Here is a 144,179-nt window from a genome sequence, read left to right as displayed (position 1 = left end):
TGGAGGATCATAAGAAAATAATCTGGGATCTGGTGGAGACATATCTACTTACCTATATGGAGGAGTAAAGAAAGGCAATACACAGGCTTGTTTATAACTGCTTTTTGGTAAGCACATAGATTGGAACGTGGTGGTCAGTCACAATACGATTGGTTTGGAAGTCACCATTTGTTCAGCACGGTGGATCAACTTATTTGGACTTTATTGTTTGGCTCATATTTTTATACAGTATATGTTTGTTTGTGTCAGGGGATTTCCCACGTTTGTATACTAAGATTTTGATGGATAATAATTCGCACATTAATACACCTTTTGATTTATGCATTTAAAGAGCCAGTGCAGCTACACAAACAATAGTTTTTCTTTTTTTTTTGCAAATTTTTTCACTGATCTAATGCTGAATATTAGCCACAGCAAAGTCCTTAAGCGGGAGTCCGGCGAAAATTTTTTTTTTTAGATGTCAGCAGCTGCAAATACTGCAGCTGCTGACTTTTAAAATAAGGTCACTCACCTGTCCCAGGGTCCAGCAATGTTGGCACCCGAGACCGAACCGCCCCTCAATCCTCGGGTGCTGCCGCTGCCATTCCCAGTGAGGGAATCAGGAAGTGAAGTGTTGCGGCTTCACTTCCCGATTCCCTACTGCGCATGTGCGAGTAGCGCTGCGCGTTCTCAATGGTCCCCGCTATCTCCTGGGACCTGTGTCTTTCCCAGGAGACAGCGGGGGAGTGCGGGAGGGGGCGTGACTCCCGCGGGAGTCTATTCCCGGAAGTGGGTGCAGATACCTGTCTTAGACTGTGTGGCCCAAACCACCCCCCCTTTCCTGACCTGCCGGGCTGCATGCTCAGATACCTGGTATGGACTGTATTTTTAATTGTGTGCATTTTTTTTTTTTTACATTCAGCTGTCAGCAGGGAACCCGCTGCCACTGATGAGTCATCCGTTGTTAGGGACGTGGCAGCCGACTTCCTGGCCCACTCCTTAACAACCAGCTCAATGCAGTAAATAACCTCATTAATTAATGCTGTAATTACCGTTAAATCAAACAAATACATTCAGTATTTAATGCAAAATTTTTAATGAATTGAACTTTTCACAACTGACTTACCGCATGCGTTATTTTACCGCATTTAATTTGCTGTTATGTAACTCTTAGTGAATTCATTTCTATATTATTATTTTCCTGGTGCATCGTCACAGTAGCACACAGATTCCCTCCCATGCCATGTCAGAAACCATGAATCAGACTGAGACAGAAGTACAGTTAACTCTCACTTGTTTAATAAAAATTAAAAAAAGGTAAACAGAGTAAACGTAGTCAAAACATAGCCAGAGTTCAGGAACCAGAACGGATAGTCAGACAAGCCAAAACATCAGGGAGTCAGAGATGAGCGTAGTAGAACAGCAAGCAGGATCTGGAGCCAGAAGGAATGTCAGCCAAGCAAGTCTTTAACAGGAACACAGGAGAGCGTCTCTAGAGATGTGACCAAGGCAAAGGCAGGGATCATCTGGGCTGGATGGCTTAAGTAGGCAGGACTGACAAGCAGGATATCATCAACAGGTGAGTCACTGTGGAGAAATAGGAGCTGGCAACTAGCCGACAGCTCAGAGAAGGAAGGGCTAAGCCCAGCCCTGACAGGCTCACTTATAATAACATGAATGTCCATATGCAGTGAGGGAAGCAAACGTACCAATATCTTGACCTTTAGTGTTAAGGGGAAGAACAATAACCCATTGTGTGTTGTGGCACGAAGTGCAAAGCATATAGTTAGTCACATATAGTTCCAGGGCCGGGGTCAATATCTATGGTTCCCATACACTTTGGAGGTATCCCACCAGGACATGGCGAAGCCTGGACCTCGAGCTGACCCAATGACAAGGACACGGTAAGACAGTGTTTGCCAGTATTTTGGGACTGGTTCTTGGCTGTAAATAGACAACCTGCAGTGCTTAGCATACAATGCAGATACATAGGCAGAGTAATGGGGAGCCTGTCACTTTACTGTGTTACTCCCTGCTGTAATTGTCTCCAACATTTTTGGCACAAAAAGTAATATCTATCTAATTTAAAATTTAGCCTTTTTATCTCACATCTGGTCTTTGTCTCAAGATAATGTTGTAGTTGTAATATGCCTCTTGGCTTACGCACATCCACCCAACATAAAAATTGCACCCAGCATGTTTGCTGTACTTCCTGCTGCCTTCTGCTACAAGATAGACAGCCATAGGAACATGGTTAGCGCATGGGTTATTGCTCCTGCATTCCAGACATGCACATCCCCATTCCTTTTGCATCCAATTTTGTAAGTACCCCATTCCGGATCTTCTCAGCTATGGCAGATCACAAGGGAACTGAGCACAGAAAGCACTGATGAGGTGAGTGAATGGGGATATGCAGAAAGGCATCTTGGATGTTTACAGATATCAGATTTCCCCCATGCCTCAGAGAGGCAATAACTGACCTTGAGAAACTTGGAACTTCATGGTACTTGTTTAGGGATTTTAGATCCAAGATAGGGAGAATACAGGTTTTAATAGAATCCTTTGAATCTGACCTTCAGAACCCACAGATCTGAGACATCTGTGACCTAGAGAAAGGCAAACGAACAGAGGTCTCCCCACTCTTATGAGTGACAATGCCCATCGTTGAGACGAGAACTTTGTGGAAGATTTGTTGGATTTTGAGTTCCAAGTCTTGGCCCAATAGAAGGGCTACATTTTGGCTTGGTTAGAGTGTTGAGGCGCTCCTGCGTTTTTAGGACTAAAAAGCCTGTAAAGAGAGGGATTTTGGTATTTTCTCCTGATGGACCTTTCCTCCTGTGACATCTTTATTGAATTTTTCAAGTACTTTAACAAAGAGAGATCCTTCTTCAAAAAGGAAGTGTGAGATGTCTTTTGCAGGCAGGCAGTTGACCAGACTTTGAGCCACAAGATTCTGTGCATGTGAACATAAATCAAAGCCATTTCAGAGATTCTTTACTTTACAGCATTGTGTTGGTTGTTCCTTGCCCTAATCCAAATAGGTATGGTTTATTAAATAGAAATTACAGCAATAACTGGTTGCAGAACTGGCCTGCATGAGTAAAAGCCTCTCAGACTTTCTATCAGCAGAATCTTTGAATGAAGGAACATCTTCAATAGGAACAGTAAGATTTTTTTTAAGATGGAGATGGCGGGATGGGGAGTCCACTAAAGAACAGTCCACTTTTTTGTGTACTGTTTTACCACTGGATAGAGTTCAGCAGTTATTCTCGGAGGTGTCAAAATCTTTTCTGGATTGACCCATTCATCAGAGATTGCCCATTCTATTTGTTTGTGAAAGGAAAATGTATTTTCTTTTTCGTACATCACGGGACACAGAGCACCAGTAATAACTTATGGGTTATATGCCACCTTCAGGTGATGGACACTGGCATAATTACAGACAGGCAGTCCCTCTCCCTATATAACCCCTCCCACACAGGGAGTACCTCAGTTTTTTTGCCAGTGTCTAAGGTGTTGGTCACAGTTAAGATGTGTGCTAAAGAAGCTCCCTGGATAGGCCTGCAGGGTCAAGGAGCTGCACAATCGGATCCATTCAAAGGCCACAATCAAAGGCTACAGTGAATGGTACCTGAGCCTCGGTACGGAAGAAAGAGGTTTTGCCCGTAACGCTTCTCTTTAAGAGAGCCGGGCCCTGGGATCCAGCGCCTTAGTCACATTCTCATACCACAGGTTTTGTTCTGGCAGGGCGCTATATGAGTCCAAGACAGTGGGCCCTACATTGAAAGGGAACCCCGTCCTTGAAGGTCTGGCATGACTCCAACCTGCCATGATGGGTGAAGATTGGGTCATTGTGAGTATTCCACTTTGTACCCTGTGGTGGGAATGGTAAGTTAAAGTGGGGTTCCACCCAAAAAAAAAAAAAACTACATGAAAAATCCTAAAAAAAAATACAAAAAAAATTTGGATATTTTTTTTTTTTTTTTTACTTACCTCTAAATGCCTGCTAGGGGGTCCCTCATAGTCTGCCTCTTCCAGTGCCTGGGCTGGTGACATCACTTCCCCCTCGGCACAGGAAGGGCTCAGCTCTGCTCCCTCCCTCCTGTCAATCATCTGGGACCCATTACAGGTCCCAGGTGACTGAGCGGCCAATCAATGCCGGCGCCGCTGAACGGAAGGGGAGACAAGCCGGGCTTCGATCCCCCGCATCGCTGGACCCAGGGACAGGTAAGTGTCCAATTAAAAGTCAGCAGCTGCAGTATTTGTAGCTGCTGACTTTTAATTTTTATTTTTTTTTTGACTGGCTCTCCTCTTTAAGAAGATCCTGGGACATTCCTATGGACTTCTTTTAAGTAGATGTTGTCTTGCCTGTATTTATAAATTCAACCACTAGAGGGTGTTTTTTTTTTTTTAACATGTGTAGTGTTAAACATAAACTCATGCTGGTCCCTATGGATAGCTGTGTCAAGCAGTGCCTGTGGAGGGTCTGTTTTCCTAGGCTCTTGTCAGCAGCTATGAGTAAGCATCATTTGATGTGAAACGCGTTAGCATTTGATTCCCGTTGTGTCCACTTTTTGTTATTTGTGTGCATTTTGGGATTTTATCTACAGTTTTCAATAAAGATGCTTTTTCATGGAGTGCGGCAGTCCAGGATTTTCCTATCTCCATAGACTTGTGCATAGCCAGCACCCAGAAGTTTGCAGTAGGGCGGGAGTATCCACCAAAGCACGGAGGCTTAGAGAGTGGCATCTCTTTTTCACTCCTGTCAGCAGCTACTCATAGGGGGAAGAAGGGAGGAGAAACCAGGTATCAGTGTACTCACCCCCTTCCCCCCCGGGATAACCGTTGTGTACCGCTGAGCGTGCATGCGCGAAACGCTCCTCCTTCACAGTTTCTGGGTTGAGAGGTCGTCACAAGGGGGTGGGGCTCGGTGCTGCCGCGTGCACGAGGATCAGCGTGCACGCTTTCTCACGGCGCAGGCGTGGGCCAGCGGCTTATATAAGCCATTGCCGTGTACAGAGTGCTGTTTGAAGGAGGGACACAGGCAAAGTCCAAGGGCATGTAACGCTGGGTGATTGGCTACAGGCAATTCACACACATCTACTTAGCATCTTGTTGACATTGATAGCGGCATATTAACCATTGCTAAGACTGAGCTCAGCAATAAATGCATGGTAATAGTACCTCTGCTGTGTACTTAGGACTATGTATTCCCAAAAGAGAGAGACAAAAACAGGGAGGAGGAGCGCAAAAGCGCAGCGGTCAGGGTCTGAGCACCCTAGTCATGCCTCCACAGTATCATCCTCTCCTGAAAGTTCTGAAGCGGCTAACCAGGCTGAGCCATTGAAGCCGTCAGGCATTGTAGCTACCTCCAACATTCCAGCCTCTGCTTATGTCACTAAAGACGATTTGGTTACAGCTCTGGTTGGTTGGGAAGAAAAGATAGCTAGTTTGCTCACATCCTCCTCCCAGGCTGGGAGGAAACGCAAAAGATCCCTTGCCCTGGACTCAGCATCTGCGGATCAGGAGTGGGTACAGGATTCGGATGTGCCCCTGGGGGGCCTACTGGAGGGACGGGAGGATGGTTCCTCATTGGAGGACTCTATCCCAGAGGATTCGGGTTCAGCTTCACAGTCGCAAAGGTTGTTAGTTTAATCGCTCACTGAAACAGTGCGTTTTTATTATAAATTACCCTTAGCGGAAACGACTGAAGCACCTTTCTCTTTGGGTTCAATGAAACCTCCTCAGGGTTCACATGCTTTTCTTATGCACCCATTGCTGGAACAGCTTACTTATGCTGACTGGGATCATCCAGATAGGCATTTTATTCCTCCTAAAAGATTCTCTCAGATTTTCCTCTGGAGAAGAAGTTTACTAAAAAATTGAGTTTGCCAGCAGTAGATGCAGCTGTTTCCTCTCTGAATAAGAGTCTTACTTGTCCAGTAGACAATGTTCAGGTGTTTAAGGATCCAGCAGATAAGAGACTGGAGACATTGCTTAAAGCCTCATTTTCCATGGCTAGTGCAGTTGCACAGCCTGCTGTAGCGGCAATCGGCGTCTGTCAATCTCTTAATGACAAAGTAAAACAAGTCATCAAAGGGGAAGAGGTCCCAGATTTGGCAGAATTGCCCAGGGCTATTTGTTTTGTGGTTGACGTTATTAAAGATTCTATTCATCAAGCGTCTCGCCTTGCCCTTCTGTTAGTTCACATGTGCAGGATTTTGTGGCTTAAAGCAGGGTTCCCATTAAAAAAAAAAAATTAAAAGTCAGCAGCTACAAATACTGCGGACTTTTAATCGGACACTTACCTGTCCCAGGGTCCAGCGATGCGGGGGATTGAGGCGCCGTGCGCCGTCACTGGCCCCGCAATCACCAGGGACCAGTCACGTGTCCCAGATGATTGACAAGGGGGAGGGTGGAGAGGCGATCTCCCTTCCTGCACCGAGGGAAGTGACGTCAGGAGCCCAGGCACCGAAGAAGGCAGACTATGAGGGACCCCCAAGCAACAGGCATTTAGAGGTGAGTAAAAAAAAAAAATTTTCTCCAAATGTTTTTTTTTTTTTTCAGCACTTTACTAATTTTTTTTTTTTTTTTTTGGGGTGGAACTCCACTTTAAGCAGTGGTCAGCAGAGTTGCCTTGTAAGAAGCTGCTGACTGGTTTTCCCTTTCATGGGGAATGATTATTTGGGGGTGATGTGGATAAATATATCCAAAAGATATCAATTGGAAAAAGTACCCTTCTTCCGGTAAAAAGGAAGAGTAAGCGTTTTTCTTTCAAATGTTCTGCCTCTCCATCACCAGGGGTAACAGACTCCAGACAGTTACGACGGCCTCCGCTGTCAACACCAAGAGGAAGGCCTTAGAACCAAACAGGGCCAGAAGAAGCCATGGGGCAGAAATCTGCAAAGCAGAGTCCCAAGGCCTCCTTATGAAGAGGCGCCCCTGCTTGATCGAGTGGGGGGAAGGCTCTGACAGTTCGCAGGAGTCTGGCAGGAGGAAATCCAGGACAAATGGGTCATCTCCACAGTGTCTCGGGGGTACAAACTAGAGTTTCAGGAGTTCATCTCGCTTTCTAAGATCGAGCCTTCCCAAGGACCCAATAAAAAGGAAGTCCCTATTTCAGGCACTAGACCGGCTGCTATCTCAGGGGGTGATCATATAGACTCCCTTAAGAGAACAGGGGTTGGGGTTTTATTCAAACCTCTTTACAGTGCCAAAACCAGATGGAAGCGTCAGACCCATTTTAGATCTCAAGGGTCTGAACCAATTCCCAAACATTCGTTCGTTTCGCATGGAAACAATTTGCTCTGTGGTATCCACCCTTCGGGGAGGAGAACTTCTAGCATCAATAGACATTAAGGATGCATATCTCCATGTTCCAATATTTCCTGCTCATCAAAGATTCCTGTGATTCGCAGTAGAACAGCGGCATTTTCAGTTTGTGGCCTTGCCCCTCGGGTTGGCCACCTCACCTTGGGTGTTTACAAAGGTCCTGGCTCCTCTCTTGGCAAGATTGAGAGCCCAGGGTATAACAGTGGTGGCATACCTGGACAACCTGCTGTTGATAGATCAGTCCGTGGCAGGGCTAGATCAGCATATGATAAGCACGGTCAGATATCTGGAACATTTAGGTTGGGTTCTCAACCTAGAAAAATCGTCCTTACGACCAGTAAAAAGATTGGAGTACTTGGGTTTAGACATAGATACTACCCACAAGAAAGTGTTTTTACTCCAGGCAAAGGTTTGAGCCATAAGAGATCTGATACTCTTGGTCAGGACAAAGGAGAGGCCTTCTGTCCGCCTTTGTATGAGGTTGTTAGGAAAGATGGTAGCCTTATTCAGGGGCGGTTCCCTATGCCCAATTTCATTCAAGGTTTCTGCATAACAGTATCCTGGCTGCCTGGAGCAGGAAAAGCCAGGATTTGGATTGTCCTATGGGTTTGACTCCAAGTGTTCGTCAAAGTCAGCCAAAAATTTACAGAAAGGGAAGACTTTCATACCTGTCACTTGGAAGATAGTGATGACCGACGCCAGCCGCTTGGGCTGGGGAGCAGTCTTGGGAAAAGACACTGTCCAGGGGAAATGGGCGGATTCCAAAAGGTTCCTTCCCATTAACATCCTAGAAATTCGGGCGGCATGCCTGGCCCTGGAGGCCTGGACAGACAGGCTACAAAACTGTCCTGTCCTGGTTCAGTCCGACAATGCCACGGCAGTAGCCTATATCAATCATCAGGGCGGCACCAGGAGTCGTGCTGCCCAGAGAGAGGTAAACCATATTCTTTCTTGGGCAGAAGAGCATGTGCCCTGCCTATCTGCGGTGTTTATCCCAGGAGTGGAAAATTGTCAGGCAGACTTCTTAAGTCGCCAACAGTTGCTCCCAGGAGAATGGTCTTTGCACCCCGACGTCTTTCGGGCCATATGCCAAAGGTGGGGCACCCCGGACATAGACCTGTTGGCATCCAGGTTCAACAGATGCCTTGGTAACTCCTTGGGATCAGTTTTCTCTGATCTATGCGTTTCCTCCAGTGCGCTTCCTCCCGCATCTTTTATGCAGATTAAAAGGGGAACGGAATCTTGTAATCCTAGTGGCTCCGGCTTGGCCCAGGAGATCCTTGTATGTGGAAATCGTGAGGATGGCAGTAGGGGATCCTTGGACTCTCCCATCCCGCCCAGATTTGCTTACGCAAGGGCCAGTGTTCCATCCTGCCTTACAAACGCTAAATTTGACGGTTTGGCTGTTGAGACCCTCGCTCTAGAGTGTTGTGGGCTTTCAAGTCCAGTAATAACTACCTTGATTAATGCAAGAAAACCAGCCTCTAGAGCTATCTACTATAGGGTCTGGAAGGCCTACATCTCCTGGTGCGAGAGTAGGGGTTGGCATCCTCGCAAGTATGTCATAAGTAGAGTTCTATCCTTCCTGCAATCAGGAGTAGAGATCAAGGGTCAAGTCTCGGCTTTGTCAAAGAAATCTGCATGTTCTATTGCCTTTCTTTAGGAAACGCATCTAACTCACACAACGCCTGTCAAATTGACCTCACCTCTATATCCACATTGGTATTATAGTCTCTCTGACACCAACAAAGCCAAAGGCGTGGCCATTGGGTTCAGCGGGAGCATATCCTTTCGCCTCTCAAACATGTTAGCGGATGATCATGGCCGCTTTCGCTTTCTTAAGGGCTTTCTAGGTAACACCCAGTGCACCCTAGCAAATGTTTACTGTCCGAATCATAATCAACCCACCTTCTTCTCCCAAACTCTCACTAAATTATCGCAATTTGTTAAAGGACTGGTTATCCTTGCAGGAGACATAAACATGCCTCTTGACCCCACACTAGACACATTCCAGGGCCGCTCCAACATCTAATTTAAACGTCTAGCATTTGTCAAAAAGAGGCTCCTAGACCTCCAAATCCTAGACGTTTGGCGCCTACTCCACCCCAAAGAAAAGGATTTCTTCCACTTCTCCAAAACACATCAATCCTACTCTAGAATAGAAAACATATTTTTAGACCACTTTCACCTTCCTCTCTTGCAGTCAACTCATATAGGCACTGCGACCATATCAGATCATGCACCTGTTTCAATGCACTTGACCATGCCCACCTTAGCACAGCGTACTAAGAACTGGAAACTTAATGACTCGCTTCTCTCCAACCAAACTGAGGTCTACATGTTATCCTCTCATCTGATACAATAATTTAAGGAGAATAAACCTTGCGAGATTTCTCCCTCAATTGTGTGGGAAGCTCATAAAGCTACTATGAGAGGTTGTCTTATCTGACTTGGAACGAGGAAAAAAAGGGAGCATGGTCAGCAGATTGAACAGATTCTGCAACAAATAAACAACCTAGACAGGCAGCACAAACTCACTCTTCATACCACACACCTAGAAGCCCTCACACTTAAACGTGAAGAACTGAAGAATCTCCTTGATCTGGACACCAAAAGAAAATTTCAGTACATATCACAAAAACTTTATGAGTGGGGGGATAAACCAGGTAAACAGCTTGCTAGATCCCTTAGGGCAAAACAATCTAAATCATTTATCCCCAAAATTAAACTCCCAACAGGGGAGCTTGTGCATGCTACGCCACATATTGCCAAAGCTTTTAGAGCATTCTATGCAGACCTTTACAACGTCACAAATAGTCTATCCTCTCTTTCTCAAAAGGAGAGACGCAGTCGCATGCTCTCTTATCTAAAAGAGGCTAATTTATCTAAACTATCTGGATCGGTTCTTAAAGAAATGGAAGCTGATTTTACTGTCGAAGAATTTCAGACCGCCCTGAAGTCCTCTCCCTCAGCAAAAGCCCCCGGACCTGACGGGTTCACCGTTTTGTATTACAAAACATTTAGTGACATTCTACTCCCCCATCTCACAGCCTATGCTAACTCAATCTCCCAAACTTCTGTTCTACGCCCAGAATCCCTTTCAGCCCATATTACTGATTTTCGCAAGGACTCTACCCTTTGTAGTAGCTACAGGCCAATTTCGCTATTAAATATAGATGTTAAATTATACGCCAAAGTAATGGCTAACCAGTTACTCCCCCTATTACCCAGATGGATCTCAGCTGATCAAATTGGGTTTATACCCAATAGAGAAGCTAAAGATAATTCTCTGAGAACTATATCCCTAATCCAATACGTGCAGAGGTGCGCCCAGTTCACCCTACTCCTTTCCACTGATGCTGAAAAAGCATTCGATAGGGTGGGCTGGGATAGGGATAAGCCGAACACCCCCCCGGTTCGGTTCGCACCAGAACCGGCAAATGGACCGAAAATTCGCACGAACGTTAGAACCCCATTGACGTCTATGGGACTCGAACGTTCAAAATCAAAAGTGCTCATTTTAAAGGCTAATTTGCATGGTATTGTCCTAAAAAGGGTTTGGGGACCCGGGTCCTAACCCAGGGGACTTGTATCGATGCAAAAAAAACTTTTAAAAACGGCCGTTTTTTCGGGAGCAATGATTTTAATGATGCTTAAAGTAAAAAAAAAAAAAAAGTTAAATATTCCTTTAAATATCGTACCTGGGGTGTGTCTATAGTATGCCTGTAAAGTGGTGCGTGTTTCCCGTGTTTAGAACAGTCTCTGCACAAAATGTCATTTTTAAAGGAAAAAATCTCATTTAAAACTGCTTGCGGATTTAATGTAATGTCGGGTCCTGGCAATATGGATGAAAATCAGTGAGACAAACGGCATGGGTACCCCCCAGTCCATTACCAGGCCCTTTGGGTCTTGTATGAATATTAAGGGGAACCCCGCACCCAAATTAAAATAAGGAAAGGTGTGGGGCCACCAGGCCCTATATACTCTGAACAGCAGTATACAGGCGGTGCAAACAAGACAGGGACTGTAAGTTTGTTGTTAAGTAGAATCTGTTTGTAATTTTGAACGGGTACATTTTTAAGGTGTTTAGCTCCAGCCAAAAAATCTTTTTTAAGCTTTTTGGAAAACATAGGGAAGGGTTATCACCCCTGTGACATTTGTTTTGGTGTCTTTCCTCCTCTTCAGAAGATTTCACCTCACTTTTTGTCCCAATGACAAATGTTTTTTGAAAATTTGGGGTTTTTTGTGGAACAAGGATTGGAAAGCATCAGTGGAAAGGAGAAATGTTTTTCCCATATTAACTCTTACAGGAGAGAATTTCCCTTCCTAGGGGTAGATTTCATCTCACTTCCTGTTGTCTCCTTCCGTTTGCAAGTAGGAGTCGTTTGTAAGTTAGATGTTTGAAAGTAGGGGCCTGCCCTATATACTCAGCAGAAATTTGGGCCTTAGGTGTTGTTGCGGCCACAACACTGTAAGCCCTCATAGGGCCTTGCTGTGAAATATTAGATCAAGAATTGTAATTACATGCCCCTGTTGAACAAGGGCAGAAAAATTGGGCCTTTGGTGGTGGTGGTGCCACAACACTGTAAGTCCTCACTCGCTCTTGGTGGGTGCAGAAATGGGCCCTGCTGTGAAATATTAGATCAAGAATTGTAATTACATGCCCCTGTTGAACAGGAGCTGAAAAATTAGGCCTTAGGCACTGGTGCTGGTGCCACAACACTGCAACCCCTCACAGATACTCTAGTTGGAACGCAGAAATGAGCCCTGCTGCAAAGTATTGCATCAAAAATTGTAATAACATGCCCCTGTTAAACATGGGCTGAAAAATTAGGCCTTAGGCACTGGTGCTGGTGCCACAACACTGCAACCCCTCACAGATACTCTAGTTGGAACGCAGAAATGAGCCCTGCTGCAAAGTATTGCATCAAAAATTGTAATAACATGCCCCTGTTAAACATGGGCTGAAAAATTGGGCCTTAGGCACTGGTGCTGGTGCCACAACACTGCAACCCCTCACAGATACTCTAGTTGTAACGCAGAAACGAGCCCTGCTGCAAAGTATTGCATCAAAAATTGTAATTACACGCCCCTGTTAAACAGGGGCTGAAAAATTGGGCCTTAGGCACTGGTGGTGGCGCCCAGAACCAAAAATGTTCTTACAAGCTATCAGCGTGATGATTGAGGAGGAAGAGGATAATTACTCAGGGATAGCCACTCAGCATCAGCATAGGCAGTCTTTGAAGGGATCTGAGATTTCAAAAAAAATTTTTCGGTTACATCAGCATCAGGTGCTTGGTAGCTGGTGGTGATCCAAGACTGATTCATTTTTATGAAGGTCAGTTGATCGACCGAGTCGGTGGACAGACGCACCCTGTGATCGGTTACAATGCCTCCAGCAGCACTGAATGTGCGTTCCGAAAGAACGCTGGATGCAGGACAGGCCAGTAGCTCAATTGCATACTGTGCAAGCTCTGGCCAGTGATCCATCCTCAAGACCCTGTAACCCAGAGGATTTTCGGTGGGAAAGGTGTCCAAGTCAGATCTTGCCCCTAGGTATTCCTGCACCATGTAAAACAGACGCTGGCGATGGTTGCTGGAACCGATCATACCTTGGGGCTGCGGACCAAAAAATTGTCTGAACGCATCGGTCACACGGCCACCTTCTCCACCGCTCCTTCTTTGACTGACCGAAGCCTCAGCAACACGTTGTCCAGAAACAGGAGTTTGTAACCTCCCAGTCTCTGGGAACGCGTTGCACAGACCTTTCTGCAAGGCCTCCCGAAGATGTTTCATCCTCTGCTCCCTCTGCGATGGCAAGATAAGGTCCACAACCTTACCCTTGTAACGTGGATCAAGGAGGGTTGCCAGCCAGTATTGGTCCTTCTCCTTGATACCACGAATACGAGGATCCTTACGCAGGCTTTGCAGGATCAGGGAGGCCATGCAGCGTAGGTTTGCTGAGGCATTCGGTCCAGAGTCCTCTGGGTCACTAAGGACGACATGGTCCGCAGCCACCTCCTCCCAGCCACGTACAAGTCCATGTGTTTCTTGGGACTGATCCCTTAAAGACTGCTGCTGATGCTGAGTGCCAGGCTCCACCTCCATACTGACAAAATCTTCCTCCTCCTCCTCCTCCTCTTCCTGTGTTATCGGCGGGCACGCAGGAACACTGTCTGGATAAAGGGGGCCTTGAGAGCTAAGGAAGTCCTCCTCTTCCTGCCTCTGTTCTGCCTCAAGTGCCCTGTCCATTATTCCACGCAGTGTGTGCTCCAACAGGTGGACAAGGGGGACAGTGTCACTGATGCATGCACTGTCACTTCTCACCATCCTCGTGGCCTCCTCAAATGGTGACTGGACAGTGCATGCATCCCTGATCATGGCCCATTGGCGTGGGGAAAAAAAACCAAGCTCCCCTGACCCTGTCCTGGTGCCATAGTCGCAGAGGTACTCATTGATGGCCCTCTGCTGCGTGTACAGCCGCTGCAGCATGGCCAACGTTGAGTTCCACCTGGTGGGCATGTCACAGATTAGGCGGTTCTTGGGCAGGTTAAACTCCTTTTGGAGGTCCGTCAGCCGAGCACTGGCATTATATGACCGGTGGAAATGCACTCAGACTTTCCTGGCCTGCCTCAGGACATCCTGTAAGCCCGGGTACCTGCCCAAGAACCGCTACACCACCAAGTTAAGGACGTGAGCCAAACAGGGCACATGGGTCATTTGTCCCTGTCGGAGGGCAGAGAGGAGGTTGGTGCCATTGTCACAAACCACCATTCCTGCCTTAAGTTGGCGTGGCGTCAACCACCTCTGAACCTGCCCCTGCAGAGCTGACAGAACCTCTGCCCCAGTGTGGCTCCTGTCCCCCAAGCACACCAGCTCAAGCACCGCATGGCATCTTTTGGCCTGCATACTTGCGTAGCCCCTTGAACGGCTACGGAGCACCGCTGGTTCCGAGGACAAAGCACAGGAAGAGGCCATGGAGGAAGAAGAAGAGGAGGGGGTGGAGGAGAGAGGTGTGTCACAATCATTAGCATTTTGGAGGCGTGGTGGCGGAACAACCTTCAACACTACTGCACCTTGTCCTGCATCCTTCCCAGCTGCCAGCAGGGTCACCCAATGCGCCGTGAAACTTAGGTAACGTCCCTGTCCATGCCTGCTGGACCATGAGTCAGCGGTAATATGCACCTTACCGCTGACCGCCCTGTCCAGCGAGGCATGGACATTGCCTTCCACATGCCGGTAGAGAGCCGGAATCGCCTTCCGTGAGAAAAAGTGGCGTTTGGGTACCTGCCACAGAGTCTACCAACTGAAAAGCCAGCAGTTGAAGTGCTAGCAATTTTGCCAAGCTAGCATTCAACCGCTGGGCATGTGGATGGCTGGGAGCAAACTTCTTTCGGCGGTGCAGCAGCTGGGGCAGGGAAATTTGCCTGGTACAATCTGACATCGGTGTACCAAAAGCATATTGCCCACAAGTACTTGGCTGTGACACACCTAATTCTACACCTTCATTCCTCTCAGTGCAGGTCTCAGAGAGGACTGAAGGTATAGTGGGGTTTGAGAGCTCAGCTGATGAGGAGCAAGGAGAGGTCCTCTTTGTTCTTTGGTGTGGGTCTTTTAGATACGCTTGCCAACGAACTGCATGGCAGGTCAACATATGTCTGGTCAAGCATGTGGTACCCAAGCGGGAGATGTTTTGGCCATGCGAGATACGCTTAAGACATATGTTGCAAATAGCAGCGGTGCGATCTGATGCACTTGTCTCAAAAAAGGCCCACACCAAAGAACTTTTTGAATAACGCGCAGAGACTGCAGCGCCCTGCACATGTGGAGCTTTGGGGTGTGATACAGTCATGGTGCTGCCCTTAGGCTGGCCCCTGGAGGGCATCCTGCCTTGTTGGTGATGTGCCGCCTCCTCCTCCTCCTCTCTCCTATCAGGCACCCACGTTGAGTCAGTGACCTCATCATCCCCTCCCTCCTCATCACTGGAGCAAACCTGGCAGTATGCTGCAGCAGGGGGAGCATGACTGCCAGATTGCTGTCCTTCTTGGGCACCCCCTCTGTCCGTGCTCACGTTACTGCCTTCATCGAGCTCAGTATCATCATCACAGCCTTCCAAACGCTGGGCATCCTCCTGGAGCATGTACCCAATACTGTGGTCAAACAGTTTGAGGGACTCCTCAGGAGGACATGGTGGGGCTAGGGAAGGAGTCACTGATGACATTGAGCCAAGGGAAGAGGCCGCTGCTTTGCCAGACAAAGTACCCTGGGCATGGGTGAGAGAGGATGAGGAGGATGAGGACGGCTTGGTCATCCACTCGACCAAGTCTTCCGCATGTTGCGGCTCAACGCGGCCAGCTGCCGAAAAAAAGGCCAAGCGTGTCCCACGGCCACGTGCTGATGAGGATGCACCGTCTCCACGACCAGCACTAGACACAGAGCCTGCTTGCCCTCTCTTATTGGCTTGTGACTGTCTGCCTCTCCTTCTTGGCCTTCCAGACATACTAATGGCCTGGAGCTGCACTAAGCTGGGATATATAAATATATATATATATATATATATATATATATATATATATATATATATATATATATAAAAATGTACTGATACTACAGCTAACAAAATCAACTGCCTGCCTGTAGTATGAGAACACCACCAACCTTCTACAGGTAGCTTTAGCTGAACACAGTGCAGAGCTCGCAAAAAACTAACTTGTAGCTTTTTTAGCTGCCTGCGGTAGTGATAGGATCAGGAAAACACCACCAACCTTCTACAGGTAGCTTTAGCTGAACACTGTGCAGAGCTCACAAAAAAATTACTTGTAGGTTTAGCTGGACACTGTGAGGAGGATGCACCACACTAACTTGTAGGTTTAGCTGAACACTGTGAGGTGGATGCACCGCACTAACTTGTAGTTTTAGCTGAACAGTGTGTGGTGGATGCACCACACTAACTTGTAGTTTTAGCTGAACACTGTGAGCAGGACGCACAGCACTAACTTGTAGTTTTAGCTGTACACTGTGAGCAGGACGCACCGCACTAACTTGTAGGTTTAGCTGAACACTATGAGGTGGACGCACCACACTAACTTGTAGGTTTAGCTGAACACTTTGAGCAGGATGCACTGCACTAACTGTAAATAGTCTAGCTGCCTGACTGTGGTACTAATAGGATCAAAAGAACACCAGCAATTTTCTTCAGGTAGCTGTAAATACTGTAACAAGACAAGCCTGCCTGTCAGTAAGAAGATAACAGGAACGGATCTAGCTGAACACTGTGAGCAGGACGCACTGCACTAACTTGTAGCTTTAGATGAATACTGTGCAGAGGTCTCACTACACTAACTTGTAGGTTTAGCTGAACACTGTGAGCAGGACGCACAGCACTAACTTGTAGTTTTAGCTGAACACTGTGAGCAGGACGCACCGCACTAACTTGTAGGTTTAGCTGAACACTGTGAGGTGGACGCATCACACTAACTTGTAGTTTTAGCTGAACACTGTGAGCAGGACGCACCGCACTAACTTCTAGGTTTAGCTGAACACTGTGAGGTGGACACACCGCACTAACTTGTAGTTTTAGCTGAACACTGTGCAGAGGTCTCACTACACTAACTTGCAGGTTTAGCTGAACACTGTGAGCAGGACGCACAGCACTAACTTCTAGGTTTAGCTGAACACTGTGAGGTGGACATACCCCACTAACTTGTAGTTTTAGCTGAACACTGTGAGCAGGACGCACAGCACTAACTTCTAGGTTTAGCTGAACACTGTGAGGTGGACGTACCCCACTAACTTGTAGTTTTAGCTGAACACTGTGAGCAGGACGCACTGCACTAACTGTAAATAGTCTAGCTGCCTGACTGTGGTACTAATAGGATCAAAAGAACACCAGCAATTTTCTTCAGGTAGCTGTAAATACTGTAACAAGACAAGCCTGCCTGTCAGTAAGAAGATAACAGGAACGGATCTAGCTGAACACTGTGAGCAGGACGCACTGCACTAACTTGTAGCTTTAGATGAACACTGTGCAGAGGTCTCACTACGCTAACTTGTAGGTTTAGCTGAACACTGTGAGGTGGACGCACCGCACTAACTTGTAGTTTTAGCTGAACACTGTGAGCAGGACGCACCGCACTAACTTGTAGGTTTAGCTGAACACTGTGAGCAGGACGCATCCCACTAACTTGTAGGTTTAGCTGAACACTGTGAGCAGGACGCACCCCACTAACTTGTAGCTTTAGCTGAACACTGTGAGCAGGATGCACTGCACTAACTGTAAATAGTCTAGCTGCCTGACTGTGGTACTAATAGGATCAAAAGAACACCAGCAATTTTCTTCAGGTAGCTGTAAATACTGTAACAAGACAAGCCTGCCTGTCAGTAAGAAGATAACAGGAACGGATCTAGCTAAACTGAATACAGTGTATATATATATATATATGCAACACCTGGGATGCATATATATACACAATACACTGTAAGTGCAGCTAACTGACTGACTGTTCTGCCTAATCTATCTAACTCAAATCAAATGACACTGTCTGTCTCTCTCTCTCTCTATCTATGAACGCCGGAACACACACTACACAGGGCCGCCGTGCAGGCGGCCTTATATAGTGTGGGGCGTGTGCTAAATCCCCTGAGCCATAATTGGCCAAAGCCTCCTTGGCTTTGGCCAATTACGGCTCTCTGTTCAGACGGCGCTGTGATTGGCCAAGCATGCGGGTCATAGTTGGCCAATCATCAGCCAGCAATGCACTGCGATGCCGCAGTGAATTATGGGCCGTGACGCACCACACGAATTTGGCGCGAACGGCCCATATCGTTCGCAATTCGGCAAACGGGCGAACAGACGATGTTCGAGTCGAACATGGGTTCGACTCGAACACGAAGCTCATCCCTAGGCTGGGACTATCTTAAGACGACCCTACGTCACTTTGGATTAGGCCCTAAGATGTATTTCCTCCCTCTACTCCAACCCCACCGCACAAATTCGCATAAATGGTACTCTGAGTGACCCCTTTACCCTACATAATGACACTAGGCAGGGCTGCCCCTTATCCCCCCTCCTCTTTGCCATTACCTTAGAACCCTTTTTGGCCACAATTAGACACAATGTAAATATAAGCGGAATCCACAAATACGCAGTTTATGCTGACAACATCTTATTCTTTATCCAACAACCACGCATCTCACTTCCACACTTAATGTCGGCATTCTCCACCTTCCAAATGATATCCAACTTCAAAATAAATCTCTCCAAATCCGAAATCCTGAACATCAATCTCCATAAATCAGAGGCGGATTCACTGAAACACCTCTTTCCCTTTACATGGGAACAAAAAAACATGAAATACCTGGGTATCTATCTGACTCCTAATCTCCACTCCCTTTTCAAATATAACTAGATCCCCCTATTAAACAGTGTCAAAGAAGATCTAAGGAAATGGTCTAGCCTATCACATTCCTGGCTAGGCAAAGAAAATATAATTAAAATGAACATACTGCCCCGTATTCTCTTTATTTTTCAAATGATTCCACTGGTTGTGCCTATAGGGTTCTTTGCCACCTTGCAAGCCATGATCTCCCACTTTATCTGGAGGAGCAGTCACCCCAGAGTATCCAGGGAGATATTGTTCCGCTCCAAGTGCTCCGGGGGACTGGCCCTCCCAAATTTTAAGACCTATTATCACGCTGTTATATTGTCAAGATTGGCAGACTGGAAATATGCCAAAGGCTCTAAACTGTGGGTACAATTAGAACACTTCTTGAGTGGTACAGACCTATCGATAGCCCCCTGGATACCCCGTTCCTCAGGGAACCTTGCCCAAACGGCATCATCACTCACCACATCCTCCTTGGATATATGGGATGCTCTACATAAAAAATTTTCCTGGGCATATGACTCCCCCTTGATGCCTCTTCTCAACCATAGTCACTTTTTACCAGGCTTAATGGATCCAAGATTTAAATCCTGGGTATCAGAAGAACCCTTCTTACTACATCATGTCCTCCACGCCAACACCCTCAAACCACTATCTGAGATTCTTCCATCCAAACCAATCACATTTTTGGACAAATGGAGATTCAATCAACTGCAACGCTTCCTCCGGACTTTCCCTCAACCTCCAAGAGGACTACAAGACCTAAACAACATTGAAGAAATATTCAACCAAAAAGACCCACCTTTGCATGGCATTTCGCTGTTCTACAAAGCTCTTATTAAACTCCAAAATCCCTCACATCCAACCTTCCTGGCTAAATGGGAAACCGATTTAGGCTTTCCTCTCACAAGCAACCAAAAAGACAAAGTCTTACAATTAGCCCATGTCTCCTCTTTGGCTTCGAAAATGGCAGAAGTTAATTACAAGTTACTTACTATATGGCATTACACACCATCCAAACTGCATCGAATGTTACCCACTAGTTCCCCATTGTGCTGGAGGAACTATGGGAACAAAGCTGCTCATGCTCATATTTGGTGGACTTGGCCACTCATCCGTCCCTTCTGGACCAGCATCCTCTGACTAATATTTCGGATCACAGACATTAATCTCCCCAACGACCCATGGATCATTCTCTTTCATGCCACTAAAGAGCCTATTGGCACTTATAAACGCTCTCTTATTCCTCATTTACTGAATACGGCCAAGGCTCTCATACCCACTGATTGCGCAAATCAACTACTCCATCTATGAAGAAATGGCTGCAAAAGATTGCCGAGATCCACCTCATGGAAGACATTACCCACAACATCAGAGACACATCTAAACGCCATAGGTTAACCTGGGCCCCCTGAAAAATATTTATATCCACTTCCTGTTACAAGGAAATCATATCTCAAAGCCCTCAGGACTGCTAGTCAACCATCTTCAATTGACTTTTTTCCGTGATAGATGTATGTTTCACCATTGATGATCTAGCTTTTTCTTTTCTTTTCCTGCATGCAAAATGCAGTTATGCAAAATGTGCTGACATGCATGCCAACAACTCCTTACACCCCACTACACTCCTTCCACCTACTCCCCCCCTCCTATCTCGCCCCCTTTTTTTTACACCTGATCCCTCCCTATCCCCCCCTCTGTTCCTTATTCCTCAAATTTCACTATTGAATTCATTTTCTAGCTGGACAAGCTTCTTTATCGTGAATGGTTCAAATGCTCGCATAGATGTAAGTCTCTCCCTGGCCATTGGTTCTATCTGTTGGATCTAATCCCTCCTCACTTTCAGTGGTCACTATCTGATACTTGTTCTTAGACAAGACGATGTGTATGTAAGAACCAGTATACTTTGTCTCCAAGACTGTATAATTATTGTTGTTTGTTTATTCCTTCCTTACTTTATCTTAATAAACAATTATTACCGGTAAACAAAAAAAAGTCTTGGCTTTGTCAGTTTTCTTCCAAAAACCTCTTGCTTCTCATTCTTTATTCCGGGCCTTTATTCAAGGATTATGGCATATAAATCCTCTGGTCAGATCATCTCTGTGTCCATGTCCATGTCAATCTGTGTCTATCGAACCTGTGGTCGAATGTGCCTAACCTTAACTCTATCAGTCCAAGATTATTCTACATAGAGAGAAAAGATTCGACATAGAGAGAAAAGATTCGACATAGGGAGAAAAGATCGCTGCTGGAATTGGGTGAGGGAAGTAAAATAAAAATAATAATGATGATGAATGTTATTGGCCGATTGTAACCAAAGAGGAGGGGCAGTAAAATAGCTAGAACTAAGTACGCACGTACAGCCAACTTACTTTCACTTACGATTTGCTAGCAGAGAGAGACACACACACTGAATCATTTCAGAAGACAGTCAATCTTAGTTGGTCCGTTTGTCAGAGAACCTGAATTATTTAGCAATTAAGCATAAGCACAGCAGCAGAACAATAGTGAAGCAAGCTACAGTTCAACTTAACTTTTTCATAATAATCTGCTGCTATTGTGTTAGTGTTGTGAACTTGATAGTGATAATAGTGTTGCTAGTGTTGTGATAGCCTCAGAGGCTGCCCGTGTTGTGTGGGGGGGGATTTATTATTATAGATTCTATATTATAATGCCATATCAATATCTGACACAACGTCGGATGCCGCGCCCGCCATTGCACTTGGAGATTGAGAAACGAATGTGAAAGTTGGCTGACTGTTGGGGTAGAGTAGACCATTCAACATGAACGACGAAGATTCGACAAAGCAACGAAAAACATACAAACGTCGAATCTTTGGCTTATGGTGTTTGTTGAAAGTTCTAAGGAGATTCGACGGATCAGCTAAACTGTACGACGCTGCAATCGTACATTTCCGGTCAAATGCATCCGCCCATAGGCTATAGAAAAATTCTAATGTTGGTTGACTAGTAAAATAATTAATAAATATAATTATTACTAGTCATACAACATTAGAATTCTACTACAGCTAGCTTGAGGGTGGAAAATTCGACTGGAAATGTACACATACAGTTTAGCTGCTCTGTCGAACCTTCTGTGAACATTCGACAGACACCATAAGCCTTCAATGACAGATTCAACCTTAATTAATTTGGATTTTCAGACGAATGCAATTTTTAACGAAAAACGAAATAAATAAAAAAGAAATTTCGGGAGTAACTAAATAAATGTATTTTTTGGACGAAAACGAAATTCTGAAACTAAATATTTCAGTGTGCATATGTCTAATACTTAACCATTCATAAAGATAAGGTGGTCTTATGTCCTCGTCCATTCTTTTTACCTAAGGTAGTATCCAGCTTTCATGTGAACCAGGATATTTCTCTACCTTCGTTTTTTCCACAACTACGTTCTGCAGAGGAAAATTTACTACACTCCCTTGACGTAGTAAGGGCGGTTAATTTCTATCTGGAAGCAACAGCTCAGATATACGGAAAACTGCCGCTTTGCTTGTGCTACCAGAAGGTCCCAGAAAGGGGCAAGCAGCGTCAAAATCAACTATTTCTAGGTGGATCCGTCAGGTCATTACTCAGGCCTATGATTTAAAAGGGAAAGTTCCGCCTTTTCGTCCTAGGGCACACTCTACCAGGGCAGTTAGTGCTTCTTGGGCAGTTCATCACCAAGCCTCCATGGCTCAGGTTTGCAAGGCCGCAACATGGTCATCGGTACATACATTCACAAAATTCTATCAGGTGGATGTAGGTCAACAAGAGGATGCCGCCTTAGGGCGCACTGTTCTGCAGGCTGCAGCATAGGTCCTCACGTCTGATGGCAGTCTGCATTGTTTTTTTGTGTCTCCCTCCCCTCAGAAGCATTGCTTTGGGACATCCCATACAGTTATTACTGGTGCTGTGTCCCGTGATGTACGAAAAAGAAAATAGGATTTTTATAACAGCTTACCTGTAAAATCATTTTCTTGGAAGAACATCACAGGACACAGAGGTCCCTCCCCTCTTTTTTGGGATATGTATGTATTGCTTTTCCACAAAAACTGAGTTACTCTCTGTGTGAGAGGGGTTATAATGTATACGGAGGGGGACTTCTTGTCTGCAATTATGCCAGTGTCCATCACCTGAAGGTGGTGTGTAACCTATACAGTTATTACTGGTGCTCTGTGTCCCGTGATGTACTTCCAAGAAAAGGATTTTACAGGTAAGCTGTTATAAAAATCCTATTTTTAGACTTATACCAACAAAGCTTGGGGAATGCCCAGGAAAAATCCAAACCTACTTACCACCAGCTCGCAGACAACCAATTAACCTGTCTAACAGTATGCGTTAAAAACAGGGGTTTAGTCCGCACGCATTTGCAAACGCATGCGTAAGCCACAGAGCCTCGTCATGGCACCCTTATATCTGTGGTCCTAACACTAAAATATGAGTGTCCCCACAGTGGAGGCACATACATTCTGATGGATAAATGAGTGCAGGTGGTCTGAAGGGGTGCCCACCCCTTCTTAAAGGTACAAGAGCACACCAAACACCCAGCAGGTAGTACAATGGCTGCAAAGATGCTGGTGCGTTGCTGGACCAATACACACACCAACGTGATCACAAAAAACTTGCCACCACCCTCATTTATAGCTGGCTATCGCAGTAAGCAGCATTGGAAGGCTACAAACAGATACCAACAAAGCTTGGGGAATGCCCAGGAAAAAATCCAAGCCTACTTACCATCAGCTCGCAGACAACCAATTAACCTGTCTAACAGTATGCGTTAAAAACAGGGGTTTAGTCCGCATGCATTTGCAAACGCTTGCGTGAGCCACAGAGCCTTGTCACGGCACCCTGATATCTCTGGTCCTAACATTAAAATATGAGTGTCCCCACAGTGGAGGCACATACATTCTGATGGATGAATGAGGGCAGGTGGACTGAAGGGGTGCCCACCCCTTCTTAAAGGTACAGGAGCACACCAAACACCCAGCAGGTAGCGCAATGGCTGCAAAGATGCTGGTGCGTTGCTGGACCAATACACACACCAACATGATCACAAAAAACTTGCCACCACCCTCATTTATAGCTGGCTATTGCAGTAAGAGGCATTGGAAGGCTACAAACAGATACCAACAAAGCTTGGGGAATGCCCAGGAAAAAATCCAAGCCTACTTACCACCAGCTTGCAGACAACCAATTCCTTGGGCATTCCCCAAGCTTTGTTGGTATCTCTTTGTAGCCTTCCAATGCCACTTACTGAGATAGCCAGCTATAAATGAGGGTGGTGGCAAGTTTTCTGTGATCATGTTGGTGTGTGTATTGGTCCAGCAACGCACCAGCACCTTTGCAGCCATTGTGCTACCTGCTGGGTGTTTGGTGTGCTCCTGTACCTTTAAGAAGGGGTGGGCACCACTTCAGACCACCTGCCCTCATTTATCCATCAGAATGTATGTGCCTCCACTGTGGGGACACTCATATTTTAGTGTTAGGACCACAGATATCAGGGTGCCGTGACGAGGCTCTGTGGCTTACGCATGCGTTTGCAAATGTATGTGCCTCCACTGTGGGGACACTCATATTTTATTTTTAGACTTAGCAGATCTCTTTTTAACCAAAGGGGCATGGCGAGACAGTGCTACAATGCTGAGGCTTTTGCGCACAGCAGAAGTGAGCATATCAACATTGATAAGCATTATAAAACTCTTCAAAAATATAAAGAAGTGAAGCTTATCTACACATCCCCATCTTCCCTTCACATCAGTGCTTTCTGTGTTTTGCTGTGGTAGAGCAACACTTCCAGTTTTTCCACTTATGTTTTCGCACCCCGAGTGTTCATTAACCACCTCCCTCCCGCCGTATTGTCAAATGATGGGCTGGCGGTGGCTCTATTGTTCTGGGATGATGTCATCCCACTCTTGAAGTGCAGCACGGCAATCGGTGGTGCACTCTGTCACTCTGACACGGTGCATCACCGATCTCGGTAAAGAGCTGATGATGAGGCTCTGTACCCATGTAATCAGTTTTGTCAAATCACAGCTGATCGCAAGTAAATAAGGAAATGCCGGCAATCAGCATTCCTTTCCTTGCACTGACAGCGTGTGAGGAGAGGAGAGCCGATCAGCGGCATTTCCTCACTGGGGAGATCTGCAAAGATAATCAGGGCACTGATTATCAGTGCAGCCCCAACTATGCCCAGCAGTGATGCCATTCAGTGTCCAGCAGTGATGCCAATCAGTGATGCTAGCCAGTGCTGCCTTTCAGTGCCTGCTCATCAGTGACACCAATCAGTGCCCATCAGTGCTGCCTATCCGTGCCAACTATCATTGTCCATCAGTGCCACCTATCAGTGCCCATAAGTGCAGATGGGCTAGTCAAATCATATCTTTATAGAGCTGGCTTTGAGTAAAGGGTCATAGTCATGCTGGAATAGAAAAGGGTCTTCACCAACATGTTACCACAGGATTGTCAGTACAGAACTTTCCAAATATCATTCGATGATGTAGTATTAAAATGTTGATGATTTATTAAATATATTTATTTTAGTTTATGATTCATTCACTCAACTAGTACTTGTTTTATTATTATATCTGCCTTGAGATTTAAATAAACATTTAGAGAAAAATTATGTTTCAAGCTAAGCTTTTCTCTGAGTTCTTTGAAATCAGGTCTCCGATTGGCAATAATTCTCAAATTAACTGTTTCGATCTCTCTGACTCACCAACAAGCATGTGAAACCACAAAGAGAGGAAACATAAGTTACAATAAATAATCACTTGGAAATCTGAATCATGCTGGGCCCAGTATCTCTTTAAACGACACCCATGTCCACATTTTACTTAGGTGCCAATCCTGAAACAGAAACATCCTGTCCACTGTGGCAACATAGGTGTGAAATAAGTGACAATTTCCTTGTAAACCGTTTGCCACATTCAGTACATGAATATGCCTGAACTCCTGTGTGAACCTTCTCGTGTCGAACCAGATTTGATTTCTGTGTAAAGCCCCTTCCACATTCAGAGCACAAATACGGCCGATTACTGGTGTGCATTATTTGATGTGTGTCATAATCCAGTTTGCTGGATTATGACATATTTGAAGCATGAGCACATTTTCTCACCTGTGTGAGTTCTCTAGTCTTTAATAAGGTTTGTTCTTTCAGCAAAACATTTTCCACATTCACGGCACGGATATGGCTTCTCCCCGTGTGAGTCCTCTGATGAGCGTTAAAAGTTCTCCTCCAGGTAAAACCCTCACCGCATTCTGAACAAGAAAATGGCTTAGCCCCAGTGTGAACCCTTTCATGCTGGATAACAGCTGACCATTCTTTAAAGCATTTCCCGCATTCAGAACATGAATATGGTTTCTCCCCTGTGTGAGTCCTCTGATGTTTTATAAGAAGATCTCTCCATGAGAAACTTTTCCCGCATTCTGCACAGGAAAATGGTCTCTCCCCCATATGAGTACTTTCATGAGAAATAAGACTTCCTCTCAGCGAAAAACATTTGCTACATTCAGAGCATGAAAATTGTTTCTCACCAGTGTGAATCCTCTAGTGTTGAAAGATTTTATTTTTGGTGAAGAAACACTTCCTGCATTCAGAACAAGAATAGGGCCTCTCCCCATATGCCAATCCAGTGGTACTATCCCAATCATTAAGAGTACCTAAAAATTAGAAACAATGGCTTTGAAATGACAGAGCTCCATTTTTTTTTGGGTCCATGAGTAGGTTAGGAGCACATTGGATTTCCAACAAATGAACAGTTACTTGTGTGAACTCTTTCATGGGTAATTAGAGACGATTTTCAGGTAAAACACTTTCCACATTTGGGACACGTAAAAGGTTTCATCCCAGCGTGAGTCCTTTGGTGGTAAACAACACCTGACTTCGATATAAAGCATTTTCCATGTTCAGAGCAAGAAAATGGTTTCTCGCCCGTGTGAGTTCTCTGGTGCGCTATGAAAAGGGACCGCTAGAGAAAAGATTTCCCGCAATCAGAACATGAATATGGCTTCTCACACGTGTGAGTTCTTTCATGCGCATGTAGTAAAAACATTTCCCGCATGTAGAACATGAATATCATTTTTCCCCTGTGTGACATCTCTGGTGGGAGATGAGTTCTGTCCTCTCTCTAAAATATTTCCCACACTCAGAACATATGAAGGGTTCACCTCCTGTAGCAGCTGTAGGATGAGTGATGGGTGAACGGTTATTAGGAAAGCTCCCTTTATGTGCCGGATCAGTGGTGTGCAATACAGGATGGAAACTAGGTGATGTCATCGGTTGTTATTTCACCATCTTGAGAAATAGAATATTGTTTAGTGTCATAGCTTTTACATTGTCCATCTGGAGAAAATACAAAACAGAGGGGGAACAGCATTGGTTAAACATATTTACAGGAAAAGAGGAACATGTAAATTCCATATCATGAAGTACAGCACAGGAAACAGTATTCATAAACCCTGGCACATCCCCAAGCAATGAATGAGAAGTGTGCGCAACAAATAGGCAAACAGAACTGTGGCAACAAAATAACGAAAAGAAAAATATACCCCCACTTACAGTGCTGCTGCAAGAACCTTGTGGTCGAAGGCTACATCTACAGAAGACTGGATATCCACCTGGTAAAACTTTGAAAAGGTATGAACAGAAGGCTGGGTGGTGGCCTTACAGAGCTGGGCTTTTCTAACTTTTGTAGCAGGGAGCTGGTTATCTTACCTGCAGTATCAGATGACATTCTGCAACATTGCTACAGTGAAACTGTTTCCCTCTAGTGAGAGCAAAGACTGTGTCATTACGTCCTGCCAGCAGAATGAATACCAGGAAGCAAAGCATACAAGGAATTGTAGTTCCAGGACTCAAGTTTCACATTGGGATTTCACTGTTTATGGACTACAACTTTCAGACTGCTGAGGAGAAAAGAACAGACTGCTGGGAGAGACTCTAAGAGGGATGGATGGAGGCCTGGCAAGCTCTCTTGGGACCCCGACCTGGATCTGTGAGCAGGGACTCTGCGATCGTGTGTGGTGTGACCGAGTCACAGCCTGTGTGAGAGAATTCATCAAGCGGGTGATCAGAGGAGCATCTGCGGACAGCATCACCTCACTGTTCGGCAGCAGCCTGGAGGCCGCTCAAGCTTCCTCTGTACTACCACCACATCAGATACGGTTAGGCGGAGGTTGGGCGCCATCCCTTGAGCCAGGACCCTGAGGGAGGATCCAGAAGGAGACACTTTCATCTGGAGCACCCTCTGCATTTTCGGTCACAGGAGTGGTGAGCGGGATTTCACATCATTTAATTGCAATAAAGACACTGTATACAGACATCTCTGTTCTTGTTGCTTTGCTGGTATCAATAGTGCTACAGAATACAGATTCACTTAACCTTATAGACACTGTATACAGACATCTTTGTTCCATACTCCTGGTATTTACAGTCCCTCTGGATACAATACCTTTCCACTAACACAGGGAGATCAAGCATTCTGTTCTGACTAAGTTCATATTAGCTTAACTGCTCTGCTCTACCATTCAGGATTACAGTTTTCTTAAAGTGCTTAGAGTTACTATTAACCCCCTTTTGTTCTTCCTGAACCTTTTTACAATAGACTATTTTTGCCTAACCTAAAGGGGATCCTTCAGGTAGCTGGACTCTGCTTAAAAGGAGCCAAGCTAACCACGGTTTATAACTGTTCTTACTGAATGTTTGTTATTTGCCTTATTGTGGGCCTGTGGGTTGAGGTACAGGGAGGAGAGGTTTGGCACAGCTTAAAGGGGTCGGTCCTCTGCCTCTCTACTACCTGTTCACATAGGTATCAATAGTGTGAACTGAGGTTCTGTTGTATTTTTAACTGCACTGTTTCCCTGAATCATTAATAACAATTTATCACTTAAGATTTTAATCTCACATGCACGGTTATGCCATATATTTCTTTTTGTCACTTTTGTCTCAGTAAACATACCTTCTGGTTTACCACAGTCGTGTTTCTTCTCTACCGCTGTGTTTCGCACTAATACTGCAGATTAGGTGTGTCAGAGGGGTTGGGACTATTCCTGGGGTTGAGAGGCAGTGTGCAGAACCAAATATACATTAAGCGGCTCCTCCGGGGATAGTGCTAAACTTTTATGACAGACTCAGAGACTCTTCTATCTCTCAAGACCTGGGCTTCAACCACCATGCTGTTAAAGCTAGTGACTGAGAAGCATGGTAGAACAAGGTTCCCTGGGACAGCAGGTCTAGTCTGTTGGGTTGAGGACAGGGGTCATCTCCTAGTACTCTATGTCTGTGTGCCAGGTTCTTCTGAGCCAATTTGGTGCAATGGGAATCACAGGCATTTTGTTTTGTCCTATTTTTTGGAGCAGACAAGGTAGAGTACGCACTGGAGGGAAAGCATAGATTAGCATGAGCTGAGATCAGGGGATTATCAAGGCATCTAAAGCTAGTGCTAGAGGATGTTTGGACTTGGCCCCAAACAGGGGCATTTTGTTTTTGAATCTTGAGGCCAGGATATCCACATCTGGGGTTCCACATTTCTGACATATCAAGTTGAAGATGTCAGGGTGAAGTATCCATCCCCTTTGATCCAAACAGTGACGGCTGAGGTCTTCCAGTTGTCCACTCCAAAGATGTGGAGTGTCAAGATCACTTTACAGTGAGTTTCTGTCCAATAGATTATCTGGCTTGTTTCCTTCAAGGCTGCATGACTCCTGGCGCCCCCTTGGTGGTTGATGTAGGCCACGGCTGTGGCATTGTCTGACAGGGGGTTTCTGTAGAAGTGGGTTCCAGTGTTGTAAAGTCAATTTGAGATCCACCAAGTTAGAACTTGCTTGGCTGGACAGCAGCATGGGTAGGTCGAGAAGGAGCATGATTGTTCCAGGTTAACAAGCTGTTGTGCTGGAGCAGCCTCATATGGCTTTGAGCAAATGTAACAGCCTTGAAGGAGGCTACCATGAGGCCTAGAGACTCTCCTAAAGTGGTTGTAAACCTCAGTCATTAAATCTGAACAAAGCACATACTATATATCTGTAGTGTTTACTTGACTATCCCCAAAGCTGTAAGTGTCGCATCTCTCTGGTGCTTCATTCCTCTGTTATCAGCATGAGTCACTTTTGAGAAGTTTTCCTGACATATGAGATACATTTGTGAAAGAGAGGAGAGCTCAGCACACATCTTATCTACTCAGAACACAGATCTGTATGTTCGTTTGTTCCTGTGTGGAGGGGGGTGTGTCTCCAATCAGCTCTCACACAATGTATACTCTACCCCCTCCTGTCTGCTCCTCGCAGATGCAGAAGGATTTTATTACAATTCTGCTCTTTTAAGGGATGTAGACAAGAGAGTACTGTAGATAAACTGGTACAACTTATGTAGAAATATTTGTTTCATCTCTGTGTATCACCTGAGCTATTCACTTCAAGGGGTATACAGTATGAGAGAGTTTACAACCCTTTAAATACTCTCACAGTTGGATGTCTCTGACATTACATTTTGAGTCCTGAGAGACATAAGTTTTTTCTCTGTAAGGAAAAAAATTGCTTGGGATGTGTCCAGGGCCAGACCCAAGTATTCCAGGTAAAGAGAAGGCTGGAGAGCAGATTTTTTTTAAATTGATCACCCAACCGAAAGCCTGGAGCATCTGACTTGTCCTGTGAACGTTTGCAGACAGCTGGAAGGAAGATGAGTCCTTCAGGAGAAGGTCATCCAGATATCCTGTGACCTATATGCCTTGGTGTCATGACTAGTTCAGGGGGATCAGAAGAAAGAAGCAGGACAGGAGGAAATTGCTGCAATTGCTCAGTTAAGGTAGGGTCCTAAAAAACATGATTGTACATTGCTCAAGTCCAGTTAGTTGCAGTCTGGCAGAACAGAAATAGCAGCAATAGCTTGTTGCAAAACCTGGGCCTGCAAGTTTAAATTTTTTAATTTTAATAGCCCCTCAAACTTTATATCTGAAGAGTCTTTGAATATAGGAACAATGTGACTTTCCTTTAATGCTGAGACAGCAACATCTAGTACAAGCACAGTCCTTTTTTTCCTTTATAGTCTGGACAGAGTTTAGCAATGATTTTTGGAGAAGTGAAAATCTTTTCCAGATTGAACTAATCATTATAAAACACCCCTCCTATTCGTTCATGAACAGGAAATGTCTTTTTTAGACTTAGCAGATCTCTTTGTACCCAAAGGGGCATGGCAAGATGGGGGGAGAATCAAATGCAAGAATGCCTTTTGCACATGGCAGAATTGAGCATATCGGCAAGCATGTTCTATGGTATGAAACCATAACATCAGTTGCATAAGAGCCTGGGGAAGGGGGATCTTCAACTGCCTCCTCTAATACCATCTTACTAGAATGGGCCCTTGTTTTCCCCCTTCCATGTGTGCCTCTTTTGGGGTGGGCATAATGGAATCCGACTTGAGTAGAGATGGTGAGGATGAAAAAAGAGCCTGGCGTGTCTGAGGTCTGGACAGAGATGACTGTAACAAAAACTGCCAGTTTTCCCAGGAATTGTGACCAATGCCGCGTACACACAATTGGAAATTCCGCCAGCAAAAGTCCGATGAGAGCTTTTGGTCGGAAAATGCAACCGTGTGTATGCTCCATTGGACTTTTGCTAGCGGAATTCCAGCCAGCAAAAGATTGAGAGCAGGTTCTCAATTTTTCGGTTGGAAAAAGTTTGGATCGGAAATTCCGATCGTCTGTACAAATTCCGAAGTGCAAAATTCCTACGCGTGCTCTGAAACAATTCGACGCATGCTCGGAAGCATTGAACTTCATTTTCTCGGCTCGTCGTAGTGGTGTACGTCACCACGTTCTTGACGGTTGAAAGTTTTGTGACCGTGTGTATGCAAGCCAAGCTTGAGCGGAATGGAAAAACCATCCAAGATTTTTCTGATGGAAAATCCGCTCGTGTGTACGCAGCTACAGTTGCAGAGAATTCCTCCTTGATCAGGTAGGCCGCATGTTGTGTCCCTGAGATGGAGCTAGAATTATGATAATAGATGCATAAACTGCTGCTAAAATGGAGTCCTGCTGTGAAGCAAAGGGAAGCATCGTCACTCTGAGGTTGAGTGTTGTGAGCGCCTTCAACAGAGCAAACATCTGCCTGAGGTTTTGCCAGGGCTCCCTTTCTGCTGCTTTCTGTCATTGATATGGGTAAGTTAATCCACTGTGGGGTATCCGCAGAGTAGGTTGCAGAATTAGGGTAAAAGTGTCCAAAAGGAGAATGCAGTGGCCCAGGTTCAGACCATGCTCATCTGGTAAACTGCAGGGTTTGCCCGAGTGCTATGTGTTCAGGTGAGAGCAGATTTCCACTACAGCCTGTGTCCTCATGCTGTTATGGGAGGCGGATCATCCATCAATCAAGATGTGACATCCCACCCACTTTGTTCTTTTTTAGTTACTGGGCATGGATGAGTAGGGAGGGACTGGGCTGTCATTTAGGATCTGTATATATACCCAAATCTGTGATGTCCATATTATGTGACCTGAAAAGCTCAGCTCAAAAAGGAAATATTCTCTCCAGCAATAGAGACCAAACTGAGCATGTGCAGGGGGGCCACTCTGACTGTGCATTATCTGGCCTTGCCCGGAGAGACCCTGCAGGAGGGGGAGGATCTGTGCATATATAATCAAAGAGCCTTTTTACACAATGCAGAGGATTAACCCCTTAAGTTCCACAGTAAGTATAACAAGCATGTTATTCTGCATATACAGACAGATTTTACTGTTGTGGGTTTAGTAACACTTTAAGCTAAGAGTGATTTCTTTAAAAGGGAGAAGAAGTTCATTACCTTGAGACACTAGCAAAAAACTGAAGACTCATGGAACGAGGTAGAGTTATAGGGGTGCAGCTCAGGGGACATATCCTCAAAAGCTTTTACCAGTGTCCAATCACCTGACGGCATTAGCCTTTAACTTGGGTTCTATGAATACTCAGGCCTGTACTGTAAGATTAAGGTAGTATCTTTATGTACATTCTGTATGATTACATAACTATATCTAGATTCTCATTTTTTTTTTATCTTGGGCTCTGCAAAGCCATGTTACTTTGTTCTGGATTTATTGTTTATTACTCACCTATGTGGATCTCCCCCTTTGTTACCATCACCACTATGGAAATATTCATACATCGCTGACCCCAATAAGTACAGACAACATCAAACAAATATTAAATAAATTATAAACAGAGTTATCCCTTTTTTTCAAAAAGTGACACATGATACATATATCTCTATCCGTGCTAAACGCTCCTCCCCAGTTTTGGGAAATATCCACTTGGTGTGACTCCTTGTAAGACACGCATGGACGAGTAACCCCCCTTTTTCCCCTGCTGACGTGGTGGACGGCCGGGGACCCCTGTCGGGACCCGGTGGGGGAGACGTCGGAGAATTATAAGCTCAGGAGAAACTGCTCAAACACAATGTGATTGGTAATTATACTGTTAAACATATATATATTATATTATATTTTTATGGTCACATCCATGAACTCTAATACGCAAATATTGTCACAGCGCCTCAATCCTCTGAAGATGACCCAACGGGGTCAAAACGCGTCAGGATTATCACCCTATTATAGCGCTTGATCATTGTATAAACTTGTGCCAGCTTCATTTGTGTTATCTCCTGTAGTACAGCTCCAATTTTAACCATCACGGTTAAGTCCCACCAATTAAAAAACCCTTTCAAGTAACAACTTTTCATAATTTTTTGCTGCTTTAAAACCCCACGGGGGATATCTTCTTTTTCTTTTTGAATTTATTTGCAAATTGTGGTGGAAAATAAGTATTTTGTCAATATCAAAAGTTCATCTCAATACTTTGTTATATATTCTTTGTTGGCAATGACAGAGGTCAAACGTTTTCTGTAAGTCTTCACAAGGTTGTCACACACTGTTGCTGGTATGATGATTTCTGGCTCACACAGACCTGTATCTTCTTCTTTAAGAGGCTCCTCTGTCCTCCACTCATTACCTGTATTAATGGCACCTGTTTGAACTTGTTATCAGTATAAAAGACACCTGTCCACAACCTCAAACAGTCACACTCCAAACTCCACTATGGTGAAGACCAAAGAGCTGTCGTAGGACACCAGAAACAAAATTGTAGACCTGCACCAGGCTGGGAAGACTGAATCTGCAATAGGCAAGCAGCTTGGTGTGAAGAAATCAACTGTGGGAGCAATAATTAGATAATGGAAGACATACAAGACCACTGATAATCTCCCTCAATCTATGAAGACAATTACAGGCCTCTCTCATCTTTTTAAGTGGGAGAACTTGCACAATTGTGGCTGACTAAATACTTTTTTGCCCCACTGTATATCACACTATCCCGTAGTGGAAAGATGCACTGAGTATATAACCACACTGTATAATACCCCCAGGGATACCCTGGTCATAAGTCAGTCAGTCAATGGGGCTGGAGAAAAACGGGATTGGACATGAACACATCAGAATGCAGTCAAACATTTTTTACATCCGTTTTCCATTGGAGACATCCTGACAAGAAGGTGATCAGTCCTGACTGCTCTAATGAAGGCAAGTGGTTATTGAGAACAAGGAGATATAACACCACTGAAAAAAACAGCATAAAATGCACTATACAGATCCGATCTGTTCAAATATTCATTCACCATACATGGGAAATTGCCACAGATTCAAGTGTAATAAAGCATGACAGCATGAAGGGATTCCCGCAACGTGCAGGTAGTTCCTTTCACTCAGTTATGGGCAGGGCTTTTTTTCAGCAGGAACGTGGGGGAACGCAGTTCCGGCACCTCCAGAACTGATTGGCAAGGTGTGCTGGAGGGGGGTCTATTATTGCTGGGGAGATCTTCTGTTGCTCATTGGGAATCTATTGTTGCTGGGGGGGGGGTCAATCATTGCTGGGAGGGAGGGGTCTTTGTTGCTGGCTGCTGGAGGGTCTATTGATGCTGGCTGCTGGAGAATCTATTGTTGCTGGAGGGGATCTATTTTTGCAGGGGGGGTCTATTGTTGCTGGGGAGGTCTATTGTTGCTGGTTGGGGGATCTATTTTTCCTGGGGGTGGGTCCTATGTTGCAGGGAGTCAATTGTGGGTCTACTGATGCTGGCTGTTGGGGGTCCATTGTTGCTGCGGTGTATCTATTTTACTGCCTTTTTTGTTATCATTAACAAATTCCATACAAAATACTTAGCACCACAAAATGATACTTGGCTCTGTATACTCTAAAAGGGGTGGTACTGGGAGGTGGTTAAGGGGTGGAACCAAGGAACGGTGCTCACAGGTGGGTAAGGGGTGGAGTCAAGGGCTGACTCAGAAGGGAGGAGTTCCTGCACCTATTCTCTGAGAAAAAAAGCCCTGGTTATAGGTAAAACTTCTCAATGTTTCTTCGTGCTTAAATTACTCACAGATCCGACTAGTCGCCATACAAAGATCTCCACAAATATTTAATGGAGTCGACCTGTCAGTGTGTTCCCGATACGTATGGTTCTCCAGCAGGCGGTTCCCTTGGCTGTGATATTCAGATTGTACCAATCAGTATTTGTGTTTCAGTGTATTTGTCAAAGGTAGTATTTGTCCAGAGTCCTTAGAGGAGGTTAGGTGGATTTCTCCGGTCGGATGCACTTCTCCAGTCCGTGCATCGGATGCTCGGGTTCAATGTCCCTGAAAGTAGGTGGCTGAGCCAGGTAGGGAACGGGGGTGCATGTCCCAGCATTTAGATGTTTACATGTTTCGTTCCTATACACCTTGAATTCATCAGAGAACCGTACGTATTGGGAACACACCAACAGGTCGACTTCCTTAAATATATGTGGAGATCTCTGTATGGCGACTAGTGGAATCTGTGAGTAATTTAAGCATAAAGAAGCATTGAGAAGTTTTACCCATAACTGTGAGTGAAAGGAACTACCTGTCAAATGATATATGTCACAAATGATATATGTAATTTGTGTTCACACAGACATACACTGCCCCGTTCTAGGAACGAGCTGCAGGGATCCCGCTACATTTGGCTTTGAGCCATTATTTAGGAACTTAGGGGGGTGCTCTGTATTGGGGAGGGTGGGCTTGCCGACTGTGAGGTTTGCACTTTTCTGCCCCTCGGTCCTACGAGGGGTATCCTTGCCCTACACAGTGTGTCTGGTTTTAGAGGAATATTTTTGGGGAGGGTTAGACCATTTGGGAACCCCCTTATTACATAGGGAGCTCTTTTTTGATCTATGGGGGGGGGGGGTTGGGTTATTGTGCTCATAATTTGTGGTACATCGCTTTTTTAAAGAAATACATCTTTTTTGTAGTTTAACTCTTTAGGGTGTGTAGAAGTCTTTGTGTTTTTTTATTTTTCGTTTCTTGGTTCTTAAGAGTGGCAAAAAGAAAGCCATTGTTAAAAGAAAGCCATAAGAAGTCCCGTTTGCGAGAAGCCATGTGGGGGACACCGCAAACATGCGGAAGAAGGTGCTCTGGTCAGATGACACCAAAATTTTACTTTTTGGCCTAAAGGAAAAATTATATGTGTGGCAGAAAACTAACATTGCACATCACCCCGAACACACCATTCCCACCGTGAAACATGGTGGTGGCAGTATCATGTTGTGGGGGTGCTTTTCTTCGATAGGGAAGCTGTTCAGAGTTGGTGGGAGGATGGAGCCAAATACAGGACAATCTTAGAAGAAAACCTGTTATGCCCCGTACACACAATTGGACTTTCTGACAACAAAACCGTGGATTTTTGTCCGAAGGGTGTTGGCTCCAACTTGTCTTGCATACACACTGTCACACAAATGTTGGCCAACAATTACGAACGTAGTGACATACAAGATGTACGGCGAGCCGATAAAAAGAAAGTTCAATAGTGATGCGTGATTCCGAGCATGCGTGTTTGTACTTTGGACTTTTGTCCGACGGACTTGTGTACACACGATCGGAAAATCTGACAACAAACATTTGTTGGCGGAAAATTTGAGAGCATGCTAGCCAACATTTGTTAGCGGTAAGTCTGACAACAAATGTTCAATGGAGCATACACACGGTCGGACTTTCCACCAACAAGCTCACATCCAACATTTGTTGTCAGAAAATCCAATCGTGTGTACGGGGCATTAGAGTCTGCAAAAGACTTGAGACTGGGGCAGGACAACGACCCTAAACATACAGCAGGAGCTACAATGGAATGATTGAGATCAAGGCATGTTCATGTGTTAGAATCTCCCAGTCAAAGTCCAGACCTAAATCCAATTGAGAATCTGTGACAAGACTTGAAAATTGCTGTTCACAGACGCTCTCCATCCAATCTGACAGAGCTTGAGCTATTTTGCAAAGAAGAACAAGCAAAAAGGTCCCTCTCTAGATGTGCAAAGCTGGTAGAGACATCCCCAAAAAGACTTGCAGCTAAAGGTGGTTCTACAAAGTATTGACTCAGGGAGGCTGAATACAAATGCACGTCACGCTTTTCACATATTTATTTGTAAAAAATTTTGAAAACCATGTATCATTTTCCTTCCAGTTCACAATTATGTGCCACTTTGTGTTGTTCTATCACAAAGAATATACCAATAAAATACATTTATGTTTTTAGTTGTAACATGACAAAATGTGGAATATTTCAAGGTGTATGAATACTTTTTCAAGACACTGTATATACGTGATTCTGCAGTTCCGCCTGCAGAAGGCGTTTGTGCGTCGCAGGCAGGCCGTGACCGATCTGCGGGTGCCGGGCACTAGATGTCCTCCGGCACCCACCGATCGTCGGTAAAACAAACAAGGCAGATCTCCGTTCTGACGGGGGGGGGGGGGGATGGATTTTGTGTTCCTGTAAAGCAGGGAATAAAATCCATCTCTTCCCTTAGTAAAGGCACCTAACACAGTACAAAAAAACATTGGTTAGGCACACAGTTAACCCTTTGATCGCCCTTGATATTTAATCCCTTCCCAGCCAGTGTCATTTTGTATGACATTGCATATTTTTAGCACTGATCACTGTATAGTGTCACCGTGTGTTAGTGTCCGATTGTCAGCTGCAACATCACAGTCCCGCTAAAAGTCACTAATCGCCGCCATTACAAGTATTAAAAAAAAAATCCAGAAATATATCCCATAATTTGTAGATGCTATAACGTTCATGTAAACTAAACAATATTCGCTTATTGGGATTTTGTTTTACCAAAAATATGTAGCAGAATACACATTGGCCTAAATTTATGAAGAAATTAGATTTTTTACATTTCTTTATTGGATATGTTTTATAGCAGAAAGTACAAAAAAAAACCTGAAATTGTTGGTCTTTTTTTGTTTATAAACGCACAAAATAAAAAATCAAATACCACCAAAAGAAAGCTCTATTTGGGAAAGAAAAAAAAAGAGAAATTGAATTTGGGTACAGTGTTGCATGACCGCGTAACTGTCAGTTTAACCACTTCAATACCAGGCACTTATACACCTTCCTGCCCAGACCAATTTTCAGCTTTCAGTGCTGTCGCAGTTTGAATGACAATTGCGCGGTCATACGACACTGTACCCAAACTAAATTTTTATCATTTTGTTCTCACAAATAGAGATTTCTTTTGGTGGTATTTGATCACCTCTGCGGTTTTTATTTTTTGCTAAACAAATAAAAATTTTTGAAAAAAATAAAAGTATTGCTTCTGTTAAAAAATTTTGTAAATAAGTACGTTTTCTCTTTCACTGATGGGCACTGATAAGAAGGGACCGATGAGGTGGCACCAATGAGTGGGCTATTGACGGGCACTCACGATGAGAACTAATATGAGGCACTAATGGGCACTAGTAGGCGGCACTGATGGGTGGCACTGATATGCAGCACTGATGGGCATTGATAGGCAGCACTGATGGGCACTCATGGGTGGCACTGAAAGGCTGCAAAGATGGGTTCTTATGGGTGGCACTGATAGGCGGCACTGATAGGCATCCCTGGTGGCACTGGCAGTGGTAGGCATTGTGAGTGGGCACTGATTGGCAGCTGCCTGGGCATTGATTGGCAGCTGCCTGGGCACAGATTAGTATTTCCCTGGGGGTCTAGTGGGCATACCTGGTGGTCCAGTGTGGATGGCCATCCTGGTGGTCCTGGGCGGCTTCCTTGGTGGTCCTGGGTGGGATCTGAGGGGGGGCTGTGCTGATAAACAATCGGATATACAATAGCGCGGACCGGAAGTGACGTAGCGGGGATCGCAACCACGCTGTTTTTACTGCTGTTCAACGCAACCTTTTTTACTTTAATGTATGCAGATATATTTTTTAATAAAAGTCTTTGGTCATACGATATTACCCTATTGGAGTCCCCTCCTTTTTGATTATCCCTTATGTGGAGCCCATACATCGGAGGGAGCGCCTCCTTCCCATAGATGGAACAGAACGCCAGCACCGATCGGACCAGAAAGAGCACAGTTCCAAAGGATTCACATAGGCACTTATATTGTGTCATCAAGGTGAGAGTTCTGGGAGCCCCTAGTGGGTATCCAACACCACGAAAGTCACCAGATCTCCTATCAACGCACGTTCACTTTTAAAGTCACATCTTGTTTATGCATCTTATTTATTTACTTTACTGGATTGATTAGCACTGAAGTCACGTTTTTATTCACTTATGAACAATCATTTATATTTTTATTTATTGCGGATTTACTTTTTATGGTATTTTATCATTTAGCTTATCCTTTCATCATTTGTTATGTATTAGGAATTTCACATAGAGGTTTTGCGCGAAATCACACACACAATTGTTTGTTATTGTGCATTTTATAATCAGCACAGACCCCCCCTGTTAGGAGAGCCTGTCAGACGCGAGTGAGGAAAAGCCGATCAACGGCTCTTCCTATTTACATCGTGATCAGACGTGATTGGACACGGCTGATCATGTGGTAAAGAGTCTCCGTCAGAGACTCTTTACCTAGATCGGAGTTGCGGTGTGTCAGCCTGACACACCGCAACAACGATTGCCGCGATGTGCGCCCCCGGGGGCGCGCAGCGGCTTAATATCCTGAGGACGTTATATGACGCCCAGTCAGGGTATTGAAACCACTTTGCAGCCGTCATTTTGCTATATGGCGGGCGGCAAGTGCTTAAGTAACGCAGTGTCGTATCGCGAATAATGGCCTGCTCATGAAGGGGGGGGGGGGGATTTTCTGGAGGTCAAGTGGTTAATAGCTGGGGTTAAAAAAATAAAAATAAAACACCTTTATGACATGCCTTCTAGATCAACGTATGAATTACAAAAATTACAAACTGTTATACCACATCCAAAAACAGATGCAACAATGGAGAAGCAGTATTATCTATCCAAGGTGTTAAATAACAGGCTTTTATTGACAGAAAATTGAAATACTGTCTGATCCTCCACAATATTTGGCCTGTTCTCTGGCCTGATTAGAGCATCCACACATGATAGATAAAAATACAAGTGTGAGTCAAAACTTAGGGTTCTATCTATGAAGTATTCGCTTTGCAAATCAAGTTATTTAAGCAACATTCAGGGAAAAGTCACAAACTACTCAATACCAAATCTGCTGCCTACTTACGAATACCTATTTTCAGCGTTCACTAAGCATTTGTTTGCCATTTGGTGGGTGAACTTACCTTTCACTTACCGGTACATTCTCTTGCATGTATATTTCAGTGCGATAATTGCAGTAGGATTCACCCATTTATTTTTTGACTGCATCTGCCTTATTACATGACAGCTGATGAGCAAATCTTGCAAATTCAAATGCCGCTGAATGTTTCGTTTTCTAGGCAAATGTTAGTTGAAGCTACATAGATAGCCTGGATATCGAATGCCTGCTTCCGGTGTGACTGAAAACTTCTTAGAACAGCATTTTAAAAAATGGCAAACAGATAGCATATGCTGATGCAGTTGCTAGTGTTGAGGTGGCAGCAGGGCCGGATTAAGAACATCATGGGCCTGGTGCTGAGGATTTTAATGGGGCTTTTTATAAAAATAAATAAATATGCAAACAATTTTTTGTTATAACAAATTAAATTAAATAGAGAGAGGGAGAATGAGAGAGAGAGAAAGGGGATGGGTGAGGGGTAAGGGAGGGAGGATGAGAAAGAGAGGATGCGCATGTGCATGCGTGGGAGTGACATCAACGCAGCCCGGCCAAGGCAAGTTACCGAAAGAACAGAACCCAGAAGAAAGACTGGGTGAAGATGGATGCGCCCGGGACCCGCCGGATTGATCACAGAGCAGCGCTGGAGGGCTCAGTCTGATGGGTAAGTGTACCCTAATGTGCTAATATGCTGTGCATACTTGTACATTAAGGCATAACCTACCTCAAGGCCTATAAAAAGTAGTAATGTTACTACCGCTTTAATACCACAGGATCCCAGGAGCCTCTCATGGGGCCCCCTACTGACCCGGTGGCCCTTGGGCAGTGCCCAAGTGCATAGTTGCCAACATTTCAAAAATATTTTCAGGGACACTTTTTTTTTCCCAGTTGTATACTTAGAGTAGCTGACATCCCCTATGTTCCTCTATACATCACAGTAGTAATCACAAAACTAAATGAATACTAATAATGGGCAGAACAAATATGAGGACTGAGATTTCCTTTAGTTGAACTAACAAAAGTGTGCCCATTCTGGAGCTGATAACATTGAGGATATTCAATATAATTTTAAAGAACTGTTTTTGTGGGTAAGAGGCATAGGGGAGGAGTATGGATGGTATAAAAGTGGGAAGTATGTGCAGGTGAGGGAGAGGAATGTGGAAGGTATAACAGTGGGCACTATGTACAGGAGAGGAGTGTGGAGGGTATGGCAGTGGGCACTATGTACAGGAGAGTAATGTGGAGGGTATGGCAGTGGGCACTATGTACAGGAGAGGAGTGTAGGGGGTATGACAGTGTGCAGTATGTACAGGAGAGAAGTGTGGAGGGTTGACAGTAGGCACTATGTACAGGAGAGGAGTGTGGAGAGAAAGACAGTTGGCAATATGTACAGGAGAGGAGTGTGGAGGGTATCACAGTGGGCAGTATGTACAGGAGAGGAGTGTGGACAGTATGATAGTGGGCAGTATGCACAGGAGAGGAGTGTGGAGGGTATGACAGCTGGCACTATGTACAGTAGAGGAGTTTATGAAAGTGGGCAGTATGTACAGGAGAGGAGTGTGGAGGGTAAGACAGTGGGCAGTAAGTACAGGAGAAGAGTGTAGAGGATATGACAGTGGGCAGTATGCAGTATACCCCTTCCCTGTCAGTGACATTTATACAGTAATCAGTGCATTTTTATAGCACTGATTGCTGTATAATTGTCAATTGACCCAAAAATGTGTCAAAAGTGTCCGATGTGTCTGCCATAATGTCGCAGTCTCGATAAAAATCGCAGATCGCCGCCATTACTAGTAAGAAAAAAATAATTATAAAAATGCCATAAATCTATCCCTTATTTTGTAGACGCTATAACTTTTGCGCAAACCAATCAATATACGCTTTTTGCGATTTTTATTACCAAAAATATGTATAATAAATACATATTGTCCTAAACTGAGGAAAAAAATTTAGCTTTTCAAAAAAAATTGGCGCTATTTATTACAGTAAAAAGTACAAAATATTGTGTTCTTTTCAAAATTGTCGCTATTTTTTTTGTTTATAGCACAAAAAATAAAAACTGCAGAGGTGGTCAAATACCACCAAAAGAAAGCTATATTTGTGGGAAAAAAAGGATGTCAAGTTTGTTTGGCTACAGCGTCGTACATCTGTGCAATTGTCAGTTAAAGTGACGCAGTGCTGTATCGCAAAAAATGGCCTGATCATTGAGCAGCCAATTCTTCCGGGGCTGAAGTGGTTAAGCAGAGACGAGCCATAGTCAATCTATGTATGGGCTAGCTGGTTGTACAAAAGTCAATCTATTAATTGACTTGAAACAATCAGTGCTGCCAGCTATAGTTAGCAACACTGATGATTGTATTGTGTGGGTAGGGAAGGCTCCCTACTGGCTGAACACAATAACACTGCGGGAGTAATTTTCCCCATCCACAGGTCAGCAGGTGGGAGGGTGTGTGTGGGGACAGGCTGGGGAGAGAGGTCTGTCAGCAGGGGGGTGTGAGGTGGTCATGGAGGGATATCAATCAGCAGGTGGAGGGGGGGGGGAGTAACTGGGAGTGATATCTTTTGGAGTAGGGTCTGTCCTCTACAGGTTGGGAAATGGTCACCTGTGATATAAGTTGAAGTGAAGTGGCTAACATGGGAAGTGGCTGGGGAGTGACCTGGTTGATGGTGAGTGTGAAATGGATGATGTGTTTCAAGTTTCTTTCACATTTGCGGTAATGCTTACTGCCTTCTGAAAAGTGATTTGTGGTGGATTTCTTTTCAACGAGTGGTATAACAGCAGCTGACCAGGCATTTATGAGGTGCTACTGCCGCCTCGTTTTTTTTTTTTACATTGCTGAATGGTAGTTTTACATTGTTGGACTATGCTGCTACTGTGAGCGAGTTTGGCTTGCAGTTTCAGAGTGGCCCCATTGAAACCAATAGGCGAGTTTGACAGGCGGTGCTGTCTGTCAAACTCTGCGGGGGCCAAGCTGTCCATTGAGCTCAGTGCCTCTGACAAGAAGTGAGGAGAGGCTCTGTGAGTTCATCTCAGTCTGCTGCAAACAGAGTGTCAGCTTGTATTTAAAGTGGTCGCTCTGTATGTAGCTTCTGACAGGCTGCACAAGGAACCCCGTATCTCTGGAACCATAGATGATAGGAGCCCCACATTTTGACCAGTGGTGGGGTAGGTCTTTAGTGACCCCTGGTTACCGAGCCACGACCCTAAAAGTCGATCTTTTTTAAAAATTATTTTTTGGGGGCAAATGGGCCTATCTTAAGGTAAGGGGCCTGGAGCTGCAGCTCCAATAGCCCCTATGTTAATCCGGCCCTGGGTGGCAGCTGGCCTTTCCTCCGGCACAAGGAGGCTGACTTATACCAACAGGAAAAGCAGCCTCTCGACAGCCTCTTTTGAAAATGAGGTCATCGTAAGGTAAAGTGTTCAATGATGATTGCTTTTTGTGGTTCTCTTGCCCAGAACACTAGCCTTGCAGAGAAGTAAACACTTTAAGGATAGCCAAGGCTGCGAAACATCGTGTCTTGCCAGGTGGGCAGTGGACAACTTGCAGCATGACACAAAACAGTATGCATTTTGCATGTTTTTTCTCTATTGTGCCAACATGTGTTCTTGCATATACTTTGTTTTATTATTACACAATGTGCTTGTATGTTCTAGTTTTTAAAAGTGTCATTAAACCCACATCATTAATATCAATAAATGGTGTATTGCATTCTGTTCATACTCATACATAGTCACTAGAAGATGCACTGCAGTTAGAGATTTTGCACAGCAGTGTTGGCAGCTGGTGCACATGCTCAGTTTTCAGTGTTTTTTCCTACCCTGAGCATTTCCACCTTATTGCAACTAAGCAGCCCATGTGACTATAGAGTTATGCACAGTGCTCATGAACCAACTAAACACAATGGGGTGGGATATTACATCTTGATTGATGGAGGCTTTACCTCCCTGTTATTCTAAGGATGGAGGGGCGTGACACCACCATTTTACTGTCTAAAAAGATTTAATTTCAAATATATATTTGTATGACAAATTAAAACAATTTGATATATTTTTTTAATACTACTAAGGCTGTTTTTTTATTTTAAACATGTGACCAGCAGCAGAGGACTAGAAGCTCCTCCTGCCACTGTTTCCCTGCAGACAGTCTGGCAAAGAGCTGTGTCATGTAACAGCTGTAGGGTTGTCCCGATACTAGTATCGGTATCAGCACCGATACCGAGCATTTGCCCAAGTACTTGTACTTGGGCAAATGCTCCCGATGCTTCCCCCAATACCTGGAAGTCAGCAGTGATCGGCGCATGGGGGAGTTACAAGATTCTCCCCCAGCGGCTTTCAGCTGCTTTAGTGACATACAGCGGTGATCGCTCACCGCTGACTGTCACTGCATCCTCCTCCATGCCCCCTCCGTTCCTCTGTCCCCCTCCGTTCCTCTCTTCTTTTCTGTTCCCCTCCGCTGTCCCCTCCGTTCCTCTCTCCTTCTCTGTGCCTCTCCGCTGTCCCCTCCGTTCCTCTCTCCTTCTCTGTGCCTCTCCGCTGTCCCCTCCGTTCCTCTCTCCTTCTCTGTGCCTCTCCGCTGTCCCCTCCGTTCCTCTCTCCTTCTCTGTGCCTCTCCGCTGTCCCCTCCGTTCCTCTCTCCTTCTCTGTGCCTCTCCGCTGTCCCCTCCGTTCCTCTCTCCTTTTCTGTCCCCCTCCGCTGTCCCCTCCGTTCTGCTGTGCCTCTCCGCTGTCCCCTCCGTTCCCCTCTCCTTCTCTGTCCCCCTCAGTTCTCCCCCTCCTCCTTCGTTTGTGAATGGACAGAGTCAGCTGACTCTGTCCATTCACATAACTGAAACATTGTAATCTCCTGTGATTACAATGTGTCAGTTTATGAATGGAGAGGAGCCGCTGTCTTCTCTCCATTCATTCTCAGTGCAGCTGAGGCTGCAGAGAAAGGGACTGGGGAATCTCTATCTTCGGTCTCTTTCTCTGTCTCAAGGGGGAGATATCAGAGGTCTGTTAAGACCCCTGATATCTCACCAAAGCCCCCCAACAGGGCTGATTTAAAAAAAAAAAAAAAAACACATATTGCAATAAAGAATAAAAAAAAGTTATTGTTAAAAATTGTAAATTAAAAAAAAAAAAAACACACACACATACACCGTTCACCCCCCCCCCCCCCCCCCAAAAAAAAAGCACTGTTAAAAAAAAAAAAAAAAAAAAAAACACCGTCACGTGACATAAAAAAAAGTATCGGTATTCGGTATCGGCGAGTACTTGAAAAAAGTATCGATACTTGTACTCGGTCCTAAAAAAGTGGTATCAGGACAACCCTAAACAGCTGTATATCAATTTGGAAAGAAGGTACTTGGATTTATTTTTTTTTTATTAAAATTATTACAGTACCATCTTCCACATACAAAAAGGGAAGAAATATTGTAGATTAAACAGTGTGTGTTTAGTATCACTTTACGTTCCATCCTGGTGCAAGTAATAAATGCACATATGGATATGTAGTGGATTTTTGTAAACCAAATAATTATTAACAATACCCTGTTACTGAAGACACAATATCTGAATGTTTTTCTCCAGTAGTCACTAAATCAAGTCATTACTATGCTATACACCTTGGGAAAATATTTTTAGTAACCTTTACATGCCAGCATGGTTTATCAGCCAAAAAGATCTTGAAAGGGGTCCAACGAAACTCTTATAATAACAACACTGCTTCAACAATCTCTTTGTAGCTATAGGTTTCAAATCATTTTAACACTGAAATCTCTAAATGTTCATTAACTGCTGGCCAAAATGTTACCTGACATGGAGTTGCATTTTGTGCCAGAAGATACAAGATAAAAAACCTGTCTGAATTAGTCACAAAAGGCATAGACCTTGATACTTGGAGGAGTTGGAAAAAAACAAAAAATAAGCAGTTGATTTTTAAACAAAAAATTTATTTTAAATTACAGACCACAATAAAGATGGTCTTGTTGATTTAAAAAAAAAAGAAATGTTTTTTTTTTTTCAAAAAGACACATAATACTGGTTTGGCTATGAACAATCCAATAAATATTAAATCTCTATATTCATCCCTCCCTCTCTATACAACTAAATAAAAAATAATTATTTACAATATCAGGATAAAAAGTGATCCATCAGCAGGGATGGCTGCCATTTTCTCCTCTTGCTCGCTCTTGCTGGGTCTGTGCAGTGGAAGCGGGATTGGAGGCATGCACCTGCTCCGCCTGTCGTCTTTCCCCAGGTTCAACGTGGAGACGGCTCTCACCCATTATGGTGACTGCCTGCCTGAGCACTGAATGGATGCCTGCCATTTCTTGTGTCAAAGTACGCTGTTGCTGCACCAGTGCATTTAGGGCCCTCTCCACAGCCATATAGTGGCGGCGTTGTTGCCGCACCTGGACCTCCATCACACGATGTGTGCGGCGATGCGCAAGCAACTGCTGTCTTTGCAGCTCCAGCTGTTGCTGCTCTCTGTATGGCTGTGGAGATGGGGAGGCACCAGTGGCTGATGGAGGAGTTTCCCCCCTCTCTAGTTTTGGAGAAAAGGCGACAGGGATTGTGGAAGCCTCTGGCATTACAGCAGAAGGGGAGTGAACCAGGGGAGAAACGGGTTGGGGTCTTCTGGGCAGGGATGAGGAGCCCGTCCACAGTAGAGCCGGAGCTGGAGACATTTCTGGTTTCACAGCTTCTGAATGCAAAGTTAACGTCTCTTCATGGCCTACAAATTAAAAAAAAAAAACAAAAACACAACAGTAAGTTATCCTGCCATGTCTTGCAGACAGAAAAGTGGGAAATTATAAAAACCGCATTCTTACAAAATACCAAACCCCAGGTGTAAGTTCAGCTAAAGAAAAATGTCAGCTTTGTAGTGTCAAGGTAGTGAAATGCAGGACTTCAAGCCTAGTGGATTAGATGGTTGCTAATGTAGTATCTGCCTAAATGCCTGATGGAGCATCGCTTTACATTAGGGCAAACAGTATAGTTATAATACAATTCAATATAGGAGTAATCAGAGGGCCCTGCTAGTTAGAGCGTACAATCTTTATTGCCAACACGTTTCAGGGGTTACATGCAATTCTCCTTCATCAGGGCTAAAATGTAATAAAGTTGTTTTTTATTACAATTTACCCTGATGAAGGAGTACTTGCATGTAACCCCCAGAACATAGTGGATGTCAAATCCCAACAGGCTTAATGTTATTAAGAAAAAAAAGTTCTCTCTAGACTGATCTGTAGAGATGGGGGGTTCTCATATTTTCACTTTAAATAAGCTTTGTAGTGATGTCTCTGTTGCAGCTGCTAATTTCTACAAATCTTGTGTCAGTTCCAACCACCGAGCCCACGTCAGTATCTAGGGGCATTTGCCTTTAGTGGAGGACAAGATAAATTGAGCCATCAGGGAGCCTCTATGGATAAGCCCCGATGGGTGGGGCGAAACATGTCAGAGGGCGCAGGTTGTGGAATGGTGCAAGGCTGAGGCCATCTTACACATGTTAACCACAAAGACTGGATTGGGAGTGCAGTGATATATATATATTTTTTTTTTTTAAGTATGCTATACACTACTGGATGGTGATATTTTCAGCCAAAACCCCATTCTTGAGTATCAGTGAGATTTTACACATTCCCCTTCTTTGCTTAGAGCGCCACAACTAGAATAAGCAGGTCACATTTCAATGTTTCAATCATTTGTAATTTCATTTGAAAGGAAGCAAAGAAATATTGTCATGGGAAAACACTAAGGATACAAAATGGAACACCTATGTATCCTATGGAAATACAGTTTTGAAGTCCAAAAATTTAGATTTTAGTACCTGACAGGGGCATATGTTATTCTATCAGTTCATATTACATGAAAGACTTTTACCTATAACTACATGAATTCCACACAATGCATTTGGGAATTCACCGGTAGGCAACACATGACATGCACGCTCTGAAATAGACAAAGTTATGCTTACTGCAGAAAAAAAAATCTGCCGTCATGCTGCAATTAGACATCAATTGTACATAATGCAGATCTTAAAGTGGAGTTCCACCCACTTTTACAACTCTTCAGCATCCCTCACTAAACTGTGCACTGCAAACGAATTGGATATTTTTAAATTTTTTTTCTCAGCACCTACTGTATATATGCTGTATTCGTTTTTCACTTCCTCCTCCCTAGCCGTGGCTCATCGCATCATTTCCTGTTTGCAATGCCTTTTGGGAAGGGGCGGCAACTTCCTCTGACACTGCCGTTGCTATGGAAACCCTGACCTGAAACCTATTACACTGCTTGTGCTGCACTCAGCATGTGCGAGATCTGCAAGGATGAGATCCAGGAAGAAATACAGTCTGGCTTCAGATGCCCACACTTAAGATGGCCACGGCCTGCTGTAAGTTTATAAAATAACAAACTACTGCTATAAACGAACAAAACAGACCTTAGTTTACAGACTAACTTTACTAGAATACATTAAGCTTGTGTATTATATGAGTATTTTTATTTAAAAAGTATAATTTTGGCCGGAACACCACTTTAAGTACAGCACACACGCCATTCTTTCCATATTCAAGGACTACAGGAAAGTAGTTTGTTATGAGTTAAAGCTGAACTTCAGGCAGAATACGTCCTGCCGAGCCTTGTCATGTGGCCGCAGCGGCCGAAGGCCGCCACCTCCTGAATCTTACCCGCTCTTCCTGCCATCACTTGTAAACACAGGAACAGCTATGGTCTCGACGAGTCCCGGCTCCTGCTACTGCGCATGCACTGGTTCCAGGCTATACAAGCCGAGCGCGGAGATGCTGCAGCCGGAAACACAGGCTGGATGAACCAATTGAATGCCAAAATTTGAGTGCTTACCCCCAAGATTTCTCAGGGGTTGGTGGTCTGGTAGTGGGTGGACAGTAGTTGGGTGGGTGTTAGCTGGGGGGTGGCGATTTGTCAGTGGGGGGGGGGGGGGGGGGGTCTGTGAGTGGCAGGGCTGTAGTTGGGGGATCTGGTAGTGGAGGGGTGTCAGTTGGTGGGGTGAGCTGAACCCCCCCCCCCCAAACCCTGCATGTAGCTCACCCATGAACCCTGCACTCTGTACACAGGGCACTTTTGAACTCTGCACTCTGTACGTAGCGCAACTCCTGAATCCTGCACTCTGTCCGCAGCGCAACTCCTGAACCCTGCACTCTGTCCGCAGCGCAACTCCTGAACCCTGCACTCTGTCCGCAGCGCAACTCCTGAACCCTGCACTCTGTCCGCAGCGCAACTCCTGAACCCTGCACTCTGTCCGCAGCGCAACTCCTGAACCCTGCACTCTGTCCGCAGTGCAACTCCTGAACCCTGCACTCTGGACGCAGTGCAACTCCTGAACCCTGCACTCTGGACGCAGTGCACTCTAACTCTGCATTCTGTACGTAGCACAGCTCCTGAACCTTGCCCACTCTGTACACATCACACCCCCTGAACTCTGAGCGAATTATTACTTAAAGTAAAAAAGTTATAATTAAAGTGGAGTTCCACCCACTTTTACAACTCTTCAGCATCCCTCACTAAACTGTGCACTGTAAACGAATTGGATATTTCTAAATTTTTTTCTCAGCACCTACTGTATATCTGCTGTATTCATTTTTCACTTCCTCCTCCCTGGCCGTGGCCCATCGCATCATTTCCTGTTTGCAATGACTTCTAGGAAGGGGCGGCAACTTCCTCGGACACTGCCATTGCTATAGAAACCTGACCTGAAACCTATTACACTGCTTGTGCTGCACTGAGCATGTGCGAGATCTGCAAGGATGAGATCCAGGAAGAAATACAGTCTGGCTTCAGATGCCCACACTTAAGATGACCAAGGCCAGCTGTAAGTTTATAAAATAACAAACTACTGCTATAAACTAACAAAATAGACCTTAGTTTACAGACTAACTTTACTAGAATACATTAAGCTTGTGTATTATAGGGGTATTTTTATTTAAAAATATAATTTCGGCCGGAACACCACTTTAAATGCAGAGGCAATTAATATGATAAAGAGTAGATGCAGTCTTAGATGTACAACTGGCCCCTTGAGGACAACCATATTGCTGATGCGGCCCCCCAATGAATTGAGATAGACACCCCTGCTTTACATAGTTTTTTTTTTTTCATAAAGATTTTATTAGAAATTTATAAACAGGTAATACAGGGGACATCTTTAAAGAGATATCTACAAAACAAGACTGGGTTTAAACAAAAATAAAATACACATCTGTATACTAATAATAGAACCCTTAATCATAACTCCTATATTAAATGCATCCTAAGTGCCTGACCTATACAGTCATATATTCTTCTAGAGGATGTGAATGCATATCCATTGCTGGGTTTGGTATCTCTCTTATCTATAGCCACATCAGAGCAACGAAGGAGACAGATTCTTCCAGGTTACCCCAACTTAAGTTCTGTATATCGCACGTGTTATGGGTGGGATGGGAAGGTGAACAGACCACTAAGTCCACCCCCTACCTCATGTCCCCCATCTGTTACAGTACATAGAAAGGGGAAAGAAAAGAAAGAATAGAGGAGAAAAGAAAAAAGGGGAAAGGAAAAAGGAGGAATGAATATGAGGGCCTGTTAAGAGAGGGGGTGGAAAACCACCAGCTACCCTCTCCACCCACCACCGAACACGCCACTCGAGACCCCCAATCCAGATCGCTTTTGGGTTGTATCATCAAGATGTATCACGAGTAGAAGGTCATAAGTTAAGTATTGTCTTGTACCAGTTCCTGATATTGCTGAGAAGTTCGATATTCAAACCACTTAGCCCAGGTAGCTGTAAAATGGGAGATTCTTGAGTGATGTGTATCAGCTCCTCCATCGTTGATATATGGTTAATGCGTGATGCCCATTCTTTCATTGAAGGGGGAGATTTAGACCGCCAATGAACCGGCAGGCAAAGCCTGGCTGCATTGATCATATGCATAGCCAATGACTTGTAATATCTTTTTGATGATATTTTGGAAAGGTGAAGGAGGTACTGTGCTGGTGAGAACTCCAACTGAAGAGAGGAAATCACAGTCGTAACGTGGTGTACCTTTTGCCAGTAAGGCTGGATCATTGGGCATTTCCATTATATATGGAGAAAAGTGCCCAGCTCTTGCTCGCATCTCCAGCATCGATCTGGGACTGTCGGCATAAATTTGTGAAGCAATTCCGGGGTCTTATACCATCTCGTTTTAATTACTATACCCATTTTCTTGCGTGTGAACATTTAGAGAGCCTTTATGAATGTATAGATGAAGGCGGTCCCAACTGGTGTCCTCAATCATCATGTTCAGCTCCGTCTCCCAGAACATATGCTCCGAGCACAAAGAAGCATATGGTTCTTTGAACATGGAAGCATAGAGCACTGAGATCACATGATTCTGGGGAGACAAGCTAGAGCACAGTGACTCAAAAATAGTAGGAGGCCTCGTGAAGCTTCCTCTGCTCGCCGCATTGTCCAAATAGTGTTTGAGTTGTATATAGGCCCAAAAAGGGAAAGATTTAGTGTTGGACAATGCGGCGAGTTCTCCTTGCTTGAGGAACCTACCCCTCGAGTAGAAGTGTTTAGCCTGCATTTCTGCATATGGCCACTCTAGTGATAGGAAAGCCTTGGCCATTCCTGGGGGAAAATCAGGATTACACTTGATAGGGGCCATCTTTATCTGACATTACGTGTATTTTGCAGGCCCTGTCAAATGCCTGAAGTGTCACCCCAATAAGCGCGTGCGTGTGTATAAGAGGTGTTCTGTATTTTTTTGGAGAAACAGGGGATTAAACGAAGCTCCGCTTCCGAGATCAATTATTCGAGCAACACCCAGCCCCTTACATCGTAAATGTAATCTCCATTCAACCACCCTAGCTAGGTGAACAGCCCAGTAATACCTCTGGAGATCCAGCAAATCTATGCCACCCCCAGATTTAGGTTGGACCAGCATCGCCCACCAAATACGGGCTGCCTTGGCTCCCCAAAGAAAAGCCCTGCACATCCTGCTGTAGGATGCAAAAAAAGAAGGTGGTAGGTGGATTGGTATGGTCTGCATTTTGTATATTATCTGGGGGAGCACCGTCATCTTAAGGATTGCGGCCCTACCAAACCAGGAGACAGTGGGTGCCTCCCATTTGTGGAGGTCACGTTGTATGTTTTTTAAGTTCTGATAGGAAATTTTTTTCATAGAGGTCTTTCAACCTACCCGGAAGCTGGATACTTAAGTAGGTGATAGCATCCGTTTTCCAACAGAAAGGGAAGTTCGACTGGCAGAGATGTACTAGCTTAGGAGGTAAAGAAATATTTAGTGCGAAGGACATTGAATAGTTAATTTTCAGGTTTGCTATAGTTTTGAACTGTTCTAGAACCGGCATCAGACTGGGGAAGGAGGTCAGTGGGGATGAAAGAAAGAGCAAAATGTCATCTGCAAAGGCGGCAATTTTATATTCTCGTTGATGGACCTCAATTCCTTTTATGTTTGGATTTGCTCGAACACAACGCAATAGAGGTTCCAGAGTAAGGCTATACAGCAAGGGGGGAAAAGGGCATCCCTGTCTGGTTCCATTATGGATGGAGAAGGCGTCCAATAACCCACACTCTGGCTGAGGGATTGGTGTATAATGCGCTAATGAAGGCCCTCATACACCTTCCCAGACCCAAGGCTTCCAGGACCACGTTCACATAGTCCCAGGCCACATGGTCGAACGTTTTCTCTGCATCCATTGCCAGGAAGAAACCTTCTCTTTGGGTTGAAGTGAGCCAGTGGTGCAGATTTAGAGCCTTAATGGTAATGTCCCTGGCTTCTCTGCCAGGAACAAATCCAACTTGATCCAAACCCACCCAAACCAGCACATGGTAAGACAATCTAGTTGCCAGGATCTTGGAGAAAAGTTTGACGTCCATATTCAAAAGGGAGATGGGTCGATAATTTGCTACATTGGTGGGATCTTTACTCACCTTAGGTATCACAGAGATATATGCTTCTAGTAGGTTCCCTGAGGGGCAAGGGGCATTGAATAGTGTATTAAAAGCCTTAAGAAAACCTGGCGCTAGGAGGTTTGAGAAGCTTTTGTAATATTGTGCCGAAAAACCATCCAGCCCCGGGTATTTGCCAGGTTTCATGGTTTTTAGGGCCTCAACCCATTCCTCTGAGGATAGCTGTGCTTCCAAGGCCTGCCAGCCAGAAGCAGAGAGTGCATAAGGGCTATGTCTGCTAAGGAAATCTCGCATTAATTCCCGTTGTGCGTCCTCAGCTACAGTACTGTTCTCATTTAAGTTCAGGTTGTATAGTTTACTATAAAAGATGTGGAACTGTTGGGCAATGTCCTAATTTTTCAAATGAATCACCCCTTGGGCGTCAACTACGCAGTTGACTGTGGAGACAAGAGTTCGGTTCTGCGTAAACCTCGCTAAAAGTCTGCCATGTTTATTGCTTTGTTTATAGAACAATCTTTGTGATAGCGTCTGCCGTTTCCTTGCCCTTTTGAGTAGTTCTTCTAATAGGAGAGCTCATGTTTCAGCTAGTTCTGTCGCTACTTTAAGTCCCAGTGAGCATTTGTGCTGCGCTTCCAGCAGGATTATTTTGTTAGATAGATCTCGAATTAGGGTTTGATGTTTCTTCTTTTGCCTTGCCGCGATGGCCAATAAATGAACTCTTACAACACACTTATGCGCCTCCAAATGGATCATGAGTGTCGTTTTGGCGACAGTAGTCACTAATGGTCTGTTTGATAGCCCACAGGTCCCCCGGGTCTGTAAGGAGGGAGGCGTCCAGTCTCCAGATCTTGGTTGATCCCTCTGAAGAAAACGTAAAGTTAGTGTGATCGGGTGATGGTCTGAGCGTATCATGTTCTCTATTGTCGCATCATAGAGGTAAGAAAGGTCTGCCTGGTGTATGAAAAGGTAATCTAACCTCGAGCAATGGTTATGTGGAGACGAGAAAAATATGTAGTCCCTCCCCCGCAGATTCAAGGTGCGCCAGGTATCGTGGAGCATAAGAGAGGCCAGAGCGAGTTTCACTTGCCGTAAGGCAGAGAATGGAAGTGAGGAGGTGCCTGTGGAGGTGTCAAGAAGTGGGTCTAGGGCCATATTAAAGTCCCCCCCCAGAATAAGTAAGCCTGATTGAAACGTTGTGAGCTGCAGGAGGGTTTCTTTAAAAAATGTCACCTGTTTGGAGTTGGGACAGTAGACATTAGCTAGCGTCACCGATCTGTCTTTCCAGATCCCCTTAAGAAACAGAAATCTGCCCTCTGGATCTAGCATCTGGCCCGTGAGGCGAAAGGCAAACAACTTTGCAAGTACTATTGAGACTCCTTTCGTCTTGGAATCCACACAGGATGCATGGTAAACCACCGGAAAGCGACTATTGGATAGGCGGGGAATGAATCCTGATTTAAAGTGGTTTTCCTGGAGAAAAACCACTTGGGCTCTTTGGCGGTGTGCCTCAATGCATCACAGAAGGCATGTTCACTAGAAGGAGGTATACCTCGGTGACACCCTCAAATAGCGAGTGGAGAGGGCCCGTGTGGAGGAAAAAGAGAAAAAAAAAAAAAAAGGGGGGGGGGGTAGGGGGGGTAATAAATAAAGAAGAAGAAAGAAGTTAAGGAAAGAAAGAGAAGAAAAATGGGAGAAGGGAGAAGAAGAAGAGGCAGAATCTGCTCCTAACCTATTTGGCTACGTGTAAGTGCTTAAGTAACCTGAGGGGGGTGGGATGGGTATAATACTACCTTGCATAAACTACCCCAAAAAGGGGCTTGTGGAAAATAAACCAGAGGTAATTACAGGCCTGCTGAACTATCTGGGTAGGATCGTATAGAGCGCTGGAGTTGTGAAAAACTATGCCGGCAAGTTTCAAAGGGGAGACCTGCCTCTTTGAGGTGGGGAAGAAACCTAACACCAAGACCAAATTTTGCATTCTACCATCCAGAGTTCAGAGATGTGAGTGTAACCATCACAAAAAAAAACTCAGCTTGTAAAGGATGAGTAGAGCCCGGGAAGCCCACCCAAAAAAGATGAGTGAGGCACTCCCCGGGGGGCTCCCATCCTGCAGAGCCAACGGACTCGTAGGGTGTAAACTTAACTAAAGCAACATAAATTAGCATTAAGCAACATATATATGTAACAAGGCCATTATAAAAAGGCAAATGACCATTGTTGTGTATGTTATGTTGGTCGACCGAGACCTCCACCCCTAGGGACACCAAACAGGTGATGACCAAGGACTGGAAGGCTCCAGCGCCCGACCCCTCTCTCAGTGTGCTCGTTAAGGGAGCACCCAAGGAAGGCAAGCGCTAAGAAACCATTAACACAGCAAACCATCTAATTGTGTGAAGACACGTGTAACCTATAGCCTATGGAGAACAAGGTGGCTAGTCATCTAAGGGCGGCCACCTTAGCCCCACAACCGTACATCATATATAACTTTTGATGGGAGAATGGACCATAGTCCCTTTCCCCACATGCTAGTCATTGAAATTCCCTATTATGGGAGAACTAAGATAGCAAGGAGCAGCATAAAACAAATAGAGGTGTATAACAGTGGTAGGCTGACCCAAATACATTCCCCCCATAACATGTATATCACATTTATGTACCAACATACACTGTCTGTAAGAGCAAATTAAATTATGGAGCCCAAGGCCCCTACACTCAGCTCATAGTCTCTGAGAGCTATCCGTTTGAGGGGGGGGGGGGGGGGGTGTAGAGGACAAAAATAAAAAACAAAAAAAACAAGTACGGCTACTGACTTGTCAGTTGTTGAGTGTCCAGCAAGCTATTGACTCTTCCGGGAAGTGCAACAGTTCAATCGCGTTGCAGGTTAAGTAAAAGCAAATTAGAGATTCATCTGCTGTGTTTCCCTGCTGCATCAGTCTCACATCTGTCTAAAGTCTCAGTATAACAAGGAGGGGAGGTCAAGCATTTCCCCAAATTCAGCTATGGCTTTGTTGAAAGCGATTCAATTTAGGTAATATCCAGTCACCGGACACATGGTCTCTGTTCCCTGTTGTCACTATGCTCCAAAACGAGGGCACCTGCCAGTGATCCGGGCTACAACAAAGACCGGATTAGTAGATATACTCCTCCAGAGCATGGAAGAGTCATCTCAAACTCCCTTATAGATGCCCAGGGGGGAAAAGGTCGCAGAGAGGGTGTGTTATGTGTAGCAGTGCAAGTACCAGCAATACCTTACCCATCCATGCTATGTTCCAGTGCTTCAAGGAGATGATCCATGCAACAGTGTAGTGCGTTAAGTGGAGATTAAAAACTTGATAAGGGTTAGCTCACCAAACCACATCTTCAGGTTTTAATAGTCAGTCTTACAACGCAGAGAAGACGGAGAGACTCGTGGGCTCTCATCGGTTTCCATGTCTCCGCTGTGTCTTGGAGAGTTACCTTAAAGCCTGCGGTGTCTATGCCTGCTTCTTTGCGCCCTTGGGGTGTCATCAGGGTGGGTGGGGATCCAAGGTTCAGGTTGCAAGAATGCGCTATACCACTCCAGGACACGAACCATTGGGATACCAATTATATCACAGAAGGGTTGGAGGTCCGCCGGTGTTCTCAGTTGTGCCGTGTGATTGCCAATAGTCGCTTGAAGACAAAGGAAATTTCCATCGATAGGGGATATGTCTTTCCTGTAGTACCTGGAGGAGAGGGTGCAGGTCTCTCCTGTGTTGGAGGGTAATGGCGGATAAGTCCTGAAACAATTGGATGCGCGCTCCCTCCTGTTCTAGATGATTGTGATTGCGAGCTAAGCGCAGTATTTCTTTCTTCTGAGTAAAACTGACCAAACAGTCTAAGGGCTCTGTGGCACTTCTCCATTTCTATTGGGGCATCAGGCGGCCCGTACAGCAGCCTGTAACTGGGCCCCTCCACTGATTCAGGTATCCCTGATCCCCAGATTGCGCCTACGACCCCTATTGTCCAAGTCCTCCATATGCCTATGCATAGCCATCAATTGCTGTGTATGTGCAGTAGAGGTTTGCTGTATTTGTTTAATTGCAGTGCTATGTGTCATGGCGACATTTTCCATGTGCTCCATCCTAGTGGCAACGGCTCTAATTTCGGTTTTTAAGTCCGATATGGCAGCAGATAGGGTGTTCTTAATGTCAAGGGCCAGCAGCTGTAGATCGGCCATGCATAGTAGAGGAGAGGGTTGAGAATTACTCACGCTTGCCGCGGGGGCTGCTGGATGGGCGTCTGTGGTGGCGTAGCTCCCTGCACTTTGGTCAGTGGCTTGAGATGCGGCCTGTGAATCGGTGAACGGAGTACGGAACATCGCGGGAATGTTCCTGCTCAGCTGAGTAGACTGGTCCGGCTGAGACCGGGAGGCTGAGTGGCTTCTCCCTGCCATCGGTGCTCCGTGTGATCGAGGCTTTCTCGCTACTGAAAGGGCAAATACAAGCTCTGGATGGCGGAGCTCTCTGTCTATGCGACCATCTTGCTCCGGTGCCAGGCCACGCCCCTGCTTTACATAGTTTGTTTGGTCCAAACAAATGATGTCCTCACTAACATATGAGGCCGTTGCGTGTGCTGTATAAACTGTATGTAGAGGAGGCTACATACAGCACACCGCACTGTGTTCCAGATGTCAGCCAAGACCTTTCTGTGTCATAGCCATTCATAAAGTGATGTATTCTAGCAATTAATACAAAGCTTCTTCTGATTGGCTTAGTCAGAGAGGCGGGCTGATGATGTCCCAATCTCTGGCTCAGCCAATTATAGGAAGCTTTGTATTCATGCTAGAATACATCGCTTTCTATAAATGACAGAGCGTCGACAAGACAGACTCTGTGCTCCGGGTATGAGACAGGAAGGTCTCGGCTCGTACCCGAACACAGTGCGGTATGCTGTAGGTAGCCTCAGCTACATACAGTTTATACAGCACATCCAGCAGCCTCACATGTTAGTGAGGGACATAGTTTGTTTGGGCCATGTAAAGTGTAACAAAAGCTGGAGTTCAGCTTTAAGTTACATGATCATACGCTAAATATAAAGAAACTCATGTGGCTATGTGTGTAATTGCCATCATCTCTTCATAATTTTATAGCACTAAACCTCATTATGGAATTTTTAGGACAATTTAAAACAATTGTGTACCACTGATGGTTGAGTTCAATAATAGTAGTTGGGGAATAACACTAATGCCCCGTACACACGGTCGGACATTGATCGGACATTCCGACAACAAAATCCTAGGATTTTTTCCGACGGATGATGGCTTAAACTTGTCTTGCATACACACGGTCACACAAAGTTGTCGGAAAATCCGATCGTTCTGAACGCGGTGACGTAAAACACGTACATCGGGACTATAAACGGGGCAGTAGCCAATAGCTTTCATCTCTTTATTTATTCTGAGCATGCGTGGCACTTTGTGCGTCGGATTTGTGTACACACGATCGGAAATTTCGACAACGGATTTTGTTGTCGGAAAATTTTATAGCCTGCTCTCAAACTTTGTGTGTCGGAAAATGTGTGATGGAGCCTACACACGGTCGGAATTTCCGACAACAAGGTCCTATCACACATTTTCCGTCGGAAAATCCGACCGTGTGTACGGGGCATTACACATTTCAATGTCTTTTTTTTTATATATGAACACATTGGTGTTTATGTTATGGAAAATCTTGTTTCAAATCATGTACTGTTTTTATGTATACATTTTGCTATTTTAAAGTGATTTAAATAAATATATATTTTTTATATACAATGGTTTTGAATTGCCCTAAAAATCCCATAACATGATCATATGCTGAACTAGTAGGTTTGTGGCACCTTTGCGAATAGAGCAGCCAGAAAGTTAGAGACCATGTAGGGCTATGCAACAGTGTCTTTGCAAAGGCCCCCCGCCAACTTTCTTATATTCACCCTACCAGTGCCTCCTTGCTCTGTGGTAGCCACCAGTAAAATTCCTAGTGCTAGCTTGTGTCAGAAAAAGGTGACATCAGTCCCTCAGCCATGCAACAGTGACTGGACCTAATGATTAGCTGCTAGACCTAAACACGGTCACGGGATAGGAGATTACATACTTCTCTCTACCCAGAAGCACTGAGTATTGTTGCCAGCTGCAATGGAGGATTAAGCAGCAGGAATGTTCTGGCAAAGCAAGAATAAATGGGTTGGGAAAGGGGGCTCAAGCTATGGTCATCGTGTCTTGCATGGGCATGGTGACAGTATCTCTTTAAAAGTAATCATCTGGTGATTAGGATGGAAGACTAGAAGGCAAACTGAAGATTTGGCAAAAGTTGGCAAGCAATGTTTTGTGCAAGCCAATGTTTTCTGGTGTCATGCAGTATATCGTGTAAATGACAAACTTACTTGGTGCACCTCCTATTTTGGATGACTTGTCACTGTGTGATGTCTTGAATTCCTTCTGCTCAAGTTCCTCTTCAGCATCTTCTTCTTGTTCAGAGAAGAAAAGTACTATACTCCAAAAAGGGACCAAAATTATTATCTCTCTGGCATTGCTATCCCCAAAAGAGCATAAGTTAGCTTTATTTAAAAAGTACATCTTCCCAATCTGGATAAAGAAACATGACAAGTAAGATACAGAGGCCACAGTACAGTAAAATTAAAAGTTACATACCAGTGTTATCAATGGATGAGAACGTTCCATCGTGTCCCCCGTTGCTTGCTTGGGGTGACCCGGCTGCTGCATCTTCTGATAGGGTGAGATTTAAATTTTAAAGGCACGTTTTGGAACAATTAGAAACCATATTATTCTACTGTGGAAAAATAATCACTTGCCTGGGAGATCCATGTCAAATTCTCCCCCAAGGCCAGAGAATATCTCATCTTGCAAAACAGTCATCAACTCCCTCTCATACTCCAGAAGAACAAGCTCCTTGGTGGGTCCTCCGCCAGTCTGCAATGAAGCATTGTGATGTTCGCGATGCTTGCGTAGAATTGCCCTGTAAGCAACCAAAAGGTGAAACAGAAACCACAAACTATTTTTTTTTTATTGTCTATTGAGGGACACATGAATTCAGAAACAGTTGGGTTTATACTACCAGTATAGGGAAGAAAAAGTGAAAAGTTGTAAGCCAGCCCTTGATCAACCCTTCCTCTACTCAGCATGCATCATTTTCTGCTTTTTTTTTCTAGTGTCCTAGGAGGTTGGGCATCTATTTCTTAAGTGCTGCTGAACAAAAGTCTATCTTTTTCTCCTCTTGCTTCATGGAATTTTTCTCAGTGACCTCAATCAAGATTCCATGCTACACCACTGCTTTAGCTGGTCTCTACAAAGCAGCAATGTGGATCAGAATTTCCTCAGCAGTAATTTTGGAGACCGTACCCAGATCCCACTGGACTGGACAAACGTGGCTAGCCTGGACTGAGACCTTTGGGAACTGGGTTTTGCATTAAGGCACTTTCCTTAGTGTACTGTGTTAGTTTTAGTTTGCAACAGGGCACTTTCTGATTCCAAGGCCATGGCTCCACTTTAGGTGTGACCCTGTCACTGCATATTTACCTAATAAGTAAGGCTGGTTGGGCTGAAGCAAGAGTTACCTCACCATTTTCACCACTGGGTTACCTTTATATTTCTCAACACGACTGGTTTTACTACGGGGTAAGGATTAGGGCTGCTGGATTGAGCACTGATGTGATCTGCTAGATGGAGAGCTGCTTGCACATTCCACACCTCATTCCTGTCACTCAGCATAGAGGAAACAACATTCCGCTACTGCTCCTGAAATATCACATAGATCAACGGTCGTCTGGTTCCACTGCCCACCTACAGTGACCTGTCTGGGTTGTGAGCACTTGAGGCCTTGTGTCACATAGAGCAGAGTTGCTTTTCTGCAACGTAAACACAATGCATCTTCTCAGAGACACACAGAGGACAGTCCCACTGCCACAGGCAATATTAGCTCATACTCTCCCCTAGTGTTTCTGGGGCATTTACCTGGTATCGCCAGAAGGAACAAAAGCCTGTAATCTGGAAAATGGGACCCTTATTTTAATAGGGTCATCCTCATCTGAGTATTCCTCAGCTCTGTTGGATGGGTCTGAGGCCTCCCCCATTTCTGCAGGGACCTCCATATGCACTCTAGACTTCCCAGCCCATAGTGCGCAGCTACTGATGCACTCATGCCCTTGAATCGGACTGGACCCAAGGCCACTGCTACTATCTCTGACTGAGATTCAGAGTCTCGGTAGTCCATCTTTAAAGGCATTGATTTCTGACACTGCCTGCTGACTCTGATTATTTTAAACTCTATTGATGCAATGTGCATCACCCTTCATTAGAAGGATCAGCCTCCAGTCTTTAAAGGCCCTACAGCTGAAAAGACCATTCCACTCTACTGCTATCTAAAGCATTCCCCTATGCAGACTGGAGACACCTAAGGGTCCTGGGCCCTCCCTGACAGTTTGATGAAACTTTTCCCTTTTGAGAAAAAATGTATTCATCGGTGGTCTGTGCAGACCGTAGATGCACCAATGATCCATGTTAACAGGAATACCACTAAGGTATACTTATCTTTCAGGATTTCACTGATAGTCAAGAGTCTAGCCCTAAATTCTAGTTTAAAATGACTGGCGTGGCCCTCTGCACTATGCTGGCAGTAATTTGAATCTGTTAAACTGTGTCAGAATGGGTAGATTCCCTTAAAGAGGATCCCTCAATTGTGGGGGTAGGTCCTTGTTTGCTGGGACAAATGTCCAGAGTCTTGTGCTTTAGTTATGATGGTTTGCTGTAAGCATTCAAGCTTGTGTCTTTCATTAGAATTAAGTCTAAAGAGGTGTCATGAGCACCCACCCGCAGTGGTGGGCTTAAGCATGGTATGGCCATATGGTGTGACTAAATCCTCATATTTATTTATTAAGATCAGGTGTTTTTAAGTAGCCCTGTAAGATTTGAAAGTAACTTTTTTTGCATTTTTTTGTATGTGTGCGCTATCCTCTGTGGTTCTATCTGGTTGCCCAGAACTGTTCCTTCAGAGATTCAAAAGATCTCGCTGAGTTGGTTCCTTGACCTGGAATCTATTGGAAAGAACTTAGCTGTTGTAGGATCTTTACCTCTGGTATGACTTTGGATCACCCGGTGGGTAACAAGACGAGTGGCCTGCTTCCTACCCTGAATGACACTGAGGGTGCTAATCTCAAATGCACAGTCTTCCATAGAGATAATGCATTGCCATCAGGATTTCATAAACAGGTAGTCTCCATTCCAGAGAGGTCACTTGCATCACCTGCATGGCAGGAAGAAACCATTGCCTAATGGTCCTGTGTTACCTTGGATTGTCAGCAGACAGCACAAACTAGGATCTCGCTATGGGTGCTCCATGTTGGGAATAGTGTACGTATTCGGAGGTCTTTGTGGAATATTATCACCTGGAGTTACGTCCTCCTTCCTTGGCTGATCTGCAGCCCCTGGAAATTTTTCCAGATCCCTTCAATGATTCTGTTCTTAATCAAGAGAAAGTTTTGGATCAATGTTAGCCAGGTCCTGCTAGATGTTTCTCTGTTAGGCCTCAGAGACACCACTGGATGTTTAAGTTATTTGGACTTACTCATCCTCATGCTTTTCCAGTGTTCATATGCACCAGTATAAGACTGTGGTGTTCTTCATCCCTGCCTACCCATCCTTGTATAGGTACCTCTCGCACACCCTGCCTCCCTTATTTACGTCAGGCTGACTTCATGGTTGGTACCCTTGAGTTTGCTACCAGTCCCTTGACTATTCTTAAGGAAGGTCAGGAGGTGAGGCTTCTCACTTTCCTTGGATATCTTGTTGTGAGATTGTTTGTCTGGCTAGGCAATGCTACTCTCAGCCTGGAAACTTCCTTATCCAGAACACACAGGTTAGAAGTGTGAGGCTCTGGACTTTAACTTGTAGACCAAGCTGATCTTCTGTAGATCCATTTTATCCAGTGATCCCTCTGGGGACCTGTTCTCCTAGAAATCTGTTCTGTGTTCTTTTTAGATTACCTCATTGTTGGACTGCTTTTGGATGCCTGGTCTGTTTCTGAATTCCCTCAATGGACAATAAAGATGATAAAAATGCTGTCCTGTAAAACCTATTTGCTCAAGTCCATTGAGGGACACAACTCCCACCACACACCACTGGGTAGTGAAGGCATTATACAGGGCTGACTGTTTGCCAGTGTTTTAACTGACTGATGTTGGCAGTATAAACACATGCATTTCTGCATTCTTGTTTTCCTCAATAAACTCTAGGAAAAAATTTAACGATAGGTACAAAAATCTTAATTTATGTTACATGTATACATGTAAGGGTTCAGATGTCTGCAAAACTATGACCTTGCAATCGAAGATTACTAACATCAGATATCTTTAACAGTGTTGTGGCTGTACAAAAAAATGGATGCTACCTTATAGATTGCTGTCCAAATGACAGTTAACTGTTTGGTATACAGAGATATGTACAGAGATAACAGCACTACCGCACTCCTATTCAGAATCAAGCAACCTGACCAAGAATTAATTTCCTCTATTCTTACTACCTACCCTAGACTTTCATTACCCCCACTGTGGGCACGCATTGCAGGTTATATATTTAAGGGAATCAACAAATGCTCCAAACTTTCCCTGTGGCTAGACACATTATTACTACCACTACACATTATCTGAATATTGACTGGTACCTCCTTCCCTTACACAGTTCTCCCTAACCCTCATTAAAGAACCCTTTCATAAGCTGACCTTTTAAAAACCCATGGTCAAAATTTATGTCTATGGGACACAACAGGACTCCCCCCCAATGATAGTCAACTCTGCAACAAATTCAACTGTCGAACAATATTCTGTAACAGAAAGGCAAACTATGCTCCTGGATATCCCATGTAATTTGACCCTTTCTTTACCCCCAAAACATGTATAGGTCATAACCAAAACCTTATTCCTCACCACCCCCAGAAATTTAGATTAGTGTCGCCAGCCTATGGAACTCCCAGACACTGATATTCCTGGCTCCATGTACAGGAATGACAAATTTTGGTCTTGTTTCCACCTCTACAATAGGGAAACAGACCTAGTAACTTTACCATATAGCGCCTTATTCATACCTTCCATCACAAGGCCCGTGGGCTAAATCCGGCCCACCAGGCCATTCCATGTAGCCCTCACACCTCTTCTGCAGCTGTGTCACCCCACTTTGTCTCAACAGTCAACAGCAGAGAGGACAGAACTCCTGCTCCCGATCCTGCACATCTCCGTGCAGCAGCGGCGAGGCTAGTCTCTGCCCCGCCCCAGGTGGCAGCAGAGAGGACAGAACTCCTCCTACAGAACCTGTGCCTCTCTGTGCAGCTGAAGCACCCCCTCATCTTCACCTCCCCTGGTCTTAGCATTCTGCAGACCCTGGAAGCTGGCTCCAGCCCTATCTGGTCCTCCTCCAGACCCTGCACTTCCTGCTTCCTAGCTCCGCCCTAGCTTCTTCCCAGCAGCAGCACAAGATAAGGGGTGTGCACTGTGATGTAAGAGAGGGTGGGAGACTTTTGACTTCTGATGGTGCGGGGGCTCTTGACCTCTGATGTAAGGTGGGGGGGGGGGGGGGTGCTCTGAACAGCTAGTCTTACAGATAAAACCAGCCCTTTGAGGTCAACCATAATGCTGATGTGGCCCGCAATGAAATTGATTTTGACACCCCTGCCTTACATGTTGACAATATGGGCTTGGTTCGCATGGAGGTATCAGAAGATAAAACCCTGCTTGGCCTTTTACAGAGTTTGAGATATGGGGGGAACCTAATTACTGTACATACTACAGTACATGTATCACAATTTTAAATGGGTGAAGAAACTTAAATATTTGCACTTCTGAAGATATGGTTTTTAGCATGAAACCAAATAGTTGTGAGAGGCAACATAGTGCCAATACTGTTAGAAAGACAGAATAACACTGAATGGATTGCTTAATTAGAAAACATTATAGAAGAAAGTTAAAAAGTAGAACAAGGAATAGTGCATACCTTCTAATATCAGTTAATTTCCTGCGGCAATGCTTCCAGTCGCGATGCTGACGGGACACCCCATTCACTGCCACAGCTATCTGTTGCCAGATCTGTTTCTTCTGGTATGGGTAGAGGTATCGCCCCTGTGTGCCACATAACTTCGGGTAGTGCGGGACGGTGTGAGTGACCAACACAGAATTCTCCAGTACTGACCACGTCAAATTCTGCTTCCGACTGGGCTGGGTTCTACACTGATTTCTGCCCCGTGACGACCTCACAGTCCCAGAAGGGCCGGCGTTTGATGAAAAGGCAGCAGCTTGAAAATCCCAACACTACAGGAAATAGGAAGTGTAGCCTGACACAGGAAGCAAAGACCTTTCTTCTCCCAGGTTCAATACAAACGTTCGCCCGACATTCGCTCAAACACGCCATAAAATAACCTTGAACTGTACTTCAAACAGCCTGCTGACATTTGTTTTCACAACATTCAATTTAACGGCATTTGCCCATCTGCCACTAAATTAGACATAGGGCAAAACGATGTTGTCAAAATACTGTTAGATGAATGTTCATTATGCCCTCTTCCCGCCAACCCCAGCATCCCTTTAAATAGTTCTGAATGCCCGGGGCGTGATGTGGGGGGAGGATCGGCGATTATGTGACCACTCTCAAAGTGATCACATGATCAGAAGCCGGTCCCAATGGCTAACGATCATTAGTCAGGACCGAGTGCTGTGTTTCACAGCTCAGTCTTTGTGCACACTCTTAGCACATAAACATTGGCCACCTAGCAAAGAATATGTGCAACATGTGGGCGTTAAAGCCCTTTTGCAGCCGTACATGTGTGTTAGGCGGTCGTAAAGACTTAAAGCATACCCTGGCCAAATCACACAATGAAAACTTCTTTAAAACAGATCCAAAATGATGGATGAATACCCTAAGAATACAGCCAGATGAATGACTAGAAAACATTTGCAAAGCGAATCCTTTATAAATAGACCCTTAGTCTTTTGCATTAGACGAACATCATCATTAGAAACCTCAAGGTATAGAACTGGATTTTTTAATTTTTTTTTGATAAATGCAGAGACAGATTACATAATTGTACATCTTATGTGTCATTTTAATGGGACTGTATGGTGGGCTGCTGACATCACATGCAACATGATATAAAAAAAAAAACAAAAAAAAAAAAAACGCCATTATAAATGACCGACAGTCAGTATTGCCACTAGATAGACAGCCCATTACCTCTGCCACCAATTAACATTATCTCCCCACTGTGTCATGTTATATAACCCTTAATTATGTCTACCTGATCATCCTGAGGGATGTTGTGATGTTCCTGTGAGTAATCCCGGGAATACAGAGGACTGGGGCATCTCTCTGGTGTATTTCTGTTACTGGATCCATCTGTAGAAAACACACATGGTTAACAAAAGATTACAAACATGCAAAAGGTCAATCATACCACAATAATAACCTGTGATCAAACCATACATTGTAAGTACGGTCCCCCATTCCTGTTTGGTTTACCTTCAGAGAAAAAAAACCTTCTCTTATCCAATTGCCATAATGAAATGGTTTTCTTTCGCATCTTACTAATGACTGCTATATCTAATGGACAGCCTTACTAGCCTATGCAAAAGTGCTACGGTGGGTCAATTATTGACCAGGATACTGTATGAATAACTGACCAATAGAGTTCTGGTGTTCTGGGGAATCTTAGAGCCTGAATAAACTGGTCTCGGAGGTGCCCGATTTATGGACCTAAAACCACCTGACAACAAAATGTGAGCGCATATATTTTTTTTATATTGCAGAACTCCAAACTGCAGCAATCAATACCCCAACCCCCCCCCCCGCTGTGAATTTTCTGTCATTATTTTCTACCTTAAACCTGGAGGAAAAATTTGCGCTGTAATCACCGAGAACTAAACACTGCAGTGACACAGAAAGCAACATGCATATATTATCAGCTGCAGAGGCAATTCTGAATCCTTAGATCCAATGTCTACAGGGGGGCAGCTCTACAGCTAATCCTTTCTCAGAAAGATGAAACCAGCTATGTGATAGTTCTGTGTAGCACATCAGCAGGACACAGCAGCAGTAATTGGGACCCCTTGAAACGCGGGGGGGGGGGGGGGGAGGGGCGGGAGGTGCCTGAATGTCTGTGGGTCTTGTGCGAGGCTATGAGTTTTTCGGATTAGAAACACAGCATTTTAAACTTTAAGGGACCAAAAGTGTGAAGGCTGGAGAAGGCTCGTTATTGCAAATGGGTTGCAGGAAAGAACATCGCTTGAGTCCACCATCAACACAGTCAAAGTTGATGGGGGATTTCTCTTTTGTGGAGCTTTTGAGTTTGCCCGGGGGTTTGTTGAGACATCCCTACTGGGAGAACACACAGTAATTATTGCTAGCAGATATAGCAGCTGGCATTATCTATGGATCGCCTTGAGTACATTTAGCTTGTTCATAGATGATTTGAATCTCGGCTGGTCCCTGCCAAATCGGCCGAGATTCAAACCATCTATGGCCGGCTTTAATTAGAAAGCTATTCAACACCAGAGACATTATTAATGCAGAACTGGGACCTAAGCAAGGTAGCAGCTTTGCTCCCAGGCCAATTAATAAGGATTGCAAAGTGTACATAGAGTCTGTCCCATTTGCACTGTCTGTACTGGCCATACCCCATCAGACACCAACTGACTACAAGTACATATTCCCTTGTGAAGTAAGAGCCTCACTGCGTTATCCCACTGGCTTACTACAGTTTAGAAGCTTGCAGCTGGGCCCCCTGGATGTTCAACCGACCCTAGGCTTCTGTCCAAGTTGCCTCAATCTGTTAAGCAAAGCTAGATCAGCCACAAGACAAATGCACATAAAATGTGTCCTCTAACAAGAAAGTTCTGCAAAATGTTTGCGTATGTATTTTCTCTTACCTGTACTGATCTCCCCTTTTCCCTCCTTCCAGTGTTCATCACTTGTCACAAACATCTCTTCTGCTTCCTCTTTAACATGAATCAGATTTTTACCCTAAATAACATAAAAAAATGCAAATGCTACATTAAATTATCTTACATCATCAGTCTTCCATTATCTGAGATTATTAAAAACAGGGTTCTGTTGTATATACAAAGACTGAAATTATACGGAGTACTGTCGTTTTAGGCCTCATTCACACCATGGTGCAGAGACGTCAGTTTTTCTGCACACGTTCTACAAGGGCACAAAAAAAATATTGTTCTCTATGTGCTCTGTTCACACCAAAACTTGCAGATTTTTTTCTGTGCAGGAATCTGCAACGTGCATGCAGTTTTCTGCACTAGAAATAAAAACGGACATGAAATGGTGTGAACAGGGCACATAACTGACGTGCATGAAAACTGATGTGAACTGATATCTCTGCAAGTGAAATCTATGCGGTTTTCCCTTCAGTTTTCATGCATGTATGGTATGGGTATGAATGAGCCCTTACTGTTATTAGTATGATAAAAAGCTTAGACCTGTCTACCTGAAAATGGCGTGGCAATTGGTGAGGTTGCTGGGTAGAATCCCGGGAGTACAGAGGACGGGGACATCTTTCCAAGGTATTTCTGTTGCTGGATCCATCTGTAGGAAACACTCACACTGACTGAAAACATCGGGGGGGGGGGGGGATTCATTAAAGCAATTAAAAAGTTTGCTGGGGGCTGGGTCCCTTTAAAATGTCCCACCCCTAATTCAGGAAAGCCTAGGGACAGTTTTGGTATCAGTTCTGATGCATGTGAAACATTCAGGTAGTTTCCATGTCCCCCACTTTAACCACTTGTCATCCGGGCCAATTCTCATATTTTTGTTGCTAGAAAATTACTCAGAACCCCCAAACATTATTAATGGTTTTTTTAGCAGACACCCTAGGGAATAAAAAGTTGGTGCAACTTTTTATGTTACATGGTATTTGCGCATCAATTTTTCAAATGCGATTTTTTTTGGAAAAATGAATAAAAAAAAAAAAAAAACACTATCGTTAGCCCAATTTTTTTGTATAATGTGAAAGATGATATATACCTAACATATCACACTTTAAAATTGCACACACTCATGGAATGGTACTTAAAAATCTCCATAGGCAACACTTTAAAAATGTTTACAGGTTACCTATTTAGAGGTACAGAGGAGGTCTTGGGATAGAATTATTGCTCTCGCTCTAGCGTTTGTGAAGATACCTCACATGTGTGGTTTGAAGGCCATTTACATATGTGGGCGCGACGTACGTATGCGTTCACTTATGTGTGCAAGCACACGGCACTTTTTTTTTTATTGTTTATTTTCATTTTTATATTTTTACAATTTCCCTTTAAATTATTTTTTCTGATAACTTTTATTCCTATTACAAAGAATGTAAACATCCCTTGTAATATGAATAGTGCATGACAGGTCCTCTTTTTGGAGAGATGTGGGGTCAATAAGACCCCACATCTCTCCTCTAGGCTGGAAAGCATGAGATAAAAAAAAAAAAAAAAGAAAGAAAACAGAACGATCTTGGTTTACCAGCCGAGTACACGGCAGTATTTACAACTGCCAGGCAGGACGTGACGTCATAACGTCACACCCGAACCTTCTAGAGTCACAGAGACCGCAGGGGACCATCCGGTCAACTGTATTCTCTATGGTGAACTTCCGTTGCCGGTGGATTCATTTTCCGGTTCGCCGGTCGCACGGGCGAGCCAGTAGAAGCACCGGAGGGCGGCGGGAGGGGGGACGCCCCCTCCCGCCACCTGTAAGAACAATCAAGCGCATGAACTGCCACTATGATTGTTCTTATGGTACAGGGAATCGCTGGCTGAAATGAACAATACCGGGTTGATGCCTGTAGCTGCAAGCATCATCCTGGTATAACCACTGAAACAGGAGGACGTCCATGAACGCTCTCCCGGCGGGAAGTGGTTAAGAACCTGTCACTATGATTGCGAGAAATGAAAAAGCAATTATCACCAGTTTTTAGAAACTGGCAGTAATTAGGACCAATTCCAAGTTGCCGTACAGTGAGAGACCAGTGCTTCCAGTGGGGCATGTATGTGCTGGGAAGCTGTCACTGACGTGACAGCTTCATGCATATGGCTCCTTGGTTGCTTTGAAGCCAGCGGTCAGCAGTTTCCTAGCAACCAATGATCTATCTGTGCCCCTATTCACCTGCTGGCAGGGAGATTCCTTGGCCAACATTTTAATGTAAACAAAAGGATGGGAATGCTGGCTGATGTCATTATGCAAATATGACAATGGCCATATTTGGACAATGACAGGAATATCCTGACCAGCAGCTAAATGGGGCGGGGTATGAGTCCTTGCTTGATGCAGTGGGGGGAAAAGACCGGGTATACTCTCGCCTCAGTGTTTCTATGTCTTTATATCAGAGGATGTGTGTAGTAAGGTGGATATTCAATACTCTTCTCTCCTTTACAAGAAATTAAAAGCTCCTCTTACCTGTGAGAGGTGGCCCGTTCTCCATCATGACGTCCTTTTACTCACTCTCCTAACAAATACACCAACTTCTCTGTGTGTTTGAGCACATAGGCAGAGAATTGAAGGGCATGTGTGCAGCAACCTGCAAAAACATAATACATAGGATCAAATTAAATATTTAAATCAAACATCCATCAAGAACACACATGGAATTCAACAAAAACTTGCTTTCTTTGGGGAGCAGTACACCCTGAGAAACTTTAAAAAAGTACACAGGGTGTGCATTTGTATGTCATCTCTCTCTTCCCCTCCTGCTGCCATGTAGACTGAACCTTCTGTACAGCTTGATTCAGAAATACAATGTAACAGTAGGGCCTCTTGCACACTGCAGCTTAAAAAAGCTCATTACAGCTTTCCTTTTTTTTTTTACTGAACTAAAATACAGCCCATTACTTGTAATATGCCTATGCACACAGGCGCGTAAAACAAGCACATATTATGGGCACTGGTGAGGCTGCTGGGCACTGGCAGGCTGTATATGACGGGCACTGGTGGGGCTGCTGGGCACTGGCAGGCTGCATATGATGGGCACTGGTGAGGCTGCATATGACGGGCACTGGTGAGGCTGCATATGACGGGCACTGGTGAGGCTGCATTGATCTCTTGTATCATGTCTGCTAGTGGTGCACCGAATGGAAATTTTGCTAATACTATTAGCAGTGTGTTTAAGTAAGAGATTGCAGACATAATACAAGAGCTGGTTAAAGACTGAGGACATGATACAAGAGATGGTTAGAGATTGCAGACTGCATTTTTCTTGACCTTTCTTGCACTAAAGGTGCCGATAATGGCCAACAATAAATTCATATTAATTGAATCTGATGATATTAATTAAAAAGCTGAATACTATTATATATAAAAATATAAATATTTTTTAAAAACTGTAATTTTTGGTTTTGGTTTTCGGCCTAGTGCATCCATCATTTTGGGTTTCGGCACTAAAATTTCCATTTGGTGCACCCCTAGTTTGTATGCAAAGCTGCACCAGATTTTGCACTCTCCCATTTTAGTAACTCAACCTCAAAACGGTAAAAAAGTACAGCACAAGATTTGGGTATTCTCCAATATGCATTTACTCTCATAACCTACTTGTCCAGGGCGGTGCTAGAAGATCCAGCTCATAGCTTCACTGAGAACGTTCTCCATAACAGTTTACCATCTATAAAAGATTAAAGGAGAATAATATGGCACAGGGTACAGTGGATAGATGGTATAATCAAAACAACTATAAGAGGAAACCGAGGAGGGTTTGCTGACAAGCCTGGTATACCAAAAACCATAGGGCCATAAAGGCGCTGACTTGAATAAACTAAATATATGCACATAGAACACAAATAAATAAGTCTAAATAATTTGATTTCAATGCATGCAACCAACATTAGATCACATGAACTATTAGCTCAGCCTAGATTACTGTATAGGGACTATGTCACTCATCATGTGATCTGAGCCACATTGGTAGTGGAGTTGAAATCTCAAAGCCAGGAAAAATAATAATGGTCACTTGGGGGTCAGACCTGCAAATTGTGAATCAAAGTGGTTGTAAACCTCAGACATGAAATATGAACAAAGCATATCCCTCTATAGTGTGTACTTGTCTCAATCCAGAGCACTAAGTGTCATTTCTGTCGGCTGTCTCCATCCCCTATCAGCATGAATCACTTCTGACAAGTTTTCCTGACACCAAGAGAAAAATGGTGACAAGGGAACCAGCAGATTGACAGACTCAGCTCTGTTCCTGTGAGTTGTGTGGAGGGGTGTGTCTCTTACCTCCAATCAGCTCTCAGAGCTCTCCTCACTGAGCCCTGCAGAGTATAATTTAAGCTCTCTTCCCCCTTTTTTCAGACAGCTCGCAAGCTTTATAAATTCAGGACTTAGAACAGATGTATAAAAGAAAAGACTGCAGATAAAGAGGTACAACGTATGTAAAGGATTTGTTTCATCTCTGTGTATGAGGCCAGTCACTTCACTGGGTATGTGAAAGGGTTTACAACCACTTTATGGTTTCCCACTGTTTTGTTTTTTTTTCCTCCATGGTCTGTAAAATGTTCTACCACACTTCCCCTACAATTTTTTTGTCTAATCCTGCCTCTAAAAAGGCATTAACATTTATCTCTGCTCCTCCATCTCTAGTTTTGGATAGAGTGGGAAAAGGCGAGGACCCCGGACAGGTTTTAATTGCCTGTGTACCAGCTGGATAGCTTCACCCTCTGTATGCGCCCTGGTGACCATTGTTAAGGGAACTAAAAGTAATGGGAAATAAAAAATGTTACAGCTATCAGTGGAACGGGGCTAAAGGAAATCTTTGGATGGGACAACTGTTCCAGTAATGACTGTCTCTTTCAGAACATTGGAGGTCAGCAGGAGGAAACACTGAACACAGCCAGAGACAAGGACGATTGACACTCCCAGAGGAGTTGGAATCTCAGCCGACTTTAGGGAAAGAATTAACTTTAACAGCAGTATTTCGAACAGGGGGAAGTTAAAGGGGTAAGGATTTACGCTCTTCTTTTGCAGGTAGAGTTTTGGGGCCAGTTTTATTTCTAACCTGTTCATGGTTCCAAAACAAAATGGAGATGACTGGCTTATTCTCCTCCTCAAGTGTCTGAACAAGTTCTTGAAAATACAAAATTCAGGATGGAGTCCTCCCTGTCGGTGATTGCTTCACGTTATGAAGGGGCCTTTCTGTGTTATCACATCCCGTTTTTCCAGCCTCGTCAATGATTTCTGAATTTTGCAGTGGAAGATCGCCACTAACAATTTGTGCCGTTGCGCTACGGTCTGTCCAAGGTTTCCAGGATGTCCACCAAATTGTTGGGATCAGTCCTGGGGTTGTTGAGAGCCCAAGGGATCCCCTATTTTGGGATACGTGAGCAACTTGCTTCTTCAAGCCCAATCACATTGGTGACTGATGTGCAGCGTACAGGTGATGGTAGAGGCCCTGGAGAGGTTTAACTGGTCCTAAACCTTTAGAAGGTGGCTTTGGTCCCATCTCAATGGCAGGAATATTTGGGGATTGCCCTGGATACATCTCAGGTCCAGGTATTGCTTCTGCAGGAAAAGCTCCTGTCTCTTCTCGCTAAGGTGGAATCTCTCAGGATGCTGAAGAGTCCCACGATCCGGACTTGTGTGAGGTTGTTGGGGGAAGATGGTAGCCACCTTTGAAGTGGTCCCCTATGCACAGTTTTACTCCAGTGCTCTGTGGCTCAAAATCCTGGGTGGTACGGAACAAGTGTTGGGAGTACTTGAATCGGCCAATGCATCCGACCCCCAATGCTGGAGATAAGTGAACCCTTTCTTCTATTGCTGTGGAAGTCCTGACAGAGGATGTCAGCCTTTTCGACTGAGATGGAGTTCTGGAGAACCTTTCAGTTCAGAGAACGTGGAAACTGCCAATCAACATCATGGAACTTTGAACGATTTGTCTGATCCTCATGCACTGGTCTGTATATCTTCAAGGTCTAACTGTAAGAGTGCAATCGGAAAATGCCACACCGGTCAACCAGGAAGGACCAAGAAGTACCAAGAAGTAATTTTGATGTTCAATTTGCTGGCATTCCGCATCAGCTGCACTTTTTCAGAGGCCGATTGCATCTCAATAGAGGTGTGCATGAGGAAAAAATGTGTTTAATTTAGTTTCGGATTAATTCGTTAAAGGGGTTGTAAACCTATGTTTTTTTGCATTAAGGTGAAAAAACACCTGCCAGTGACCGGCCCCCCAGCCCCCCCCGTTTTCCTTACCTGAGCCCTGGAACTTGACCCACGGGGACGCGCTGTCTCTCTGCCCAGGGTTCTCGGCTCTTGACTGGATAGATTGATAGCAGCTCAGCCATAGGCTCCCGCTGCTGTCAATCAAATACAATGACGCAAGTGCCGGGGAAGAGTCCTGCATTCGGCCTCTATGGACGCCAAATGCTGGACTTGGGAGCGCGCCCACTAGGCAATCCCCCAAGAGTGTGCTTTTCCTAGGGGGTTATCTGATGTGGGAAGTAGCCGCGAGAGCCGCCGGGGGACCCCAGAAGAGCAGGTTCGGGGCCACTCTGTGCAAAACGAGCTGCATAGTGGAGGTAAGTATGATATGTTTGTTATTTAAAAAAAAAAACACACACAACGAAACCTTACAATCACATTAAGTCATTCATTTTGATTCATCATATTCGTTATGTTAGAATGATTTATTTTCGGAATTTGTTTTGTATATTCAGAATAATTTTGTATATTCGTTGTTCTGAATCGATTCATATTTTTGGAAGTTATTTCAGAGAATTGGGATTCATTCTTTATGTTTGCATTACGGCATTGCAACTTGCTTGCAACTTCAATGTTACATGCGACTTTGGCCAATCATAACTATACAAAGTGTGATACAAATTATTGAACTTGCAAAACCCTCTGCAGTCACAAATTAATTTGTTGTTTTCAATATAATTGGTTTCGGATTAGTTGAAATTTGTTACTATTGTGATTCAGAGATTTGAATAAGGAAAATTTTGTCCAAAGGAAATTAGTCTGACATGTCTACATCTCATTCTTTGGTCAAAATCTTTGTTCAGGGCATCTCTCAGCTTGTTCCTCCAGTGTGGCTACCTTTACGGGACCTTAACTTAGTTTTGTTGGTGTGGTTGTCCTCTGCTCGAGCCCCTCTGATAGATTCCCTAGATGCTTCTTAAAGAAGAATTTCTCCCAAAAAAGGGGAGTTCTGCTTTTTCTCCCATCCCCCCAATATTTGGAATGTTTTTTGGAGGGGGGGAGTGGGTACTTGATTTTGACACCCGCTCCCACTTTCAGTCTGATAGTTTCTCCAATCTGAGCGGAAGTCTAGCCTACCGCAGCCTCTTGGAACATGTCACAGGTCCCAGGAGACTGCAGGATCATTCACGGAGTGCAGCCAGCTGCGAAGCCGCAAGGAGTCACAGTCGGCTGCCCACAGTTAAGATGCCGTCGCCTGCACCCAAACACTGTCAAAGAGCTGGGTCAGGTGAGGACACCGCTGAATCCTGGGACAGGTGTTTTTTTTTTTTTTTTTTTAAGTCAGCAGCTGCAGTATTTGCAGCTGCTGACTTTTACATTTTTGTTTACAGGGTGAAGATCCTCTTTAAGCTGGCCATACATGGATGGAAATTCAGCCAGTTCAGCAGGAACTGGCCAAATTTGATCCACGTGTGGTCACTGCGGTTGAACAGAAGACGATCTAAAGAGCAATCTTCTTCTGTTAAACGGCTGGGTTTTACTGCCTCCGACTGTTAACGTAAACAAGTTCTTACTAGACTGAATGGAATTTTTTTTGTTTGCGTTTTTTATTCGATGATCGGTTTGTCACACTGAATGATCAAATCGATGCATGAGTGGTCACCATTAGACCACAACATCAGGAAAACCTGTCTGAACGTGACTCTTCCCCAAACTGTTTCTCGAATGACTTGAACCCAAATTGTATGTGCGACGCTCTCCAACGCTCTGCCCTAAACAGGAATGATTAGTTAACCCGTGCGTTCCTGTTTATTCCAGAAGCTGGGACAAAAGACACCGCAAGTTGGTGGGATCCTACGTGGAGATCTGACTGTTCGTGATTTCCATAGCCAGGGAAAAACATCACGACTTTCCGTTTGTCGAAGACCGGCTTCTCCGAAGAGACGGCTCACAGGAAGATGGCGATTTGTCCAATCAGGCGACTTGCAGGAGAATGCAAAAGGTCAATTTCACAATAAACATCAAACCCTCACATTAATGGAGAACCAGAAAAATGATCTGTTAAGGTGACATGACCACCCCTCCCCCCATTTCACACACAGTGCTGGGACCCCCTTCTCTCATAATAAGAAGACATTATTACCTCCTCCTCACTGGGCACAACACTCTTCTGCAGCCTCACACCTCTATCAGCAGCTAGAAAACAAGAGAAGAACTCTGCTAATTTTCCTGGTTTCCTGACTGAGCTGCAAGAAAATGGCGGCTAACCTCCCCTAGCACTTTCCTTCAACTGCGCACGCGCGTTACCATAGCAACCAGGCACAGGGTGGCCCGGAGAAACGAACAAAAGACTCTGACACGCCCCTACACTGAAGACTTTTCCATTTAGAAGGGCGGCGGCGTTTCATCAGATTAGGCGACACGTCAGAATGTGTAACGGAAGTGAGGTTCCGTCGCCGCCATCTTGCTACACCCACACTCGTCCACAGTAAGGATACACTGAGAAGGGGGAAAGCGGACATGTTGTTACACCCACCGGATTTTTGCATTTTACACATATTTTTAACAGTAAAGTGAGTTTATATAGTGGAATACACCACTTAAAACTCCGTCTGACTAGTTAGATGTTGAATTTGAAAAGCAGCGGCAAGCCTGCTTATCTCACAGGTTTTCTAATCGGACAGAAGTTCACTGCTTTTAAAATTCAACATCTAACCAGTTAGACTGAGTTTTAAGCACTGTATTTCACTATATAAACTCACATTACTGTTAAAAATAAGTGTAAGATGCAAAACTCCGGTGGGTGTAACAACATGTCCGCTTTCCCCCTCTGTAACCATACTGTGGAGGAGTGCGGGGTGTAGCAAGATGACGGCAACGGAACGTCACTTCCGTTACACATTCTGACGGGTCGCCGAATCTGACGAAACAGCAGCCATTTTCTTATAGCACCGCTTTGGAAAGATTTTACATAAATATTTAGAATTTTAAAAGCGGACCATGTTTTATATTAGTATTATTAGCTTTATTACGTTGCGTACGCTAACTATTTGTTAATATGATAAATAGGGAAAGGCAGGGGCTTGAAAGAATGACGGCCATTTTATTGTAGCCCAAGAGTTAAAACAGCAGCTCTTACAATTCAACGAAACTTCCTGGTGAGGATTGAGCAGAGGGGAAAATGCAATAATGGTTTCTGTTATGAGAGGAGGAAGAGAGAAGGAAGAGAGAAGGATATCCCAGTACTATATATAGGGTTGTCCAAAAGACCATGTTTGCAACAGAAGGTGTGGATGTCAGAATGAAGCTAGCTGGTTTTCTACCATAAAACTAGAAAAAAAGATAATCTAGCATGTTTTTTCTCTTTTCCCAGGATCATTAAAGACAGTCAGACCCAGATGTGATACTGTTCTACTATACTCTGTCCTGCTATTTTATATTTTTTTATTATTATTTTAAATTATTATTTGATTCATTACATTGTGAAATTTATACTGGAGAAGTTAATTCAAGAGCAAACCTGATATACAGAAAAACGTTTGTAGGGACACGCGGATCTCCATCTTTTGTTTCACGTTTGGAGTGGGAGCCTGTAGAGAGACGTTAATATGGCGAGCCAGCCGGCCCTCACATCACAGGGTAAGAGGAGACTTTCATTTCTTGTAAAGGAGAGGAGAGTATTGAGGATCCACCTAGATACACACATCCTCTGATATAAAGACATAGAAACAATGTATTCAGTCAGTGTGTGTTTCCTACAGATGGATCCAGTAATGGGAACCCACCTGAGAGATGTCCCCGTCCTCTGTATTCCCAGGACTCCACACAGGAACATCAGGAGATCCCTCAGGAGGATCAGGTAGATGGAATGCTTTTCTGTAGAATAATGCATTGTATATTTGCAAAGTAATCTGTTTAACCGCTTGCAGAGCACCCCACGTACATAAACTACGGCAGGGCAGCCACTCTGTGCCAGATCACGTACCTAGTATGTGATCTGACACTTCTAGATCTGGGGCGCACAATGGGAGCCCAGCGGCAGGTACCACAAACTCATCATCCACCGGCGCCCACTGATTACACAGTACAGAGGCAGAATGACGATCTGCCTATGAAAACAAGGTAGATTGTCATTCTGTCAGAGGGGAAGGTACTGATCCTGTGTTTCTGCTAAGCCTTCCTCTAGTCAAAGCACCTCCCCCATGGTTAGTAAGCACAACCTTGGCATACATTTAACTCTTTGATCGCCCCTGATGTTAACCCCTTTCCAGCAAGTGTCATTAGTACAGTGACAGTGCATATTTTTGTAGCACTGATCACTATATTGGTGTCACTGGTTCCCACAAAGTGTCACTTAGTGTCAGATTTGTCAACCGCGATATCACAGTCCTGCTATAAGTCGCTGATCAATGCCATTACTAATAAAACAAAAAATAAAAATATCCCATCGTTTTAACTTTTGCGCAAACCAATCAATATATGCTATTTTACCAAAATATGTAGCAGAATACATATTATCCTAAATTGATAAAGAAATTAGATTTTTTTTTAAATTGGATATGTTTTTTATAGCAGAAAATAAAAAAAAAAAAATATATATTTTTTTTTAAATTGCCGGTCTTTTTTTGTTTATAGCGCAAAAAATAAAAATCGCAGAGGTTGATCATCCCAAAAAGAAAGCTACATTTGTGGGGAAAAAAAGGACATCAAATTTAATTTGGGTACAGCGTCCCATGACCGCGCAATTGTCAGTTAAAGTAACGCAGTGCCGTATTGCAAAAATAGGCCTGGTCATTAAGGGGGGTAAACCTTCCAAAGCTGAAGTGGTTTAGTGGACCTTCTCCCCTTAAAGTGGATGTAAACCCTCACATTTACCCAGTGAAGTGAAAAGCCTCAGATGATACACAGAGAGTAAAAAAATGTCCCTACATAAGTTTTACATGTATATCTGCTGTCTTCAGCTTTCAATACTGTTTAGAAAGTGCACATTGTGTTAGGAGAGTTTCTCTTCCTGGTTAGCACTGTAGTGAAGCCTGGGCATACAGTCAAGACAGCCAATTGGAGGAAAGGCACACACCCCCTCTCCTCATAGGTAGAGACTTTCAGCTCTGTTTGTTGAATAGTTCAGGGCCCTGATAATCTATTTATAGCATCGTCCCCAACACAAAACTCCAGAAGCTTTTATCATATGTGACAGAGAACTTGTCAGGAGTTATCAGGCTGATAAAAGAAGAACGGAGCAGGAGACAGCTACAGGACATAGTGCTTTGAAGAGAGATAACCAAACACTGCAGATATATGTGCCCAGCTCAAATTTCATGAATCGGGTTTACATCAACTGTAAACCTAAAAATCCTAGATGCATTTATCGTGAACTCTAATCATCCTTAACACCTAATGCCTGGACCCAGTTTTGCAACTTTTACTTAGTGTATCCAGATGAACTATATCTTGTATTTTTCAAAACACATTGGACTTTTGATGGTAAATAGTAATAGACATCTCCTGGTTTTTTTTTTTTTTTTTTTTTTTTTTATATTTATTATTAAAGGAAAGCTGCCACATGGTAGTAAAAAATAATTTCTTTTTTTTTGCTATTACCATAACCTACCACCAAAGAACAACCCAAAATATATTCTCTTGCTCCTGACGATCGCAGCGATATCACATATGTGTATATTATTTGTTGTTTGTACCTGTAGTAGAGCACAAAACAGTAGTGCACAATTAGATTTTTATGCCACCTAGAATATATAGACGATAATACTAAATCCTACCCAAAATACACTGACCCTGAACTATCAACCTGATTTCGGCTCTGAGCATGACCTTTGACCCTAGCCTTGAGTCTAACCCTAACACTGACCTTTATCAAACCCTGATATAAATATATATTTTTTTCAAATATAATTTTTTTATTACCGTATTTATCGGCGTATAACACGCACTTTTTTCCCCTTAAAATCAGGGGAAAATCGTGGGTGCGTGTTATACGCCGGTCCCCACTGTCTGTGTGCCAAAAAAGAGTGAGCGCCGCGAAAAAAAACGAGCGCCGCCGGAAAAAAAACGAGCGCCGCCGAAAAAGACAGAGCCTAGTGCTCGGCTCCACTCGCAGTCACGCCGTCCCGCCTCCCTGCTGTCTCTGAGAGGATGAGGAGCGAGTGCTGCCGAAAAGGACCGAGCCGAGTGCTCGGCTCCGCTCGCAGTCCCGCCCAGCTCCTTTGATGGACATAACACTCCGTCCAATGGCAGGACTGGGCGGGACTGCGAGCGGAGCCGAGCCGAGTACACAGTATACTCGGCTCGGTCTTCTTTTTCGGAAGCGCTCGCTTCTCATCCTCAGCAGGGAGGCGGGGCGGCATGACGAGCCGAGTACACATCGGCGGCAGATTTAAATGGCGCAAACGGCAGGCTGCATTGGGCAAGACTGCACTGGGCAAGGCTCCAATGGGCAAGGGTGCCTATGACAATGGGCAAGGCTGCATATGACAATGGGCAAGGCTGCACTGGGCAGGGCTGCATATGACAATGGGTAAGGCTGCAAACGGCACTGGGCAAGCTGCAAATGGACACTGATCATTGTGCAATGATGGACAAGGCTGCAGATGAACACTGATAAGGCTGCATTGATGGGCATTTAAATGTAAGTTTTTTTTTTTCCTTAAACTTCCCTCCTAAAAGTTTTTTTCCTTAAAATGCCCTCCTAAACTTGGGGTGCATGTTATACGCCGGCGCGTGTTATACGCCGATAAATAGAGACCTATCATTACAGCAGAATGTAAATGAAATTGAATATTTAGTACAGTGTATTTGACAACATAGAACGTGTTGCACCCATATCCTTCCTGACGATCTCCAACATGAGAACTGGTGCTATTGAAATGTGTACCATATACTCAGAAGGAACAGCTTATTTGTACATTTCTATAATGGACAGGATCTCACCCAAATCTTTTCCATAGAAAACATAAAACTAGTAGATAGCAGTACCATAAGAAAAGGGGAAGGGGAGAGAAAAAAGAAGGGAGAGAAAAATCAGAGACAGGGCGAGGTCTAGGTGGGAAATAATTGTTCCAGCGCCTAGAGATACTATGACCCTAATAGGGTCATCCCATCATCGGAGTAGATAAAGATGTTCCATATATCCCAGGTCTTGGTCTATTTCTCTCTATTGTGTTAAGCGGTAAATACCAGGTCCTCCATTTTTTTATGTCCTCCACTTTCCTGAGCCAACACCCAGTAGTCGGTGGGCACTGCTGTTTCCAGTAAAGGGGTATACATGCCTTGGCTGCGTTTAATAGATGTCGTATTAGCAATGTTTTGTACATTTTGATTGAGATCTTTGATAGGTGTAGCAGGAAGAAGGCAGCGTCTTCTGGAATTATATAGTCTGTGAATTATTGTGTTATGCGATGTACGTCTCCCCAAAAGTTCCCCGAACTAGGGCGTGACCAAATGTGTAGAAATGAGCCCTCGTCCTCCTCACATTGCCAGCAGCGGTCTGAGGTATTCGGGAAACATTTGTGGAGCCTGGTGAGTGTAAAATACCACCTGGAAAATATTGTTTCCTGAATTTTGGTGCACAGGAAAGATTTTATAATGAAAGTGATGATATGTTGTTTTTGTGTCTCCGAGAATGTACGGATAAGGTCTGCCTCCCATCTTTCCAGACAGAGGAGACATGGTTGTTTAGGGGATGAATTTAGCAGGGAATACATTTTGGAGAGTGTATGGGATATCGGCTCAGACTCCGTGTAGTGTTCTTCAAGCGTCGTCAATGGGCGAGAAAAAGTGTATGGGTCAGGAAGGGAGTGTAGGAAATGGTGCAATTGTGCTGCCCTCCAAAAGGGAAGGCGGTAATTGCCCGACTTGTCTGTCAGTTCCGTAAGAGATAGCCAGCGATTCGGCGTGACAAACTTGGAGACCTGATCACAGCCTATGTTCCTCAAGTTTGCGTATTCCGCGGAGTGTAGGCCAGGCGTAAGAATTTGGGTGACCGAGGATCGGATACAGCGGTGAGTTACTGGACATCAGGAGTGTTTGCATGGCTATGTGAGTGCTGTGTTTTAGTGTGGTCCATGTCAGTGGGTGGGATTTCAGTCTCGGGGGTAGGGAGTTATAGCACCAAAGCGCACTTTTCAGAGGGATGATAGTTTGGGATTGTTCTATTTGTGTCCAGAGTTTGTGTTACATTTCGTCTCCAATCTAATATCCTGCTCAAATGAGTGGTACCACCAGCCCCCCGTTATATTTTGGGAGTGACATTTGAGCTCGGCTTAACCGCGGTTGTTTTTTAACCCAGATAAAGCGAATAAAGAGGGCTTGTACCTGTTTAAGAAAGGAGGTCGGTATCTGTATGGGAAGGGCCTGGAATAGGTAAAGAAATTTGGGGAGGATGCACATTTTTACTAGATTACATCTGCCAAACCAGATGTGAAGCCCTTTATGCCATTTCTCCAATAGGGGGAGGGTTTTGGTAAGCAGTGGTGGAAAGTTGAGGGCATATGTGCACCTTATATCAGATGGGATATGTGTTCCTAAATACTTGAGAGCTGAGTTCGTCCATTTAAAATTAAAGTTTGATTGGATGGTTAGTAGGGAGTGGGGAGGGACTGCGACACCCATAGCTTCCGACTTGGAGAAGTTTATTTTCAAATTTGAGATGGAACCATAAGCGTCAAATTCCTTCAGGAGGTTAGGTAAGGAGATCGTGGGTTTGGTCAGGGAAAAGAGTAAGTCATCCGCGTATGCAGATATCTTACACTGAGAGTCTCCAACTATAAGTCCCTGTATATTCGGGTTCAGTCTTATTTTACATAAGAACGGTTCCAGGGAAAGGGCAAAGAGGAGGGGCGACAATGGGCACCCCTGTCTCGTGCCGTTTCCAATAGGAAAAGGTTCTGATAGCAGGCCATTCACTTTCACCTGTGCCGTCGGGTTAGAATAGATCCTGCTTATCCAGCCAAGCATCCGTTCGTTCACCCATCCCAATATGACGGAGACCTGAGAACATAAAGTTCCAGTTCACCCGATCAAATGCTTTTTCGGCATCAGTACTTAGAGATACACAAGGGGTATTTGTAGTGTTTGCTAAGTGTATGAGATTCAACACCTTAATAGTGTTGTCTCTTGCCTCTCTAGTGGGGATAAAGCCCACCTGGTCTAGGTGGATCAAGGACATGAGATGTTGTGCCAAGCGGGTAGCTATAATTTTTGTGAATAGCTTCAGGTCAGTGTTTAAAAGGGATATACAGTATCTCACAAAAGTGAGTACACCCCTCACATTTTTGTAAATATTTTATTCTATCTTTTCATGTGACAACACTGAAGAACTGACACTTTGTTACAATGTAAAGTAGTGAGTGTACAGTTTGTATAACAGTGTAAATTTGCTGTCCTCTCAAAATAACTCAACACACAGCCGTTAATGTCTAAACCACTGGCAACAAAAGTGAGTACACACCTAAGTGAAAATGTGCAAATTGGACCTAAAGTGTCAATATTTTGTGTGGCCACCATTATTTTCCAGCACTGCCTTAACTCTGTTGGGCATGGAGTTCACCAGAGCCTCACAGGTTGCCACTGGAGTCCTCTTCCACTTTTCCATGACGACATCATGAAGCTGGTGGATATTAGAGACCTTGCGCTCCTCCACCTTCCGTTTGAGGATGCCCCACAGATGCTCAATAGGGTTTAGGTCTGGAGACAAGGTTGGCCAGTCCATCACCTTTACCCTCAGCTTCTTTAGCAAGGCAGTGGTCGTCTTGGAGGTGTGTTTGGGGTCGTTATGTTGGAATACTGCCCTGCGGCCCAGTCTCTGAAGGGAAGGGATCATGCTCTGCTTCAGTATGTCACAGTACATGTTGGCATTCATGGTTCGCTCAATGATCTGTAGCTCCCCAGTGCCAGCAGCACTTATGCAGCCCCAGACCATGACACTCCCCCCACCATGCTTGACCTTAGGCAAGACACGCTTGTCTTCGTACTCCTCACCTGGTTGCCGCCACACATGCTTGATACCATCTGAACCAAATAAATTTATCTTGGTCTCATCAGACCACAGGACATGGTTCCAGTAATTCTATGTCCTTAGTCTGCTTGTCTCCAGCAAACCGTTTCCGGGCTTTCTTGTGCATCATCTTTAGAAGAAGCTTCCTTCTGAGACAACAGCCATGCAGACCAATTTGATGCAGTGTGCAGTGTAAGGTCTGAGCACTGACAGACTGACCCCCCACCCCTTCATCCTCTGCAGCAATGCTGGTAGTGCTCAAATGTCTATTTCCCAAAGATAACCTATGGATATGACGCTGAGCACGTGCACTCAACTTCTTTGGTCGACCGTGGCCAGGCCTGTTCTGAGTGGAACCTTTCCTGTTAAACTGCTGTATGGTCTTGGCCACCGTGCTGCAGCTCAGTTTCAGGGTCTTGGCCATCTTCTTATAGCCTAGGCTATCTTTATGTAGAGCAACAATTCTTTTTTCAGATCCTCAGAGAGTTCTTTGCCATGAGGTGCCATGTTGAACCTCCAGTGACTAGTATGAGAGAATGAGAGCGATAACGCCAAATTTAACACACCTGCTCCCCACCCATTGACATCTGAGACCACATGACACCGGGGAGGGAAAATGGCTAATTGGGTCCAATTCGGACATTTTCTCTTAAGGGTGTACTCACTTTTGTTGCCAGCAGTTTAGGCACCCAGTGCAGCATTCAGATTTTTTTTTATCGCTGTACTGGTGTCATTAGTGACAAAAATCAGTGTTAGGGCAATTAGTATTAGTCCCAGATAGGTCTAGGGACCCCCCCCCCCCCCCCCCATAAAGGTTTAACCCCTTGATTACCCCCTGTGATCACTGTATAAGTGTATAAGCAGTTTAGCTAAATTTTTTTTTTATAAAGTCAGGGCACCCACCGTATTTTACCCAAGAAAGGTTTAACCCCCTGATCACCCGGTGGGTGATCACAGTTAGGTTTTAGTATCAGATAGGGTCTGCGTCGCCCCAGGCCATAGACATCTCCCTTTAGTAGTATAGTGTCTGAATGTATCGATATCTGATCTGATCAGATCTATACTAGCGTCCCCAGCAGGTTAGGGTTCCCAAAAACGCAGTGTTATCGGGATCAGCCCAGATACCTGCTATCACCTGCGTTTAGCCCCTCCGCCCAGCCCACACAAGTGCAGTATCAATCGATCGCTGTCACTTACAAAACACATAACTGCAGCGTTCGCAGAGTCAGGCCTGATCCCTGCGAACGCTAACAGTTTTTTTGGTAGCGCTTGAATCAGTCGCTAACAGTCAGGAGCTTTTTTTTCTTGTGAGTCTCACTAGTGTACCAGTAAATTTAGAGACCAAAATGTCAAATCGAAGGTACAGTAGTGAAGAGGCCTACAAGTTTCTGAGAATGACAGATAGTGAGGAGGAAGTCACTCATCTGTCAGATTCAGGCTCAGAATACATGTAGACAGCAGCGGCACCCTGACAGATAGCTCTGACGACGGAGTTGTGGTCCCTGCCAAAGTCAGGCGTACCAGACCCCGTTCTTCTTCTGCTGTCGTTGAGGTGCAAGAACCGCAGGTCCCTCGTATGGAACAGAGAGCCAGTACTAGCGCCACTCATCCCTGGTGAACTGGCAAGCACCAGCGGCCTAGTACATCCTGGTCGTACATTCAGGACTTCAGTAACACTTGGTGACGTGGCAGTCCCATAAGTGCATTTCAAGCTGGCGAGGTGGCAAGCACAAGTAGTGTCCCGCTGCCACCAAGAAGAAGACAAAGACAGGCCCGTCGAGCCCATAATGCCCTTCCTGCTGCATTCGCCAATCCTAATTGGGAGCCCACCACTTCTGCAGCACCCGTACTTCCCCCATTCACTGGCCAACCCGGAATTCAGGTGGAAACAGTTGATTTTACGTCACTTGATTTTTATTCGCTGTTTTTCACCAAAGATCTCTATAGATCTATTGTGGACCAAAGCAATTTATATGCTGGTCAAATCATCGCCGCTAATCCCCAGTCCTCCCTTGCAGGAGATTGGAGACCTATTACGTTCTCCGAATTTAAGACCTTCCTGGGCCTTTCCCTCCTCATGGGCATAACCAAAAAGAGTGAGTTGCTGTCATATTGGTCCACTGACCCAATTCACCATACGCCCGTGTTCTCTGCCTCCATGACCAGGACACGATACGAGCAGATTTTGCGGTTCATGCATTTCAACGACATTGAACTCTGTCATCCTCGGGATGACCCTGAATTTGATCGGCTCTACAAAATTCGCCCCCTCGTAAACCACTTCAACCAACGTTTTGCAGCCTTGTTTACTCTCCATCAAGTTGTCTGCGTTGAGTCCCTGATTAAGTTTTCTGCCCGCTTGTCATTCAAACAGTATCTTCCCAGCAAGCGTTCCAGATATGGGGTCAAGATGTATAAGCTCTGTTAGGAACGCTTTGCTCCTAACATTAGGGGCGGATTGCCCCCATGCTTCGGCATATATTTTTTTTAGGCACAGATTGCAATGTTTTATTTTTACAATGTTTTATTGTATTTGCTTTGCAGGTATGGTAAGTCTTACTGTTCTACTGTAATGTTACTTTGCTTTATTGTTAAAGCGGGGTCCACCTATCTATCGTTTTTTTTTTTTTTTGGAGTTCATTCACAAACTTTTCTTCTCATGATTATCTACTCACATGTTCTGTGTAATAAGTCCGCCTGTGTCTGATTTAGTTGTAAAGAATAACTTATAAAATTCACTGAAGGCGGTTTCCATCTTCATTGTGGGCATTTGAAGCCCACAAGCATGTATTTCCTGGATGCGGTGAATGCTGTGCTCCCAGCATTCACCGAGATGTTGTGATGATGCTGTTGCACAATGCATGCTGGAAAGCCTGAGACTAGCTCCCAGGGGACTGTGGGAGGTCTGGGAGAGGCTAGAAACACGCCTACTCCCATGGGAGGAAAACCAGGAAGTGCTAAGAAGATTAGAAAAAAAAAGGTAATTACGGCGATTTAAATTTTTTTACACAGCATGTCAGCATCTAGGCAAGGAAGAGAATGCATAGAGATAATGTTCAAAATTTGGGTGGAACCCCGCTTTAACCATCTTTTGCTTAGCAGGTATGACATTCAGCTACAGCACAGGTTTATCTATCTTGACAGCAACAGGGTTTGCTCCTACGATACATAAAGCCGTGACTCCAGCGCTGTCGGAGGTGATTTCACCACCACAGTTAAAAAAAAATGGTGCATGTATGCCCATCATTAGAAGTGGGTAGATGAAGGGTGGTGTTCTAATGGTGGGCATACCCACCAATCAATCTCTTTTTTTCGTTCAGCCCACAGGCTGCGTTAAAAAAAGAACATTACAATATATGCCCAACAAGGACCAGCAATGTACAGGTATGTTGCTGGACTTTGAGTGGTTATACCAGAATGATGCCTGCAGGTTTAGGTTTCATCTCAGTATCATTCTTTCATGTAAAAGCAATCCTAGCGGCTAATTAGCCTCTAGACTGCTCTTATAAGCAGTGGGAGGGAACGGCCCCTCCCACCGTCTTCCATGGTTTTCTTGGGTTCTCCTGTCCCAACAGGGAACCATCACCAGTTAAAGCAGCGCAGTGCCAAATTGTAAAAAGCGCTCCAGTCATTGAGCTGCCAAATCCTCCGGGGCTGAAATGGTTAATGGCTGTGTGTTGAGTTATTTTGAGGGGACAGCAAATTTACACTGTTATACAAGCTGTACACTCACTACTTTACATTGTAGCAAAGTGGCATTTCTTCAGTCTTGTCACATGAAAAGATATAATAAAATATTTACAAAAATGTGAGGAGTGTACTCACTTGTGTGAGATACTGTAGGTCTGTAGCTCCCACATGAACCTGGGTCCTTCCCTTCTTTGTGGATCAGAGTGATTTGGGCTTTTAGGGTACCCCTTGGAAATAGGGCTTCTGTGCCCACTGCATTAAAGAATGTTACCATCCGTGGGCCAACAATCGGGAGGAGAGTTTTATAATATTGGATTGTACATCCATCAGGGCCAGGGGCCTTGCCTGATTTCATGGTTCCGATAGCAAGCTGGAGCTCCTCTATAGTGATTGGGGAGTCTAGGTCATCTTGAACTTCTGTGGGCAGGGATGGCATTTGGGAGGATATTATATATGTGTCAATTTCCGCTTGGGGGGTCCCTGTTCGGCAGGTTGTACAATGAGTGGTAGAAGTCCCTGAATTCTCGTGCTATGTGCTTCGGTAATGTAGATTTTGTACCATCCGGTCGTATAATTTGGGGGATGTAGGCTGCTGATTTTTGTTCCTTAACTGCTCTGGCTAATAACTTCCCACATTTATTTCCTGACTCGTAATTAATTTTTCGGCATATTTGTAGCGCAGCCTTAGCTCTGTACTGTAGTAGGTCTGTAATCTGTTTGCACAGTATTCCCAGTTCTCTCTCCAGGTCAGGTGTGGGGGTATGTTTGTGTCGGGATTCCGCTGAGGTAAGTGTGGCAAGTAGTTTGGATAGTTGTACCTTGCGTTCCCTCTTAATGTGCACGCCGTGTTTGATAAGAATCCCTCTGCGTACTGTTTTGTGGGCCTCCCATAGGGAACCGGGGTCACAATCTTGGGTGTCGTTTTCCTGGAAGTACAAGGCTAGGGTTTTCATCACCTCTGCCAGAAGCTCAGGGATCTGTAGGACGCTCTCATTCAGGCACCGAAATTTGGGTCTGACTGAGTTTCCTCCATCGAGCGTATATGTAATGGAAATGGGGGCATGGTCTGACCAGGTGATGTGACCGATCGTAGAGGTAGATACAACGTGTAATAGGCTATGGGGAATCATGAAAAAATCTATCCTGGAATATATTTTGTGTGGTGAGGAGAAGAACGTATAATCCCTCTCTGCCGAGTGTTGCAGACGCCATATATCAATCAGTTGGGCCTTGTGTAGGGAGTTAGCTAAACGTTTCCTCTGGGATGGAGGGATCACAGAGCACCCGGAGGAGGTATCCACTGACTGGAGTAGGGGGACATTAAAATCTCTCCCTAGGATTAACTGTCCCTCCGTGAACTCCGTCAATTTGTTTAGTGTGTGGGAGATGAATTTGTCTTGGTTGTCGTTTGGGGCGTAAAGCGTCGCTGGGGTAAGTTGTGTTTCACCTACTAGACTTTTCAGGAACACATAGCGTCCTCCAGGGTCTATTACTTCTGCTTGGCATTTCCATGGTAGTTTGCTGGATAGCAGTATGGAGACACCTTTAGATTTGGCGGCAGGATTAGTGGAGTGGTATGTCAAAGGGAAAAATCTGCTTTTATAAGAATAGGTAGTTTGTTATTTTTATAATGTGTTTCCTGAATAAAGGCGATATCATGCATCATGCGTCTCTTTTCAGGGATATTCAGACCCTTGACATTGAGAGACACTCAATCGCCCTGTCAGGGAAAAGGAAGGGGGCTAGAGATTGAGAGGGGGAGAAAGAAGGGGGAGTTAAGAGGGGGGAAGAGTCTTGAGAGAGGGGGGGGGGCAGAGGTTAGAGGAAAAACAAAAAGGAGAGAGAGGGGACACCTAAACTGTGGTGTACCTCTCAAAGATATAGTAGCAAAGTGGGTAACCCTAGAGAGGGTGTAGTAGAAAAACTGACTACGGCACTAAAAGCGCTGGACTGCTCGCCAGAACAGTACTGGTAGTCGAGCGTCGGCCTATGTTGGAGAGTGGGAAGGGATAGCCAGTGAAGGGCCCACTGGCCGCCCCCCGACCACCACGACTTTTGCAAGATAACACATAATATAAATATATGCACGACTTAATATATCCACATGCATTTATTGGCTACAAACTCAAAAACCTAGACCAGAGCTAAATTTGAACATATAACTGAGCGTTGGTCATACATGAGGCATACAGGGTTAAACTGGCCTGAACTGTGATAACTGGGCAGACCCTTCGCCTAAACTTCAGGCAGAGTATGTGTTCAAACGTGGAGCACAAGTGTGTGGTGTCAATCCTCCCCGGAGTTAGATCCATACCCAGAGCGCCAGGTCCCCTAACTTCCGAGAGGTCCGATTGGCCCCTGGAGTGCACCCTCGCTTCTGAACCAATGTGGGTATAGGTGATGCCTCTAGCTCTCTCCAGGAGTGTCAGTAGTATCCTATGACCCCTGATCTGTGAGTGGGGGAGATATCGTTAGTGCACAACACATCTCCAGGCAGAACTGTGGTGATGTGGGGTGACAGCTATCTAATGTCAATGGATCTAGGGCATACTGAGGGAGTCACAATAAGCCCCCCTAGTGCTCCCGGGGGTTGGAAGGGTACATATCTCTCCTGCATTTGTTGCGGTATTGTTCCTCCTGTGTCACCCTCTGGGCCCGTTATCACAGGGGTCTCGGAGGCATGTAGCATGAGCGCGGTCCAGGACCCCCACCCCCCACCACAAGATTCCATGTCACTCCATACGAGCCCACCTCTGGGTGCGCCCAACAGTACTGTCATTATAGAAGTTGTCCTCCATGTATAGCGAGAGGCGGGGAGAGGCTGACTATCGGCTCCCCCGCAAACATCCAGTGGGGGAGGGGGGGAAGGGGGGTAACAAACAATCCCCTTGGACATGTTCATGAACACCCCAGTGACAGTGTGACCAGTTCCGGGGTCATCTCGGGAGATGAGTCCCCAACGGACTAAGTGTATCACCCCTTTTCAATCTCTAGTCACAAACAGGGGAGGACATCTTCCATGGAGTCTGTACTCAAAGCGGGTGTGTTCAGGAAGTCCCCCTGATGTCCGGGGGTGTATTAAATGTGTCCTGGCCGGGTAGGAGGGAGGGGGAGTATAGTCCTCCAGTCTGGGCATGCACGTCTTTGTAAAGGGAAGGGAATTGTCACATATGCCGGTAACACGCAGAGGAGGAGCCGTTAAAACTAGAAACTGGGGGGGGGGTAACTGTTAGCCTGTATGAGCCATCAGGGCAGGTTACTGCGAGCTCCTGCTGGACCTCTGCAGGCGGGGAAGCTGGCTGCTCCAGATAGTAGTGGTGCCCGATCGACCTGTCTGGCATGGGTTGATGGAGAGCCAGTCCAGAACTTGCACAGGCTCCGTCTCCAAGAAGGCGAAGAGAGCTGGTAGGTCTGCTGGGGTGCGTAGGGTGAAAGCAGTCGTTGTTTTGCAGAAGGTGACCATCAAAGGATATCCCCAATGATACGTGAAGCCTCTTCGTCTGGCCAGGTCCAGCACAGGTCTCAGCATGGCCCTCCGCTGTAGCGTCACCCTGGAAAGGTCTGGGAGTATTTTGATTGTGGCTCCGTCAAAGTTGAGGTCCCTGTGCTCCCAAGTTCTTTCTGTGTGTATCTGTGTATGCGGCAGAGCACATCGCTGGAACGACCCGGATCCGATGGTTTAGGCCCAAGGGTTCTGTGGACCCGATCCAGCTCCAAAGAGGGGGGTGAGGCCTCCAGAATGTCCTGGAAAATGGCCACTACTGTCGCCGCCAAGTCTTCCGTACCCGTGGCCTCCGGGAGTCCCCGCAGCCGCAAATTATTGTGGCGGCTGCGGTCCTACAGGTCCTCCAGATGGAGGTGTAACTCCATCGCCGTGGCTGCCTGGGTTGTTTGGGCACGCTCTAGAGCTGCTACCCAGTGCTCCAGGGAGGTAGTTTAGGTCTCTCCTGAGGCTACTCGATCGGTGAGAGAGTGTATCTCTGCTCTCACCTCCTGAATGTCACGTCCATGGGCCTCTTCAATGTGGCTTATAAGGGCCTCAATGTCCGTTTTCGTACGGAGGGCCTGTAGTATAGACCAGAGGTCCTCTGGTATACCCCCCTGTTGGTTGTGCGTGTCTGAGCGAAAGGCAGCTGGAGTCCCCATTAATAAGTCTGGGTCGGTGATTGTTGAGTGGGGGATGAGTAGGGCTGGTGTGCTGGTCTCCTCCATAACGGGGACACGAGAAGCCGCCGTAATGGCGCTGGACGAGGAGTGCTGCTGGCCCTGGAAGAATCTCTGGATGCCCCTCCATAAAGTAAGCGGACGGTTTCTGCGGGTCGGCGATCTGGTTTGTAGTCTTTTTGCTGGGTATCATGCCGTTGTAGCCGAGATTAGGAGTCGTTTAACAGTTTGGAGAAGCCAGGAGCACATCAATAAGACGTCTTCACTCGGCCATCGCTAAGCCACACCCCCGATATAAATATTTTACCTTTTTTTTTTTTATAACATTTTTTTCTTTTTTTTTACACGTACTTTATTTTAGTTTTACAATTTTCTCCTCTAGCAAGGAGTACATGGTATATTTTCTCCATTTAAGAGAAGAAAATAACAGAGGGTCAGGTTACATATGATTGTAGGATCGATCATTGTGATTGCCAATCACAGCGATCAGGTTATTAGGAGCCTGGCCTCCTGGTTCCCAGTCATTAGTGCGAGACCTGGAGCTGTCAGTGACAGCTCAGTCTCTGTGCTAGGAATGCGCTTTGCAGTGCACTTTTAGCACAAACATAGTAGTGCATATATGCAGCCCACAGATAAAATCCCACTTCCATGAGGCCGCATATATGCACTCGGCGGGAAGGCGTTAAATCACATTTAGAGAAAAAATAAATAAATACATATATATATTAGAGTTGGAGGTTATTTAGCCCAAGTGTAGAGCTACCCAGTGAGCTGAGTCTACGCCAGGTATGCAGTTTAAGGGCTTTTTGGCCCACTTTTATTGAAGGAAAAGAAAAACAAGTCCATCCAGGATTGCCCACGCAGAGGTTTCAACTTCACAGTAATAATCACACACGGAAAATACAGAACCTCCCCGCTCTTTAGCAGCACTGCGGCTCAGGCTTTAGCCCTCTTGGCCTTATAACAGAGTTCCTGTACAAACACTGTACCCTTTTTCAGCTTTTGTGCCGCTGCTCAGCCCACAGGCTTGGGCCCGCTGTCTAACTATACCATGCAGACATGCATGCTTCTTCCTTGCTTGCCTGGACTCCTCGGGAGGTTGGAGCCAAGAATCATGGTCAAGTGTCTACAAATAGGCCAGCACACACCTGACCAGTCAGTGTGCTGGGGGATCACAAATCAGGACCCAGGACTGGGGATTTCATCCCACCCAGATCTCTAAGAAATCCCCAGGCTTCAGGTCCCAAAGTGGACTTTCCTAAGCAATGATGAAACTGAAACGCCAGTTTCCTCCCAAATAAGCAAATCCCCTGGAGCCCCTCAACCTGCCTGGTTGAGAATCCTGGGTACCACACTACCACAAAAAAAAAAAAAAAAAATATATATATATATATATATAAATTTCCTTACATGTAGATATTTCTTACTTCCTGGTTTCCCTGAGACACTGGTGACATATCCTGGGCCTCACAGGAGCCCCTTGGGAAGGCTACATCACCAGGAGATCTTGTTTCTTCCCTCCAAGATCTTGAGGGGGGGTTATGAAAAAAAAAAAAGGATTTTCTTCTTTTCTTCAGATGAATGTAATGTTGGTGCATGAGGTTATGCCCCTTATCTAGCACATGCACCGTACCATATTAGAGGAAAAAGATTTCATCTCCAAATACGGAAAGGTTTCTTCACAGTAAGCGCTGTGAAAATGTGGAATAGACTCCCTCCAGAGGTGGTTCTGGCCAGCTCAGTAGGTTACTTTAAAAAATGCCTGGATTCTTTCCTATGTACATAATATAACTGGACACTAACATTTATAGGCAAAGTTGATCCAGGGAAAATCTGATTGCCTCTCGGATCAGAAAGGAATGATTTCCCCTGCTGTAGCAAATTGGATCATGCTTTGCTTGGGGTTTTTTCCCCTTCCTCTGGATCAACTGTGGGTATGGATTGTTTATATGGGATCGTATGGTTTTTTTTGGTTATGATGGACTTGTGTCTTTTTTCAACCCGACTATTAAACTATATTACACTCACCTGTTGAAATAAAAAAGCCTTTCTCTGGCCAAGATCTTGTGAGAACTTGGGTAAGGGGAAGGGTCTTTAAAAAAAAAAGTTTTTTAACAGCAGATCATTGTAATGTGATATGGTGCATGATGAGGCGCAAACGTCATCAGTGGGCGGGCAGAAAAAGAGAGAGAAATGGGCTGGACAATTAAAAAAAAAAAATGGTGGCGTGAAATTCTGTTCTTGGTGGTGAGTGGGGAGACAGTGCAAGAAGGAGACAGGTAAGTACTACTGAGTCTATTACTTTAGATGGATTGCATTTGTGTAGTCAGGTTTAATAAAGCAGTTGTAAACCCCTCTTGGTGATTTTTACCTACAGGTAAGCCTATAATAAGGCTTGCCTGTAGGTAAAATGAATATCTCCTAACGGTTTTGAAGATATTCATCTGCATGCAGCCGGTTGACGATCTAAAGGTACGGTGTAACCTTGCCAGAACTTCAGAGCTTCTTGCCGGAAACCAATGGCTTCCGCACGCGTGTGCGGGAATGATGTCATTGCGGCTTCTGGCCACTCACAGCGCCAGGGCGGGTGATCCCAGAAGAAAGGACGGGAGAAGATGTCAGCCCTCTCAGCGGTGACCGGGCGCTTGTGGAGGGCTTTGTTCTAAAGTGAGTATTTTATACTACATATACACATACTAGCACATTATGCCTTTTTCTTGCATCTTTTTTTTTTTTGTTCCCAGTGGTTTACTTTTAAGGAAGTGGTGGTTGGTGGTGGTGGTGGTGGTGGTTGGTGGTGGTGGTGGTGGGGGGTCTGATTGAAGAGTCTCTTGTCCGATCTAACATAATTATATGGTTCTGTTTTTACAAATTGCCATATTTTACTTGTTTTATTCAGTTTAAAAAATTAAAGAATATTAAAGTTGAAGTAAAAGAGGAGACAGAAGAGCCACATATGAGGAGTGACAAGCTGTGTAAGGAGGAGCCAATCCCTCCAGAGGTCAGGACAGGTGAGCAATACACTCTCTGGGGTCTCTCATACATCTTAGTATAGGGGGTTTCACTCTTATCTTTATTCCTAGAACCTGGGGACCCCAGAGTTAATCATGAGAAAGTCAAAGAAGAGGAGGAAAAAGGACATTTGAACATAAAAGAGGAAGAAATTCCTTTAGAGATCAGCACAGGTAAGTAGTAATTACTTAAGAGTCCTGATTCTCCTTGTTGAGTCTCCACACCGATCTCTTCTTCTCCCCCCCCCCTAGATACACATATCCTCTGATATAAAGACATGTATTCAGTCAGTGTGTGTGTTTCCTACAGATGGATCCAGTAACAGAAATCCCCCAGAGAGATGTCCCAGTCCTCTTTTTTCCTCGGATTTCACACAGGAACGTCACAAAAACCTGCGCTGTTATCAGGTAGATGACACTGGTTCTTGTAGAATGATACATGAGATATTTTCTATATAATCTGTTTAGGGTCTTACTTGCTACTAAATGTGTTATATTGTTTGGTTTGTTCTTCGATAATACGATGTTCCATTTCTGATTTTTGTATTATTCAGTATAAAAGGCTGAAGCATATCAAAACGGAAGTGACAGAAAAAGCTGAAGAGACCTATCTGAGGGGTGATGAGCTGTGCAAGAAGGTGGAATTCCCTCCAGAGATCAGCACAGGTGAGGAATAAACACTAAATCCAGAGAAGAGATGTGACCAGTCTCCCCCCACACACACTCTCTGGGGTCTCTCATACATCTCAGTACAGGGGGCTTCACTCTCATCTTTATTCACAGACCCCGGAGACACCAGACAGACTCTGAGAAAAGTCAAAGCTGAGGCAGAGGAAGAAAGACCTGTGAACACAAAAGGAAAAGCTGTTCTAGAGATCGGCATGGGTAGGTATCAACTAAACACATATACAAGTCACACATTCTTATCCAATCCCCCCCCCCTTCCCTTTTGTCTTCTTTCTCTGTTTAAAAAAAATGATCACTCTTTTGCTTTAACTGGAGGTTGAATGGTGGGGTAAAACTCATAAGCTGTTAATTTCTTCATCACAGGATTGCATGGTGACATTGTTTTATCTCGTCCTTAAAGCAATAGCAAACTCTGTTTTGTCACTTTTAGCTACAGGTAAGCTTACAATTAAGCCTACCCGTAGGTAAAATTAATATCTCGTGACTGTGCATTGTTTAGGAGATATTCGCATGTTTTTCAGCTGGTGACGTCACCGGTGCATGCATGCGGCACTGCATACTCGAGTGTGCTCAGTCTCAGGAGGGTAGCAATGCTTGATGTTTATGTTTGGATCAAGAATAGAACTGTAGAAGCAAGAGTCTATAGCAGTGATGGCGAACCTTGGCACCCCAGATGTTTTGGAACTACATTTCCCATGATGCTCTTGCACTCTGCAGTGTGGATGAGTATCATGGGAAATGTAGTTCCAAAACATCTGGAGTGCCAAGGTTCGCCATCACTGGTCTATAGTATCCACTTGAGCACAGGAGGTGTTCTTTTTGTTCTTACCAGAGGTACAACCAACCCCAAGCTTGCCAGATGCTAAACTTACCTACAAAGCGACTGCAATTTGCAGAATCCTAGATTGGATTCAAAACCTCAAAAATAAGAAATGTGTCTCTTTATAGAGCAAATACTGATGGGTAGAACCTTGTTTTTTTTTTAGCTTTGTGTAAGAAATAAGATTTTTCTCCCATGGGATGTATCCTTATGGACATTTGGGGGATCATTTTAAAAAGCAGTGGCATGACTGTACCACAGCCATAGTGCTGCTTTAGAAAAAAAAACACAGCACATTTAAAAAAACACAGCACGACACTGAAGCTGGCAGAGAACAGAAGTGAGTAACAATTCTATAAAAAACAAAACCGAACCTGCTCCATTGAGCAGTGAAAACGTCATGGGGCTTTGTTGGCTACATATTACAGCCTAATTTTTATGAATGAGATGGTGGTATGTGTAGCACAGCAGTGCACAACAGTAAGTGGATAACAATATTCACTCTCTGTTTTATAAATGATCCCCTTAGAGATGTCTTCTAATGTCCTGAGGGATTTCAGGAACATATAAAGTTCTTGCTGTAATTTTCAGCAAAGTTCACAGTGCAAACATGCATAAATAGTGGAGCTTTTGCCCAGGCAAACATTTTTGAATATTTTAACTCTGCCTTTAATTTCCTTGTTCTTCTAGAGCAGGAGTCTCAGGGAGTCATGCTTGTAACTGTCAACCTTGCAATGCCTCATTGGACTTTTAATTTCGCAACAGCTGGAGGGCCGCCAGTTTGAGACCCCTATTCTAGAGCCAAGGTTAGACGCGCTGACCATCAATTATTTCTAAAAATGCTAACAAGTGATGTCATAGTTCTTACTACGCTAGCAGTGGCCACTGTACAAAGGGCATTGTTTCCACACACAATAATTTAAACAAAAGATGTTCTTTTGAGATGGTGGTGGATACACCACTTAAAGCGGAGGTCCGCCAAATTTTTTGTTTTAAAAGTCAGCAGCTACACATACTGCAGCTGCTGACTTTTAAAATAAGAACACTTACCTGTCCAGGGCACCTGCGATGTCGGCACCCGAGGCCTAACCGTCCTTCGGTCCTCGGATGCTGCCGCCGCCATCTTCGGTAAGGGAGTCAGGAAGCCTTGCGGCTTCACTTCATGGTTCCCTACTGCGCATGCGCGAGTCGCGCTGCACAATCCGAATGGTCCCTGCTGTTTCTGGGACCCGTGTGTCTCCCAGCAGACAGCGCAGGGGGGGATAGGAAGTGGCGTAGACCCCTGCGGGGGTCTATGCCCGGAAGTGGGTGCAAATACCTGTCTTATACAGGTATCTGCACCCCCCTGTGTCTTTCAATGGATCAAAAAAGAGGAGATTGCCTGTAGGACCCCATTGTTATTCTCATTTACCTTCATTTCTTGCAGATGGACAATACAGATTTGAAAACATGGAAAAATATCCCACTACATCTTCAGATGGTGAAATTGCAAGAGATGACATCACAGCCTGTGCTTCAGACCAAAAAGTTGTTACGCCAAATCATCAGCCAGGATCATTAAAAGAGGAGAGGCCATTTTCATGTTTGGAATGTGGGAAATGCTTTGCTCGAAAATACTGTCTTACCATACACCAGCGAAGTCACACGGGGGAGAAGCCTTTTCTGTGTTCGGAATGTGGGAAGTGTTTTTCTCATAAATCCAATCTTGATCAACATCAGAGAACTCACACCGAGGTGGAGCCCTTTTCATGTAATGAATGTGGAAGACGGTTTCATACAAGGCGGATTTTAGCCACACATCAGAGAGCTCATACAAGTGAAAATGTATACACATGTTCTAAATGTGGTCAAAGTTTCTTTAAAAAATTATATCTTAAAAGACATGAAAGAGTTCATATAGGATTAAAGCCATACTAATTATGTGAATGTGGGTTATATGTTGCCCAGGGAGCAAATCTTGCTGCAAATCCCCCAAAAAATGCCCTGACACAGGTTGTGTTCCATACTCCTGTTTTTATTCCAGGAATTTTTTTTTAACAGGTAAAATAAAGTCATCCTTTCATAGCCATCTTGAGCCCCAGGCCAGTGACTTTGCCTAGGCTGAGAAGATGCCATCATTCTGCTACAGACAGAAGAAAGCATTTCCTCAGTCTCCTCTACTACAATGATCACTCAGACTGGACATTGTAAGCAAGTCATAAGGTGAAAGGCTGCAGCAGGGGCTGACCTGTGTTGGGCAGTTGTGAACACAGTCAAGAACTCCACATACACCAGGGTTTTTATATGATTGCGTCATCTCTGAGCTGGCATTGCAGTCCAGGAAGCAGATACTGACCTTGTATGGTGCCTTCCTCCTGGGAGGAAAAGCGGATGTGATTTCAGTTTGAAGTAAAAGAAAATAGCTGGAATTTTTACACTGAAACATTACTTACAAAACAATGTGTTGCACTGTTAGATATAAATAATTAATACTGCAACAAAATCAAGTGTAAAAAGTAAAATGTGTCAATAATAAAAGTCCCAAAATAATGTAAAAAAATGCATCCACTTGTGATCTCCACCTTCAACTTGCTTTCACTAACTCCAGTGCTCTAGCCACCACCTCACCAAATTCCTTATCAGAACCTTAAAGTGATACTAAAGGCTTGTTTTTTTTAGTTAAAAATAACAAACATGTTATACTTACCTGCTCTGTGCAGTGGTCTTGCACAGAGCAGCCCAGATCCTCCTCTTCTCGGGTCCCCTCTTCTGTGATCCTAGCCCCTCCTTCCTGTTGAGTGCCCCCATAGCAAGCAGCTTGCCATGGGGGCACCCAAGCTGAGCCACAGTTCACTCTGTCCATTTAGACACAGAGACGCATCCTGGCCCGGCCCCCTTTCTCTCCTCATTGGCTGACTGACTTTGACAGCAGCGGGAGCCAATGGCACCACGCCGCTGTCTCAGCCAATGAGGAGGGAGAGTCCCGGGCAGCCGAAACACTGCTGCAACATCGCTAGATCTAGATGGACCTCAGGTAAGTATTAGGGGGGCTGAGGGGGGCTGCTGCACTGAGAAGGCTTATCTTAATGCATAGAATGCATTAAGTTAAAAAACCTTCTGACTTTACAACCACTTTAAACCTTATAAAACAGGAGGTCATAAAATGCTTTGGATCTCTCCCAGACGGATGGCTGGTTGTGTCTATGGAGGATGCCGTATATAATAAAACTCGGTTTCACATAGGGGGAAGTAGGGACTACATAGTGTAGTAATTTATCAAACAATTTTAATTAAAAATCCTATTGCAAACTCAAAAGGAAGAAACAACCAGGCACTAATACAATCAAATGCCGCAAGTCTGAGCCGAAGTGATGACGTCACTGCTTGACCCCACTCTTACGCGTTTCGTTCCATAGAACATCATCCAAGGGTGCTGGAGTAGCCTGCATGCACTTGAAAAATATGTCCGATGATAGGTGCATATTAAATCACATAATCAAATCAAGTGCTTACATCCTACAGCATATTACATCATTAGATTCCCACAGGGAAAATGCCTCAAAATAAAATTCCAGCCAATTTTGTTAAACTTTTGATAGAATGGGAAATAGTTTGAAAATTGTGCATGTTTTATTGCGTTTTTGTTCCTATTGACATTATTTTCCCTCACAATCTGTTATATGACTGGGAGACAAATTGAGGTTTTTGTACTGACCGTAATCGTTTTTTCTTTTTTACTTTCAATACATTTTTATGAGAGAGTATAAAGATACAGACAATAGTATGAATGAATACAATACATGAATAACTGAAAAAGCTGTGATCGACCGGAAATACAAATGTATAGTTGGGTAGGGTAGTAGCTTATGGATATAGATAAAAATAGTTTGGTAGCCTATAATCAACACAGAAATATTGGAAGTATTTATGCAGTTGGCTATACGCAAGTCTGGATAGAATATTGATATGGATAAGGGGGCATTGTCCACTGCAAGATTAGGAAAAGAGCTAAGGGGCCCCCTTAGCAGAGGAATGAAGGAAAGTATAGAAGAATGAGGTTGCAGTAGTGAATAAATTAAAGTGGTTCTACTGTAAAGGCAGCAGGTTTTTTAACTTAATGCATATATGCATTAAGGTAAAAAAAAACCTATCTTGGTGCAGTCCCCCCCCCATATCTTGATCTAGAGATATGCATGAGAGCTGCAGATCTCTCGGGTACCTGTCTCATTGGCTCACACAGCAGCAGGAGCCATTGGCTGCTGTCAATCACAGCCAATGAGCCAATAAGGAAAGAGCAAGGGGCAGGGCCAAGCCACACAATGTCCATTCACAGGAGCATGGCTCAGGAGTGAGCCTGGTCGACTGCCCACATAGCAAGTGGCTTGCTATTGGAAGCACTTGACAGGGGGGAGGAGCCAGGACTGCTGGTAGGGGACCCAAAAAAAGAGGATCAGGGCAGAGCAGATAAGTATGAGCTGTTTTTTTTAACCAACCTTTAGAAGATGAAAAAGAAACAGTAAAGAACAGTGGAAATAGGAGCCAAGATCAGTACCTTGGGTTAGAAGGGAGAAGTGAGGGAAGGGAAGGCGGAGGAGAGGAGGGCGGAAGGACATTGAGGCCACTGTACTTACCGTAAAATCTTTTTCTTAAAGTATACTGAAGGATACTAAAAAAGTAGATAATCTTAGACCAATGGATTCCTTTGCTTCCTTCAGGAGTTTGGGACACTGGAACAAATAGTAAAGTGAAAGTGGAACTAAACCCATCAAATTAACAGTGCCATGCTGGGAATGTAACTGTCACATTGGTTGTGTTATTAACCAAACTGTCAAACCATCAAATGTCTGATCTTCAACTGCCATGATCCTGCATATGTGATCAGTTATGACTCCAGAGACCAAGATGGCAGCTTCCTTGGCTGAAAACGATAGGGGGGTTTAGTTACAGTTTAAGCCAGCCTACTGTGTAACCCCACCTCGAACCTTCCTGCTTCTGTGAGTTTTATAGGCCAATAAATTCAGAAAAGTGGGACTTTAGAGCCGTTGGAACCCTTTTCACAGAATGACTACCAATATAAAAATATTTAGTTAAAAAAGATACTTTATTACAAAATGTGATTAAAAATTAACATAGAGGATATGTATCCCTAAAAACATGAAAAGCTTCCACAACACATATTTCAACCAAAAAACACCCCTATAGGTAGAGGTCCTTCCCTATGGACATTTGGAAATTATGATCAGAATGATACACAAACAGATAATACTTCAAAAATTTTTTCACATAAAAAGAATAGATAAGGATAACTCATACCCCGACGCGTTTCTCTTTACAATCTTCCTCAGGGGTTGGGGAAGGGGGGTTAAAGCGGGTTGAATAGATATGAAGCAAATCTAGCCACTGAAGGATCCAGTGAGCAAGCTAAAACTCTCCCAATATGGCCAGGTGCAGAACAGGTATATGATGGTATGCTGAATGGGTGACACAGATCAGAAAGCCCCACCCAGGAGCGGCTGAAACAACCCATCCAAGAAAAAGCAGACTTCATTGGCCTCATTGGCCACATCAGCACCTCATAGATGATAGTTGCTGCTCCAGAATATGCCTCCAACAGGTTAAAGCGGGTTGAATAGATGCAAGCCAAAGCTAGCCACTGAAGGATCCAGTGAGCACGCTAAAACTTTCCCAATATGGTCAGGTACAGAACCAGTATATGATGGTATGCTGAATGGGTGACACAGGTCAGAAAGCCCCACCCAGGAGCCGTGGACACAGCCCATCCAAGAAAAAGCAGACTTCATTGGATACATCAGCACCTCATAGATGATAGTTGCTGCTCCAGGATATGCCTCCAAGAGATCACTTGGAGGCACATCCTGGAATAGCAACTATCATCTGTGGTTTATTTGGGTTGGGGTGGGCTGCAGGATAGACATACAAGTGACATTCTGGATCTGAGTACCTTAGAAGCCATTTCCCCCCCTTTTCTTGGATGGGCTGGGTCCGCAGCTCCCGGGTGGGGCTTTCCGACCTGTGTCATGCATTCAGCATACCATCATGTACCTGTTCTGCACCTGGCCATATTGCGAGAGTCCTTCAGTGACTACCTTTGCTTCACATCTATTCTATCCACTTTAACCACCCCTGAACCCTTTTGGAAGCTGATAAAGTGAAACACGTCGGGGGATGAGTTATCCTTCCCATATGTGAAAAACCTTTTGATGTTTATGTATCATTTTGATCATACTTTCCAAATGTCCAAAGGGAAGGACCTCAACCTATAGGGATGTTTTTTTGGTTGAAATATTGGAAGCTTTTCATGTTTTTAGGGATACATATCCCCTATGTTAATTTTTAATCATATTTTATAATAAAGAATATTTTTGAACTAAATATTTGTATATTGGTAGTCATTCTCTGAGAAGGGTTTCAATGCCTCTAAAGTCCCACTTTTCTGAATTTATTGTCCTATTTACCTTGGGGATGTGGTGTTGATGTTTTAACTGAGCTCATTTTTTCTCTCATTACTTTGTGAGTTTTGTGAGCAAGCAGAACACAGGGCCAAACACTCAGGAGGAGGGGATTTATGTCCCTCAATGGACTTCAAAACGAAGATTTTTATGGTAAGTACAAAATCTTGTTTCCTTCATTGTCCATTGCAGAACACAGGAATGGTAAATAATCCTAGACCAATGGGATGTCCAAAATCAGGGGGCGGGCAATAGCAACACAGAGACCCAGCAACAGGAAAACGATATGACAGAATATAGGCGCAACTAAAAGGAAGGCTGGATAGAGAAGAGTCAAATGTAAAGACAGACATGCCAACCTGCAAAAACTCATTTCAGGGAGGTGATGCTTTGCGCCAGCGCCACCCCCACCCCCGCCCCCAATTAAATGCAGCCTTACCAGTGCCAATTAAATACAGCCTATCAGTGTCCATCCATGCCAACTCATCAGTGCCTACCAGCGCAGCCCATCAATGTCCAACAGTGCAGCCTATCAGTGGCCATCAGTGTAACCTATCATTGTTAATCAGTGTCACCTCGTCAGTGTCCACTAGTGTAGCCTATCAGTGCCACCTCATCAGTACCCATGAGTACAGCCCATCAGCATCCATCAGTGCCCACCAGTGCAGCCCATCAGTGTCCATCAGTGCCACTTCATCAGTGCCCACCAGTGCAGCCTATCAGTGTCCATCAGTGCAGCCTATCAGTGTCCAATGCCACCTCATCAGTGCCCACCAGTGCAGCCTATCAGTGTCCATCAGTGCAGCCAATCAGTGCCACCTCATCAGTGCCCACCAGTGCAGCCAATCAGTGCCACCTCATCAGTGCCCACCAGTACAGCCCATCAGAGCAACCTAATCAGTGCCCATCAGTGCAGTCTATCAGTGTCCATCAGTGCAGCCTATCAGTGTCCACCAGTGCAGCCTATCAGTGTCCACCAGTGCCCATTAGTGCCACCTCATCAGTGCCCACCAGTGCAGCCAATCAGTGCCCACCAGTGCCACCTCATCAGTGGGTACCAGTGCAGTCCAGCAGTCCATCAGTGTCCTTCAGTGCCATCTCATCAGTGTCCACCAGCGGAGCGCTCCTGGCTCTGCCCCCCCCCCCCTCGCCACAGACAGAAGACAGAGCGCCCCCCGTGGCTGTACTCAATTTGGCCGCTCGGGTTGCTCTGTCTTCTGTCTGCGACTGAGTGACAGGCCCAGCCGGTAGATCACCAGGTGCTCGTGGGTGTCCAGGAGCCCGCAGCCAAATGCGGGAGACTTGGGATGTCTGTAAAGAGAGAGAGAAACCTTGACTAAGGCTGGCCATGGTTTTAGCTTAGTGTGCCTGACTCTTCACTTCAGCAAGCTCAGACAGACACAGGGTATGTCCACATGAAACTGAAATAGGGAGCTACTGAGGCCCAGTAAACGCTTCTATTTGATTTCAGGAAAAGGAAGACTCAAAGTAAGAGAAAACTATTCAATAGTACTACCCTCTAAGCCTGTACTGCTCATCCTGCGCCCTGAGGGATGCATGTGGCCCTTTGGTATAGGATGTTAAGCCAAGTAAATAGATACCTAACATGTCACGCTTTAAAATTGTGTATGCTTGTGGAATGGCAACGAACTACGATACTTAAAAATCTCTATAGGCAACGCTTTAACAATGTTTACAGGTTACCTGTGTAGAGTTACAAAGGAGGTCTAGAGCTAGAATTATTGCTTCTGCTATAACGTTTGCACAATACCTCAGTAACCTCACATGTGTGGTGCAAACACCGTTTACATAAGCATGCACGACCTACGTATGCATTCACCTCTGCACATGAGCATGGGGAGGACGGGGGCCCTTTAATTTTTTTTTTTTAATATTTATTTTATTATTTTTTTTATTTCTTCATTGTCCTTTTCATTTTTTTTCTTACCACTTTTATTGCTGTTAAGAGAAATGTAAACATCCCTTGTGATAGCAATAAAGCATGGCAGGTCCTCTTTATGGAGATATTGGGGGTCTATAAGACCCCCCAGATCTTTCCTCTACCCTTTAAAGCATGAGATCAAAGTAAAAAAAAAAAAAGATTGATCTCATGCTCTAAAAAAAAAAAAAAAATGTCCCTGTTTACATTTGTCCTGCCGGAAGTGACAAAATGCTTGTTGCTTCCAGTCTCCTAGTCCAGGGGCCTCCAAACTTTCTAAACAAAGGGCCAGTTTATTGCCCTTCAAACTTTAGGGGGGCTGGACTGTGGCCAGCAGAAGTGGAAGTTTTCCTTGCATCAGTGGGAGTTAACATGGCCACATTTGCTACTAGGGGGAGACATAGTGCCCCATTGTTGGTATCACTGGGAGGAATAGTGCCCCATTGTTGGTATCACTGGGATGAATAGTGCCCCATTGTTGGTATCACTGGGATGAATAGTGCCCCATTGTTGGTATCACTGGGAGGAATAGTGCCCCATTGTTGGTATCACTGGGAGGAATAGTGCCCCATTGTTGGTATCATTAGGAGGAATAGTTCCCCATTGTTGATGTCAGTGGGAGAAATGGTGCTCTATTGTTGGTGTCAGTTGGCAGAATAGTGTCTCGTATCAGTGGGAGGAATAGTGCCCCAAGGGCCAGATAAAAGCAAGCAAAGGACCGCATCTGGCCCCTGGGCTGAAGTTTGGAGACCATCATCCTAGACCATAGAGATAATTGGGGACATTCCGGTCTCCGATCAGCTCTGTGATCAGTGGGCAGAACTGTCAACTTCATGGCAGGGCTTCCTGATTGCACGGGAGAGCCTAGAGAGGCACTGGTCAGTGGCGGGAGGGGGGTGGGAACCACTCCTCCTGCTGCCTGTAAAATTGATCGAGCAGCTAATCAGGGAATCGCCAGCTGAAAAGGTTTAATACCAGGGTTATGGCTGACAGCTGCAGCCATGGCCCCGGTATAACCACTTGAACACAATCACGCTTATATACATTATTGTGTGGTAAGTAGTTAAGGACTTTTTCACACCAGCAGTTTTTTGGCTGTTGGGAAATGTTGCACCACATGTGTGTTATGTGGACAATAACATGCGCTGTGTGGTGTAAACAATCCCTAAATTGCACCCCAATTATTTTTTTTGTACGGAGCTCCATAGTGTGGTGCTTGTTGAAGCCCTGTGGACAAAAATGGTGAACGGTGAAATCACAGCACACATAAAAGTGTACGAGGGTACAGAATAGGACCTACTTCTCAAGAGAAAATGCCTGAACCCTATGGAGTCCAAGGCTCCTGACAGTGGCAAGGTACTCACCTAGGCCGAAGCCAGGAGGACCTTGCCGAAGCCGGTCCTCCAAGTACTTGGTAAGTAACCCAATGCACTAGTATAGGGGTGGCTATCGCTCCCATGTGCCGTGTGCTGTGGTTAGGGTTGCCACCTTTTCTTCAAGCCAAACCCGAACACTTTAGCAGGACAGGGCATGTTTTTTTTTTTTTCCGTGGTATACACTATAAAGACTTATAAAAGACCCGAAACACCTTTGGGTGCCCCAAGAAGAGTGATAATGCAGGGCGCTGAGGCGAACAGTGGGTGTGGCCAAACTGCTCTTGCTGACCTCATCGCCCCGACCCACCCCCCCAGTAATGCCGAACCTGCCCCTAGCCTGCAGCTCCCAGACGGCAACATATTTTTATGTAAATATCTCAGTTACTTGGGGAGCTACAGTATAATGTGTCCGGGTTTTAGGCAGGCAGACATGTTTTAAAACCAGGACTGTCCGGTTGAATCCTGGACAGGTGGCAACCCTAGTTGTGGTGCATGTCCCATGGTGAGTTGAGGAGCCTTTAACCAATTCCGGACCTCTCACCGCATATATACTGCGGCAGGGCGGCCCAGCTGAGCGAAATTACGTACCTGTATGTGATTTTGTGCACAAGGTCTGGGGCGTGACCCGCTCCCACTATGATTGGACAAAGTGGGAGCCAAACAGCGGGTCCGGCTGCCGCGATGGCGGCCGGCCACCCGCGATCGTTCAGAGGAAAGGCGGAACAGCGGTCTGCCTCTGTAAACAAGGCAGATCGCCGTTCTGTGAGGGAGGAAAATGGAGAGCTTGTGTTTCTGCTTAGGATCTCTGTTTTCCTCCAGTCACAACATTCCCCCCACACTTAGAAAGTACTCCCTAGGAGCACACTTTATTCCATCGAACGTCCCTGATGTTAACCCCTTTCCTGCCAGTGCCATTTATACAGTGACTGTATATTTTTTTTTAGCACCGATCACTCTATTGGTATCACAGGTCCCCAAAAAGTGTCACTTAGTGTCAGATTTGTCTGCCACAAAGTCGCAATCCTGCTAAAAATTGCTGATCGCTGCCATTACTAGTAAAAACAATACAAAAAATAAAAAGCCAAAAATCTATCCCATAGTTTGTAGACGCTATAACTTTTGCGCAAACCAATCAATATACGCTTATTGGGATTTTTTTTTTTTACCAAAAACATGTAGCAGAATACATATTGGCCTAAATTGATGAAGAAATTTTATTTTTTGGATTTTTTTTATTGGATATGTTTTATAGCATAAAGTAAAAGATAATTTTATTTTTTTTCTAAATTGCCCTTTTTTGTTTATAGCGCACAAAATAAAAACCGCAGAGGTGATCAAATACTACCAAAAAAATGCTCTTTTTGTGGGAAAAAAGGGACATAAATTTTCTTTGGGTACAGCGTCGCTTTGGTCAGTTAAAGTGACGCAGTGGTTAAAAGTAAAATTCTAGCTATCAGTCCCACTGAGAGTCGTTATCTTGCGTAGAGAAGGTGAAGCCAGGCTCCTATTAATTACAACCCTCCCGCCAAACACATCTGTCCTTCTGCTGACAGACTACACTACTCTCTGCATACATAAGCACCCAGGAGGCGTGGTCATCTATAGAAATTAAGGCTTAGCTAATGATTTTTGAGAAAAAGTCGAAGTTTGCAGATTTCTATCAGTGCTGTTTAGTCTTCAAACTGTGGGGAAATAAGTGTCTTTTAACGGCTGAAAATAGAAAAAAAAATAAAAAGCTTAGAAAAAAAAAAAAGCCCCAGCAGAAGAAATTTCTGGTCAGTCTCCTAAATTTCCACAAGGTGGCAGTGTTCTGTCAGATTAGGCGACCTGTCAGAATGTGTAACGGAAGTGACTTTCCGTCGCTGCCATCTTGCTACACCCCACACCCGTCCACAGGAAGGATACACTGAGAAGTCGGCAAGAGGACTTTTATACTTTATAAATAAAATAAAATAGCATTTTATACTTATTTATAACAGTAAAATGAGGTAATATAGTGAAATACAGTACTTAGAACTCCGTCTGACTGGTTAGCGAACTTCTGTCACATTAGCAAACCTATGAGATGAGCAGGCTTGCCGCTGCTTTTAAAATTCAACATCTAAACAGTAAGACGGAGTTCTAAGTTCTGTATTTCACTATATTACCTCAGTTTACTCTTATAAATAAGTGTAAAATGCAAAACTCCGGTGGGTGTAACAAGATGTCCGCTTGCCCCCTTCTCTCTGTATCCTTATTGTGAAGGAGTGCAGGGTGTAGCAAGATGGCGGCACCGGAACGTCACTTCCGTTACTGAATCTGACGGGTCGCCTATTCTGACGAAACAACGGCCATCCTCCCTGAGTCTCCCTTCACTCTGCGCACGCGCGTCATTATAGCAGCAGCTAGGCGGCTAAACCACACGGGAGAGCTGAGGCATCTGGCACCGCTGTATAAGGAAAACCCCGCCCACTGACCGTCTCAAAGCAACCGCTAGAGGACTAAACATCAAATATGTTCTCCTCTCAGAAGAGATGCGGCAATTTTCTTGTAGCGCAGGCGTAAATGAGTTTATGAAAAAAGAAATATTATAGGTAGCAAATCAAACGCCAAAAATTTTTAAAGTTATGTCGCAGTAGCTTTCCTTGAAATTACATTTTTTTTTGCATAGTTAACCTCGGTACTAGTAAGTGGGCGGCCATTTTGTTGTAGCCACAGAGAACTAATGAGCAGCTCTTGTAGCTAAAAGAAATTTCCTGGAGGGGGTGTCAGTCCAGGGGACGGTACACATGGAGGAGGTAATCATATCTTATTATGAGAGAAGGGGGTCCCAGCACTCTGTGTGTGGACTGAATGGGGGGGATCATGTCACCTCCACAATCCTCATCTGCGCTACAGAAATTTGTGTATCGATGAGGAATAAAATAGCTTTGACAGTGAAACTAAACCCTTCAATTAATGGTTTACTAAAACAGTTACATTGAAGGCATGCTGTGAATGATAACTGTCACAGTTGCTTGTGCTCACCACCAGACTGTCAAACCATCGACTGGCTGGTTATAACTGATAACATGTGCAGCACCATGGCAACTGAAGATCAACAGAAGTTAAGATGGCAGCTTCCTTGGCTGGAAAGGTGAGAAGGGTTTAGTTCCACTTTAACCACTCCGGAAGGTTTAACCCCTTAATGACCAGTATATTTCTGTCATACGGCACTGCACTATTTTAACTAACAATTGCACGGTCGTGCGACGCTGTACCCAAATACAATTTTTTGCCATAAATAGAGCTTTCTTTTGGTGGTATTTGATCACCTCTGTGGTTTTTATTTTTTGCGCTTTACACAAAAAAGTCCGACGATTTTGAAAAAAAAAAACAATATTTTTTTACTTTCTACTATTAAACATATCCAATAAAAAAAATGTAAAAAATTGAATTTCTTCATTCATTTAGGCCAATCTGTCTTCTGCTACATATTTTTGGTAAAAAAAATCCCAATAAGCGCATATTGATTGGTCTGCACAATAGTTATAGCGTCTACAAACTATGGGATATTTCTATGGATATTTTATTTATTATCTTTTACTGGTAATGGCGACGATCAGCGACTTATAGTGGGACTGCGACATTATAGCAGTGATGGCGAACCTCGGCACTCCAGATGTCTTGGAACTACATTTCCCATGATGCTCAGGCACTCTGCAGTGTAGTTGAGCATCATGGGAAATGTAGTTCCAAAACATCTGGAGTGCCAAGGTTCGCCATCATTGTACTATAGGAAGGCAGAGCTCTGTGTTCCCGCTTCACAGGAACACAGGATCAATGCCTACCCTACTGACAGAATGTCAGTCTGCCTTGTTTACGTAGGCAAACCGCCGTTCCACTTGTGTCCTGAATTTTTGGCTCCCGCTGTGTCCAATCACAGTGGAAGCAGGTTGCTGGCCACGTGCCCCAGACCCAGCAGTGCAGAATTACGTACTAGGTACGTGATCCTGCCCAGGAGAGCATATGTATGTATGTGTGTATATATATATATATATATATATATATATATCTCCTGGGCAGGATCACGTACCTAGTGTGTGTGTGTGTATATATATATATATATATATATATATATATATATATATATGTATATATATATATATATAATATATTATACGATCGGCAAGCGGGTTACAAGCTGAGCTGTCCAGTAAAAGTAGAATTGAGACAAACCATTTAACACCAACAGAAGTGCTTACAGTTACAAGCATGACACCCACAGGTAGAGGCATGATGGGACTTGTAGTTTTGCAACAGCTGGAGGGCCATCAGTTTGAGATCCCTGATGTAAAACCTTTATCCCAAAAGAAAAAAAACTGTTACTGTAACTGCATATAATATGTTATCTGGAGTTGGGTTTTACATTGTTAGATACTTAGACTACATTCACATCAGCGATTAAGGCCGCTGCAAATTGTAGCCTTGCCTGGGGCTAGCGATTACCTGTGAGTGATCGCTGCTGGACACGTACAAAGTTCTTCCAGCAGCAATCACCGCAGCTAATCACTGGCTGTGCAGACAGCGGCCAATAGCTGTGGCTGCTGGTCACCTATCATTATAGTGAATGGGGCCGGTGGCTGCACTAAGCCATTGCTTAGTAAAAGCAGCACACAATAAACATTGTTAGGCACACAGTGAATCCCTTGATTGTCACAAAATTTTAACCCCTTCCCAGCCAGTGTCATTAGTACAGTGACAGTGTAAAGTATTAGCACTGATCACTGTGTCAGTATCATTTAGTCACCCCCCCCCCCCAGCGTCAGTTAGTGTCAGATTGCCCACCGCACAGTCATGTTGGAACAGCAAGAGGCCATCCCCAATTTGTTCCCACAAAGTTGGGAGTATGAAATTGTCCAAAATGTCTTGGTATGCTGACGCCTTAAAAGTTCCCTTCACTGGAACTAAGTGGCCAAGCCCAACCTCTGAAAAACAACCCCACACCATAATCCCCCCTCCACCAAATGATGTGGACCAGTACACAAAGCAAGGTCCATAAAGACATGGATGAGCGAGTTTTGGGGTGGAAGAACTTGACTGGCCTGCACAGAGTCCTGACCGCAACCTGATAGAACACCTTTGGGATAAATTAGAGTGGAGACTGCGAGCCAGACCTTCTCGTTCAACATCAGTGCCTGACCTCACAAATGCGCTTCTGGAAGAATGGTCAAACATTCCCATAGACACACTCCTAAACCTTGTGGACAGCCTTCCCAGAAGAGTTGAAGCTGTTATAGCTGCAAAGGGTGGGCCAACTCAATATCGAACCCTGCAGACTAAGACTGGGATGTCATTAAAGTTCATGTGCGTGGAAAGGCAGGTGTCCCAATACTTTTGGTAATATGGTGTGTATTTAATTTTTCTTCCCCTAGAGCCTAGATGTTAACAAGCAATTAACCCTTGCAGTGTGGGCACAGCCCTATCACAAGATCCTACCATGTTTTCAGGTAGAATAAATTGAGGCTCTTGTAGAATGATATATTTTATATTTTCTGTATAATCTGTTTAGCTAGTCTAACGTCTAAAGTCTAACTAGATCTAATATTGTTCAGTTTAATCTCAGATAATACAATTTGCTGTATCTATTTTTTTTTTTTGTGTTGTTCAGGATACAAAGACGACACATAATAAAACTGGAATTAAAGAGGAGGCAGAAGAGCTATGTGTGATGGGTGATAAAACGTATAAAGAAGAGGAGATCCCTCCAGAGATCAGCACAGGTGAGGAATAAACACTAAATCCAGAGAAGAGTCCCAGATTCTCCTTGTTCAGTCACTACAACAATCTCTTATTTTTTAAAGGCACCCCAAACAAAAAAACCTACAAAAACACACTTGACTCTGTGCCAAAAAAGACAAATAAGCTACTTTGGTGCCAAACGCGTTGCGTCCCTCAGGTGTGAATGCAGTCTTAATCCAGAGAAGAGTCCCAGATTCTCCTTGTTCAGTCACTACAATAATCTTTTCTTCTCCCCCCTCCTCTGTCAGTAGACAGTAATGGGGAGACAGTATGTGCCCAGTGGGGGAGTCAGGAGACATCAGACTCTATTAGACTCCGGCTCTCCTCCTCACATCATGTCATTGTGTGTTACCAGCCAAGAGACGTGACCAGTCTCCCCCCACACACACTCTCTGGGGTCTCTCATACATCTTCACTCTCTTCTTTATTCACAGACCCCAAAGTCGCTCAGAGAGTCATCAAAGTTGAGAAGGAGGAAGAAGGACGTGTGAACTTACAGAGGAAGGCTGTTCTGGAGATCGGCACAGGTGAGTGTTAAACAATAAACACAAAAAAGAATCTCACATTCTGATACCGCACTCCCTCTGCCTTCTTCCTCTGTAAAGGAAAAACATTTTATTATTCATTGAAATCTGACGGACACGAAGACCCCTTTAGTAGGTGCCTCAGACAGAATCCAAGAGGTACAGGAAAAAAAAAAACAAGGTTACCGGAACCAAATGTTGTGAGACTATAAAGAGTTTGCTTCATCGTAAAATGTTAACCGGTTCAATACAGGGCATTTTCACCCCCTTCCTTCCCTGGCCAATTTTTAGTTTTCAGTGCTGTCGCACTTTAAACGACAATTGCGCGGTCGTGCAACGTTGTACCCAAAAAAAATTGACGTCCTTTTTTCCGCACAAATAGAGCATTCTTTTGGTGGTATTTGATCACCTCTGCGGTTTTTATTTTTTGCGCTATCAACAAAAGAAGAGCGACAATTTTGAAAAAAACACAATATTTTTTACTTTTTGCTATAATAAATATCCCAATTTTTTTTTCAAAAAACAAATTTTTTTCCTCAGTTTCGGCCGATATATAATCTTCTACATATTTTTGGTAAAAAAAAAATCGCAATAAGCGTATATTGATTGGTTTGCGTAAAAGTTATAGCGTCTACAAAATACGGGATAGATTTATGGCATTTTTAAAAAAAATATATTTATTTTCTTTTTTAGCGGCGATCGCAATTTTTTTTCGTGACTGCGACATTATGGCGGACACATCGGACACTTTTGACACATTTTTGGGACCATTCACATTTATACAGCGATCAATGCTATAAAATTGCATTGATTACTGTGTAAATGTGACAGGCAGTGAAGGGGTTAACCACTAGGGGGCGGGGAGGGGTTAATATGTTTCCTAGGGAGTGATTCTAACTGTAGGGGGGAGGGGATGCACAAGGGAAGGAGACCGATCAGTGTTCCTCCGTTCTGGGAACACAGATCGCTCTCCTCTCACCTGACAGGCTGTGGATCTGTGTGTTTACACACACAGATCCACGGTCCGGCCCGGTTAACGGGCAATCGCGTGTGCCCGGCGGACATCGCGGCTGCCGGGCACACGCACCGGGTCCCAAGCAGCGCGGCGGGCGCGCGCGCCCCCTAGACAGCCGGGATTCCCAGGACGTCATATGACTATAGCTGGGTAGGGAAGTGGTTAAAAAGACGAGCCAAGGTGTTTCAGAAGTTCTAGCAGACCCCTGTCATCAGGGATTAAAATTACTGCCAAGAATCTCGACGTTCTCAGGCTTGAATGGTTTAAAACAATGATTGTCATCTTCTGAGCTAAAGGGGGCCTCAAATGCGACCCCTGACATCACCAAAGCTCCACACATAATGATCAGTATGTGTAATGCTTCAGAGGACTGTCGGAGACTGCAGACCTAATAGAGGAAATGAGGTTCAGAGAGTGTGGACAGGTTACATTTGTGGCTGGGGATATGCTGTAGAACAGTGGTCATCAACTCCTGTCCTCAGGGCCCACTAACAGGCCAGGTTTTATGTATTACCTTGGGGAGATGCAAATGATATCACCTGTGATGTATTTCAGTTATCTTGCAAACCTGGCCTGTTAGTGGGTCCTGAGGACAGGGTTGATGAGCACTGATGTAGAAGACGACACCAAACTGGGAACATGCGACATAAGGGCTATTAGAGAATTCTACGATTACCCTAATCAGTGTTTCCACCAAAGAGTGCTTAGGTCCGAGGGCCGCACATCATGTACCAAAGGGCTGTTTTCAAACCTTTGGCCGCAGGCTTGGCACCAGGGGTTTAACCCTTTGCTGCCAGAGTTGTCTTTGCATTTTTTTTGCACTCATGCTTAACCCCCTCCTGCCCACTGTATAGTAAAATGACAGCAGGCGGGATCCCCTCTAGTTCTGGGATGACATCATATGACGTCACCCCAGTGTCACCGCTCTTGGACACGCAGCGATCGTAGTCACGTCATGTCATGTCCCTAGGACACGGTGCGACCCCGATCTCAGTTATGAGCCGATGACGCAGGTCTTTACCCATGTGATCGACTGTGTCCAATCACAGCCGATCACACGTAAACACGGAAGTGCCGTTTATCGGCTCTCCTGGCCACACAGTGACAGAGGGCGAGGAGAGGAGAGCCGATCAGCGGCATCTCCTCACAGGGGTGACCTGTACAGATAATCAGGACACTAATCTCCAATGCCCTGATTATCAGTGCAGTCCCCATTTGTGATGCCAGTCAGTGCTGCCTATCCGTGCCCATCAGTGTCGCCTCTCATTGCCCATATGTGCCACCTATCAGTGCTCATCAGTGTGGCATATGAGTGTCTCCTCATCAGTTGCCCATCAATGCAGCCTCATCAGTGCCCATCAATGCTGCCTATCGGTGCCCATCAGTCAAAATGTGACAGTGCTGAAAGTTAGAAATTGGCCTAGGCAGGAAGGGGTTAAAAGAGCCCAGTATTCAAGTGGTTAAAAAATCGTTTTAAAACTGAACATTACATTGTCCTCCCAAACATTATATATTTTCTGAAAGCAAACACGGTAGAGAATAAAATGATAGTAGTTCCAATTTTTGGTAACATATAAAGATGAGGTTGCACCGAGTAAATAGATATTCAACATGTCAAATCTTAAATTTTGCGTGCGCCTGTGAAATGGCGACAAACTTCAGTACCTGACATTTTCCAAAGGCGACACTTTAAAAGCCCCCTATAGGTCATCAGTTTAGTGTTAGAGAGGAGGTCTGGTGCTAGAATTATTGTCCTTACTCCGGCATGCATGTATATCGCAATCAGCAGTTGGTGCCCCAACGCATGCGCTTACGTTCATACATGTGGGGGGGGGGGCTCAAAATCATTTTTGGGAGGGGTTTTATGTGCTTGGGTGTAACTTACATTATTTACAACTAATTTTTTTTTTTTTTTAATCACATGGGGGACAAAGTCCGGGTACCAGTTCAGACAAAAAAGAGAAGCTGTATCTTTTTTCTCATTTACATTCATTTCTTTCAGATGGACAATACAGATTACAAAACGAGGAAAATCCTCCCACTACATTGGACCAGCCCTTGTCATCGAAGAAGCCTTTTTTGTGCTCGGAATGTGGGAAATTCTTTCATCGAAAATACGGTCTTACCGTACACCAGAGGATTCACACGGGGGAGAAGCCTTTTGCGTGTTCGGAATGTGGAAAGTGTTTCTCTGATAAATCCAATCTTAACGAACATAAAAGAACTCATTCAGTAACGGAGTCCTTTACATGTTCTAAATGTGGAAGACGGTGTCATACATGGCGGATTTTAGCCACACATCAGAGGGTTCATTCAGGTGAAAAAAGAGGAATTGAATGTACTAAATGTGGTCAAACCTTTTCAAAGAAACTGTATCTTAAAAGACATGAGATGAGAGGCTGCAGCATGGGCTGAACTGTGTCAAACATTCGTAGATACAGCCAAGAACTATACATGCGCCAGGGGGTGTTTACATTAATCATCTTTAAGCTAGCAAATCTGTCCAGGTAATGGATGCCTGAACAAAGATGGTACTTTCTATTTTTTTTTTTTTAAATACCATCGAACCTTAAAACAAGCTTCTGCGTGGACTTGTTCATTTCACATTTCACTCTCCCGCTCACACACCGGTCTCCTCCCACTTCCCCCTACTTAAAGTGTTTGTAAACCCTTGTTCTTTTTTCAAATACAAATAACAAACATGTTATACTTACCTGCTCTGTGTAATGGTTTTGCACAGAGCAGCCCCCATCCTCCTTTTCTGTGGTCCCCCGCCGGCATTTCTGGCTCAGCAGGTGCCCCCAGGGAAAGCTGCTTACGATGGGGGCACCTGTGCAGGCGCGCTCCCAAGTTCCACTGCTGCATCCATTGACACAAACAGTGTGACACAGCCCCGCCCCCCACTCCCATGTCACTGGAATTGATTGACAGCAGCGGGAGCTAATGGCTCCTGCTGCTCTCAATCTGTCCAATGAGGAGAGAGACGGCGGCTGGAGCTGCTGCGCTCCTGCACATCACTGGGTCGGATTGGGCTCGTGTAAGAAAAAGGGGCGGGGGGAGCTGCATAGAATACATTAAAGTGGAACTTCAGTCATTTTTTTCAACTTTCCATCTATTAAATCTTCTGCCCTTGTTGTTGTTTTAACTTTAGATAGTAAAACTTTTTTTTTCTGCCAGTAAATCCCTTATACAGCCCACTTCCTGTTTCTTGTCTAGTAAAAAGCCTAGGCTTATGACATCATGCACAGCTCTCTCACAAGAGTTTGCCAGGAAGGGAGGAGGGGTGAGTCATAAGAGGGCCAATGAGAGCTGCAGAGCTGGAGGTGTGGCTCTGTGTAAATCCAGGAAGTAAATAGGCAGCAGCTTCAGCTGCCCACAGTCAAAATGGATGCAGCCAGACTTAGTGGAGGGAGATTTCTGCAGCATATTTGGCAAGTACAGAATCACAGTATAGATAAAATAATATGCAAAGTGGTTGGAGGGAGGCTTCAGAATGGCAAAGATGTTTTTATTACAATTTATGTGAGCAGACTGCAGTTCTTCTTTAAAGCAGAGTTCCACCCAAAAATTGAACTTCCGCTTGTTCCGGTCCCCCCCCCTCCTCCGGTGTCACATTTGGCACCTTTCAGGGGGGAGCAGATGCCTGTCTAATGCAGGTATTTGCTACCACTTTCAGCGATAGATACGCCATGTCCGGCCCTTCCTCCGACCCCCCCCCCCCCCCCCCCCCCCCGCTGTCTTCTGGGAGACACACAGGTCCCAGAAGACAGCAGGGACCAGTCTGGACATGCAGCGTGACTCGACTGAAGATGGTGGCGCCTCCACCCGGGAGCCGAGGGACGGATCAGCTTCCGGTGAGGACATCGCGGGCGCACTGGACAGGTACGTTTCCATATTTTAAAAGTCAGCAGCTGCAGTATTTGTAGCTGCTGACTTTTTATTTTTTTCGGCGGAACTCTGCTTTAAGGTGATAAACCTTGAGAATTTACAAGCACTTTAACCCAGTTTGAATTCAGGTGGGTGAACTACAGTAGTAACTTTTAGTATGACTCGTTACAATGCTAATGTAGCAATTCCAATTTTAGATCCGGTGGGGAATGGCCGTTAACCACCAACCTCACATTTTCCCCTCATCTTTTTAGGCATACTCGGCTAATGTAAAGTTGTTTGTACAACCCCAATTCCAAAAAAGTTGGGGCGCTGTGTAAAATCTACATAAAAACAGAATGCAATGATCTGCAAATCTCACAAACCCAGATTTTATTCACAATAGAAAATATATCAAATGTTTAACCACTTGACCTCGGGAAGGTTTTACCCCTTTTATGACCAGGGCATTTTTTGCTATTTAGCACTGTGCTATTTTAACTGACAATAGGTCAGTCATGCAACGCTGTACACAAATTGCATTTTTATATTTTTTTCACACAAATAGAGCTTACTTTTGTTGGTATTTAATCACCACTGTTTTTTTTTTTTTTTGAGATGGGTGTCCTGGTGCTTAGCCAGGGGACAAGGGGGCACTGGTGCTCAGTTGGGGGAGATAGGGATACTGGTGCTCATTTGAGGGGACAAGGGGGCAGTGGTGCTCAGTCGGGCAGATTGGGGGTCCTGGTGCTTACCTGGGGGAGACGGGGGGGGGGGGGACTGGGGCTCAGTGAAAAGATAAGGGGGCACTGGTCCTCAGTGGGGGGACATGGAGGTCACTGGTGCTCAGTAGGAGGAGATGGGGGGGGGTATTGGTGCTTAGTGGGGGGGACAAAGGGGGGCACTGGTGCTCTATGGGGAGAAAAGGGGAGCACTGGTGCTCAGTGGGGAGACATGGGGGGGGCACTGGTGCTCAGTGGACGGATAAAAGGGGGCGCTGATGTTCAGTTGGGGAAATTGGGGGGGGGGTCCTGGTGTTCAGTGGGAAGGCAACAGGCCACTGGTGCTCAGTTGGGGGAGATGGGGGGTCCTGGTGCTTAGCATTGGGAGATGGTGGTCTTGGTGCTTAGTGGAAAGAGATGGGGGTCCTGGTGCTTAGTGCAGGCAGATTGGGGGCACTGTTAGTCAGTGGGGGAGGGGGCGCTGATGCTCACTGGGGGAGATGGGGGGTCCTGGTGCTCAGTGGGAGGACAAAATAGGGCACTGGTGCTCAGTCGGGGGAGATGGGGGGTACTGCTGCTCATTGGGGGGGCAAGGGAGCACTGGTGCTCAGTCAGGGCAGATCGGGGGTCCTGGTGCTTAGCAGGGGAGATGGAGGGTCCTGGTGCTTAGTGGGGGGGATGGAGGTCCTAGTACTTGACGGGGGGGGGGGGGGGACACTGGGGCTCAGTGGAGGAAGATGAGGGCACTGGGGCTCAGTGGGGAGATAAGGGGGCACTGGTGCTCAGTGGGGGGACGCGGAGTAGGGTTGCCACATCATCCTTTTAATCCGGTACACACAGGTTCTGAGGCTGATTTAATGCAGATAAGGCACCAAGTGAGTTTAATTACCACCTTAATCAGCCACAATTTATAGGTGTCCTGCATTAAAGGGATGATGTGGCAACCCTAATGTGGTGGTCTTTGGTGCTCAGTGGGAGGAGATGGGGGGTACTGGTGCTCAGTGGGGGGGGGGGCAAAAGGGGGCAGTGGTGCTCAATCAAGGGAGATGATGGTCCTGGTGGTCAGTGGGGGACAACGGGGAACTGGTGCTCAGTTGGGGGAGATAGGGGGCCCTGGTGCTTAGTGGGGGGCTGCGCTGCAGAGGGAGCCACAGGGGGATCGGTTTTGGCAATAAGGTAGTACATCCAGCCCTCTGGGGCTCCGTACAAAAGGGTCGGCTCTACTGCCTTATCAGCGGCCTGATCACGACTATCACTGTAGTAGCCCCAACTATTACAGTGATTGCCAGTCTTCCCCAGTGTCCCCTCAGGTTTGAGGCATACATACTTAAATTATGCCAAGCTGGACCATCATAACCACGCAAAAGATCACACCTGGAGTTCACCTTTAACGTGGTTGTAAACCCTTTCATATACCCAGTGAAATGACTGGCCTCAGGTGCTACACAGAGATAAAACAAATCCTCCTACATAAGTTTTACTTGTTTATCTGCGGTGTTCTCTTCTCTACATCCCTTTAAAAGTGCTGAATTTAGATAAAACCCTTCTGCGTCTGTCAGTAGCACTGAGGAGGGGGTGGAGAGCTGCAGTTAGAGCTCCTGTACAATGTGTGGGAGCTGATTGGAGGAAAGGGACACACCCCCCTTCACACACAGCACAGGAACGAAGGAAGGATGCAGAGCTGTGTTATGAATGGGCAAGCTGTGTGCTGAGCTCTCCTCCCCATCACCATTTTATCTCTAGTGTTGGGACAACTTGGTGACTTGCGCTGATAACAGAGGAATGACGCACCAGAGAGAAATGATACTTAGAGCTTTGGAGAGAGACAAGTAAACACTATTGATATATGTGCTTTGTTCAGATTTCATGACTGAGGTTTGTAACCACTTTAAGCTGGGTTCACACCATCGCCCCATGCGGCTCCCAGCAGCGGTCTGGTGCGTCCCTGTTCACCGTTTCAGGTCCGATTTCAGCCTGAATTTTTGGCTGAATTTGGACTTGAAATGGACCAAAAGACGCACAGGGCTCCTTTGCAAATTCGCACCGGAGCCGTAGCGGAGATATGTGAACCGGCTCTGTAGAGAGCCACTCAAAATCTCCTGCTCTCCGCATCCAATTCGCAATGGTGTGAACCCAGCCTTAAGGTATTAAACCCAAAAGCAAACATATTGCAGCTTAGATGTGACGGCTGCATTCATTTTCTTTTATTTTCTTTTATTTTCATCCGGTGATCTGGCCAGTAAGTAGGTTATTTTTTTAAAGGAACAAGCTCTCTTCCAGATGTATCCGTTTACAGGGATGGGACAAACCATTTATCGCTGACAGGGGTGCTTACAATAATCAGCTTTTATTTATTCAAGTAAAATCTTTATCACAAAAGGAAGAAAACTGCTGTAACTGCGTCTAATGTGTGAGCTGGAGTTTGGTTTCAATTTGTTGGTGTATCTAAATCTGCTAGTACATTTAACACTCCCTCCCCCCAGATTGACAATGGTGCTGTCCACAGGTGCCCTCTGTGCTCCTTGATCCAGATTGGGGACACTCTAATGCCCTGTACACACGATAGGATTTTTCAACAACAAAACCGTGGATTTTTGTTTCGACGGATGTTGGCTCAAACTTGTCTTGCATACACACGGTCACACAAAATGTTGTCAGATATTCCGAACGTCAAGAACGCGGTGACGTACAAGACATACGATGAGCCGAGAAAAATGAAGTTCTAGCTAGTGTGGCTCTTCTGCTTGATTCTGAGCATGCGTGGACTTTTGTGCGTCGGAATTGTGTACACACGATCGGAATTTCCGACAAGTTTTGTTGTCGGAAAATTTGAGAACCTGCTTTCAAACATTTGTTGGCGGAAATTCGGCCAACAAATGTATTATTCACCCGGACTGTTCATGTTTTGCATCATGTGCCCGGGTTTCAGACTGCCTGATACCCGGACACAATTCAGCCCGGACTGTGGCTCCCCAGCAGGGCTACTCGCTGAAGTTGTAATCTGAATGTGTCTGTGACCTTCTCCCTCACATTGCCCAGAGCCAGCACTGACAGTTCCCCCTCCTCCCCCTGCACAGAGTGGAGAGGAGCGAAACAGCTTGATATACTCCTCCTCCTCCCGCACCTCTCCCCCTGTGTCTGCCCACCCACACTCCAATCCCCGGCAGTGCTGTGTCTCTCTCAGTGCTCCGCAGGGGGACATGGGTGGGAAATTTGAAGCCCAGCAGCCGCAACTACATCCTGCATAAGAGATGCCGAAGTTTAAGCCTCCATCCTGAGGTGAGTGAGCTCACCATCCATCCCCTGTCTGTTACTGAGTCTCCCCCCCTCTCCTGCCCTTGAGTTAGTACACTGATGTAAGGGGGGCTCTGATGTAAGGGGTGCTCTGCAGACTCACATCAGAGTTCCCCTTTAAACCAAAGTCCGCAGCATTCACCTTTACATCAGAGCCCCCCTTAAATCAGAGTTCCTTTTTACATTAGACTCCACAGAGTTCCCCCTTATAGTGTAAGTGGAAATTCAGATGTACTGAGGAACTCTGCAGATTCAGATGTAAAGGGGGATCTGGGAACTCTGATTAAAGGGGAATGCTGGGCTTCATGAGTGAATGTCAAGTATTCTGAATGATTCACATGCCAAATTTCTCAAGGTTTGGGAACCTTGGATCTCATATGAGTTCCTCTCACTCCAACCGACCTGTTTGGACCTTGTTTGACTGCTCCCCTCGGGGCCTCAGAGTCCGAGTTACCCCCCCCCCCCCGCTTCCCTCCCTCTCTCTCTTGTCTATGCTCCTCTTTTCTTTTTCCCTAATTATTCTTTTTTAGTTTTTCTCTGTTGTTGCTCACGCAGTCGCCGCCCTGTAGGGTTGGTTGCAGGAGAAGAGGCCACCCCAATGACTATGAGTAGATTTTGGGGACATGGCATTTTTGTATTTCTAACTTATCGGTATCATCTCAATGTTTCAGAATTCTTTTATTTTGGTTACCATGACTAACCTTTATTGCTCAATCTGTAATGATTACCCATTATCTAGCCCCTGCATGGGCGATTCATATGCTTGCTTTTGAATGCCTATATTTATACTCAAAACTAAGGATGAGCTCAGGCGTGTTCGAAACCCGCAAGTGCAGAGCCCACCATTGAGAAATGTCTCTCTGCCTGTGATTAGCGTTGTGTAGTGCCGACTTCTTGGTGGGCTCTGCATGTGCGGGCTGCGAACATGCCGGAGCTCATCCTTACTCAAAACCAATAAACATATTGAAACAGAAAGGGGAATGCTGGGAACTATGATGTAGGTGGGGGCTCTGGTTACCAGAGACTAGTTTACATCAGAGTTCTCCTTTACACCAGAGTCTGCAGTGTTCCCCCTTACATCAAAGTCCCCCTTCATACATCAGAGTTCTCAGTGTTCCTCCTTAAAGTGATTGTAAGGGTAATTTTTTATTTTTTTTTAAATAACAAACATGTTATACTTACCTCCACTGTGCAGTTCGTTTTGCACAGAGTGGCCCCGAACCTGCTCTTCTGGGGTCCCAAGGGGGTTCTCGCAGCTCCTCCCCACACCGGATAACCCCCTGGAGAAACGCTTTCCCGGGGGATTACCTTGCGGGTGCGCTCCCGAGTCCAGCATTCGGGCGTCCATAGAGGCCGAATGCAGGACTCAGCCCCGCCCTCGGCGCCTGCGTCATTGGATTTGATTGACAGCTGCGGGAGCCAATGGCTGTGCTGCTATCAACCTATCCAATCAAGAGCCAGGAGCCCATGGAGAGAGAGACAGCATGTCCCGCCGACTGAATGAAGGGGTTCAGGTAAGTAAAACGGGGGGTGGGCTGGGGGTCCGGTGACTGCCAGGCGTTCTTTCACCTTAATAAATTGGATGCATTAAGGTAAAAAAACACAAACCTTTACAACCCCTTTAAAGTCCTCAGAATTCTCCCTTTCATTGGTGCCTGCAGAGTCCCCCTTACAGTGTAAGGGACCTTTGTGGATTCAGATATATAGAGAAACTGGGGGAACTCTGTGTATTTGGATGTAAAGGGGAACTCTGCCGATTCAGATGTAAAGGGGAATTCTGCGGATTCAGACGTAAAGGGGAACTCTGCCGATTCAGATGTAAAGGGGAACTCTGCCGATTCAGATGTAAAGGGGAACTCTGCCGATTCAGATGTAAAGGGGAACTCTGCGGATTCAGACGTAAAGGGGAACTCTGCCGATTCAGACGTAAAGGGGAACTCTGCCGATTCAGACGTAAAGGGGAACTCTGCCGATTCAGACGTAAAGGGGAACTCTGCCGATTCAGACGTAAAGGGGAACTCTGCCGATTCAGACGTATAGGGGAACTCTGCCGATTCAGACGTAAAGGGGAACTCTGCCGATTCAGACGTAAAAGGGAACTCTGCCGATTCAGACGTAAAGGGGAACTCTGCCGATTCAGACGTAAAGGGGAACTCTGCCGATTCAGACGTAAAGGGGAACTCTGCCGATTCAGACGTAAAGGGGAACTCTGCCGATTCAGACGTAAAGGGGAACTCTGCCGATTCAGACGTAAAGGGGAACTCTGCCGATTCAGATGTAAAGGGGAACTCTGCCGATTCAGACGTAAAGGGGAACTCTGCCGATTCAGACGTAAAGGGGAACTCTGCCGATTCAGATGTAAAAGGGAACTCTGCCGATTCAGATGTAAAGGGGAACTCTGCCGATTCAGACGTAAAGGGGAACTCTGCCGATTCAGACGTAAAGGGGAACTCTGCCGATTCAGACGTAAAGGGGAACTCTGCCGATTCAGACGTAAAGGGGAACTCTGCCGATTCAGACGTAAAGGGGAACTCTGCCGATTCAGACGTAAAAGGGAACTCTGCCGATTCAGACGTAAAGGGGAACTCTGCCGATTCAGACGTAAAGGGGAACTCTGCCGATTCAGACGTAAAGGGGAACTCTGCCGATTCAGACGTAAAGGGGAACTCTGCCGATTCAGACGTAAAGGGGAACTCTGCCGATTCAGACGTAAAGGGGAACTCTGCCGATTCAGATGTAAAGGGGAACTCTGCCGATTCAGACGTAAAGGGGAACTCTGCCGATTCAGACGTAAAGGGGAACTCTGCCGATTCAGATGTAAAAGGGAACTCTGCCGATTCAGATGTAAAGGGGAACTCTGCCGATTCAGACGTAAAGGGGAACTCTGCCGATTCAGACGTAAAGGGGAACTCTGCCGATTCAGACGTAAAGGGGAACTCTGCCGATTCAGACGTAAAGGGGAACTCTGCCGATTCAGATGTAAAAGGGAACTCTGCCGATTCAGATGTAAAGGGGAACTCTGCCGATTCAGATGTAAAGGGGAATTCTGCAGATTCAGATGTAAAGGGGAACTCTGCCGATTCAGATGTAAAGGGGAACTCTGCCGATTCAGATGTAAAGGGGAACTCTGCCGATTCAGATGTAAAGGGGAACGTCAGAATCAGATGTAAAGGAGAACTCTGATGTAAGAGGGGACTCTTGTGATTAACTCCATATGATTAAAATGTTATTTGATCACAAAAGTATATGTATAGAGTATACTACATAAAAAAAAAAAAAAAAAAAATTGCCATGCATTGCATTGTACAGAGGTAATGAATTTAATGTACTACAAAAAAAAATTGCAGTGCTTTGCTAAAGTGTTTGGGTTTGGCTTGAAGTAAAGGAGGCGATCCTAGGACAGGACAGGCAGGTAAGAAGCTTTAATGCAGAAGAGAAAAAAGCATGTCTCTTCCGTATTAAATATCCTGCCTGTCTACCAATTTTCAAATCCCAGCCTAAAGTTCCACTTTAATACCACACTGTTTCCCCAATGCAGTAGAACGAATCTTTTTGTTTTCTAAGATTTCCACAAGATGGCGCCAATCTCCGCTGACTTCTTCCCTTCCCTTCCCTCTGGGCATGCGCATCACCATAGCGACCAGCCGTAGCTGAAACCCACACAGCGGAGAACGCTGACACTGCCTTATACCCCGCCCATTGGGTTTCTCAGCTCAATCACTAGAGGTTAAAAACCCACCAAACACTTTTTTTCCTTCAGAAGAGATGCGGCCATTTTCTTGTAATGCAGACTCCGAAAGCTTTAGAAAAGCAATACAGATAGTTCATGATGCGGTAAATATTTTTATTTTACATTGCAGACGATGCCTTAAAAAAAAATTACATCGAGAGTTCAGCCCAGTACTGATAGATGGGCGGCCATTTTGTTGTAGCTTTTAGGAAGCTTTAGCAAAGGCTCTGGAGCTTCAAAGGAAGTGTGTAATTCCGGATATCCGGTGCCCGGTGAGGAGGAGGAGGAGGTAACTGTTGTTAAACTGACACTAAGAGGGCGATTGGATGTGTGTCTGTGCATTAATACTACTAATACATTCAGTGACCTGAGATATATATTGTAGAATTGGCGTGCACATGATGTTAGTTTATTTTTGTGGAGGTTAAAAGATAAGTTCCCCTTTCTGAAAAGTAAATGCACATGTTTTGCAGGAAAAAAAAAAAAGCCAATTTCTTATTTTTTTTCACACAAGCCTGCAGAGCGTTACACTCTGCGATTACTGGATCAGGGGTGCAATGTCCGGCTCCTGCAGACACGTCCTCCGGCTTTCTTATGGGCTTTCAGCTTGAACGCTGCAGGAAGTGTCAGTGGACTACAGAGGGAGCTTATCAGTGCTCTAGCAGTTCCTTGGAAACTCGCTGTCTGCCGCGGTGGAAGATGGGACTTGTAGTTTTTCTTATTCACTGTGAATGAATGCTGGCGCAGTGAAGCCGCACAGCCCTGACGATTTTAAAAATGTGACAGTAGCTGCGGGGGAGAGGATTACCCACTGGCCAGCACTGGGAGGGGTGTTAGGCAGAGATGGGGGTCTGCGTGAACATGTTTGAAAGGGGAACCTGTCCTTTAATCTGATTGTTCTATCTACTTGCCAGTGTGCTGCTGTTTATTAGTGTTTAAGTGATTGTAAAGGATTTTTTTTTCTTTTACATAACAAACACGTCTATACTTACTTTCTCTGTGCAATTGAATTGCACAGAGTGGCCTTGATCCTCCCTCCTCTTCTCGGAACACCCACCAGCGCTCTTGGCTCCTCCTCTCCAACAAGTGCCCCCAATAGGAAGCCACATCCCATGGGGGCACTCGTGTGTGTGTGTGTGCTCGCTCCCGAGCCCCACTGTGCCATCCATTGACTCTGCCCCACTCCTCGCTCCCTCGTCACTGGCTTTGATTGACAGCTGTGGGAGCCAATAGCACAGCACTGGATCGAACGAGGGCTCAGGTAAGTAAGTTAGGTAAGGTGGGGTGAGCGGCCAGTACCAATGCCTAAACATTTTTACCTTGCACTGTCGCTGTACTAATGACACTGACATCAGGGGCAATCAAAGGGTTAAATGTATGAGAGTGCTTACTTACTGTGGGGGGAGGTGCTTTGACTGGGGGAAGGCACAGATCCATGTTTCTGCTTAACAGGAACACAGGATCTGTGCCTTCCCCTCTGACAGAACAACAATCTGCCTTGTTTACATTGTCGTTCTGCCACTGTACCATGTAATCGGCAGGTGCGCGGCCACCCTGCCGCAGTATATGTGTGTGGGGTGGTTGGGAAGAATTAAAGGTAAAAAAAAAAACGTTTTCAGTTTCTCTGTGCCCCCCTCCCCTGTATGAAGAGGAAGAGAAGGGAGAAGAGATCTAGCGCTGTGCATGGCTGCATCTATTCTCCCCTCTCTTCCTCTTCACACAGCATTCGAGCAGCAGGAACCATTGACTCTTGCTGCTGTCAATCAAATGCAGTCAAGAGGAAGTGGGGGGTCGGGCCGAAGTCCCGCTGTGGAAGTCTATGGAGCGCGGCTGCGTACACACACAGGTCGGTAGCAAACGGCTTGGTATTGGGACACGCAAAGAAGAGATGGAGCCAAAATCGCTGCCGGGGACCCATGAAGAGGAGGATTGGGGCCGCTCTTTGCAATACCACTGCACAATGCAGGTGAGTATAACATGTTTGTTATTTTAATTAAAAAAAATAGATAAATTCTGACTTTAGTAACACTTTAATGCAAGAAATGCAATTTAAAAAAATGTTTAGGGATTAGAACCACTTTGAGCTCAGGCGTGTTCGGATCCTGCACGAGGCCACATAGCCTTTGACGTTGTTCTTGTAACCAGACCAATGAAAGGAACATGGTAAAAGTTCTTCAAATCCCCAAAACGCCCAGCAAGTTTGGTGTCATGAACCAACCTGAGGGCTTCAACCCAAACAGATTCAGGTACATAGAGATAATGAATCCAAAGGTCGGGTTATTGTCCTCAAGTGGATGATTGAGAAGTGGGTCATTGCTATGCCCCTCTTTGAGAAGATTCAAGAATGCCTAGGAAGTTCTTTTGAGGCAGTTGTTTTCTTAGAGAGGCCCAGACAACATCTGTGATAAGTGATCAGTCCAGTCAGGTGACAATCATGTCTGTGCAGTGTCTGCACCAAAATAGCTAGCTCTCAAGAATTCCACCAGGAATTAAGAGACTAGCTTATCTGGGTTCATTGCTTACAGTTTTTCTTTGCTCAGAGGAAAGGTACCCAGTCCCTGCAGGGTGGCACCCTGTGCAATGATATGTTTGCTTGTGGACCGGTAGGGTGCTGCACAGCTCCAGGGCAGTGATTCTTAGCTTGGAAATCAGGTACATGAAGGCCGTTCATGGGAGAGCCCACCATGATGGGTAAAGAATGAATCCCCAGGGCGTCCTGTGGTCAGAATGGTAAGTGCCCTGGGGTAGTAGCTGCTGGTACCAGCTTATAGCTCCACCTCTGCCATCTCTGCTATTTCTGGGACAGCTTCCTCTAGTACATTTGTGTCAAGGGGGCTGTGACAGCTTGGAGGGGACTAGGGGCTAGCCTTCTGATTATGGTCCATGGAGGAGACTGGGGAATTTGTCTGCTTTTCCCGGTCAGATCATGCTAAAGAGCTCAGTTCAGCCTCTGGTCCAATGGAGAGAATAGATCTTTCTCGAATGATGGACAACAACGTGATGAACGCTGAGTGCGAGGCTTGGATTAATTCTCTGAATAAAGACAATAAAGCTTCCCTTCTGGAGTGGATGGAAAAGTGTAATAATTATCCTGTACAGGTTATTGGTCAGAGAAAATATGTAGGCCCTCCTGCGGACTGAATTGGAGAAGCTTCACTTGGGACAGAAATATTTATCAGCAATCTCCCCCAAGAAATCTAGATAAGAAAAATTAATTTCACTTTTACAGACTGCCGTAACATTGTATTAGTTTTGTCCTATGATGATTTTCTAGTGGACAGAATACACACATGAGAGATGGTTAATGAGATTTGGACAGTCCTGGATCTTCTTTCCGGGGAACTGGTGTCGAACGGTCTGGGTGGGCATCGATTTGAATCACCTAGGCTTGTCTAGATCAGTGGTTCTCAACCTCAGTCCTCAAGTACCCTCAATGGGCCATGTTTTCAGGTTTTCCTTTACTTTTTTACAGCTGCTTTAAATCAATATCAATGACATGGTATTGATAAGAGCTATTTTATCTAAGAGAAGTTCCCAAAACATGGCCCGTTGGGGGTACTTGAGTACTGAGGTTGAGACCCACCGGTAGGTGACAAGTTGTGAATTGGCTAACTGTTTAATTTGATTACTGTTTATGTTGGCTGTTCATTAGATGTTCGATATACTGATGATATTACTGTTTACAGTTTGCATTGTTTAGGGTAACGTGATCAAGCTCTTACCTGATTTTGTGTGATATATTTTCTGTGTAAATTTACAATAAAGTTAGTTCCAGTTGCACCTAATCCAGTGTTATCTAGTTCTTGGGTGCAATGCTCAGCTATAATTTCTGGTTACAGAGTGGAGGAAGGTGTAGGCGGTCTGTCACAGAGGCATCTTTATCTGCTATTGCTGATTTACCACACCAGCTCTCCAAAATATTGTCTGGCTTGGACTGTCTTGGTCTTAAGTGGAAGTGATAGAGGAGGAACAAATGGAGGACAAGGTAAAGGGGAAGAGCTCGCTGGGATAATATGCTCCTTTTCTGAGGAATCTATCTCTGAAGATCCCCAGGGTATATCTAAGAACCTACTAGGCCTTTGTGAATTTCTTTGTAGAAGTTGTCTGGACTAATTTAAAACTACTGTTTTGTGCAAGGGCTGGGCTCACCCCGACAAGGTGTTTGTTCCGCCAATAAGATGCTCATGTGTTCAGTCTATGAGATTTAAGAACACTTCTGACAAACTTCTTGAGGCCTTATTTAAAACTTAATTTGCTCTGCTGGGAGCTGCTTTACAACTGGCAATTGGGGCTGTAGGCATTTACCAAAGCCTTGAGGTTTGGGCATATCGCCTGACAAGAGAAGGATCCTACTAGTGGAGATACCGAATCAAGCAGGAACATGAAAGATTTCCCATGTTCTCTCAGCTTCTTAGTGGAGGATTTGAAGGATTCCATTCAACAACTTTCTTGTTTAGGGGTCTGGTCTGTGCAGGATCCTATGGCTGAAGTGTTGGTCGGTTACCCTACAAAAAGCATGTGGAATATTTACCCTTCCAAGGGGAGTGTTTGCTTAGCCTTGCTTTCTAATCGATTTACAGTTGTCATATGACCTAGATCTTTCCCAGCCTGTCTGCAGGGAAACATAAGCAGGAGGAGCTTCTAGTCTTCTGCTGCTAGTCACATGTTCAAAATGAATTAAAAAAAACAGCCTTTGGAATACAGAGTGGAAATAAATAGTTAATATCAATAAACTGTTTTAAATTGTCATACAAAGATATCTTTGAAATAAAATGTTAATTATTTTGTAGCTATAACATGATATCAGCAGATTTCTGCCAGTCACAGGCTGTTTGTTACGTCCTCTCCAGCCTGTGTCTTAGAACAGGGAGGTGAAGCTTCCATCAATCTACATGTAATATCCCACCCCCATTGTATTTAGCTGGTTAGTGGGCATGAAGGGGGAGGGAGGTAGGGAGTGGGCTGTCATTTACCACCGTGTATACACCCACATATGTGGCTCTATAGTCACATGGGCTGCTCAGATGTGATAGGGAGGAAATGCTTAGTATAGAAACTCACTGAAAGCTGAGAATATGCAGAGTTGACACCACAGCTGCAAAATCCCTAGCTGAATTGAGAACATGGACAGAAGGTCTGAGATAGAGAGCAACAGGATCAACCAGGTTTTTTGCAGAATACAGAAAACAAATCTCAGTGACTGAGTATGAACAGCATGTAATACACCATTTATTGATAGTATTTTGTGATGTGGGTTTAGTGACACTTTAAAGCCTATGGTTCAGAAACCTTCTGCACTGTCCACTTCCAAGAAGCTTTCTTTTTGTTACTTTCAGGCCTCGGGCTTCAAGCCCAAGGCCCAGACACAATTCTGCAAGAAGTCATGAACTGCAAAGCCCTCCAAGCTTGGGGACAAGTCCTCTTCCCAAGGAAGGGGTGCCCCACTCACTCTGGAGGGGGGACATTTTTAGGCCTTTGTAGAAGTTTGCCAGGGGGAGAATTGCTGAGTGAGTCCTCAACATGGCTTGAAGTTACAAGCTGGGATTTGGTTCAGTGCAGAGCTGTACAGGTTCTTCTCCAGGTCCAGGGACCCTCAAGCATTCACAGTGGATGCTTTGGTGACTCTTTGGGATCAGTTCTCCCAGTTTTTCGCCATTACAGGTTTTACCTCGTCTGTTTTTCAGGATTCAAGTGGAAGGCATTCCAGTGATACCGATTGCCTTGGCCTGGCCCATGAGGCCGTGGTACTCCAACATCATAACCCTGTTGGTGGGTGAACCATGGATCCTTCCTGGTAGGCCACATCCTGGCAATTCCCCAATCTGGGGTCAATCAGGGATTGGCCTTGAGCAGAATCAAGGATCAGAGTTTGGCCTTGGTGGTTTGCTTTTAGATATCCATTGCTTCACATTCCTTTTACATGTATTTGTACAAGCAGTCACGCATATTTTTTCCACCGGTTAAAACTGTTGACTCTGTGGGACCTCAGTTTGATGCTTTCTGTTTTACAGAAGTCTCCCTTTGAACCCATCCAGGATATTTCCTTAATCCTACTGACATGGAAGGTTTTGTTTCTGGTTGCTATTACTTTGGCTCAGATAGTGTGGCTGCTCTCACTTGTAATGAACCACAGACTCTGGAAAAGTCTGTCTTCTCGTTAAGTCTTCAGTCATTGCAATGGCATGTCCATACTTAATACTTCATCTGTTTAACTGCTGGCTATCCTTTCTTACCAACTTCTCAAAGCATAAATGTTTTTTTCAGTGAGTTGGCTCTTCTCATGTTCAGAATAAGACAGTTAAGGCTGTTTTCAGAAGTATCCTGAGCCTTGGTCTGTTTGACTGCGCTAACCTGGGCTGGAGGGTCTGGTAGGTGAGACATGTTTTATACTGGCCTGTTTTGCTGCTACATTTACTATTTTGTTTTGTTTTACAGATACACTTTTATTGATTACATTATATTGTGAAAGTGAACCCTACAGTCCATGTTTGATTCTAAATTTTGAATCCAGACTTTCATCTGCACAACAACATCTTGATGAATAATTGGCCACCCCTCATTTCATCAGGTAAGAAGAAACTTTTATTTCATGTAAAGGAAAGAAGCGTATTGAGGATGCCTCTAGATACCCACATCCTCTGATATAAAGACATAGAAACATGTAATCAGTCAGTGTGTGTGTGTTTCCTACAGGTGGATCCAGTAACAGAAATCCAGCAGAGAGAAGCCCCAGTTATTCAGGGATTCCACCCAGGAACATCATAAGACCATAGGCTGTTATCAGGTAGATGAAATTGAGGCTTGTGTAGAATGCTATATTGTATATTTCTGTGTAATCAGTTAAGGGTCTAACTAGATCTAACAGTAATATTGTTCAGTTCAGTCTCAGACAATTCAATGTGCTGTTTCTAATTTCTTTATTCTTCAGTATAAAAAGCTGAAACGTATTAAAACTGAAATTAAAGAGGAGGCAGAAGAGCCGTATGTGATGGGTGATGAACCATGTAAGGAGAAGGAGATCCCTCCAGAGATCAGCACAGGTGAGGAATAAACACTAAATCCGGAGAGGAGTCCCACATTCTCACTACAACAATCTCTTCTTCTCCCCCCTCCTCTGTCAGTAGACAGTAATGGGGAGACAGTATGTGCCCAGTGGGGGAGTCAGGAGCCATCAGCCTCTATTAGACTCCGGCTCTCCTCCTCACATCATGTCATTGTGTGTTACCAGCCAAGAGACGTGACCAGTCTCCCCCCACACACACTCTCTGGGGTCTCTCATACATCTCAGTACAGGGGGCTTCACTCTTATCTTTATTCACAGACGCAAGAGAAAGGATTAAAAAGGAGGAAATTCCTATAGAGATCAGCACAGGTGAGGAAAAAATCCAAAAAACTGACCCAGGAAAAAAAGTCTAGATTTGCAACATTTTAACAATTTGTCACAGTCTCAGTGCCAAATTTAACACAGCAGTGCACCAAATTCAGAGGCACAATGCTGTGCAAAAACAGCACCAATCTTGACATGACGGATTGCACCTACCGTGGTATCAGTGCAATTCCTATGATTGTAAACAGTCTTGTATAGGTTTTTTTTCTTAGTTTTACATACTTTGTTTGTGTATATAAATGTGTGTGTGTGTGTGTGTGTGTGTGTACCTATATATAAATATATGCACAGTATCTCACAAAAGTGAGTACACACCTCACATTTTTGTAAATATTTTATTATATCTTTTCATGTGACAACACTGAAGAAATGACATTTTGCTACAATGTAAAGTAGTGAGTGTACAGCTTGTATAACAATGTAAATATGCTGTCTGCTCAAAATAACTCAACACACAGCCATTAATGTCTAAACCGCTGGAAACAAAAGTGAGTACACCCCTAAGTGAAAATGTCCAAATTGGGCCCAAAGTATCAATATTTTGTGTGGCCACCATTATTTTTCCAGCACTGCCTTATCCCTCTTAGGCATGGAGTTCACCAGAGCTTCACAGGTTGCCACTGGAGTCCTCTTCCACTCCTCCATGACGACATCATGGAGCTGGTGGATGTTAGAGACTTTGCGCTCCTCCACCTTCTATTTGAGGATGCCCCACAGATGCTCAATGGGGTTTAGGTCTAGAGACATGCTTGGCCAGTCCATCACCTTTACCCTCAGCTTCTTTAGCAAGGCAGTGGTCGTCTTGGAGGTGTGTTTGGGGTCGTTATCATGTTGGAATACTGCCCTGCGGCCCAGTCTCCGAAGGGAGGGGATCATGCTCTGCTTCAGTATGTCAAAGTACATGTTGGCATTCATGGTTCCCTCAATGATCTGTAGCCCCCCCAGTGCTGGCAGCACTCATGCAGCCCCAGACCATGACACTCCCACCACCTTGCTTGACTGTAGGCAAGACACACTTGTCTTTGTACTCCTCACCTGGTTACCTCCACACACGCTTGACCTCATCTGAAGCAAATAAGTTTATCTTGGTCTCATCAGACCACAGGACATGGTTCCAGTAATCTATGTCCTTAGTCTGCTTGTCTTCAGCAAACTGTTTGCAGGCTTTCTTGTGCATCATCTTTAGAAGAGGCTTCCTTCTGGGACAACAGCCATGCAGATCAATTTGATGCAGTGTGCGGCGTATGGTCTGAGCACTGACAGGCTGACCCTTCAACCTCTGCAGCAATGCTGGCAGCACTCATGCGTCTATTTCCCAAAGACAACCTCCGGATATGACGCTGAGCATGTGTACTCAGCTTCTTTGGTCGACCATGGCGAGGCCTGTTCTGAGTGGAACCTATCCTGTTAAACCGCTGTATGGTCTTGGTCACCGTGCTGCAGCTCAGTCTCAGGGTATTGGCAATCTTCTTGTAGCCTAGGCCATCTTTATGTAGAGCAACAATTCTTTCTTTCAGATCCTCAGAGAGTGCTTTGCCATGAGGTCCCATGTTGAACTTCCAGTGACCAGTATGAGAGAGTGAGAGCGATAACACCAAATTTAACCACTTTAATACCAGGCACTTTCCCCCCCTTCCTGCCCAGGCCAGTTTTCAGCTTTCAGCACTGTTGCATTTTAAATGACAATTGCGGAGTCATGCAACACTGTACCCAAACAACATTTTTATCATTTTGTTCCCACAAATAGAGCTTTCTTTTGGTCGTATTTGATCACTACTGGGGTTTTTATTTTTTGATAAACAAATAAAAAAAAGACCGAAAATTATGGAAAAAAAAGTTTTTCTTTGTTTCTCTTATAAAATTTTGTAAATAAGTAAGTTTTCTCCTTCACTGATGGGCATTGATGATGAGGCACTCATATGCAGCACTGCTGGGCACTGATAGGAGGCACTGCTGGGCACTTATAGGTGGCACTGATGGGCGGGACTGATGGGCACTGATAGATGGCTCTGATAGGCAGCACTGATGGGCACTGATTGGCACCTCTAATGGGCACTGGCAACCCTGGTGGTCATGGGTGGGCATCCTGGGGGGGCTGCACTGATAATCAGCGCAGACCCCCGTGTCAGGAGAGCAGCTGATCGGCTCTCCTCTAATCTATCTGTTGGTGCGAGTGAAGGAAAAGCTGATAAAAGGCTCTTCCTGTTTACACTGTGATTGGACACAGCTGATCATATGGTAAAGAACCTATGTTGGAGGCTCTTTACCGAGATCAGTGATTTGGTGTGTCAGACTGACACACCACACTAATGATTGCCTCGCTGTGTGCCACCGCGGCTTATCCTACTGGGCGTCATATGACTTTGCACAAGTCATTCTGCTATATGGCAGGCGGGTAGTGGTTAACACACCTGCTCCCCATTCACACCTGAGACCTTGTAACACTAATAAGTCACATGACACCGGGGAGGACAAATGGCTAATTGGGCCCAATTTGGACATTTTCACTTAGGGGTGTACTCACTTTTGTTGCCAGCGGTTTAGACATTAATGGCTGTGTGTTGAGTTATTTTGAGGGGACATCAAATTTACACTGTTATACAAGCTGTACACTCACTACTTTACATTGTAGTAAAGTGTAATTTCTTCAGTGTTGTCACATGAAAAGATAGAATAAAATATTTACAAAAATGTGAGGGGTGTACTCACTTTTGTGAGATAACGTCACGTGTGTGTGTGTGTGTGTGTGTAATATGTATGTAATATATTACATTACATAGAGTTGTGCTCTCTCATACATCTCAGTACAGGGGGCTTCACTCTCATCTTTATTTACAGACCCCGGAGACACTAGAAAGACTCCGAGAAAAGTTAAAGCTGAGGAGGACGAAGAAGAACATGTGAATACCAAAGGGAAAGCTATTCTAGAGATTGGCATTGGTGAGTATTAAACAATAAAACATAAGTCATATGTTCTTCTACACCACTCTTCTTGTTTTCTTCCTCTATCAAAGTTTATTATAACTTTAATTCATTACCTGGAGTTTGGATTGTGGATCTGGAGGCACTGAAAAAAGAAAGGGAAAACTCATAATCTGGTAATTTCTTCATCACAGGTTGGCATGGTGGCGTTGTTTTATCTCATCCTTAAAGTTAAAGAGGAGGTAAACCCTGATGGGTTTTACTTCCTCTTTATTTCCCTGCAAAGGTAAAGCATTATGTGTCACTTACTTAAAAACAAAAGCTGCGATGTCACCGATGTCCCCACTAGCAGCGAGCGTTCATCTTCACCCCTCTTCATTCCGGGGCCGCAAACTCCTGCTCTGACTGTCCGGAGTCGCGTGACGTCACTCCCATGCATGCGCGCGGAAGCCGTCAGTCACGGCATGACCCCCACGATCTGCGCATGCGCCGTAGACATCGGCACACGGCTTTATTGTAAATATGTACTAAACCGTGGAGATTTAGGAGATATTTCCAGGACCTACAGCTAAGCCTTAATTAAGTGCCTTGTCAGTGCAGCCATATCAGTGCCCGTCATTGAAGAAGAAAACGTACTTATTTTTGGCAGGTGGCCATGATGGTCACAGTATAGGACGCCAAAAGCAGAGGTGCCTCGTCACCGCCACCAAGAATGGAAACCACGCCCCACGTTGGAGCGACAGAGACTCGCGTCACCTGCCCACCAGCGCAAGTTGGTGCCATGACCGGAAAATTATCCGGCCGCATGGCAACCAATAAACAAAAGCCGGCGTGATATGATAAGTCATCCGACGGCCTTTGTGCGCTGGATGGCAAACCACAGGGGAGCCAAGGAACCCAGCCCCATCTAGTGGGTGGAAAGGAGAGGGCAGGCACAGCCATAGAATACAGAAAAGGAGCATAGAAGGATAAAATGACATCAATATTAATACAAAAGCAATAATACAATACAAACTGAATACAAAAATAGTATCTCAATTAAAGTTGGTAAAGAAAAATCAAAAACAAAAAGCAGATCGATTAATACAATGAAACTCCAAATTTAAGATAATAGGGACTGTGTATAAAGACATAAATTTAGAGGGAAAGAATCGCCACCATTAGCAGGTAAAAACCTATCCGATTGTCAACGATAGCAGTAAAGTGAAAGATACCTCAAGGAAATAGGAAAAACAACAATAGGAGACAATTATTGAATTATAGGTTCATTTCTGAGACCCCTGACTTGAATTCTTCTAAAAAGGGTCTAAATGATAGGGACTCATTTAGTCCTGGGGGATACATGGCGTTTAGGCGGAATGTCCACCTCTGCTCATGTTGGAGCAGAATCTTGTTCCAATCGCCATCACGTGTCCCCAGATGAATCCGATCCAAAATAAGAGAGGACATTTTTGGAAAAATATCCCCATGCACTACAGTGACATGTCTCCCCAAGGGGAGATCAGAATTGCAAGCTCTCATAGCATGAATGTGTCTATAGGCCCGTTGCCAAAACCCCATTTTAGTCTTGCCTACATAGAAACAGGAACACTCACAGGTACACCACGCCTTCTGTTTTACAATTGGCGTAGTGATTTGGTTGATATTTTTCTCCATTTGGTAGAATGGTAGGATAGTTTATGTGCATAAACCTGCAATAGTTGCAACCCCCACATCTAAAAGTACCCCATCTTTTACAGGGGTCTTTGCCTGAACTACCCTTAAATTCGCTGGATATCAGATTGTTCTTAATTGATCTAGCTTTTCTAAAGGTAAACGCTGGAGTCTCAAACGAAGGCACCAGCTATTGGATCTATAGTGAGCATGTGCCAATACTTTTTCACGATCCTCCTAATTTCTTTATGCTGGTTCGAAAACCTAGTATTAATCGAATAGGACCACTGGTTTTTGGCATATTGGTTTTATTGTATAGGAGATTGTGACGTGTATTGGCACATGCTCTCAGCTTTTTTTTTTCAAGCAAGTATGTGAATAGGCTCGTGCCAGAAGTCTTGTTTTTAATCCATCTGCCTCTCTTTAAAGATGGCATCCTCTGTGCAATTGTGTTTAATCCTCAGATACTGACTATACGGTATTGAGGTAACCAGACGTCGAGGATGGAAGCTATTGGCATGTAGGATACAGTTGCCTGCCGTAGGTTTTCTAAAGACTGCTGGTTAGAAGGCCGTCGCTATCCTTATGGATCTGGACATCCAAAAAGGTGATGGAGTCCATATCATAATTCATGGTAAAGTGCAGATTAAGAGTATTGTCATTGATGGACTCAACAAAAGATTGGAGTACTGTAGGTCAGTCAAACCACTCCAGACTATGAAAACATCATTGATATATCCATACCAGAGTACCACACACTCAATAAAGGGAGAGAGGTTCTCTGATATACTGATCATACGTTCCCACCCATCCCCCCAGGAACAGATTGGCGTAGGATGGGGCACAACAAGTCCTCATCGCTACGCCCTGCACCTGGAGGTAGTGGGAACCGTTGAATGAAAAATAGTTGTGTTATAAATGGCAATGCATCAACAATAAATTGGTTTCATGTACGATCGTATCGACTTGTCTGGGAAATGGTATGTTTGATGCAGGCTAAACCCTGGTCATGGGGGATTAAGCTATAAAGTGCCTCAACATCAATAGCAACTAATAAGGCTGTGGGGGGGCATAGAGTCCATCTATGTTTTGCAGCAAATGTGAGTGATCCATTTCCTGAGATAATTGGTCTACCTGAGGGATGCTGTACACTTTTGTGGATTTTTGGCAATGAGTAAAACGTAGGAGTACGTGGGAAGTCTGCGTATAAATTCCAAATCGTTCTTGGATATCGCATTGTTAGCATAGGCTCTGTCGACCAATTCATAAAATTCCTTTTGGAACCCCCTGATTTTGGTAGTTGAAATGTGGCAATACCATTGTTTATTTTTGAGAATTTTCTCGCACATATCAGTATATTTTTGATTGTCCATGATGACGATATGCCCCCCCAACCCCCCACCCCCCGTCCGAGGGTTTCACCGTGATCGGGGAGTTTGATGCGAAAGATTGAAGGGCATGACGTTTGCCTGTTGACAAGTTATTGTGACCTGTTTCACTTTAAGTCTTTTAATCTCATTGCATGGTAATTTAATGAATGCTATGACATCAGAGTTGGTGTTTAGTGCTAGGGATTTGTTGGATTTTTTTTTTTTTTTTTTTTCTTGTTGGGTGGGCTTATTTGATGTACAGCTGGTTCGGATTGGTCCAGAAGCTGGAGCAAGTGTTCCAGATCAATCCGATCGATCAAGTCAGGGGGGTCATTCTCTTCTAAAAGGGCAATAAGTTAAAATCTATAGCTTGCAATTCTTGTGGTTCAAGGCGAGAATTACTAAGTCCCTCTTTAGAGTATAGTTGCTTAACCATTTGCCGACCGCCGCACGCCAATGTACGTCCAAACTTTGGAGGCGGATATCGTTGTTATGGCGAGGCTGGTCCTTAAGTGGTTAAGGATTAATTTCCTAGTGAATAATTAAAGATCTTTTATGACCTCAAACATGTGGAGATCATTGCTGGAGCAAAAACTAAGACCTTGTGCTAAAACCTCTGTCTCCATAGGTGTTAGGATATGTGTGGATAGATTGACAATATTGAGGTCAGTCTCAAGTGAAGAATTAGAATTCAAATGAAGTGGTGATATGACATCTGAAGTTTGTTCAGTGTTTTCTCCCAAAGTGTCTAATCAGTGCGATTTGGACCAGTGTGCTGAGATAGAATGCAGCATGTCTGCATTTTATCACACCACGCTGAAGCACATGTGAATTAGACACATAGGGAACAATTGTTTCCTGTGTGTCCCTGCATTGGCTGATGTTTTACAGTATGGTAAAACATATGTCACTGTGTATAGTGTGAGCTGGCCCTAAGTGTTTTATGATCTCAACATTTTGTCTCATGCCGGTGTAACTGGTGGACTCAAAGCCGGGGGTTGGGGGGAGTCCCTGTGGTCTAACATCCAGAGAAAGGCTCCAACACCTCAGAAGTGTGGGCAATGATAGGACGTGTCAGAGCCACATACAGGTTAACATAATAAGAATTTGGTTGGAAAACGGGAGCGTCATTGAGTATTCAGTGCCTACTTGTACATGTGTTGAGTTTAAGATTTTATTTATTTATTTTTTTTTTTATTAATGCATTACAAAGTGTGTTTATTATTTTTGCCTGTTCTACATTGTCATTCCCCTTTACTTTCATTTCTTCCAGATGGACAATACAGATTGCAAAACACAGAAAAATATCCTACTACATCTTCAGGTGGTGACATTGCACGTGATGACATCACAGTCTGTGTTACAGAAGAAAACCCCATAATGTCAAATCAGCAGCCAGTATTGATGAGCGAGGAGAAGAGCTTTTCGTGTTCAGAGTGTGGGAAATGCTTTACTCGAAAACACTCTCTTATCGTACACCAGAGACTTCACACGGGGGAGAAGCCTTATCTGTGTTTGGAATGTGGGAAGTGCTTTTATTCTAGACCCCAGCTTCATGATCATCAAAAAACTCACCCAGAAGTGGCGGCCTTCTCATGTTCTAAATGTTTAAAACGGTTTCGCACAAGTCGGATTTTAGCTCTGCATCAGAGTATTCATTCAAGATAAAACTTTCTTAGGCGTTTTTTTTTTTTTTAAAGAAATTAAGTCTCAAAAAAACATGAAAGACCTCATAAAAGGTTGAAGCCGTACTAATAGTCTGAATGTGGGAAACGCGTTGCCGGGAGAGCAAGTCTTGCTGCTTATCAAAAAAACTCACACAGATCGTTTTCCATATTCCTCCTCTTAGCACGGGAAAATGTTTTAAGAGGGAATTTAAGTGGACCTTTTAGAAATTCTATCATGTGAATAAATTCCTTACATGTCACAATATAAGTATGATTTTTCAATACGCCCCTCGTTTTATCATCAAAAAGCTGTCTTAAGCCTTTACAGTGACTTTGCACAGGCTGAGATGATTCCGTCGCTCTGCTGCAAGCAGGACAAAGCGTGTCCTCAGTCTTCTCTCTTCTCCCCCCTATCCCCAGTGATCAGCCTGCCTCATTGTAACTTTGTAGTAAAGCTGCAGAAGGGGCTGATCTGTATCGGACATTTGTGAACACTGCCAAGAACTGCATATGTAGCAGGCTTTATATGATTGTGCTGGCAGAAATTCTCCCCAATATAGTTTAAAGAGTGCAATAAAAACCTTAGAGGTTTTAACTCTTCCATTCTCAATGCTGAATAAAAATGTCTGGAGTTTGGCTTCAAAGAGACTATATGTTGCGTCTATTGCATTTTTTCCTCTTTTAACGGTATTATGGTGAAAGAAATAAAAACTTTTGAAATATTTAATGAATATTTGTATTCTAATTTTCCCAGGAGCAGGAAACAGGAAGCCTGGGTTCACACTATTGCGATGCAGCAACCAGCGCAATTCCAGTGCCAGTTCCCGCATTGCATCTCCTCCGCAGGCAGTTCACACTGCCCTCTGCGAACCACTGCAGGTATCAATACAAAGTTAATGATACCCCCAGATCGGTTCGCAGGTAGCAGTGCGAACTGTCAATTCTGACAGGATCCGATTCCAGTGCGGGTAAAAAAAAGGTTCCTGCACCTTTTTTGTGCGAATCCAATGCAAGTTCAGCTATACAACTGTATGGCATGGCAGAATTCAATTTTACACAGACATTGCATGTGATTGGCAACGCAATGCGCTGCGAATCACATGCAATGTCTGTGTTCACATTAGTGTGAACCCAGGCTAAAAAAGTCCTTTTGCCTAATTGGTCAGTTATCATGTTCCCACCCCTCTCCAGAATAGAGGCATTGATTTGAACCTGCTGGAAGGAGTCTTAGCCTCACTCCTCCACCCAGTCCCTTTGTCTAACCCTCCTGATAGCAGGACTCTGGTTCCTAATAGATGTATCACCGACTATGTCTGAGTTATAAATATGGTACAGCACAGGCCTCTCATATGATTTTTTCAGAAACCTTTTGATAGATGGAGTTCTACCTGAACAATATGGAAGAGATCAAAGATCATCAGGGTGCAGCACCCTTTATTTTTTTAAGAAGCTAATTAGCAAGGCCCCCCAATAAAGTAAGGGCAGCGTGAAGAAAACTTGGAAAAAATATTACAAAACAAATGTCAAGGTTGTAGGTCTCCATTCACACTTGTGCAACCTCTCCCCCATCAACATTCAATCAACCTTTTGGTTCATACATGGACTTTCATTAGTCATGGACTTTTCGCTTTGCCCTCCCCCCTTTTTCCTCCTTACATGTTGTTAATATAATATATCCCTTTCATGTTATGGTGCCCCCATGGTAGTTTTATATTCACTGTTATTCTCCAGTCTTTTGCGCCTGTACTTGTATTACGCTAATTGCATATCCCTGGTTTAGGCGATATTTCAAACACCTACAGGTAAGCCTTAATCTAGGCTTACCTGTAGGTGAAAGTGGTCTGTAAGTGTTTACAACCACTTTAATGGCTGTGTGTTGAGTTTTTGCTACAAAAATTACTTAAAAACTTCAAACTATTTTTATTTTCTGAAAGCAAAGGCCCTGGAGAGTAAAATGGTGGCTGTTGCAATTTTGTACATCATATGATATTTGTGCAGCTGTTCATCAAACACAAATTTTCAGAAAAAAATGCACGTAAATAATTTTAGTGCACACAAACACACACAAAAAAAATACCAAATTTTTTGGTAGTCTATAAACAGGGATATTGCATCAAGTAAGCAGATACTAGACATGTCAAGATTTAAAATTGTGCAGGTCTGTGAAATGGTGACAAACTATGGTACCTGAAATTATCTATAGGTGATGCTTTAAAAGCCTTTACCGGTTACCAATTTTGATATTTTTTTTCTCCCATGCAGTGCAAGGGCTAACTCCTTGTTTTTGCCTAGGGGTGAGGAAAGAAGCGATATACTTACCTAATTCACCGATCCTCAAGATCGGCCCCTGCTGCTTCTGCCCCCCCTGTGGTCTAGCGGTCTTGTGCGCTGGTTTGTTCCTGACGTCATCACACTCATAGGCCAGCTCTGCACGTGAGGATGGTAGGAACAGTCCATTACTAGATCATTGGGAGCGCCATTTGCCGCTGAAGCAGAGGATCAGGTAAGTATACAGCTTTCTGGTTGCTCCTGGACAAAACGAGCAGTTAACCTATGCAGTGCGGGCACAGCCCTACTGCATGGGAAAACATTTTTTTCCAGAGTTCTGCTTCAAACATGAGCTCTGGTGCTAGAATTACTGCTTTCACTCTGATGTTCGCAGCAATACCTCAAATGTGTGGTGTGATCACTGTTTTTATATGTGCGCTGGACCTACGTATGTGTTTGCATTTGCGCATGAGCACAGGGGTGCTTTTAATTTTTTTTTAAATTTATTTTATTTAAACGTATTTTTTTTTTTAATTTTCAAATTTGCAACCAGACTAAACGTTTCTATGTCTATGTCAGCAACTGTGTAGAGAGAATCAGGAAATCATCTAAACCTGAACAATGGCATTATGTTCCATCTGAAATTAACCCGGCAGATCATGCCACCAGGCCAGTGTCTGAAAGTGTCTTTGCAAATTCTTCTTGGTTAACAGGTCCCGAATTCCTGCTGGGTCATCGAGAGGAAACTACAGCTGATGTCTTCAGTCTTCTAGAACCTGACAAAGATCCAGAGACCCCAACTATCCTTACCCCAGCTACTCTTCTTACCCAGAAGCTTGGATCTGTTCCTGTTCCACCTGGAAACTTTAAGGACGTAGGAAATGGCAACACCTGAACCCCAACATACAAGTTGGAATTCTCGTTCTGCTTAAGGACCAGCAAGCTGAAAGAAATGAATGGTCCATGGGACTTTTGGTAAAGAGCATTCCTAGTGATGACCGGAAGATTGAAGATTTCAAGACAAGGGACTGTAAAGACTTTCATCAGACCTATCATGGAACTTATTCTGCTCTTGCCCTTTGGCGTTGATGAGTCCCTAATTAAGTTTTCTGTCCGCTTGTCATTCAAACAGTATCTTCCCAGCAAGCGTCAAGATGTATAAGCTCTGTGACAGGGCCACAGGCTATACATGTAGTCTTATGGTTTACAAGGGAAGAAATAGTTACGTAGAGCCGGAGAACTGCCCTGACTACATAGGGAGCGCTGGTAAGATTGTGTGGGACTTGGTGTCACCTTTATTCGGAAAGGGGTACCACTTGTATGTGGACAATAATTACGCAAGCGTGACACTTTTTAGTCACTTGTTTGATCATCAAATTGGCGCATGTGGCACCGTGCGATCTAATCGCCGGGGCTTTCCCCAGCGGCTTGTAGATTCCCGTCTTAGGCGGGGGAGAGAGCCTGCTTGAGATGTAATAATTTGCTCGCTGTGAAGTGGAGGGATAACGAGAATGTTTTCCTTCTTTCCTCCTTTCA

At 44.7% G+C, this 144,179-nt stretch overlaps 4 protein-coding genes across 10 annotated transcripts; 3 read left to right on the top strand and 1 right to left on the bottom strand.

Annotated features, from left to right (window-relative positions):
- Positions 1 to 46,225: 46,225 nt before the first annotated feature.
- LOC141104519 (uncharacterized) lies at positions 46,226 to 76,635 on the bottom strand. Of its 2 annotated transcripts, XM_073594106.1 has the most exons (11): positions 76,463 to 76,635; positions 71,719 to 71,788; positions 70,591 to 70,711; positions 68,639 to 68,736; positions 68,067 to 68,160; positions 66,440 to 66,537; positions 65,143 to 65,456; positions 59,958 to 60,121; positions 59,797 to 59,871; positions 59,529 to 59,633; positions 46,230 to 46,949 (listed from the first exon to the last, which is right to left on the bottom strand). In XM_073594106.1, the coding sequence occupies exons 3-11, from the start codon at positions 70,616 to 70,618 to the stop codon at positions 46,366 to 46,368; spliced, it is 1,560 nt and encodes a 519-aa protein (XP_073450207.1). In that variant the 5' UTR covers positions 70,619 to 70,711; positions 71,719 to 71,788; positions 76,463 to 76,635; the 3' UTR covers positions 46,230 to 46,365. The 2 variants fall into 2 exon arrangements, with proteins under 2 accessions (XP_073450208.1, XP_073450207.1); XM_073594107.1 differs by lacking the exon at positions 68,639 to 68,736 and having other exon boundaries at positions 46,226 to 46,949.
- A 632-nt stretch (positions 76,636 to 77,267) lies between these two features.
- On the top strand, positions 77,268 to 99,239 carry LOC141104533 (uncharacterized). Of its 2 annotated transcripts, none has more exons than XM_073594133.1 (9): positions 77,268 to 77,606; positions 77,693 to 77,958; positions 78,081 to 78,178; positions 95,082 to 95,193; positions 95,266 to 95,367; positions 95,504 to 95,601; positions 95,748 to 95,859; positions 95,977 to 96,078; positions 98,127 to 99,239. In XM_073594133.1, the coding sequence occupies exons 2-9, from the start codon at positions 77,928 to 77,930 to the stop codon at positions 98,615 to 98,617; spliced, it is 1,146 nt and encodes a 381-aa protein (XP_073450234.1). In that variant the 5' UTR covers positions 77,268 to 77,606; positions 77,693 to 77,927; the 3' UTR covers positions 98,618 to 99,239. The 2 variants fall into 2 exon arrangements, with proteins under 2 accessions (XP_073450234.1, XP_073450235.1); XM_073594134.1 differs by lacking the exon at positions 98,127 to 99,239 and adding an exon at positions 97,391 to 97,506 and having other exon boundaries at positions 77,272 to 77,606.
- A 9,864-nt stretch (positions 99,240 to 109,103) lies between these two features.
- Positions 109,104 to 117,470, top strand: LOC141104547 (uncharacterized). 2 transcript variants are annotated; one of them, XM_073594150.1, is made up of 4 exons: positions 109,104 to 109,241; positions 112,094 to 112,205; positions 112,659 to 112,751; positions 115,766 to 117,463. In XM_073594150.1, exons 1-4 carry the CDS (start codon positions 109,233 to 109,235, stop codon positions 116,176 to 116,178), a joined length of 627 nt encoding a protein of 208 aa, XP_073450251.1. In that variant the 5' UTR covers positions 109,104 to 109,232; the 3' UTR covers positions 116,179 to 117,463. The 2 variants fall into 2 exon arrangements, with proteins under 2 accessions (XP_073450251.1, XP_073450250.1); XM_073594149.1 differs by lacking the exon at positions 109,104 to 109,241 and adding an exon at positions 109,273 to 109,579 and having other exon boundaries at positions 115,766 to 117,470.
- Positions 117,471 to 125,368: 7,898 nt separating this feature from the next.
- Positions 125,369 to 141,097, top strand: LOC141104548 (uncharacterized). Of its 4 annotated transcripts, XM_073594152.1 has the most exons (8): positions 125,519 to 125,665; positions 129,216 to 129,361; positions 131,812 to 131,944; positions 132,070 to 132,160; positions 132,305 to 132,416; positions 132,698 to 132,748; positions 135,602 to 135,703; positions 139,982 to 141,097. In XM_073594152.1, the coding sequence occupies exons 5-8, from the start codon at positions 132,365 to 132,367 to the stop codon at positions 140,374 to 140,376; spliced, it is 600 nt and encodes a 199-aa protein (XP_073450253.1). In that variant the 5' UTR covers positions 125,519 to 125,665; positions 129,216 to 129,361; positions 131,812 to 131,944; positions 132,070 to 132,160; positions 132,305 to 132,364; the 3' UTR covers positions 140,377 to 141,097. The 4 variants fall into 4 exon arrangements, with proteins under 4 accessions (XP_073450254.1, XP_073450253.1, XP_073450252.1 ...); XM_073594153.1 differs by lacking the exons at positions 125,519 to 125,665; positions 129,216 to 129,361 and adding an exon at positions 125,369 to 125,480; XM_073594151.1 differs by lacking the exon at positions 129,216 to 129,361 and having other exon boundaries at positions 125,524 to 125,665.
- Positions 141,098 to 144,179: the final 3,082 nt, after the last annotated feature.

The sequence above is a fragment of the Aquarana catesbeiana genome, linkage group LG08, assembly GCF_042186555.1.
Source record: "Aquarana catesbeiana isolate 2022-GZ linkage group LG08, ASM4218655v1, whole genome shotgun sequence".
NCBI classification, from domain to species: domain Eukaryota; kingdom Metazoa; phylum Chordata; class Amphibia; order Anura; family Ranidae; genus Aquarana; species Aquarana catesbeiana.
The sequence above is the reverse complement of the archived record's forward strand: the minus strand, read 5'-3'. Positions and strand labels throughout refer to the sequence as shown.

Coding starts and splice junctions, on each gene's coding strand:
- LOC141104519 (XM_073594106.1), bottom strand. CDS start 70,618: ATGATGGAGAACGGGCCACCTCTCACAG. Junction 68,161..68,638: donor AATTGCCACGCCATTTTCAG/GTAGACAGGTCT, acceptor TATGTTATTTAG/GGTAAAAATCTGATTCATGT. Junction 46,950..59,528: donor CAAAATAGGAGGTGCACCAA/GTAAGTTTGTCA, acceptor TTTAATTTGTAG/GCCATGAAGAGACGTTAACT.
- LOC141104533 (XM_073594133.1), top strand. CDS start 77,928: ATGGCGAGCCAGCCGGCCCTCACATCACAGG. Junction 77,959..78,080: donor GCCGGCCCTCACATCACAGG/GTAAGAGGAGAC, acceptor TGTTTCCTACAG/ATGGATCCAGTAATGGGAAC. Junction 95,860..95,976: donor CCCTCCAGAGATCAGCACAG/GTGAGGAATAAA, acceptor CTTTATTCACAG/ACCCCGGAGACACCAGACAG.
- LOC141104547 (XM_073594149.1), top strand. CDS start 109,556: ATGGCAGCTTCCTTGGCTGGAAAG. Junction 109,580..112,093: donor CAGCTTCCTTGGCTGGAAAG/GTGAGAAGGGTT, acceptor TGTGTTGTTCAG/GATACAAAGACGACACATAA. Junction 112,206..112,658: donor CCCTCCAGAGATCAGCACAG/GTGAGGAATAAA, acceptor CTTTATTCACAG/ACCCCAAAGTCGCTCAGAGA.
- LOC141104548 (XM_073594153.1), top strand. CDS start 132,365: ATGGGTGATGAACCATGTAAGGAGAAGGAGATCCCTCCAGAGATCAGC. Junction 132,749..135,601: donor TCCTATAGAGATCAGCACAG/GTGAGGAAAAAA, acceptor CTTTATTTACAG/ACCCCGGAGACACTAGAAAG. Junction 135,704..139,981: donor TATTCTAGAGATTGGCATTG/GTGAGTATTAAA, acceptor CATTTCTTCCAG/ATGGACAATACAGATTGCAA.